This window comes from Dama dama, chromosome 9, assembly GCF_033118175.1.
Source record: "Dama dama isolate Ldn47 chromosome 9, ASM3311817v1, whole genome shotgun sequence".
In the NCBI taxonomy this organism is placed as follows: domain Eukaryota; kingdom Metazoa; phylum Chordata; class Mammalia; order Artiodactyla; family Cervidae; genus Dama; species Dama dama.
The window spans coordinates 53,791,774-53,935,952 of NC_083689.1; the positions used below are offsets into that span (position 1 = coordinate 53,791,774).

Below are 144,179 nucleotides of genomic sequence, written 5' to 3' on the forward strand. Positions count from 1 at the left end.
AAACTTGTAGAAGAAAGCATATTTACATGACCTTGGGATAGGCAGAGATTTCTCAGATCATGGAAAGAACTAATTATAAAAGGGGGAGTGAGTTGGAAGACAGCATTAAGAACATGAAAAGGTAAGTTGCCAACTAGAAGAAAGTTATGTGATCATATTTTTGACAAATAATTTATATCTAAAACATATAAAGAAATAAAACTCAATATTAAGAAGATGATCAAAATAAAATATGGGCAAAAGATTTTAACAAATACTTTAAAAAGAAGTGACACAAATTGCATAAACACATGAAAAGCTGTCGAATGTCATTAGCTGTTAGGGAAATACAAATGAGATAACACCATACATCTATTAGGATGGCTAAAATTTAAAAGACCAGTAATAAGTGTTGTCAAAGATGTAGAACATCTGAAACTCATAACATGGCAGGAGTATGAAATGGAAAATCACTTTGGAAAGAAATGTGGCAGTATCTTATAAAGTAAAATATACACTTACCATATGCCCAGCAATCTCTAATACAGGTATTTAGCTGAAAAAAATGAAATGTATGTCTACACAAAGACTTGTCACAAATTGTCCAAGCAGCTTTATTTATTTATTTAGATAATTAAAAATTGAGATATACTTGATTTATAATGTTATTTTAGTTTCTGGTATACAGCAAAGGGATTCAGATAGATGTAGATATATTCTTTTTCAGATTCTTTTCCATTATATTTTATTACAAGATATTGACTATAGTTCCCTGTGCTATACTGTAGGACCTTGTTGTTTATCTGTTTCATATGTAATAGTTTGTATTTGCTAATCCTAAACTCCTTATTTTTCCCTCCCCCACTCCTTTCCCCTTCAGTAACCATAAGTTTGTTTCCTGTGTCTATAAGGCAAAGCAGCATTATTTGTAATAGCCCAAAACTGGAAGTGGCCCAGGTGTCCATCAACAAGCAAACAGATATATTTATACAATAGCTTACTACTCAGTAATAAAAAGAAACATGCTGATAACTGCTACAACATGAATGGACCTCCAGAACATTATGCTAAGTGAAAGAAGCCAGGCAGGAGAGTACATGCTGGTGGATAACAACATTTACACTGTTCTTTCTAGGGGGTGCCACCTCTGCCCGGCTTATGGGATCTCAGTTCCCTAACCAGGGATTGAACCCGGGCCACAAGAGTGAAAGTGCTGAATTCTAACCACTAGACCACCAGAGAACCCCCTGGATGATTACATTTAAATGCAGTTCTAGAACAAGCAACATGAAGCTATGGGAACAGAAAGCAGAGCAGAGATTGACTGGGGCTGGCCCTGGGGAGGGGGCGTACTGACTGGAAGGGGGAATCAGGAAAATTATACAGATTATGGAAATATTCTACATCTTGAGTAGAGTGGTAAATATTTGGGTATTTGTCAAAACTCACATAACTGTATACCTTAAACATGTGCATTTTATCATATGCAAATTGTACTCCAATAGGGCTGATTTTTAAAATGAATTAACTATAGCTTATGGTAAGTGCTATGAAGGAAAGAAACTATAGTGTGTAAGAGACAATGGAGGGAGGGAAGGTTACCTTTGATTGGTTGGCCAAGTGATTTTTTTTTTTTTTCAAGTGATTCTTGAGGAGGTGACATTTGAAAGGAGATCTGGATGTCAAGGGGCTTCCCAGGTGGCACTAGTGGTAAAGAACCTGCCTGCCGATGCAGGAGACATAAGAGACGTGGGTTCGATCCCTCAGTTGGGAAGATCCCCTGGAGGAGGGCATGGCAATCCACTCTAGTATTCTTGCCTGGAGAATCCCCATGGACAGAGGAGCCTGCTGGGTTACAGTCCATGGGGTCGCAAAGAGCTGGACACGACTAAAGTGACTGAGCACTCAAGAGAGACAGCCGTGAAAGATCTAGGGGAGGCCATTCCAGAAAATGGTCACTTTAAGAACAATGACCCAGAACAGGAAGCAGTCTGGTAATCTTGGAAACAGTTCAAAGGCCAGAGTGACAGGGTGAAGTGGTTAGGGCAGAGTGATAGGAGTCAGGGTGAAGACGTGGGTGTGAGCCAGATCATACTGGACTTATCAACCCTGATAAAGGTTTGGAATTTGAAATTAATAAAATGGAGATCCCTCATGGGTCTAGAGGGGCAGAAACACACAAGCAAATAAAGGCAATACAGAATCATGGGTGATATTTTGAGGGCATGTACAGGGAAGAGGAGGGAGTAGTCAGTACTACCTGAGAACATCTGGGAAGGTGACAGATGTTCTATTTGCAACCTCTCACCAGAGGAGGTGACATTTCAGCTCAGACTTGAAGGAAGAGTAGCAAAGAAGAGTGTTCCAGTGAAGGGTACTGTGTCTGTAGTAGCCCAGAGGCAAGCAGCTCCATGGAAAATTCAAAGATCTGGGCATCAGATAAGTCCAGCTGGAGTTTTCCTCCTAGGGGAGTGGCCAGAGAGATGAGGCTGAGGAGAAAGGCTTTTAACTGCCTCATAGACTGGATCTTACAGGATGGAAAACCCCTGGAGAATTTTAAATATGGGAATATTAGAGCCAGGTGTCCATTCCAGATCAAGACCTCCAGATTAGACAGGTGGGGAGCAAGACCACTGGTTCTGGTGTGAAATCAAGGGGAAGGCCTGAACAGGTCTGGGGAGTGAGAATAGGGGGAGGGGAGAAGGGCCAAACTCTGCTATGAGGTGATGGGGACGATCCCAGACTCAGGGGACTTCAGGTTTGTAGCTTCAAGGCCTGGCTTCCCTGCAGGACGATGGCCCAGTTAAGGACACATGAGGAGAGACAGGTTGAGGAAAACATCTGCAGAGTTTGAGGGACCAGAGGGCCATAAATGCTAACTTTTATAGGCTCTGCTCCCTCAGAGGGTTTGTTACTTGAAGATTCCTAGGCCCTGACCCCAGTGATTCAGAAGCAGTGGGTCTTCCATGGACTGTAGCATGCCGGGCTGCTCTGTCCATGGGATTTCCCAGGCAAGAATAATGAAGTGAGTTGCTGTTTCCTTCTCCAGGGGATCTTCCTGACCCCGGGATCGAACCTGCATCTCCTGCTTGGCAGGCTGATTCTCTATTACTGAGCCACCAGGGAATCCCAGAACAGGCTCGTCCAGGACACTTTAGGATAGTGCTCTCCAATAGAAATATAATGAAAAGCACACATGCAATTTTAATTAAAAGTAAAAAGCTCAGGTGAAATGAATTTCAACAATATATTTTTCACCTATGTCCAAATATTATGTTCATATCGTCAATAAAAACTAAAATATTTTTTTAAAATTAAAATATGGGGAAAAAAAAAAAAGCAATGGGTCTAGCCTGGAGCCGAGGAAGCTGCATGTGGCCACAGTGCCCCTCCCTCTGATGCAGGTGGACTCCACACCCACGGAACTGCGAGTTTGGCCTCTCCAGGGAGGGGCCTGGAGCAGGAGGTAGACAGGCTTACTCTCCTCTGGCCTGTGGCCAAAGCAGCCCAGAAATTCAGGTAAAGGTGACACTAAACTAAGGCTCCAGGTGTAGTTGGTACCAAGGTCTCCCCTGCAGCAGCTAAAGAATTGCACTAGAGGTAAACCACAAGGTCCTACTCTACAGCACAGGGATTCAATATCCTGTGATAAACTATAGTGAAAAAGAATGTGAAAAAAGAATATATAATGGGTCAGTTTGCTATACAGAAGAAATTAAACACAACATTGTAAACTGTAACCATGTGCTATGCATGCTATGTATACTATGCTAAGGCGCATCAGTTGTGTCTGACTCTTTGCAACCCTATGGACTGTAACTCGCCAGGCTCCTTTGTCCATGGGATTCTGGAGTGGGTTGCCATGCCCTCCTCCAGGGGATCTTCCCAACCCAGGGATCGAACCCCTGTCTCACATCTCCTGCATTGGCAAGTGAGTTCTTTACCACTCGTGCCTCCTGGAAAACCCAAATTAACTATACTTCAATAAAATTTTTTTTAAAAAAGAACTGCACTAGAATGACACTGGTCATCATGTATAACTCCTAATCACCTGACCAAGGAGTCACAGAAAAATTAGTGGTGGGGACAAGGTGAAGCAGATGCCTTTTTTTTTTTTTTTATTAGTTGGCGGCAGATGCCTTTTAATTTGTACCCTCTCCTAGGGTGTGGATGCTGGGGGCCAATGGTGGGGATACATGGAGGCTCCCATGACCTGGAGAACGTGTTCTGTGCAGAGAGCAGCTTCTACTGCACACACCATTTAACCCTTGCGACAGCCCTGTGTGTCTGGGCCTATTATTATTTCCACTCCACAGATGAGGAAATTGAGGCCCAAAAAGATTTAATAAATGGTTCTGAAACAAGGATATAGGGGAACCAGGGCTAGAATGCAGGTCTTTGGACACTCATAGCACTGCCCTGCCTCCCTGAGTGGGAGAAGTCACTTCTCTTAAATGATCTTTCAAGTAAGGAAGGGGGGAGTTTTCCTTCTCCTACCCCTTTCAGAAAGTGTCTAACTCCTTACTATGTGTGTTTTCCAAAAACAAAATCAAGGCTTCCAGGGCCCAGGAGAGCTAGGATTTAGAGACTTGCGGTACAAAGTGAGTTGTAGGGCCCCAGCCAGGAACAATTGCCTGATCTTCTAAGAATCTCACAGCAGTGCCACATGCCTCGGCTTTATCCAGGCAACAGAAGGAGGCGGTGGAGGCGGCGGTGGCAGCAGCAGCCTCAGCAGCAGCAGCAAATCTGTCCCCAGTGCACGACAGCACTGTTGTGCTATGATGGAATACACGTGGCATATGTCTGCAGAGTTACTATCTTGAGAATGGTTGGAAAGGGGATTTTTCATGTGCCAGATCTTACTTTCCTTTTTGAAACAATCCTTGTAGTAAACAAAGGTTTTCTGATCTTGTGAAAATCCAGGAGATGAGAATTCCTTTACTCATTTTAAGCAAAACTATTGTCTTGGAGAGTCTCAGCCTATTGGTGGTGCAAATGTTTTTTTAAAATGTGGAAGCTCTCCTCTCCCTCCCTCCAAAGGCCAGGACAGGAAGAGGCGCTGCCACCAACAGGTGACCAGCCTTGTTCTGGTCTCAGACCACCCCAGTGGTGAGACCACCATCTGTCCTGTGACTGCCAGTCGCTGGCAAAAGGGGTGGGTAAAAGGAAAGGCTTGCTGAGCGCGGGAGTCCTGGGGCAGGGGGAGACAAGGAAGTACCAGGAAGCAAGCAGAATGTAATTTTTCAGAGGAGAATTATTTTGAACTGTGTCTTGTGCACTGACAGCATAATCATCATTATTAGGGCCTCAGATGTAACATGGAGCCCGCCCTGAAGTTAAATTTTCCTTTTCAGATAAGCATGGCCTGTCAACCCAGCCTAAGATGGCTCACTGCAACCTCCTCCATGCTAGTGGGTAGGAACGCTCTAGCTGCTCCTTCATTGTTAACTTTCATTAAGGACTTTGCTTTACTGGTAAACAGGGACACCTGTTTACCTTAGCCTTATCAAATCAACCTGACAACTACTTCGTGCAAGCCCTGAGAGCTGTGTTTTTCTACTCACTTTTCATTTTGGGGTGCTTTCTCATAAAGGGGCAGACCTGTGGCCTGAATAATGCTCAGATTTTGTTTCGCTTTCACCATTCTTTAAAAACTGGTTTTCATGTCAAAATTCTGTTTGCTAGCTTCTCTTGAAAAAAATCACAAGACTTGGCCACACTGGGCCAGCTCCCCTGTGCCAAGTGGCTAGATAGTGGCTCCCTTTGCACGGAGCTTGTTCTCCAGTTTGCCATAATCCCACCACTTCGCATCATCTGCTTTCCACACTCGAAGAAAGGGTACAAATTAAAAGGCAGATATGAAGGGACTTTCCTGTGGTCCAGTGGTTAAGACTCTGTGCTTCTAATGCAAAGGGCTCAGGTTCAATCCCTGGTAGGGAAACTAAGATCTCACATACCGTGTGGCATGGTCAAAAATAAATAAATAAATTATATAACTGTAAAAAATAAAATAATTTTAGAAATGGAGAAATGAGTTTCAATCTTGGCTCCACCCCTTACTTTCTAAGGCCTCTTAAACAGGTGTGTGCATCTCTCTGAATTCTGTTTTTAATCCCTAGGAAGAAGAGAATAATGAGAAAACATACGCAGAGCACTGGCCAAAAGCCTTGCCTTAGAGGAAGCACTCACAAAAAATTTGTCCTGCATGTTTACTGGTGATTATGACAATCCCTGTCAGTGACACAGAGGAGATCCAAAGCTGTATATGAATGGACACACCTACTAAAACGTAAGTTTGATATAAGCAAGGATTTTGAAAATTTTGTTTTGCATATTCCTACATCTCCAGAGCTTAGAACAGCCCCTGGCACGTGGTTGGTACTTAATACATGTGCTGAATGAATATGTGGATTTAATGTTTTCCCTGAGTTCATATTCTTCATATGTCAAGTGCTAAATCATCATTTGTTATTGTTTAGTTGCTAAGTCGTGTCCAACTCTTGGCGACCCCATGGACTGCAGCATGCCAGGCTTCCCTGTCCTTCACTGTCTCTCTTGGAGTTTGCTCAAACTCATGTCCATTGATTCAGTGATGCCATCAAACCATCTCATCCTCTGTGGCTCCCTTCTTCATGAATCATTGGTTCATTGTATAAATATAAATGCAAATAGACATATAGGCTGAGTATCTCAAATTTATAGGTGCTGATTTTTTTCCCCCTTATTTTCAAAATATCAGAAATCAAGGAGATTCTTAAGAGTTGATGAAAACTTCATACTCAGTTGAGTCACAGCCTATGAGAAAAATGTGTTTTCCTCCAGGGCTGGGTTTCTAAGATTATTATCTAAATGCCAGGCCACTTTAGGAATCAGTGCTTCGAAAAGTCATAATTAAAATTGCATGCCTTTATGTGGTGCTTCTTGAGAACTCAAGGTGCTGTACAAACAGATTTAAAGCATGAAGTACCCTCTGAAGCACTTTCCTCAGAAGTAATCCTTCCAGAGAAGAGAGTGCACTTAGGTAAAACCAGTGGTGGGTTCTATACCATGATCTCAACAAGGCTTAACCTCTCAGCGCTGGAGTTTGCCCCCCAGTGGATGCAATTTTCCTGGAAATACTGGAGAAGGTAAGTTGGCTCCCAAGTAGAGTCAAAGCTATCCTTCTGGAATAAGACTGGAATTTCATATTATTGAATACATGTGCCTACAGAACTTTTCAATAAGCTTGTGGTTTTGGTATCAGTGGCCTGTAGGGGTCAGCTGTGTTTTTTGTTTGCTAGGCATCTGTTCTTCCTAGTTCTGGTAACTAAACTTCCATTTTCCTGGGGAAGCTGTTCTTTCCACACTTTCAAATGTGGGATTTGAGAGATGGCTAGCCTTACTCCCAGTTCCAGATGACAGCACGAACTAGCCAAGATGCCACATCCCCTGGCCACAACCACACATTCAGAGAGAAGCAATTTACCCCAAGCCGATGTAAACAGTAAGACTCCAACCTGGAACTTTTCTTAGTAAAAAGTTCTCTGGGAAAGAGAAAGCCTTTTGTCTGTTTTGAGAATGTGCTTCTAACACTCTCAGAGGGGCTGCACTCTCAGATAATGCACAGAAAAGAGAGCCGAGGGATAGAGCAAGAGAGGAGGTTCTTGGTGATACTGCCTGAGTGCCTGCATCCGGCTATGCCTGAAGTTCAGATTTGCCTCTAGACTCCTGGTTTCAAGAGCCAATAAATTCTCTCTCTCTCTTAAACTGACTTGAAGAGCATTTTAGTTCCTTGCAATGGAGAAAATCCTGACTAGCAAATTCGAATCTGAAAATGTAAATCAGGAAAAAGATGCGTAAAACTGAAACTCATTGCTCAGGTGAAACCCCAAACCTTGAAGCATGACCGAAAGCAAACTGACACCCTCCTCCTTCACGTGGACCTCAAATTCCGTGACAATCAGGCAGACCAATGAGCTAGCAGACAGAAGTGAAGCTTTTTACCCTTTCTTTAATATCCTCAAACATGAAAACAATCTGATTTGTTTTTTTTTTCTGGTTTTTGTGTATGTGCTGGCCACATTCACTGGCTTTCCTTTCACATGTGTTCATTTGTCTGTTTCCATGGGAGAAAAGCCAGAGGCCAACTCTTAGTGGATTTCCCAGTGCTTTAAAACTCTGTTCTGAGGGGAGTTCCACAGTGTTTGCCACTGAGCCTGTGAGCTCCAAAAAGACATTATTTGACCTGTGCAGCGTATAGAGATGTTCATTTTAATAGGGTTTCTGTGCACCTCTACCTGCCAGACTCCAATTGCCACACACATGTGAGCAAAAGACAGCCCTTCTCCTCTCCAGAAGGGGTGGTTTCTAGTCCTTGGTCAGCCCTTCCTTAGCTCTTGGGGCTGCACTTTTGCCCCTACTCTCCCTTCTGACCATGTTGGATGCTGCTTCCAAACAATTCTTTACAAAACACTACATCCTCCAAAAGGAGGGGATATATGTACATATACCTGATCCACTTTGCTATACAGTAGAAACTGATACAACATTGTAAAGCAACTACACTCCAATAGAAATTTAAAAATCAATAAAAATCTATTCTAAAAAAAAAACATAATATTGCCTCCCATTCCCATTTTCCATTCTGAGGAGCTTCAGTAGATTCCTATAGTTTTTGTAGTGAATCCACACTCTTCTTCTCATGCCTTAATAAAACCAATACCAATAATAAAGAAAAGTGAACAGTTAGGAGCACTTCAGTTCATTTCACTCAGTCATGTCCGACTCTTTGCGACCCCATGGACTGCAGCACACCAGGCCTCCCTGTCCATCACCAACTCCTAGAATTTACTCAAATTCATGTCCATTGAATCAGTGATGCCATCCAACCATCTCATCCTCTGTTGTCCCCTTCTCCTCCTGCCTTCAATCTTTCCCAGCATCAGAGCCTTTACAAATGAGTTAGTTCTTTGCATCAGGTGGCCAAAGGATTGGAGTTTCCGCTTCAGCATCAGTCCTTCCAATGAATATTCAGGACTGATTTCCTTTAGGATGGACTCATTGGATCTCCTTGCAGTCCAAGGGACTCTCAAGAGTCTTCTCCAACACCACAGTTCAAAAGCATCAATTCTTCTGCGCTCAGCTTTCTTTATAGTCCAACTCTCACATCTATACATGACTACTGGAAAAACCATAGCTTTGGCCAGACAGACCTTTGTGGTCAAAGTAATGTCTCTGCTTTTTAATATGCTGTCTAGCTTGGTCATAACTTTTCTTCCAAGAGGCAAGCATCTTTTAATTTCATGGCTGCAGGCAACCATCTGCAGTGATTTTGGAGCCCCCCAAAATAGTCTGTCACTGTTTCCACTGTTTCCCCATCTATTTGCCATGTGATGACGGGACCAGATGCCATGATCTTAGTTTTCTGAATGTTGAGTTTTAAGCCAACTTTTTCACTCTCCTCTTTCACTTTCATCAAGAGGCTCTTTAGTTCTTCTTCACTTTCTGCCATAAGGGTCATCTGCATATCTGAGGTTATTGATATTTCTCCCAGAAATCTTGATTCCAGCTTGTGCTTCATCCAGTCCAGCATTTCTCATGATGTACTCTGCATATAAGTTAAATAAGCAGGGTGACAATATACAGCCTTGACATATTCCTTTCCCAATTTAGAACCAGTCTGTGTTCCATGTCCAGTTCTAACTGTTGCTTCTTGACCTGCATACAGATTTCTCAGGAGGCAGGTCAGGTGGTCTGGTATTCCCATCTCTTTAAGAATATTCCACAGTTTGTGGTGATCCACACAGTCAAAGGCTTTGGCATAGTCAATAAAGCAGGAGTAGATGTTTTTCTGGAACTCTCTTGCTTTTTCTATGATCCAGTGAATGTTGGCAATTTGATCTCTGGTTCCTGTGCCTTTTCTAAATCCAGCTTGAACATCTGGAAATTCTCAGTTCATGTACTGTTGAAGCCTAGCTTGGAAAATTTTGAGCATTACTTTGCTAGCATGTGAGATGACTGAAATTGTGCAGTAGTCTGAATGTTCTTTGGCTTTGCCTTTCTTTGGGATTGAAATAAAAACTGACCTTTTGCAGTTCTGTGGCCACTGCTGAGTTTTCCAAATTTGCTGACATATTGAGGTGTAGCACTTTCACAGCATCATCTTTTAGGATTTGAAATAGCTCAACTGGAATTCCATCACCTCCACTAGCTTTGTTCGTAGTGATGCTTCCTAAGGCCCACTTGCCTTCTCATTCCAGGATGTCTAGCTCTAGGTGAGTGATCACACCACTGTGATTATCTGGGTCGTAAAGATCTTTTTTAAATAGTTCTTCTGTGTATTCTTGCCACCTCTCCTTAATGTCATCTGCTTCTGTTAGGTCCATACAGTTTCTGTCCTTTATTGTGCCCATCTTTGCATGAAATGTTCCCTTGGTATCTCTAATATTCTTGAAGAGATCTCTAGTCTTTCCCATTCTGTTGTTTTCCTCTATTTCTTTGCACTGATCACTGAGGAAGGCTTTCTTATCTCTCCTTGCTATTCTTTGGAACTCTGCATTCAAATGGTTATATCTTTTCTTTTCTCCTTTGCCTTTATGCTTCTCTTCTATTCACAGCTATTTTAAGGCCACTCAGACAACCATTTTTCCTTTTTGCGTTTCTTTTTCTTGGGGATGGTCTTGATCATTGTCTCCTGTACAATGTCATGAACCTCTGTCCATAGTTCTTCAGGCACTCTGTCTATCAGATCTAGTCCCTTGAATCTATTTGTCACTTCCACTGTATAATCATAAGGGATTTGATTTAGGTCATACCTGAATGGTCTAGTGGTTTTCCCTACTTTCTTCAATTTAAGTCTGAATTTGGCAATAAGGAGTTTATGATCCAAGCCACAGTCAGCTCCTGGTCTTGTTTTTGCTGACTGTATGGAGATGGCAAGAGTGAATATCAGCATTTTAGGAATCTGCAAACTAAAATGGACTGAAATGGGTAAATTTAACTAAGATGACCATTATATCTACTACTGTCGGCAAGAATCCCTTAGAAGAAATGGAATAACCATCATAGTCAACAAAAGAGTCAAGTACAACAAATGCAGTACTTGGATGCAATCTCTGTTCGTTTTCAAGGCAAACCATTCAACATCACAGTAATCCAAGTCTATGCCTTGACCAGTAATACTGAAGAAGCTGAAGTTGAACGATTCTATGAAGACCTACAAGACCTTCTAGAACTAACACCCAAAAAAAGGTGTCCTTTTCATTACAGGGGACTGGAATGCAAAAGTCAGAAGTCAAGAAATACCTGGAGTAACAGGCAAATTTGGCCTTTGAGTATAGAATGAAGCAAGGCAAATGCTAACAGAGCTTTGCCAAGAGAACGCACTGGTTATAGCAAACACCCTCTTCCAACAACACAAGAGAAGACTTTATACATGGACATCACCAGATGGTCAATACCGGAATCAGATTGATTATATTATTTGTAGCCAAAGATGGAGAAGCTCTATAGAGTCAGCAAAAACAAGACCGGGAGCTGACTGTGGCTCAGATCATGAACTCCTTATTGCCATCACCCCCAAACAACTCAGTAAAATGGGAGTGGCCAAGGACCTTACTAAAAACACCATTCTTCTCCCACGGCATGGCCCTATATGTCCAGCTGCCCTGTCTTCCAAGGCAGTTAGTCCTGCCCCCACCCTCATCTCACCTTGTTCTGCCCACATTACAGCCTCACAGGCTCTGAGCTTTCCCGTAGGGCCTCCATCAGGTTCTTCTCACCGCTCCTCCTTCCTTGCAGTCCTCATTTTTGTAATCTCCCTTTCCTTAATGCTGTTAGCACACCCTTCCTTTCAGTAGTCCCTCCCGAAACCACTGCTCCTTCTCCTTTCTCTAGATTCCTTCTCCATTCTCTCCGCTCCCAGACTTCTCCCCTCTACTGCATCCCTCAAACCTCATTCCAACCCAGCTCTTCCCCCACACATCCCTAACCTGCACTTGGAGCTCCGCTCCTCAGACCAACCAGCCACCCCAGGTCTGGCTGCCCCTGCCCTGCTCCCACCATCTTCCTGCCTCCTAATTTCTGCCCTTTGGAACCTGGGCTCATGTTTTAAATCTCTCTCCTTTTAGTACAATTCTATCTGGAGCCATGATTCTTCTCTTTCACAGCTGTCTTCCCACCCCCTACCCCCATTTATATGCTAGTTTCTTTTTTAAATGTATAAAAATAAACAAGTGTCACTTGAAACAAAACTATTAAGTAAACAGTACAGGTGGTACTTGGATATGAGATGCACCACTCATAAACTTTTAATCTTCAAGGATTGTGCCTTAAGCACCCATTGCCAGGCAAAGATGCTCACTAAAAGTTATTTATAAAATAACTTTTTGGTTTAAAATCCCATACTCTAAGAGGGAAGGACAACATACATAAAACTTCCATAGTGGTGCAGGGAGTAGGAGAGTAAAACTTAAATGGAACTCAGAAAGAAGTAAAGGGATAGAATAAGCAGTAGATCTCAAACCAGGACCTCCACAGGATCTTACATTTTCATTTTGAAACTGATGGTCTATGTCTAGTGACTGGAAAGTCACAGAGATGTAGGCATACCATCATAGTGAGCTAGGGGAGGAAACTGAAGGGAAAATCAATTTCTAAACTGAAAACAAATCGGACTTCAACTAGGACTTTCAGGCTTCTGCTAAACTTTGCTCTCGGAGTGTTTCAATGCTTTCTCTTTCTGTTGGCAGAGGAGGGCTGCAGGACAGGAGGACTGGGCTGGGCTACAGCCTGTTCTTCATCCTGAGTGAATGAAGTCTTATTATATTCTCCAGCAAAGGCTGCACTACTTGTTGTGAGGCTTATGGGTAAAGTTGCCAGAGAGCAATCCAGTTATCAGCCTCAGCCCTAGTCCTCTCATGTACAGTTCTCGAAGCAAACCCTCGAACCTAGTTGGCTCTAGAAGGAGAAGACGCGGAGAGAAGCAGCCCACAAGCGAAGCCTGCAGCACGCCTTGCACTGAATCCCCTACGGGTTCGGTGAGGACACAGGCCCTGACGCCAGGCACTTGCCTTGACGGCGAGGGGGTAACATCTGGAGTCTCGGAGCACCGATCCAGCCTGAGGTGGCTGCCTTTTGGAGTCTCGGGGATCCATGGCCACTTATCCATGCCTACTTGAAGGCCAGAGGCGGACGGCCGGAGCCGGACCTCAAGTTTCAGCCAGCCGCTCGGGAGCGCTCCGGGTGGCGCCTCCAGGCCTCGCTGCTGGGGGCGGGGCTCGCGCTGTGACACCGCCCCCCGCCTCGCCCCGCCCCGCGCGCGTTGCCAGGGTGATCAGGTGACTCCGCACTCGCGGCTCTCGGGGAGGTCGTGACGTCAGGCGAGCCCAGTCTCCTCACTCGCTCCTTGGCAGGTGCGGCGCCACTTGTGCGGTCTCGTCAGGTTCCAGCGGGTCCCGGCCGAACCAGTGCTCAGCGGGTTCGTAAAGAGGAGAGGTGAGGCCCGCGGTGGACCCGGGCCCAGCCAAGCTGGGACCAGGGAGGGGGTTAGGCACGGGCAGAGCCCTTCTGGGCTTTTGCGCACCCCCGAGCTCCCCAGAGGGCGCTGGGAGAGCGACGGGCGGACTCGGGCCGGGAAGCGCGCAGAGCTGCGGGAGAGGCCGGGAGCCGGCGGAGCGGTTGCAGCCGGCCTGATACACACCCCGGCGCTTCGCGGCTGCTCCTCCGGGTCCGGTCGCAGCGCAGCTGGCTGAGGCTGGGAAGATCCCGCACTGCCCGCTGGGGCCTCTGGGCGGAGGACTAAGGGGCTCCGCGTAGAGAGGAGTCGGCTGACTGAGAGCTAGGCTCGCCACACCCGGTCTCGAGGGACGTCTGCGGGAGGCGTCCGCGTCTCCGCCTTGAGCTGCGATTTCTAGAGCGCTGCGGGCGACCCACTCCGTGATCAGAACCGAGCCTGCTGGGGGAGCGAGGCCGGGCGGGAGCTGGGACCAGAGGTGTTCAGAAAAGATGTTTCAATCCTGTTGAGTGCGGTTGATAGAAATGTGAATAGACCTGTTGGGGGGAGTGAAATCTGAGCGGAGCCCCAAGGGACGGGGCTAATCTCCGGCAGCTGTGGGGGTTGGAAGAGTAGGGGGAGGGAAAGGCGACCTCTGGGAAAGAGACCTTGAGCTGGAAGTAAAGGAAAGACTTTACTGGATTGAGTCCTAGGGCGGTTTGGGGGGCGGAGGAGAAGTTTGGAAAGTTAAGTTAGGGCCCATTTGGAAAAACTCTTTTGAGTACTCAGCTGAGGGTTTGTGGGTGGGAGCCGTTGAAGCGTCGGCTGGATTGCGGTAGCGGGAACACTGGTATGGGGAGACTGAGGAGGCTGTTGTGACAGCCTGAAAAAAGAGATGACAACGCCTGGAACTATAATCTGTTGGGATTCTGGAAACCTTGCTTCGGAAATGTTTGTAGGAGACAGGGATAGGGGCGTAGGCAGCCAGGTGCCAATTATCCTAGATTTTTTTTAAAAAATTCCTTCTTAGGGAAAAGAAGCACCCAGCTGCCTTCTCTTATCTCATTTGACCCGGTCAGTTGTGACTGTTTACGGGGTTTGCCTTCCTCCATATGCATTGAGGTTGTATTGACCACAGCGCTTACCCTTTAGAGGTTTCAGAGTGTTCTACAACATCTCTTATACCTAGGGTGAAACCCAAAGTCTCAGTGATTGATAGGAGATTTAATGGCACAGAAGTTCTTGAAGGATTATTAGTGCCCAAAACATGAATATGGGAGCATTGGGGAAGCTGAAAGGAGTTCCATGCTCTTTGTTAACTGTAGAACAGATTACCCCCTTCCTACCTACTACGTTGAGTTTGTGGGCTTTCCAGGTAATGCTGCATAAGTGTTAATTGGCCATTTTTGTCTTAAATTCTTGAGAAATGAGAAAAAGATATTTTGATTATTGAAGAGGAATGATTGAGTGATGTACAATTCTTTCCAACTCTGAAATTTATTGATCCTGTGGGGAAAAAAATTAAAAAAAAAAAAAACAAAAAACAGCTGTCCCTTTTATATTGAGTCTTCCACAAACTTCTTTTTTCTGGAGGAAGTGAAATAGCTGAAACTTCTCACCAACTTGTTTTGTATTTGTTTGACTCCAGAAAACAGAATTGAACCTCCAGGGATCCTGTACAGTAAAAGGCAGTTGAGGGAATTGCCAAGAACTTGGCAAGGTTTGTACATAAATGGAGAAACCAGCACAGCACCCAAGGGAGGACAAATCCAGAGTGGTGGCACCTGGGGAAAGCGAACTTCCAGTCAGATCAGCAACAAAATTCTCTGTAAATGACATCTTAAGACAGGCCATTTGAGCATTGAGCAATGTGTGTTTACAACATATTTCTACTAACCCGAAGAGTTTTTCCCCTTGTGTGCTTATTCATTGGTAGGATTTGTTAGTGTTTTTTATTGGGCTCTCCAGGAGCTCCATAATATTAAGAATCTAGATTTCTGGGCCACATTTTAAAAAAATTGTTATCAACTTTGTAAATCTCTTTGGAAATATTTGAAATGGCCAGATAATCATGCTTTCTTTGTAAACGGTCCCCCCACCCTCCAAACACGATAATTAATAGGGATAGAGTAGGATAATCCCCTGGAGTAGGAAATGGCAACTCACTTCGGTATTCCTGCCTGGAAAATTCCATGGACAGAAGAGCCTGGTGGCCTGCAATCCATGGGATCGAAAAGAGTCGGACTGAGCACACACACAAGCAAGCACGAGGATAAGAAAATAGTTAGCTTAGAAACCTGGTTAGGGAATTATAGATAGAGAGGGAACTTCAGGGGGCTTTGGGAGACTACAGTAAGACTAATGATCACTGAAGGAAATAATGGGAAGATTCTGAGACCATGTGCGCTTGCTTGACTCATAAAGCAAAACAAGTTGCTTAGCATCAAAGCCAGATTGGTTGGCTTAACAATAAAATCAAATCTAACCTGCTTAGCAACAAAACCATGCAACAGAAGTACAAGACATGCCCCCAGACAATAAAGCTGTGGTGGCTTGAGACCTACCTCCTACCCAGTGAGCTCAGTGAGTTAATGATCCCTAAAACATACTCTTTGGCCCCTAAGACATGTTCACTGCACAGTGCCCCCCAAGCAATAAAACAATAGTAGAGAATAAGGCCTACAACCTACCCAGTGGTGTCATCAAGTTAATGACCCTCAGGATGTGTTCTGTGTACACAAAAACAATCATTTATGGGAAGGTGGATTTTCAAAATGAAAGACCCACCCGCATTGTACTGAGACCTGAATAACTTTTCCAAAGTGCTCTCACAGTCCTGGCCTGATCAAATAGGGACAAGGAAACATGCCTGCTCTACCTGAGGGAAGAACTGATCGTGGAAGTGTGACACTACTCAAGAAAGACAAAGATCTTCTCCCCTACCCCTCTCTTTCTCTGATTATAAAAATGTAATCCACTGAGTACTCAGGGCAGTGCAACACTTGCCTGCCTGCTTGTAAACCTTACAAGCATCTTGTTCTAGTAAATCTCATTTGTCACTTTGCCTCTTGCTGAATTCTTTTCTGTGCTGAGGCATAAAAGACTGGGAGCTCTTTGGAGGCCCCTGGGACGACACCCAGCGGTTTCATAACTATGTGTTGTCAGGGCAATTAAGTAGGCCAAGAGTTTTGGGAAATTTTCCGCTTTCATTCACCCTTGCTACCTCCACAAGTTTCCCACTGGTAGAGAATTTAAGACTTCGATAGGAAGAAAAAATAGTGTTTCCCTAAACATAGGCTATGATAAACACCAGGGCTGGTTGTTCTGTTGAAGAACAGAAATAACCTCCTTTAAGGGAAACTGGGCCCACATGAGAGGCAGGGCTAGGGTATGAGCCAGAGACCCCCATGGAACCTTCTAGGCCTGTGCCTTTGTCACTCAATAGCAGGCCCTTCTTTCCTGGCTGGAAACATTCCTCGCCCTTGAAATGGGGTAATGGGCAATGCTCTCTTCACAGAGATTCTGAAGGAGTATTCATAGGACATTTACATGAAATTTGAGCTCCTCTAAAGCAAATATTTTAATTGTTGGATGAATGGTATTTTTTTCAGATACCATGAAATGAAAAAAAAGAGGTGGACATTCTGAATTTTTATAAAAGCTTCATTGAGCACCCTAAGGCTTTTTTATTTGTTTCCTGGTATATTTGGGTTTGGTCACCAGTAAACCAATAGTGTGATCTGGAGGCCTAAGGGTCATGTTTGCATTTCATATGTAAATAAGTTCAGACTGTTTTACATTTTATCCAGCTGGTTTAGTGCGCCTAGAGTAAACCTAGGAGCCTCTTGGGCTTTTGATCCAGTATCCTTTCAACCCAGAAGGAGTTAGTTATTAAGCTCTTCAGAGACTGAAGAGAGCAATAATACTCACTAAATTGAATGAGGAGTGAAATAGTCACCTTTTAAAATTCCCCTCTCCTACTATGTCTCTCTGCCAGTCCTTGGTCAGGTAGGGATTCAGATGCTTGCAGAAGCATCCAGGGACCCTACACAATTACAACATCCATCTCTTAGACTTGTGGCATAGTTATCACATGAGGGAAGTTGCTGACTGGAGAGGCTTCCGGTTTTTCTCATGCTGAATCAAAAGCTGTGTTCTAGGCCTCCAACCTCCTCACACTTGACCAAGGCTACTTATTGACTTGCCTGTAAAATGGGAGTCAGCAATTAAAACCCAGCAGTTTAGAAGCAAGGGGACTGGGCACGAGTTCACCCTCCAGACTCCGACCAAAAAGGTTCACACCATTTTGGGAACTTAGAATGACTTCTTTTGTAGTTTTTCAGAGGCACATGTGAAATATTATTGCAGAATCCGCCTGCAATGTGGGAGACCTGGGTTCGATCCCTGGGTTGGGAAGATCCCCTGGAGAGGAGAACGGCTACCCACTACAGTATTCTGGCCTGGAGAATTCCATGGACTGTGAGGTCCATGGGGTTGCAAGGAGTTGGACACGACTGAGCGACTTTCACTGTGGTGTGTGGAATATTAGTACTTATTTGGGCCTCAGAATCAGAGCTGGGAAACTGAATGGGCCCTCCCTTCTAAAGCAAGAGAGATAAATGCTTTGAATCCAGTCTCTGTGGGCAGCAAGTCTTTACGTCTTTGCCAGAATAAGGGATAGTGTCTGTTTTTCTGAACCTTTCGATTATAGTGTCGACTTAAAAAACATTCACAACTTAAAGTTGAGTGTTATTCGGTGGGAATTTTGAGGACTTTTAAGCCCAGAAGACAGTTTTGGAAGTAATCCTGAGAAAATTGCTACAAGGAGATAAGAAGGGGAGCCAGGTTATATAGAAATTTTGCAACAAAAGGCAGGTAGTCTGAACATCAAAAGGTTATTGTTATTTAAAGAAAACCAGATAACCCAAGTTAAGGAATTTATCTATTTTCTGTATGTGGAAGATGTGAGAAGCTGGGCTAACTGAAATCATTCCTTTGATATACACCTCAGCTATCAGGCCAGTGTCACGTGAATGAATATCCTCAGTTCTTCAGGGCTTACTCTCACAGTAGGAAGAGGCTGTAGTGTGAGGGAGGCTGGATGGCAGGCATTCTCCTTCCTGAGTTCCCTTGGGGCTGCCCGGCTCAGGCTCATGGTAGAGGGCTGCAGTCGAATTGTTAATGATGGTGATAGCCCTGTTTACTAATGGGGCAGGAAGCACTCCATTTCTCAATAGGTCTCGCTCACTTTATTGTACTTTGCTCTGTTGTGCTTTGCATATACTGCGATTATTACAGATCGAAGGTTTGTGGCAACCCTATATCTATCGATGTCGTTTTTCAACAGCAGTTGTTCACTTTGTCTGTGTCACATTTTAGTAATTCTCACAGTACTTCAAACCTTCACCAGCAAAGAGATTACAGTTTGCTGAATGCTTGGGTGTTTGTTAGCATTTTTCAGCAATAAAATATTTTTAAATTGGGTGCGTTCAGTTCAGTCACTCAGTTGTGTCCAACTCTTTGCGACCCCGTGGACTGCAGCACGCCATGCCTCCCTGTCCATCACCAACTCTCAGAACTTTCTCAAACTCATATTCAATGAGTCAATGATGCCATCCAACCGTCTCATCCTCCGTTGTCCCCTTCTCCTGCCTTCAGTCTTTCCCAACATCAGAGGTACATTAAGGTGTGTACATTGTTTTTTTAGACGTAATGCTTTTGCACCCTCAGACTATAGTGTAGTGAATACATAACTTTTATCTGCACTGGGAAGCCAAAAAACTTGTTTGAGTTGCTTTATTGTGATATTCAGTTTATTGTGATGATGCAAGTAAATGATATAAGGGAGTCTTAGTAATCATGGTGAGAAGAGGGTTTGATTTACCTGAATTTACTCATTAGAGAGTAATGCCTTATTCACAGATGCCTCTTATTACTTCTCTGATTTGTGCTAAAGAGTCATTAGTGTCAAGAGAATTGGCCCGGAAAATAGTGTAGATCACAACTGAAAACCATCTGACCCCGTGGCCAGTGTTCACGAAAAAGTAGGGCTGGGGGCTGTTGAGTTGCAACGTTCTTTGGGATGAAAAAGACCTGGGAAATGGTACCTGGCTTCTGACCTCAGTACTTCACCTGTGAGCTTTCAGCTTTGGGACCTTGGATAGGATCATGTGGGTACAAGATGTGGTACTGGACTTCTGTAGGAAAGTGCCTAGCTCATGAGTCCTTATCTTTAAGCCTGTTTTCACTGCTTTCCTGCTGCTTGCTAGCTTCCCATAGACCCCAGACCCCGTGTCCCTCCTTCCCCCACCCCCAGCCTTTCTTCTGCAACACTCTCACTAAGATTGTGATTCTTCAATCCCTGATGCAGTTTTTGCATCCTTCTGGTTCTGCTGACTTAGTGGAACTAAACCTTGGCAAATCTTGATATGTGATGGTGGCAGTAGAAACACCAGTGATGGCTGTTATTGCTGTTTAGTCACTCTGTCAAGTCCGACTCTTTTGCAACCCCATGGCCTATAGCCTGCCAGGCTCCTCTGTTCATGGGATTTTCCAGGCAAGAATACTGGAGTGGGACAGTTTATTTGTATTCCACCTGCGTGATTTTTGTCTTATCTCTTTGCCATCAGTACTGTTAACATTTTTTCTTTAAAGCGTGCCATTTAAAAAAAAACTCCAGAAGTTATTTAAAGGGGAAACTATGATTGACTTAAATTGGAAACAGCTATCATCTGACACAAATAGAAGGCAAATATTAAAAAGCATAATTGTTAAAATTGTCCACATTCCCCAAACCGTGCCACATATCCCACTTGGAAAAATACTGCCTTCATCCAAAGATATGACTCACTGTGAATTTTTTCAGGTGGCAGTAGACAGGTAATAGGGATGGTTTGAGGGTAGCCAAGTTTCAGAGAGGGCCCCTTGAATCCCACCTCCTGAAACTCCAAGTGGCTCTGTGATACCAGGAAGACAGCAGAATGAAGGGTCTAGGAACTAAAGAGAAATGCATGCAGTCAGTTGAAACCACTTGTTTTGATAGGAGGTTTGCCGAAAGGAGGCCTGGGTGGTGGTGAACCGGTATGCTATATCATCAATAAATTCTAGGCCCTCTGCCAAGGATGTAACTTTATTGATGCTGTGTTCTATTGCTCTTTCTGTGCAAGTGTGCACTTGGAAAACTCAAAATTTTGCTCAGGGTGGATGCAGTTTGGTTTTCTTGTTTTGGTTTTAATTAATCAATCACTGCCTCATACTCCTTTGGTCTCCTTGGCTTCTATATATTAACATACAGTTGCTCTTGGTGGATGTAACTAATGACAGAACTCTGAAGTTAGCATCTAGCCTCTGTTTTGTGTAACCTTTTTTGTCTGTAATGCCTATTTTAAAAATTCTATGAAAATGAAGAAAAGAAAGGAGGAAGAAGTGCACTGCCCTGGGTTGTCTGGTCCTTGGGGTGACCACGTGGCAGGTGTGACTGGTACTTGCTGGTGTGCAGTGAAATTCACTCTTGTCCTTTGAGGCTGCCCTACGGTGCTGACAGAGCTGCGGCTACTGCAGAGGGTCAGGAGAGCTTGCTTTAATGATGAAGCGAAGCCAGGGCCAGCCTGGTAGCCGGCAGGAACCAGGAGTGCTTAGTTAAATTACCAGCACATGAAGCTGTAGGGGCCTCTTTCTAAGCTATCAAGATTTCAACTTTCCCACAAAGCCTAGTCTAATGCTCTGGGAGGGGGGAAGGCAGAGCCATCTTTCAGGGGCTGTGCTGGTGGGGGACCTGGCCTGGGAAGTGGCCTTGTCAGCTTGTTGGGAGGGATGGACCTGTGCCTTTCTGGTGTGTCCTCTCAGGTTGGCGGGGGGCAGGGTTCCTCCCTTTTTTCTCTCTGCCTGCTCTAACCTGTCTTTTCATCTCCTCAACTCACTTTCTCTGTTAACGGCTTTCTTCCCTTTTACTTTTCCTTCTGTTCACTGCTGCTTTCGCTTCTACCCTCCCTCTTGCTGAACTCATTTTCTGTCCATTGTCACTTTGAGGACTAGCTGTTTGAAGTTGCAGAGTGACAATGCCGTCCTATACATCCCAGTGACTAGATGTAATTCAGAGATCCCAGACTGTCTGAGGAGGAGCCAGTCTTCACTTCCCCATGGCTTTCAGATATCTGCATTAGTTGGGTACTGACCAGAGTCCCTGAACTTGTGGTCAGATGAAGCTGGACATTGGAGTTCCCAAGGGGATAGTGAGAGGTGGGGGGAATTGCTGGCGTTTTGGGGGCTGTCAGACAAGGGGCTGAGTGAGATCCACCTTTGAGGAGTCCTTCCAGAAGCTGAAGGCAGTAGTCTGTCCTGCATTCAGGTGTCCTGTGGTTTCTGCAGAGAGCCATCCATTATTAATAAAGGCTGGAGAAGGAGCCCTTGGTGAGGTTCCCCTGGAATCTATGGGGCTGTTCACAGCTGTGGATCCTGCCCTGAAGCTGGAACAAAACATATTCTCAGTAGTAGTTGGATAGTTGTTGGAAGCACCAAGAAGCATGGCTTTCCTGCTCAATAAGTTAAGAAATAGGTTGTGTGCCTGCTCAGTCGTGTCTGACTCTTCGCTACCTTATGAGCTATAGCCCGCCAGGTTCCTCTGTCCATGGAACTGTCCAGACAAGAATACTGGAGTGGGTAGCGATTCCCTCTTCCAGGGGATTTTTCTGGCCCAGGGATTGAACCTGAGTCTCTTATGTCTCCTACATTGGCAGGTGGATTCTTTACTACTGCACCACCTGGGTTCTCCTAAAAGCTATGAAATAGACTTTACCTAAAGATAATTTCCATTTTTTAGCATGTATAGTCACCTCTCTAGTTCCAAGACCTTCTCACCAAAATTATATGGATGTTCAAATCTCTTAGATAAAATGACATAGTATTTGCATATAATCTATGCATATCCTCCGGAGAAGGCAATGGCACCCTACTCCAGCACTCTGCCTGGAAAATCCCATGGACGGAGGAGCCTGGTAGGCTGCAGTCCATGGGGTCGAGAAAGAGTTGGACACGACTGAGTGACTTCACTTTCACTTTTCACTTTCATGCATTGGAGGAGGAAATGGCAACCCACTCCAGTATTCTTGCCTGGAGAATTCCAGGGACGGGGGAGCCTGGTGGACTGCCGTCTATGGGGTCACACAGAATCAGACATGACTGAAGCGACTTAGCAGCAGCAGCAGCAGCAGCATGCATATCCTCTGAATACTTTAAATCATCTCTGGATTATTTGTAATACCTAACACATTGTAAATGCTTTATAAATGGTTGCCATTCAAGTTTTCCTTTCTGGAACTCTCTGAGATTTTTTTTTTTCTGAATATTTTTAATTTGCTGTTGGTTGAATCCAAGGTTGTGAAACCTGCAGATACAGAGGGCCAACTGTGTAGAAAAGTGTGTATGACAAAAAAGGTACAGTTTAATGAATAATTATATTCACTAATATAACTGTAACCTATTCAGGTCTAGAAATAGAGCTTTAGTTTTAAGCCCAAATGGGATAGTAAGAATGCTTTGTATTGTAATTTGCTTTTTTCACTGTGTTGGCACTTTTCCATTATCAGTGCATGTAATTCTACCTCATTCTTCTTAAGGGTCAAATAGCAGTTCTGTGGTTTGGAAATTCCATGGCTTAACTGTCCCCATATTGGTGGACCTTTAGGATGTTACATATCATTTATGTCTGTGTATGTATTTTATATATAATATATGTTATATAGTTATTATAAGTAAATGTTATAATAAATATTTGTGTTTGTGGTGGCAAAGAATCTGCCTGCCAATGCAGGAGATGCAGGTTCAGTCCCTGGGTGGAGAAGATCCCCTGGAGAAGGAAATGGCAACCCACTCCAGTATTCTTGCCTGGGAAATATCATGGACAGAAGAAGAGTTGGACACGACTTAGTGACTAAACAACAACAAACAAATATCGTATATGTATTTGTATGTCTTTTATCTATAATATGTTATATAGTTGTAAACAAATGTTATAGTAAATATTTGTGTTTGTGGTATAAAACTGTGTGGGTTTTTTTTTTTTTGGCATACTGGCACTAGTCTATACCTGTAGGATAAATCCTAAAGGTGGAACTTCTGGTTCATAAAATAGACTTTATTATTTGAAGCTGCACTTAAAAATGAGTCTTTATTGAAGAATTTATAAGGAAAAAGAATGAATTCTCTGTAAAAGAAAGGGTGTTTCCTCCAAACATTAGAGAGGAATGGGATTCTGATGCCTGGATGGTTCAGGATACACTATTTTAGCTGTTGGTAGATATTTTCAGATAGCAATTTTTGTTGTTTTTGCATTTGCATTTCTCTTTTTAAATTTTATTGAGGTATAGTTGATTTACAATGCTGTGTCAATTTCTGCTGTTCAGCAGACTGACTCGGTCATACATATGTATTCTATTCATATTCTTTTCCCTCATAATTTGTCACAGGATATTGAATATAGTTCCCTGTGCTGTTTAGTAGGACCTTGTTGTTCATCCATCACATACATAAAAGTTTGCCTCTGCTAATCCCAGACTTCCAGTCCTTTCCTCCCCTACTCCCCCTCCTCATTGGCAACCACAAGTCAGTTCTCTGTATCTGTGAGTCTGTTTATGTTTCGTAGATATGTTGACTTGTGTTGTCTTTTATATTCCACATGTAAGTGATAGCATATGGTATTTGTCTTTCTCTTTCTGATTTGCTTCACTTAGTATGGTAATCTCTGGGTCCATCCATGTTGCTGCAAATAGCATTATTTCATTCTTTTTGATGGTTGAATAATTCAGGAAGCTTTTTTTTTTTTTGAGGGCTGTTTAATAAAGGTTATATATCTTATTCCTCAGAGAGTGACAGGCCTAGGATCCAGCCAGAGATTCTGTATAGAAAGCTTTATGCAATGAGATTTTAGCAGATGATGTGTTTTCCTGTGTTTAGGGGAACTTCTCTGGATTCTCACAGTCTCCAAGGCTGCAAGTTTATTGTTGGAGGGAGATGAGATTGGCTATGGCCATGTTTTCAAATAATATTGAACTACTGTGAATTATTAACATGTGTATGACTTTTCAGACTTCATTGTTCTTCATCTAATATATCAGGACAAATGGAGAATGCTTACATCTTTGTGTTAGGTTAATGTTGGGGATAGTGGTTTAAAGCAATTACCTGAGTGGCTTTAGCAAGCCATGTTACTAAATAGTTTGTAGATTTTTTTGGTTTCATGTGTAACTCAGTTATATAAGCAATAAATAGTTTTTATAGCCTTTGTAAGAAGGGAAAACAAGATAGTCGGTGAAATTCTTCATTACTCCAGAACAGGGCCTCCAGGGGTGGATGATCCACTATTATTTTTTTGCCTCCCTTGTGCATTTTGAGGCCCTTGTTCAGTGAAGAGCCCATTTCTGAGCTCTGTGTCATTGTGCATTCCACTGAGAGGCTACTACTCTAAAGCCACAAGCCAAAATGCTGATACAGAAGGCATGCTCTGGTTTATTCATTCATTGATTATGTGAGGACAGCTCCAGGCCTGGTTAACTCTCTGGCAAACAAAAGATTATGAATGAAGTAGGGGTGGTTAATAATATTTGGGAGATTGATACCAGAATCAGTATTTAGACAGTAATGAATAAAACAGCAGGTTGTCTCCTTCCCCCCTGTTCCCCAAAGAAAGCAACTTAGGAAATGGTAACACAGCCAAATGTGTTACCCATAGTGAGGAAGTCATAAAAACAAAGATCTTGTCTATGTCATAGTATCAACTGTCAGAGTCTCCTGGGGTTGCTCTGTTATTGTGAATGTCACTGCCACCTTTTAGAAGTGAACCCTGGGAATTCCCTGGTGGTCCAGTGGTTAATTAATACTCGGTGCTTTCACTGAGGAGGCCACAGGTTCAATCCCTGGTCCAGGAACTAAGATCCCACAAACCATGCAGCAGGCCAAAAAAAAAAAAAAAAAATTTAGTAGACCTGAACCCTTGCTGTTGCTGTTCCCCAGGGCCCCAGTGTGAAGCTTGCATGTCAGGAGTAGGTTCTTCCTAGATGAAGGCATGTGGCTATGGAATGCCTGTTCTTGTGGCTTTGGGGTTCAGATTTGATGCTGTTGCTTCTTTTCTTGGCCCACAGCAGGTTCACACTATGTGGCCCACTTCCTCTGTTGGCAGGGTCATTCTCTACTTGTACCTGAGTTTCAGTAAACTGGAGTAACTCTTTGAGATAACTGCCCTCTGAACCAGGCAAAGTGTCTGGTCTGTTTAGCCAAACCACCCACACCATACCCTTGAAATTTAGTGAACTTCCAGATTTTTCTGTCTGATGCAGTAACCAACAAAAGGAAAAGAATTTTATTATCAGAGGTACTGAAGAGGAAGAGCAAGCCAGCTAGAATTCGTCCTCTGATATCCTCATTACTGGGCCTCTCAGGTAGTAAGTACTTAATGTTGAATAAACAAATGATCGGTTTTGCCAATAGTTATCTGCCAAGCAAACAAAATTACATGAATCCTATTAAAAGATATAAAGAATAACTAGAAAAAGTTATAAAAATAATAGAAAAAGAAGCTGCAATGATCCTGAAAGTTTACTCTTAGCAAGGTTGTTTTTGAGTGTTACCTGTGACAAGAATGTGAGGTTTGAGTAATCTGAATTCCTCTTTCTGCCTAATTCTCAGTGTGATCGTCGCTTCTTCTTAGAAACCTTATCTGACTCCCCTGACCTGTTGTCTCTACTTTTTTTAGAATGGCCAGATGACTGTGAATGGGATAAACAAACATGTCAACACTGAAATTTAACGAAAACTATAAACCTGAGATGGTAGAGCAGCACAGAACTAGTAATTCTAAAGCTTTTTTTTTTTTTAGCACAGTCATACCCAAAATTATGGGTATGAGAATCAAAAAAAAACCTGAGGAACCTAGAATATAAAATAATCTATTCACAAAGATCCTATTAAAAGGCCAGCTAATTAGGGAGTTCAAAAAAGACACAGAGGAGGTCTTTAGAATAAGATCAGCTTTCATGTTTTCAAACTTTGCAATTTTGTAAATTCCCAAAAAGGATATATAAAGAGAGAGGGATAAGCATAACTTCTGGCTTTGAATATAAGAATAGTTCCAAGGTGGGGAAAGTCTCTATGTAACCTAGAGAAATTTTTTTTTAACCCCAAGTTTGTTACTTAGCCAAGTGACTTCTCAGTTTGAAGCAGAAGAAAACATTTAAACAGCTTAAGGAACTGTGGTGTCTTGTGAAGAAAAGAATCCTGGGACTTCCCTGGCTGTTCAATGGTTACGACTCTGAGCTTATACTGCAGGCGGCACAGATTTGATCCCTGGTTGGGAACTAAGATCCTGTATACCTCGTGGTATAAAGTGAAAGTGAAAGTGAAGTTGCTCAGTCGTGTCTGACTCTTTGCGACCCCATGGACTGTAGCCTACCAGACTCCTCAGTCCATGGTATTTTCCAGGCAAGAACACTGGAGTGGCGTGCCATTTCCTTCTCCAGAGGATCTTCCCGACCCAAGGATTGAACCCGGGTTTCCTGCATTGTAGGCAGATGCTTTACCGTCTGAGCTACCAGGGAAGCGCGCCCCTGCCCCCCCCCCCCCCCCCACCGCCCCGCCAAAAAAAAAAAATCACAATTACAAAAATCACTGTAAAAAGCAGTGATGAGCAGATATAAAGTAGTTTATCCATAAAGGAGAATTTTTAGTAATAGGAAGGAAAATTAGAGTACTAGAAGGAGACAGAAGGTCTACAGAGGCATTCTAGCTATTAAAAAAAAAAGAAATAGGTGGGTAGCATGAAAACACCAAAAAGCACTAAGAAAACAATTTTTTTTCTGACTGTGGGATTTTTTAAAATACAGAATAAATAACAATTGCCTGTAATTCTAGCACGCAGGGAAAACCACTATAAATGTGTTTTTTTTTTTTTCATCTAGCCAAATTTTATGTCTACTGTTGCTGTACACTTAAAGCATGAAAATCTTATGTACAACTTCAGGAGTATTCCATGTAATCATGACTCAGCTTAAGATGGGGAACATCTCCATTATCCCAGAAGTCACCTCCTGTGCCTCTTCCAGTCAATATCTGTAGATACGTTTTGGCTGTTCTTGAACTTCATATAAATGGAATCTTAGCAATATGAAGTCTGGGTTCTCTCATTGATCATTGTCTGTTTGACTCATCCATGTTGCTGCAGATAGTTATCATTCTTCCCTTATTGCTGGGCAGTTTCTATTTGATAGACTATATTGTAATCTTTCTGTTCTGCTGTTGATGAACATTTGGATAGTTTCCAGTTTGGGGCTATAATAAATCAAGCTGCTTTGACCTTTTTTATTTTTTTGTCTGTATCACACAGCATATGGGATCTTTAGTTCCCTAACCAGAGATAGCACCCACACCCAGGTATTGGAGGTGCAGAATCTTAACCACTGGACTACCAGGGAAGTCACTGACGATTCTTGCTTATATCTTTGGTGTGCTTATGCACTCATTTTACTTCAGTATATTTCTAAGAGAAGAGTTGCTAGGTCATAAGGTAAATACTGCCTGAGTCATGAATATATTATAAACTTTGTTCTAAAGGTGTGATTGCTTTAGCTTTTATATAAAAGTCCATGGTGTAGTGTGAATTATTCATGGTTTATAAGGATGGAGATCATTTTTTTTCTCCCATAAGAATAGTTGGCACTATTTATTGAAAAGACTAATTTTTACTTTCTGAGTTGCAGTGGTACCTTTCTATTAAATTAGGCGACTACTGTGTGGGTCTCTTGTAGAATGCGTCATTCTGTAACATTGATCCATTTATTAATATTTATTTTAAAGAAAATCAGGATCATGCTATTGCATTTTTCTTACACTTAATATTATATCATGCTTAGAAAGCAAATTGAAAATAAGTGCAAAGAAACTATGATATAGATACACCATAATTTATTGTTTTGATTTTTTTGGACATTTGGGTTTGCTTTCTTTTTTCTTTTTTCTGTTTTGTTATGCTCTTTTATGTTGCAGGCTTTCCGCAAATGTCTTGATAATCCTTGTTCATTCATTTATTTATGAGGCAATAAAAAGTCGATTAGAAGTTCTCTGTGCATGGACTTTATTGTGGAATGACTGGGTGAGTCATTTCTTTGGACTCTTGAGTATCATTATCAATATATTTTTCCCCTTGGGGCTGCTCGGTTTTTCCAGAGGAACATTCTCCGCCCTACTGCCTGCAAGGTCAGTGCCAGGTATCTTGTCATTTAAAAAATAACAACCTTGAAAAACTGTTCTTTCCTTCATCTCTACTTTGCTGAGATCTTTGTTATCTCCATGGGCCACTTTCTGAAAGAATAGTTTCTACTCTTCTCATTTTATGGTTGAATGTCTGAAAATCCTGTGACTTTGAGCATGTCTTGAGTGGGATCATCAGATACTATTCAACGCAGTCTTTTTAAAAAGTTTTTATTTTAAATTGGATTATAGTTGATTTATACTGTTGTGTTAGTTTCAGTTGTATAGCAAAGTGATTCAGTTACTCATATACAGGTATCTGTTCTTTTTCAGATTTTTTTCCCATTTAGGTTGAGTGGCGTTCCCTGTGCTATACAGTAGGCCCTTGTTGGTTATCTATTTTAAATATAGTGTGTATATGTCAATCCCAAACTCATGTTTCCCCTTCAGTTACCATAAATTTGTTCTCTAAGTCTGTAAGTCTGTTTCTGTTTTATAAATAAGTTCATTTGTATCATCTTCTTTTAAGATTCTGCATATAAGCATTATCATATGATATTTGTCTTTGTCTGTCTGACTTACTTCACTTAGTTATGATAATCTCCAGGTCCATCTTTGTTGCTGCAAATGACATTATTGTTTTTATGGTTGAGTAATATTCCATTGTACGTATGTACCACATCTTCTTTATCTATTCATTTGTTGATGGACATTGAAGTTGCTTCCATGTCTTGGCTGTTGTAAACAGTGCTGCAGTGAACATATGGGTGCATGTATTAAGACATGGGATTGCAAGAGTCAGACATGACTTAGTAACTAAACAACAACAAATCCTTTCAAACCATGGTTTTCTCCAGATATGTGCCCAGGAGTGGAATTGCTGAATCATATAGTAGCTCTGTTTTTAGTTTTTTAAGGAACCTTTGTACTGTTCTCCATAGTGGCCGCACCAGTGTACGTTTCCACCAACAGTGTAGGGGAGCGTCCCTTTTCTCCACACCCTCTCCAGGATCTGTTGTTCATAGACTTTTAGATGATGACCATGCTGACTGATGTGAGGTGATATATAGTTTTGATTTGTATTCTTTGATAAGTAGCAATGTTGAGCATCTTTTCATGTGCCTGTTGGCCATCTGTATGTCTTCTTTGGAAAAATGTCTATTTAGGTCTTCTGCCTGTTTTTTGATTAGGTTGTTTGTTTCTTTGATGTTGAGGTACATGAGTTGTTTGTATATATTTTGAAGATTAATCCCTATTGGTCACATCATTGGCAAATATTTTCTCCCATTCTGTGGGCTGTCTTTTCACTTTGTTTATGGTTTGCTTTTCTGTGCAAAAGCTTTTGAGTTTAATTAGGCCCTATTTGTTTATTTTTGTTTTTATTTCCATTACTTTCAGAGTCAGATGCAAAAGACATTGCTATGTTTTATGTCATAGAGCATTCTGACTGTTTTCCTCTAAGGTTTATAGTATCTGGTCTTATGTTTAGGTCTTTAATCTATTTTGAGTTTATTTCTGTGTATGGTGTTTAAAAAAATTTATTTCATTGTTTTACAAGTAGCTGTCCAGTTTTCCCAGGACCACTTATTGAAGAGGCTCTGTTTCCTCCATTGTATATTTTTGTTTCCTTTGTCATAGATTAATTGACCATAGTAGCTTAGATTTATTTCTGGGCTCTCTATCCTGTTCCATTGGTCTATATTTCTGTTTTTGTGCAAGTACCATATTGTTTTTATGACTCTAGCTTTGTAGTATAGTCTGAAGTCAGGAAACCTAACTCCTTCAACTTCATTTTTCTTCCTCAAGATTTCTTTGACTATTCAGAGTCTTTTGTGTCTCCATAAAAATTTTTAAATGTTTTGTTCTAGTTCTGTGAAAAATGCCACTGGTAATTTAATAGGGATTGCATTGAATCTGTAGATTGCTTTGAATATTATAGTCATTTTGACAATATTGATTCTTCTAATCTAAGAATGTGGTATTTCTTTCCATCTGTTTGTGTTATCTTCGATTTCTTTCATCAGTGTCTTACGGTTTTCAGGGTATAGGTCTTTTGTCTCCTTAGGCAGGTTTATTACTAGGTATTTCATTCTTTTGATGAAATGGAAAATGGGGTTGTTTCTTTAATTTCTCTTTCATTGTTAGTGTAGAGAAATGCAACAGATTGCTGTGTGTTAATTTTGTATCCTACAATGTTACCAAGTTCATTGATGAACTCTAGTAGTTATCCAGTAGCATCTTTAGGATTTTTTATGTATAGTATCATGCCATCTGTAAACAGTGAAAGGTTTACTTCTTCTGCAGTTTAAATTCCTTTTATTTCTTTTTCTCCTCTGATTGCCATGGCTAGGACTTCCAACACTGTGTTGAGTAACAGTGACAAGAGTGGACATCCTTCTGTTGTTCCTGATCTTAGAGAAAATGCTTTCAGCTTTTCACCATTGAGTGTGATGTTAGCTGTGGGTTTGTCATATATGGCCTTTATTATGTTGAGGTAAGTTCCCTCTATGCCCACTTTCTGGAGAGTTTTATCATAAATGGATGTTGAATTTTGTCATAAAGTTGTTCTGCATCTATTGATATGATCATATGATATTTATTCTTCAGTTTGTTGATGGTGTATCACATTGATTGGTTTGTGTATATTAAAGAATCTTTGCATCCATAGGATAAATTCCACTTGATTATGATGTATGAGCCTTTTAATATATTGCTGAATTTGATTTGCTAGTATTTTTGCATTTATGTTCATCAGTGATACTGGCCTCTAATTTTCTATTTTTGTAGTATCTTTGTCAGGTTTTAGTAGCAGGGTGATGGTGGCCTCATAGGATGAATTAAGGAGTGTTCCTTTCTCTGAAATTTTTTTGGAATGGTTTCATAAGGATAGATGTACAGTTTTCTCTAAATGTTTGATAGAATTTGCCTGTGAAGCCATCTGGTCCTAGACTTTGTTTGTTGCAAGTTTTAAATCATAGTTTCAGTACTTGTGGTTGATCTTTTCATACTTTCTGTTTCTTCTTGGTTCAGTTCTGCAAGGTTGTACCTTTCTAAGAATTTGTCCATTTCTTCTAGGTTGTCCATTTTATTGGCATATAGTTTTATTGGCATGTAGTAGTCTCTTATGAGCGTTTGTATTTTTGTGGTGTCAGTTGTAACATCTTTTTCATTTCTAATTTTATTGTTTTGAGCACGCTCCCTTTTTTCCTGATGAATCTTAATAAAGGTTTATCAATTTTATCTTTTCAGAGAACCAGATTTTAGTTTCATTGATTGTTTCACATTGTTTTTTTTTCCCCGTCTATTTCATTTATTTCTGCTCTAATCTTTATGATTTCTTTCCTTTTATTAACTTTGGGTTTTGTTTGTTGTTCTTTCTCTAGTTGCTTTAGATGTCAGGTTAGGTTGTTTGATATTTTTCTTGTTTCCTGAGGTAAGATTGTATTGCTATAAACTTCTCTCTACTTCTAGAACTACTTTGTTGCATCCCATAGGTTTTAGGTTGTTGTGTTTTCACTGTTGTTTGTCTACAGGTTTTTTTTAAAATTTCCTCCTTGATTTCTTTGGTGATCCATGGGTTTAGTAACAGTGTTTAGCTTCCACGTGTCTGTGTTTTTTACAGTTTTTTCCCTGTAATTGATTTCTAATCTCGTAGCATTTCTAATCTCATGGATAAGATGTTTGATATGATTTTAAATTTTCTTAAATTTACTGAGACTTGCTTTGTGGCCCCACATGTGATCATTCCTGGAGTATGTACCATGTGCACTTGAAAAGAATGTGTATTCACCTGTTTTGGGGATGGAATGTTCTATAAATATCAGTTAAGTCCTTGTAGTCTAATGTGTCATTTAAGACCTGTGTTTCCTTTTTAATTTTCTGTCTGTATGATCTGTCCTTTGATGAAAATGGGGTCTTTAAGTCCCTCACTATTATTGGGTTACTGTTATTTCCTCCTTTTATGGTTGTTAGTATTTATCTTAAATGTTGAGATGCTCCTATGTTGGGTGCATATATATTTACAGTTGTTATATCTTGTTCTTGAATTGAACCCTTGATCATTATGTAGTGTCCTTCTTTGTCTCTTTAACAGTCTTCATTTTAAAGTCTATTTTGTCTGCTCTGAGTATTGACACTCCACGTTTCTTTTGATTTCCATTTGCATGGAGATTTCCGTTCCCTCACTTTCAGTCTGTATGCATCCCTAGATCTGAATTGGGTCTCTCTGTAGGGAGAGAAAAATAGGTCTTGTCTTTTTTAAGACAGGCAGTCTCTGTCGTCTGTTGGAACATTTAATCCATTTATATTTAAGGTAATTATTGGTATGTATGTTCTTATTGCCATTTTGTTAATTGTTTTAGATTTGTTTTTGTAAGTCTTTTTTCCTCTTTTGTTCTTGTCTCTTGTGATTTGATAACTAACTTTAGTGTTGTTTTGGATTGCTTTTCTTTGTGGGTTTTTTTTTTTTTTTCCATCTATTGTGGATTTTGGGTTTGTGGTTTCCATGAAGTTTTGATACAGTGGTCTGTATATAAACAAAACTGTTTTAAGTTGCTGGTCTTTTAATTTCAAATGCATTTTCAATATCCTGCATTGTGCTTTCCTCTTCTTATGATTGCAGGTTTTGATATCATATTTGTATGTGTATGATTTTCCTACCTTTACTCTATGTTTGCTTTGCTGGTGAGCTTTTCCATTCATAATTTTCCTGTTTCTAGTTTGGCCTTTTCTTTTCCACCTAGAGAAGTTCCTTTAGCGTTTGTTGGAAAGTTGGTCTGCTCATGCTGAGTTCTCTTAGCTCTTGCTTGACTCTAAAACTTTTGATTTCTGCATCAAATTTGAATGAGAGTCCAGCTGGGTGGAGTATTCTTGGTTGTAGGTTTTTCCCTTTCATCACTTTAAATATAGTGTGCCACTCCCTTCTGGCCTGCAGAGTTTGTGTGAAAAATCAGCTGATGACCTTAGGGGAATTCTTCCATATGGTTTCTTTTTTTGGTTTTGTTTCTCTACTGTGCAGCTTATGGGATGTTAGTTCTACCAGGGATTGAACTTTGGGATGTGGCAGTGAAAGTGCCATATCCTAACCACTGGACCAACAGAGAACTTCCCCCTTGTATTCCCCCCTTGCTTTCCCCTTGTTGCTTTTAACAACTTAATGACTGAAGACATATTAATATATCTTTTGTTATCCGAACATTATTGACTGGAAACATTTCAGTATTCACTTACATAAGAAATTGCCAGCCACAGGCATTAGTTTCTGCAGAAGTCTCCCAGTCAATAATGTATTAATATTTTCTGTCAGTTTGATTACTGTGTCTCTCAGCATGTTCTTCCTTGGGTTTATTCTGCCTGGGACTCTCTATGCTTCATGGACTTGGGTGTGACTGTTTCGTTTCCCATAATAGGGTAGTTTTCAGCTATTATCTCTTCAAATGCTTTTTTCAGGTCCTTTCTTTTTCCTTCTGGGACCCCTGTAATGCAAATTGTGTTTAGGGTTGTCCCAGAGGTCTCTGAGACCATCCTCTGTTTTTTTCCATTATTTTTTCTTTATTCAACTCCATGGCAATAACATACACTGTTCTATCTTCCAGTTCACTTACCAATCTTTCTGCCTCATTTATTCTGCTATTGATTTTTTCTAGTGTGTTTTTCATTTCAGTTATTGTTCATCTCTGTTTATTCTTTAGATTTTCTACCTCTTTGTTAAACAGTTCTTTTATCTTCTTGATCTGTGCCTCCATTCTTTTTCCAAGACCTTGGATCATATTTACTGTCATTACTCTGAATTCTTTTTCAGATGGATTCAATGCAGTTTTTTGTTTTTTTTTTTTTTAATTTGGCCCTGCAGGCATGTGGGATCTTAGTTCCCTGACCAGGAATTGAACCCATGTCCTCTGTGTTGGAGGCACAGAGTCTTAACCACTGGGCCACCAGGGAGGTCCCCAATGCAGTCTTAATTGATCCTGGCTGCTGCTTGATATGAGCTGTCTTCTTTTGGAGCTGTGAATTGTCCTTAATGCTACAGTTTCCACTGTTTACATTTGATCTTCAGTATAACACAGTCTCCTATAGCAGTGCTTACATTTCATCCGACCAAATTTATAAGGGAAAAATTCTTGTTTTAAAGTTTTATATCATACCTTAAATTTAAAGCTCATTTATATTTTGGTTATGTTAAATGGTTTGTACTAGACTGTGTTAATGTGAGGGAATCTTTCTTTACTTGGGTTTGCTTCTGTGCAAGCTTGGGAACAATTGATTCCCACTGGGTGAACTCTCGCTTTTCAGATGCCAGCTCTGGAATCTTTGCTCTCAGTATAGATGGAGTTTCTGTGATTTTTGCTATTCTCTTACTGGAATTTTTTTCCTGCCTGGAGGACACTGAAAATCCAGATTGTATTGCCCTAAGATGATTGTGTTCTGGGAACACTGGGACGGAGTGTGCGGTAGGGCTGGGTCATGACAGTAGAGCATTGTTTGGTTTATCCTGTTTATAAGTGCCTCTGAGTAGCACATGAGGTTCCCCCCAACCCCAGACATCAAGCAATTTCTCAGGCAGAAGGAGAAAGATGTGTACTAAAAACGAGGGGGAAACATGATTGAGGGAGAAAGGGGAAGACAACATTTGTTTGAGAGAGTTTTGAGGGGCCCAGGAATGGTGAGGAATACATACACAGAAATCAATCAAGAAAAGTCATGAAACATTGAGGTGTGAGGGGTTGTGATATTTCTAAATACTTTGTTCTCTTTTCCTTTTCACTGCTCATTGTTTTTAGAAGGGCAATGTCTTCAGAGAAAGAACAATCATTATTACAGGGTCTTATTGGATTAAAGAAGTTATTAAACTACAGTTTTGATGGAATTAGGTCAATTCAGAGGATACCCACTGACCCCACCCCCCATACACACACACACACACACTGAATTTTAGGAAAGAATAGTTATGATGACTGTGTTCTACTTCTGTGACTTAAAAAATAACTAATGGAATAACCATAGGGGATTAATAAGACTGATTTCTGTATTAACCAGGGCTCACTAGGTTTACCACAGCCTTCCAGGCAGGAGAGAGGAAATGCATAAGTAGTCAGCAGTAAAGTATGCTCAGATTCACATGATGTTTGCAGTGTTAGTCACCACCAGCCTTTGCCTTAGGTTAAAGGGAAAGTCATTCCCAGGTCAGAGTATGATGCCATGTTGGTGTAGGCCAGAGAGCAAAGAGGGGAAAGAACTCCCGTTCTTTTCTGAATCCCTGTGAGGCCCCTGGAAAAAGAAGAATGGGAGACAGAAGGCAGATGTGGTCAAAAGAGAGAGCTTCCAGCCATTCTGACTCCTTATTATAAAGTTTAAGTTTATTATCAGCTCCTTCAAATGACAGTCTCCTCACTTGCACCTCGTCCCACTGGGTTTAAGCCCCTACTCCAGCCCAATAGTCTATTTACCACCTTTTCTAAAAAACACCATCCTTATGTTTCTCTTTTTAACCCATTGTCCAGGGAAGGATTTGAACCATGTTCATTTATATACCCCACTACTTAGACCAGTGCCAGGCATAGTCAGCACTACATAAATGTCTGCTTGCTTGAACGTCACTCAGGGGTTCCTTAGCTTACCTTACTATTGGCTCCTAGCACTAGAAATTCTACAGAGATAGTTTAGGTTAGGTTGGGTTTCAGTCTGATTTATGAGCTATTATAAAGTCATCTGGAATTCCATTTCTTTCCTTCTTTCTGCTATACCTTTCTGAAGTACCTACTTCATCTTAAGGCTGGTGACCCCCTCAGGGCTGAAGATTGGCTGTCAGCAATTTGTAGCCCATGTCCTTGCTGGACTATGTGTTTGCTTATGTTAAGGCAAAAGGAAGTTTGGGAGCGTGTTTGGAGAGCCCTAAGATTTTGACTGATCAAACCACTTTAGAAATAATCTGAGTGGCCAAGGGTTGCCATTTGTGATTGGTTTAGTCCTAAATTCCTTGAATCAGTCTTGATGGAAAAGAGGAAAGGGTGACCTGAATTGGCTTAGGTTAGACTGGGTTTACCCTGGAGCTGGTAAGGAATGAGCTTCCTATGAAGCACATGAACTGCAGGAGGAAAGAATGGATCAGTAACTGGAAATCTGACTTATTATGAAGGGGGGTATGGTTGTTGTGTGGGCAGACAACAAAGTCCACTCTTTTAATCCATATTTTTTAGGGAGCCTTACTTTATGTATAAGTAAGAAAAGTAATTTATTACTTAAAGTAATAAGTATTTATTACTTTATAAGAAGCTGTTCTCTTCTTTTTATAGAGTCATTTATGAATTTATTGATTGCATATTATGAAGAATTAATGGTGAAATTATTAAATTTTGAGCATGAGACTCTTTCCTTTATTAACTTAGATAGGTAAAACGTTGCATATCAGCACAGGAGAGGGGTGACAGTACAAGGCAGCAAGATGACAGTATCAGATTCATGCAGAGTATATGGACTTTGCATTCCTCAGTAATGCGATGCTGACCCCCTCCAGACTTCAGGCCTAACCAAGAAAATGGATAAAAGGCTCTGGGGGCTGGGAGGAAATGGCCTCCTCACAGAAGCAAAACACCCAGAATAGGAACTATAAAACAGTGGGGGTTCCTGGTGAGCCCTCCAGAGTCCTGGGAGCCTGGATGGTTAGAGAAGATGCTTGGCATCCTCTGTAAATAGCTCTACCCTTGGCACGGTGACAGCCGAGCACACTGCTCAGCTGCGCAGAGCTTGGGGCCTGGGGAGAGCAACCAGGCCACCCGTGCCCAGGCAGGAGCAACCCTTACCCTATCCCTGGTCACTCACTGCTGGCATGGCTGCTTGGCTTGATTGCTGCTGTCACAGCCTGTCGTCTAGTAAGGCAGGCAGACAAAAAGCAATCAGATACATAAGACGTTTGCCAGTGGTGAGAAGAAAACAAAGTGGGCAGAGCTGAAAATGTGCAAGAGGTTTAGGATATCTCTAAGGCAATTTGTAAATTGTCTCATGATTACAGTTTTTTTCTAATGATTTCCTCAGGTTAAAAACAAATAACTTTCACTGTTTGTCTCCTAGGTGTACTCTGCAGGTCTCTGATGAACCAAGGGAACCCTCCGCCGTATCCGGGCCCTGGTCCGACGGCCCCATATCCCCCTTATCCATCACAACCGATGGGGCCTGGAGTCTACCCTCCAGGACCTCCAGGGGGACCCTACCCACCTCCTCAGGGCGGGTACCCCTACCAAGGATACCCACAGTACGGCTGGCAGGGCGGACCTCAGGAGCCTCCTAAAACCACAGGTACTGTGATGTGAGTGGGGTGGGTGTACAGTCGGCCCTCCGTATCTGTGGGTTCCGCACCCATGAATTCAGCCAACCACCAGATTGAAAATATTTGGGGAAAGAAATTCTGGAAATTTCCAAAAAGCAGAACTTGAGTTTGCTGCACTCTAGAAACTACTTCCATAACATTCATGTTGTATTTACAACTATTTAAACAACATTTACATTATGTTGGGTGTTATAAATAATCTATAAATGATTTAAAGTATATAGAAGGACATGTGTAGGTTATATGCAAATACCTTTCATATAAAGTATTTATATATAATGCACTCAAGGCACCACAGGTTTTGGTATTATGTGGGTCCTGGAACAAGTAAGTCCTCACAGGCACTGAGGGACGACTGTATGTGTGTCCCTGGGTGCACATGTGTGCAGTCCCACGTCACCAAAGGAAATGTTTGCATGTTTTCTTTGGCAGAGGAGAAACTCTGGCCTTTGCGTGCTGTGGTTAACATTCCCAAAGCTTGGTGACATAGGTTGGCTTCTAACTCAGGAGAGTTGAATCATTTCTGCTTCCTTCCTTCACATCTGTTGACCCCTTGTGGGGCAGATGACTTCCTGGCCGACATGTTTTCTGAGGGCACCTCCTCAAGCAGTGAGTTGGGGGCAAAGTAGCAGTTGGATTCTTGCTCTGGCAGCCAATTTTGTTTTCCAAGTTTAGCCTGTTGGGATTATTTTATCTCTCAACTTGTTGACCCTCAAGTCATCCTCTTGCCCCTGCTATTGGGGTTGGTTTTCTTCACTAATATGGTTTCATAATTCTGTGTAACCTGCTAGCTGAGTTGTCAGCAGGCTTGTAGTCCTTCTTGTGTGCTAGAACAGTGCTTCTCAAAGTTTACTCTGGAGACAAGGGCCAGTCTGTGAGCGACTATCAGGCTGCCATGAGGTAAATACAGAAAGTGAGAGTAAACATCTAAAAACCTTGAAAACAGTTTGACATTGCTGTGACATTCAAGCCTGTAATCTTGCATTTTACAAAAAGTAGCAGTCTGTGAAGGGTTAGGAAGGAAACATCTTGAGAAGCACTGTGCTACATGTCTGGGTGACTACTGTGACTGTTCTGTAACCTTTTGGTTTGCAGAACAGTTGCTCTCTTAGAGCTTTCAGCTTTTGAATATAGCTCATTTTTACTGAGTGCTTATTATGTGCCAAGTGCTTTCCTAAGAGCTTTATATACATTCACATTTAATCCTTACAACAGTCTTACGAGGTTATCCCCATTTTACAGTGAAGTGATTGAGGCACAGAGTGGAGTAATGACTTGCCCAAGGCCACCCAGCTAGAAATGGCAGAGCCCAGATCTGAATCCTGACAGGTTAACTGTGGACTCTGTACCTGTCTGTATCTTATTGCTGTTGTCCCTCTCCTGTTTTCTGAACTGCCACATTCGTCTGAATTTTAGAACCTCAAGCTGCCTCAGAGATTTTCTGAGGTTAATTTATAGTTTAACCCCTAAGGTTTAATAGTTTAACCCCTAAGATTAAATTTTATAGTTTAACCCCTTACTAATCGAAAGTGGTAACAGAATTGAAAGTTCTTTTTATTTCAGAATTTGAGGGTTCTTTAGAATGGATAGATACCAAGGAAGAAAAATAGGTTTAAGAGGAGTTGTGGGCTCAGTATGAGAAAGATTACACTTTTATGGTATTAAGTCAGAGGCTATAGTAAGGTTGAATAGATTTGAATACCTTTAAAAGATTTAGTTTATTTTGAAGGAAAATTTTTACAATACAAGGTACTGTTTCTGTTTTGAAGTGTTACAGCATGTGCTTGGAGGAGGTCAGGAAGTACAACCAGTATAATCAGAATAGTTGGCCTCCAGATGTCTGTGACATCAGAGGGGGATTTCCTAAAATAAAGCTCAGTTTCTTGGTTTCTGTTTCAAAATAAGGTAACCCTGTGATGAATGAAAGAAGGCAGTCTGAAAAGACCTGTTAATGTGCAATTCAAGACTAAGCCAAACTAACCTGTGGTTCTGGAGATCAAAATAGTGGAGTAGGGGGCTAGGGTGGGGGTTGTTATTGACTGGGAAGGGCACAGGGAACCTTCTGGGTATTAGGAGTATTTTTTTATCTTAATCTGGGTATAAACATTTTTCAAGCCTCACAATATCTGTGCACTTTAGTATATATGTCAATAAAAAAAAAAGTCAGCCCAACATTTGTATTAAACAGTAGACTCAGTCCAGTGCCTCCCCAGGTTGTATCTGTCACCAGAGCCCTTCTGGCCTATGGCTGAAAGATTTGTGAAGCAATACAGGCCCTTCCAAGTATTTCCGGGCCTGTATTGTTTGTACTGATTTTAAGTAGCATTCAGCGGATTGGAACGTTCCAGAGCTTGTCTAGAATAAGTGCTTCCTGGGCTCGGTGGACCTTGTTCCCTCATGCAGAAAATATTCATAGGTTTGGCCCTCTTTCTTACCTTTGGTGTCATTTAAGTGTTAATATTATGTCAGCATTTTTGAGGGAAAAATAGGATCTTAATTGTTCTTAGGATTAAAAGGTTCTTTTAGTTCAGTGTTATCAATTTGTTATGATTTCATAAATGCAGTTGAAAGCTGTTGAACATCCTTCTCTACAGGGTTTCTCACTGACATCAGCCTGGGTATTGTTAATTGTCTATACCCATTCTGCACCAGACTTGGCAGGCGATGCCAGATGGTGAAGTCCTTCTCTCAGCCTGGGTTCTGGGGGTTCCAGATTCTGTGAATGGGACCCTCTGACCCCCCTTACTAAGGGATGCACCTTTAGGGAACCCGTTTCATTTATTTCTCTGTTACTCCTGGGATCCTCAGTCAGAATCATTCTTTGGGCCTATATTCTAAGCACCAGAATTTGAGCACTCTGCAGAAATTTAAAGGGTTTTTTTTTTTTCTCTAGCAGGATGATTTTAGACCTATCTACTGCTGCATATGCCATCTTTCAGCTGAAGTTCTAGTGTGTAGTCTATTCTGTTAACAGCCACCTAGGTGGAAATTATTCTAGGGTCGCTCAGTCGTGAGTGACTAACTCTTTGCGATCCCATGGATAGTCCATGGGAGTCTCCAGGCCAGAATATTGGGGTGGGCAGCCTTTCCCTTCTCCAGGGTATCTTCCCAACCCAGGGATCGAACCCAGGTCTCCTGCATTGCAGGCAGATTCTTTACCAGCTGAGCTGGAGGGGGTCTTAGCTATTATTAATTGATGTTTGGTAATTAATAAGGATTGAATAAAGATGTGTTGAATGTACAAGAAGGTGGGTAGATGACTGATCTAAGCAGACCCTTCTTTGGTACTCTGTTTATAGCTGAAATTTCATTTTCTCAGATATTGTTTTTTTTTAAGCCTTTGTTTTCCTCAGCAAACCAGCTTTTTGGAAACCACATGATTAGAAGGAGCAGGTGTTTGTGAGAATGAGGCTTTCCTGGGGAGCACACCTGCAGTATGTCAAGGGTATCCAGGAATGATTTGTAATAATAATAATAATAGTTAATATTTCTTGCATTGGCGTTAGCTTCACGTGATTGTCACAATGACCCTCTGGCATTAGTCCATGTTACAGTGGAAAATGAGGCTCAGAGAAGTTGTGTTTCAGTTACTATTGTATAACATATCACTCTGAAACTCAGTGGCTTAAAACAACAGTGATTTTTTTATTTCTCATGGTTCAGTGAGTTGGCTTTAGGGGATATCTCCTGGGGTCACTTGCATGACTTAATTCAGCTGTCAGCCTGGCTGGAGCTGAAATGTCCAAGACGACCTCACTCACATGACTAAGACCTTGCTTACCTCCATGAGGCCTCTCTCTGCACATCTCCCTGTCCTTCAAGAGTGTGAAAGTAGCAGCTGCCAGGCTTTTAATAGTGAGGCCCAGAACTGGCGCTGCCTCCCCCTGTATCCTGTTGCTCAAAGGCTGGCCAGGTTCAGTAGGAGGGGAAATAGATGCCATCTCCCCCCACTTCTGCTTTTTTGGTAACAGTTTTGTTTAGATACAATTCGCATATCATCCAGTTATCCTACTTCAAGTGTACAGTCCCTGGGTTTTGGTGTAGTCACAGAGTTGTGTGACCATCACCAGTAATTCCAGAACATTTTCATCACCCTGAAGAGAGATCCTTTAGCAATTACTTCCCATATCCTTAAATCTCCTCCTCCATTAATTTATTTTCTGTCTCTGTAGATTTGCCTGTGCTGAACTTTGAATCATGTAATATGTAGTCTTTTATGACTGGCTTCTTTTACTGAGTGTAATGTTTTCAAGGTTCATCCATGTTGTAGCAAGTATCAGTGCTCCTTTGCCAAATAATATTGTATGGGTATTCCATATTTTATTCATCCTTTCGTAAGTTGATAGATGTTTGCTTTTGAACTATTATGAATAATAAATAAATGGCTGTTACAAACATTGGTGTAAAACAGACTTCATCTCACTAGAAGGAACAGGGGCTTCCTAGGTGGCTCAGTGTGGTAAGGAATCTGTCTGCAGTGCAGGAGACGCAGGAGACAGGGGTTCCATCCCTGGGTCAGGAAGATCCCCTGGAGGAGGGGAACGGCAACCCACTCCATTATTCTTGCCTGGAGAATCCGACAGAGGAACCTGGCGGGCCACAGTCCATAGGATTGCAGAGTTGAATGTGACTGAGCGACTAAGCTGGCACACACTAGGAGAAACAGCATGTGAATACAGGGTGAGGGGAACTGTTGGTAGCCTTCTTGGCAGTTGGTCCACCACACTCCAATCTTTGTTTTTCACATCCCTCCCATGTGAAAAATACACCCACCCCCTTATTAGACTATCAGATGTCTCATCCAGTAACTACCTTGGCTTGGTTAAGGATGTCACCACTGAGGATGACCTCTAACCAGCCATGTTGCTCCCTTCACTCCCTGCTCCTCATTCTCATTCTGCCCAACCCTACAGAGAGATCAAACAGAATATCAGCATCTCCATGAAACTTTCCCTTCTGAATCCCACACCTTCCGTAGAACTTACCACTCCTAGGTGCTTCAGCTGCACTCCAATCAGACTTCTTTCAAAGCACTTCCTCTCAGCAAATTCAGTTAGGTTTCATGTTCTCTAAAGAACCTCTTAAATGACTGACTGCAGTCAACCTTGCTCTTACTGTTTTAGTTTAGATTTCCACCATTTGTGTTAGTCAAGACTCATAAGACTGCAAGTAATAGAATCTCAGCCTTAAATATTAACGAACAACAGAGGATCTTCAGAGACCTGAGTAAAGGCCCCAAATGATAGATGGTGACCAGACAGACAGGAAAAAGGGTCACTGAGGGAACAGAGGCAACACAGGGAGCAAAAACCTTGCTACAAAAAGAAAGGGAGGAGAAGAATCTTATAATATTCTTAGATATGCAAGGAGATTTCTTATTGAAATAAGAGTAGGGATGCTGTATAAAAAGCACCTCAGTAAACAAAAGCACTTAGGCAAGGAGCTGTACCAGCCCAAGGATTGGGTTCAAAGACCCATTTGGAAAGCCAGGTCTTACCAAACCAGAATTTAAGGCTTTTTCCCTCAGGTGGAAGTTTGACATATGTTTTGAATGTCTATTACTACGTAGTCAGTCAGTTCAGTTGCTCAGTCTCATCTGACTCTTTGCAACCCCACGGACTGCAGCACGCCAGGCTTCCCTGTCTATTACCAACTCCCAGAGCCTACTCAAACTCATGTCCATTCGCATTGGTGATGCCATCCAACCATCTCATCATCTGTCATCCCCTTCTCCTCCTGCCTTCAATCTTTCCCAGCCTCAGGGTCTTTTCCAGTGAGTCAGCTCTCTGCATCAGGTGGCCAAAGTATTGGAGTTTCAGCTTCAGCATCAGTCCTTCCAATAAATATTCAGGACTGATTTCCTTTAGGATGGACTGGTTGGATCTCCCTGCAGTAATACACATTACTATGTAGTAAATTACCCTAAATCTTGCCATTAAAAATTATATAATTTGGGCAGAACTTGGCCAGGAAGATTTGTTTCTACTCACTGGGGCTAGAACATAGAGGATAACCTAGAGGGTGCTGGGTTAAGTCTGTGTACTTTCTACCCTTGAATGGGATTTACAAACTTTCCTTCTTGGCTTTCATATTTATAGCTGTCCAAAGGGATATTCATGCGAAAAGTTGACTCATTGGAAAAGACGCTGATGCTGGGAGGGATTAGGGGCAGGAGAAGGGGACGACAGAGGATGAGATGGCTGGATGGCATCACTGACTCAATGGACATGAGTTTGAGTAAACTCTGGGAGTTGGTGATGGACAGGGAGGCCTGGCATGCTGCAATTCATGGGGTTGCAAAGAGTCGGAAATGACTGAGCAACTGAGCTGAACTGAAAGGGATACTGTTGGTTTGGCTTACACCTGCATCACAGAGGAAGAAGCTATTTGGTTTGGCAGATTGTTTGGAAGGGAGAGGCGGGTGGGAGCATGACTGTGGCTGTCTCACTGCTGGGAGGGGTCAGGTGATGCACGTGCTGAGAAGTTACTCTTTTCATCTGTATGCAGTTCAGGTTTGGGCTTTTCCACTCCTCCTGGCTCGATCTGACCCTTTTATTTCCCATGAAAGTTTTTTTTTTTTTTTTCCCCATGAAAGTTTTAAGTTTTGTAGTATTCTGTCAATTGTTTCAGTTTCAGTGAAATCTTATACTTCTGCTTCATTATAACAAGAAACTGTTCTTTCAAATGCAAAAAGGAAACAAACAAAAAAACCCAAATGCATCTGGTGTCCTTTCCCCCTCCAGCTCCCTCCACATGGCCTCTCAGTGAGGCTGACTGGGGCCCCACAGTGTGACAGCCTCAGGAGGTCTGGGCTCCTTCGGCATCAGAGTGCAAAAAGGCCTTCCTTTAAAAAAAAGAAAAAAAGAAACAAAAAACTTTTCATTTAACTTCTAATTTTGAAAAAATTCTGGACTTTATAAAAGCTTTGCAGAAATAGTACAAGCAATTTTGTGTACCTTTCACTAAGATTTCCCCAAACTTTATATAACTTCAGAGTAACGATCAGCCTGGCTTTTTCACTTCCCCGGGCTCACAAGTCTCAGCACGTCACTTCCATCACACTCTCTCAGTCAGAGAAGCCACAGGCCTATGCAGAAAAACTTCGATGTGTGTGTGTGTGTGTGTGTGTGGCGGGGAGAGTGGGTAGACTTTACTCTTGATGGATGGGTGACAAAGCCACATGCAAAATGAGTGGGAAGATCTTAGGAAACTCCACCCCCAAGTCCTGGTGCTGGGTGAGCTCTTGTTCAGTGAAGCATTCTAAATAACAAAAGTCTTTCTAGGTTCTTGGTACTATGCCATTAGTAACAAAACTATTTAAGGTGGTAGTTAAACACAGCAGCATCTCCAGTCTTATGTCAGAAAATAGGCCATATGGATTTTTAAGGAAAATTCTGTGAATTGGTTAGAAAGTCATGAAGTCAGAGGTTTTTAAATTCTGTCACCAAAATTGAAATGGCTCCCACTTGGATACCTCAAATCATCGGAAGTGTTGGGTTGCCCAGCTGATCACCCTCCCAAGCTCATGGGAGACGTCACTCACCAATTCCAGCTCTATCTGCTCAGCCCAAATGTGGCTTCAGGAGCTTCCTTACCAAAGGGTCCTAGGCAGCAGCTATGAACAAGGCTTAAATTGTTTGTTAGGTAGGATGTGGCCATTTGCCATTCCTTGTTCGGTCAATGCCCTCTTTTTTCAGTTCAGTTCAGTTACTCAGTCATGTCAAACTCTTTGTGACCCCTTTAACTGCAGCACATCAGGCCTCCCTGTCCATCACCAACTCCCAGAGTTTACCCAAACTCATGTCCATTGAGTCGGTGATACCATCCAACCATCTCATCCTCTCTCATCCCCTTCTCCTCCTGCCCTCAATCTTTCCCAGCATCAGGGTCTTTTCAAATGAGTCAGCTCTTCGCATCAGGTGGCCAAAGTATTGGAGTTTCAGCTTCAACATCAGTCCCACCAATGAACACCCAGGACTGATCTCCTTTAGGATGGACTGGTTGGATCTCCTTGCAGTACAAGGGACCTTCAAGAGTCTTCTCCAACATTTCAAAAGCATCAATTCTTCGGCGCTCAGCTTTCTTTATAGTCCAACTCTCACATCCATACATGACTACTGGAAAAACCATAGCCTTGACTAGACGGACCTTTGTTGGCAAAGTAATGTCTCTGCTTTTTAATGTGCTGTCTAGGTTGGTCATAACTTTCCTTCCAAGGAGTAAGCATCTTTTAATTTCATGGCTGCAGTTACTATCTGCAATGATTTTGGAGCCACCCAAAATAAAGTCAGGCACTGTTTCCACTGTTTCCCCGTCTGTTTGCCATGAAGTGAGGGACTGGATGCCATGATCTTAGTTTTCTGAATGTTGAGCTTTAAGACAACTTTTTCACTCTCCTCTTTCACTTTTATCAAGAGGCTCTTTAGTTCTTCTTCACTTTCTGCCATAAAGGTGGTGTCATCTGCATATCTGAGGTTATTGATATTTCTCCCGGAAATCTTGATTCCAGCTTGTGCTTCATCCAGTCCAGCATTTCTCATGATGTACTCTGCATATAAGTTAAATAAGCAGGGTAACAATATACAGCCTTGATGTATTCCTTTCCCAATTTGGAACCAGTCTGTTGTTCCATGTCCAGTTCTAACTTGCTTCTTGACCTGCATACAGATTTCTCAAGAGGCAGGTCAGGTAGTCTGGTATTCTCATCTTTTTCAGAATTTTCCACAGTTTGTGGTGATCCACACAGTCAAAGGCTTTAGTCAATAAAGCAGAAGTAGATGTTTTTCTGGAACTCTCTTGCTTTTTCAATGATCCAGTGAATGTTGGCAATTTGATCTCTGGTTCCTCTGCCTTTTCCAAAACCAGCTTGAACATCTGGAAGTTCACGGTTCACGTATTGCTGAAGCCTCACTTGGAGAATTTTGAACATTACTTTACTAGCGTGTGAGATGAGTGCAATTGCACAGTAGCTTGAACATTCTTTGGCATTGCCTTTCTTTGGGATTGGAATGAAAATGGACCTTTTCCAGGCCTGTGGCCACTGCTGAGTTTTCCAAATTTGCTGACTTATTGAGTGCAGCACTTTGACAGCATCATCTTTTCGGATTTGAAATAGCTCAACTGGAATTCCATCACCTCCACTAGCTTTGTTTGTAGTGAAGCTTCTAAGGCCTACTTGACTTCACATTTCAGGATGTCTGGCTCTAGGCTCTCTTCCTTAGAGATACTGAAATACAGAGAGGTTTAGTGACTTGCTGGGATGCTTGTGTTTTGATGAGGACATAAGTCCTGAATCCAAGCTAAATGCATTTCCTCTTTACTGCATGCTGCTGCAATGCAGCACCAATTCCACAGCAGTCCTCAGACACCCGAGGAAAGTACCTTCTTCTCAGCCCATTTCTCCCCCTGTCTCCCCCTGCCTCCTCCCTCCCCCTCGCCCCCCAGCCACAGAGACACACACAGGTAGTTATAACAGGCACCACTTTCCTAGTAGAGAGGTGGCACGTGTGATAAAAGCTGGATTCCAGTCCCCTTATTAATGCCAGGACCTGGATAGATTGCTTACCCTCTCTGGTCTTTTAGTGTGCCTGCTTCCCCTTGTAAGCTTCATGAAGGTGATCTTTTTCTCTCAGCCTCCGTTTCCACAGAACCTAGAACAGTGCTGACACGTGGTATATGCTCAGTAAATGCCTGCTGAATGGATGGAAATAACATCAGTCTGAAAGATGTTTGTGAATTCATGTTCTGTTTCTGGTCCCCTTTCCCTTTGAGATTCTTTCCTTGCTGTTTAACTCTTGTAGGTCCAGATACTGGGGTTTTATTCATATTCTTCTGGGTTAGGACTGACATTTGGCAATGTATGGATGTAAAATGAAATTCATTCTGCTTCAACAGAGTCCCTAGGATGTCCCCATGGAGTTCAGAAGGCTGATTGGCCTTTACATGGGATGTCTGAGCCTGTAAAGTGTGCCAGTTTTTGCTTTTTGTAATTTGAAGATGCGAAAGGTGAGTGCCTATGGCAGGAGAGCCCTACCTGGGTCACTGGCCAACCAGCTGGCCTTTCCCCAGTCCTCAGCGGCCTTTCCCCAGTCCTCAGCCGGCGCAGCCTGGTGGCGCGGCCTGGGTTGCCTGCACACTCCCTTCGTGTCAGACACTGCTCTCTCACTCAGCACAGGGGTAAACAGGGAAAGAGTTGAACGATCCAGAATCTCTGCTAAGAAGTTACAGCTGGCTTGTTTGCGCCATTTATGCTTTTTTTTTTTTTAATCAGAAACTCTGATGAGGCATTTTTCACTGCCCCAGGAAGCCTTTCCAGTGTAGATAAAGTCCAGCTCAGTACCTTCTTTCTTCACCAGGTGTCAGATGACAGAATGTCCCAGCAAGGACTCTGCGTGGAGCCACCAAAAGCCACAGTGGCTCAGGAATCTAGGTGGAGTCTCTCCAGTTCCCTGAGTTTCTGCTTCCTTATCTGTAATACTAGGATTGCAGGACTGAGGCGAAGCATAAACAAAGTCATATACCGTCCAGTGTACAGGCAGGGAGGACTCAGCACCCTCCCTTGGCCCACACCACTTTTCTGAATTTTTGCTTGTGGATGGATGGGGCTGCTGAAGACAGGAAGCCCTCAGGGGAAAGGTGGGGATCCCAGTTGCTGAGAGTCATTCCTGATCTCCCCCTCAGAATCCTTACCGGCCTGAGGCAGCCATGGGACCCACAACTCCAGAGTCACGTCATCTGCCTCGTAACTGGTCTCCCTCCTCCTGCTCTTGCCCCTGCTGTCTGCTTTCTGCCCCAGACGCTCTAGAAGCTTCCTTTGTCACTCAGAGTAAAAACCAGTCCTTAGGTGACGAGCCAGGCCCTCTGTGGGCAGGTTGCCACTGTGCACCACTCCAGCGCTCCTTGGTATTTGTGGTATTTGCCATTGCCATCCCCTCTGCCTTTCTCTTTCTACCGAAATCGACCCGGCCTGTGTTCTCTTGATTCTTGCTCAGCTGTCACCTAGTCAGAGAGGCCTTCCAACGACCTTCCCGCTCCCCACCCCATCAAATGTAACACCCTAGCCTGCACTCTCTCCCAACTCTGCCCACCTCTTTTCCCTTCCCAGCACATTGCTCACAGGTTCCTTGGCTGCCTTGTCTTCCTGCTGGAACTTAAGTTGCTTGAAGGCAGGGACTTCTGTACATCATGTTCACTACTTATTCCAAGGATGTGTTGACTGGCAGGCTGTCCCCTCCGCATGTCCTCTGTCGGTACAGGTGTCTCTGCAGCACCCTCCTTGTGACCTTACCTTGGGTTCCTCTCCCTTCTCATCTTCTCTGTATAGAATCCTGGGAGTGGCTCTGAGTTTTTGCTGTGGGTCAGACCTGGTGCTGAACACTATATATCCTTCAGCTTTTAATTAGGGGGACAGTTCCATGAGGTGGGTCTTATTAAAGAAGAGTTTGCCCAAGGTCAGAGCTAGTAAGTGGCAAGCAATCATTCTAACACTGTGTGTGACCTGAGACAGACCCAGTGACCACAAGGAGGAAGGTCTCTAGAAAGGGAGGAGGAGGAGGAAGAGGAGCAAGGAAGGGGTATGAGATGGAGACAGTAAGGTTCCCAGAGCTAGCACAGTAGCTGGTAGTTAGTAGGGCTTCCAGAAAGAGCTACAGAAAGCATCAATCCCTAGGGCCTATCCAGACAGAGGCACAGAAATGGGGCAAAAGGGACAGTTGCCTGTGGTCTGATCTAGCCTGAACATGTTTACCTCCTCAACCAGGAGGAGGTAGGCTGCTTATGGAGTCCTCTGGGGATTTGTGGCTCTTGACAAGGGCTGTGGCACCAGCTATTTCTCTCAGCACCGCAAACCTCCCCTCTCCCTGATCCAGGGAGGGCCAGGACCGTGGCCCATTGGGCTTTCAGCTTGCTCATCCTTACTTTGGAGAGAAAACTGCTCCTTACTTTTGGCCATGGTCTCTTGGCTTCCGTTTAGTTTGAGGCTTTGCTGCTGGCCTGGGTTTCTGTGTGATAGTCCAGAGGTTTTGATTTACCTGAGGATAAAGAGGTTTTGGGGAGAACTATTCCTCACCTAACTCTTGAGCATGCCAGAGTAGAACCTATATAAGTTAAGGGTTTAAACATTTCTTTTCCCTTCCTATTATTAGAATAAAGACCAACATTTCCAAGGCCTTTGAGAGGTCCTTCGTGTTCTAGCCTTGCTAGCAGATTCTTTTTCACTTTTTCAACCTCCCTAGGCCTCTCCTCCCGTATGGCTTTTGCAAATAGTGTTTCCTCTGTATGGCTTGCAAAATCATACCTCTCTTGACACAACACAAGTAACTCTTACTAACCCTTCCCATCTCACTCTTGTGTCACATCAGTGACACTGAGTGGAACCTCACCCTCACTCCCCAGCGCAGCCTGGGTCAGCTTTCTGCCCTTCATAGTGCGCTCTAGGCTTGTAATTTTACAGCCTTGGCTCTAGTTAGAGAATTAAGGTCTCCACCACTGTCCAAAAGTGTCCTGATTTCAGAGACCTTGAATAATTTGATTGACCCCTTGATTCCCCAGTGAGTACTTGTTGAGTGATTAAACATGAAGAGGAGTTTGAAGATATGCAGGAGAGAGGACAGGGTGAGTTTCTGGAGTAAGCTTTGTCAAGTTCTTAAACTTTGAACTTGAATTTGCAGAAAAGATCATTTACACCACTTTTCTCTCCCTCATGTAATTCATTTGTTGGTCTGGGCTCTGAGCAGGATATTCACTGTGGAGCATTGCTGGAGTAGTGAGTCACGGGTGTGTGAATTATCAAAACTGAGAGATGCAGCTTTGGGTCATTTTTGCCCCCACTGAGTGGTCTGGTCCCTGAACATAGTAACAACTCTCACAGAAAAAAATTTTTTTCCACTCATAGTCCAGATACCCCATTATCTCAAATCATTTTTGTGTTCTTATTTCCCCAGCAGTTCTTGCTTAGATGCACGTGTTGTTTGCAGCTGGCAGCCACTGTAGTATAGATTCCATTGTGTGTCCTGTCCCCCTCCTCCACCCCACTTTCATAAGCAGATTCCCTGTAGGGCAGGTTTCTCACCCTTGGCACCTTGGTATTTGGGTTGGATGATTTTGGTGGGGGGAATACAGAGCTGTCCTCTGCATTGTATGTTTAGCAGCATCCCTGGCCTCTACTCACGGTATGCCAGTAGTATCTGCTCAGTTATGGCAATCAGCAGTGTTGTCCAGACATTACCAGATGTTCCTTAGGGGCTCAGATCACTTGCCTTTGAGAACCACTTCTATAGAGTCTTCATATGAAAACTGTAAGTTGGGCTTTTGAGTCCAGTGGAGGAAAAGGCCTTCCTAATAAGCTTTATCAGCAGCTAAAAAATTCATGACTTTTTTTTTTTGGTGGCCAGGTCAGGAGAAAGCCTCCAGGAACCTGGAGCTTTAAAGAATTCACTCATCATCTGATGCATACAGATGACTCATTGGAAAAGTCCCTGATGCTGGGAAAGATCGAGGGCAGAAGAAGAGGGCATCAGAGGATGAGATGGCTGGACGGCATCCCTGATGCAATGAATGAGAACTTGGGCAAACTCTGGGTGATGGTAAGGGACAGGGAGGCCTAGTGTGCTGCAATTCATGGGGTTGCGAAGAGTCAGACATGACTGGGTGACTGAATAACAGCAACAACAATTCTGACCAAAAAAATAAAGAATTCACTCATGACAAGCTTTGTTTCTGAGCCTCTCTGCAGGTGGGCCTGGAGAATCTGGGTGTGTGAAAGCAATTCCTAGATTGAAACTAGCAGGACAAGAAGAGTTTGAGGCCAGTGGTCTAAGTTTTTGAACATTTAATATTCATTATTGTTGAATAATTAATAAAAGTTAAATAAAAGAATGAATAGTTATCAAGTGGTTATGGTATATCAGGCATTTTTAATGAGTCAGCTCTTTTAGTCCTTGTAACAACCCTGTGAAATAGGTTTTTTACCGTCCCCATCATACAGATCAGAGGTCCCCAACCCCCAGGCCACAGACTGGTGCCAGTCTGTGGTCTGTTAGGAACTGGGCCACACGGTAGGTGGTGAGCAATGGGTGAGTGAGTGAAGCTTCATCTGTATTTAAAGCCACTCCCCATTGTTCACGTTACTGCCTGAGCTCCACCTCCTGTCAGATCAGCAGCATTAGATTCTCGAGTTCAGGCCCTACTGTGAACTGAACCTGGAGGGGATCAGGGTTTTGGGCTGCTTATGAGAATATGAGAATCATCCCCAAACCATCCTCCTCACCCCATCCATGAAAAATAATTGTCTTCCACAGAACTGGTCCCCAGTGCCTAAAAGCTGGGGACCACTGGTATAGATGAAGGAACTGAAGCAGAGAAAGCATGAAACTTGTTCGTGGTCCTGCAACTAGGAGGTTGTAGAGCTGAGATTCAGACCCACCAGTCTAACCCCAAGGCCTGTGCTCCTCGGTGACTACTGAGCACCTAGTGAGGCACCCCATGCTGGGCTGGAAGCTTTATGGACATGGCTTTGATTCTTTCTATAGTCCTTCTGGGTAAGTTATCCGAGACCTTACACTCGGGGAACCTGAGTCTTAGAGAGGCTAGGACGTCTTGACCATGGTTCCCCGGGAATCTGACCCAAAGCCTGACATGCTTCCATGTATCATTCGGCCTCCCATGAATGAGTAAAAGTTTTGGGATTTTTTTTTAATAACTTTGTCTTTCACTTTTCCTTGGAATCTCACCTCTCACTCCAACAGTTGTTAAATGCCTTGTGTAATTTAGTGCCAAGCACTAAGTAAATGTTTCTAATTAGGTCTTGTTTAGGTGTTTTGTGTACATTGTCTTATTTAATCCATACAGCAGTCCTGTGCTGGTAGTTTCCTGTTTCAGAGATGAGGACACAGGTTCAGAGAGGTGAATATAACTGGCCTAAAGTCAGAGAGTAACTGCCTGAGCCTTGAGCTGAACCCAGGTCTGCTGCTGCTGCTAAGTCACTTCAGTCGTGTCCGACCCTATGTGACCCCATAGACGGCAGCCCACCAGGCTCCCCCGTCGCTGGGATTCTCAAGGCAAGAACACTGGAGTGGGTCGCCATTTCCTTCTCCAGTGTGTGAAAGTGAAAAGTGAAAGTGAAGTCGCTCAGTCATGTCCGACTTGTGCGACCCCATGGACTGCAACCTACCAGGCTCCTCCGTCCATGGGGTTTTCCAGGCAAGAGTACTGGAGTGGGGTGCCATTGCCTTCTCCAGAACCCAGGTCTGTCTGGTTTCAAATTGTATTCTTAACTTGCATGCTTATTTACATTATATTAGAAAATGCCCTTGAAATACTTGAAAATATTAATATATATAATAGTTTAAATATAAAATGTATATTGTTCATAACAATAACATACATTGTTAACAGCAATGAAGAGGCAGGCTCACCTCTTCTGTCTGGGACATTCAGTTGCAACTCTTCACAAAAGCAGATGAGACTAGTCTTTAGTGAGTGGGCTCTTGGCACCAGTTTTGATTCTCAGTCCCCCTGTTTGTGACCTCAGGCTTTAACTTGACAGATCTGCTTAGGTAGGCCTACGCTTAAATGAAGTCCCATGACCTGTTCCCCCACTCCCTAGTGACTGCCCAAGGTCTGGGACCTGGCGTCACATGAAGACAGCCTGGTCACAAGGACACTGGGGGACCACAGACTCCTAAAGATGGCCTTGGGTTTTTAATTCTTTTTGGATATAGAGACACAGTCTGTTTTGGTCAAGTGCTTAATGCAAAACACTTTGGCTTTTTCAAAAGCCTTGGCCCGCCCAGCACTCAGGGGTAATGGAGTATAAAAGGGCGGCTGCTCTTTGCAGATCCAGTTTGCTCAGCTGGTCAGGTGCATGTGGCTGGGCTGGCCAGACCCGGCTGGCCCAGGAGACGGATGTTTGAAGTCCTGCCCACCCCCAGACAACTCTGCTGCACTGTTTCCTCAGCCTCCCCCACCCTCCAGGTGCAGCCGGGGTTTTTGGCTCTAATACTGCTTTCATCCAGTCTTGAAACTTGACAGACGCCTTTCCTTCACATCTCACATAAGCCTTTTAAGTTAGGTTGGTATAAGCAATGAGGAAATTGGTTTGGTGGGCAAGGAAAAGAAGGCTGCTTTGGGTAAAAGGTGTCCAGGGAAACTGGGAGGTGCAGGTGGGTTTGGAGCCAGCACCAGGGTGTTGGGACCACCCTGTGAGTGTGAGGCCACTAGAGTGGCGGGGGTCTTTCCTTAGGATGAACCCTTCCAAACAGAAGTAAGACTAGCCTTGCTGAGAGGCGGCCCAGGCCCAAGCACAGGCCCTGAGGCTCTGGCTGTACCCATGCTGCTGTGGCCCTGTGCCCACCGGCACCTGCTTCCCTGCGGTCAGTGTGGTTAGCCACAGGGGAAAAATCTATATTTTGTTTATATTGTGGCTCCCCAGAGTTTAAACTCTCTAAAAGGTGAGATGCAACATGGGATGGTTATAACTAAAATGCTGGCATTGAAGATGGTAGGGACTGGCATCCTCATTAGTGGGTGAGGGCTTAGCCCAGCAGACACTGACACGAGTATGGGAACCAAGCCCAGTGTGGTCAGAGGCCAGAAGAGTGACTTTCTCCAAACCCTGGTGCCGCTTATCCAGACCCCAGGCCACTGCTCCTGGGGTACAACTAGGTTCTCACACAGAAAAACACAGCTTTGTTTTTTAAAGAAATTTTTAATTTACAGAAATAGCTTTTCATTATAAAAAGTAATATATCCATACTTTTGCTATCCAGAGACAATAGTTAACATTTTCATATAAATTTTTTGGTCTGTGTTTAGTTCTTCACGATGCAGCCCTTTTGAAATTTGACTATGTTCATCTCTGTCCAGGAGATCTGTTTGTAGCTGATGTAAACGCTGCATAAAAGTGTGGTTGGGTGTTCTGGGTTTTTTTCCTTCTTCTTAAATTCATCAAGTCTGTGTCTCCTCAGCTGCATCTTGGCCCCATACAATGTGGGAGTCTTGTGAGCAGTGGTTCTCAGTGAGGTCTCCATGCAGATGTCAGTCTCACCATGCTGACTTCATGCCTGGCCCCCACCCAGTCTCTCAAAGTGCTTTTCCTTCTAGCCATTTATTTTTTTACAGCAACAGTAATACTTACGATATATTATCCACTGATTTCGTGCCTGGCACTGTGCCGCTTTTCAAGTTAGTCATCTAATCTTTATAACAAGAGGTGGGTGGTGTTATTGCCTCCACTTTTCAGGTGAGAAAACCGAGCCACAGAGAAGTGAAGGGAAATAAGTGCATTTTATTGAAATGGGCTATTTCCGGTGTGCTAGGCTTAGCCCCAGAGCCAGTAAACCCGGATCTGCAGTGGCTGGATTGGGCTGGGGGTGGGGCACTACAGGGATGAGGCAGGCCCAGCTCCTGCCCTGAGAGCTGGTCTCAAACCCACCCAGAACCTTCGGTTAGTGGATCGTGGCAGTATTAGTAGCCTGCCCTGGCCTTCTGCTGTTCCACACTTGGCCTTGGCTCCCTGAGGGAGTGGCTTCCTCCTCCAGGAAATGCACACTTCCCTATCCACTCTTCTGGGAAGCCTTATCAGTTTGCAACCAGGAAGCTTGCTGCTGTGTGCTGTCAAGGGTGCCCACCCTTGTAGAGAAGATCAGGAGCGTTCAGGGTGGTATGGCTGTAGACGCCAACCCTTTTAGTTTCGAGACGCCAATACCGCTTGTCTCCTTATCCCAGTGCTGGGCTCAGTGGCTTTTTCCTCACCAGATCTGTGGTGCGATGGAAAAGGTGGCTCACCCTCTCCACTGCCCTTACACCTTCTCAGTCTTTAGACTCTAGAGGTTTTCTGAAGCTGGAGAAGGGCAACCCCACCCCAACCTCGCCCCCAACACACGTACAAGTGCATGCACATGCACACACTTTTCCTCTACAGGTTATACCTGTGTGTGTGTGGTGACATGGAGAACTTTGTTCTTGGGATCCCAAGCATCAGACTCTTTTTCCCAGGGACATACCTGCTTCACGACTGCAAATCAAAAATGGTCCAGGAAAGATTTTAGTGCCTTTCAATTGCATTTTCCTTAGGGGGAAAAAAAAAATTTCCATTAGACTTTGTTTTTGGTAGTGTCTTGATTCCCTCTGAGCTTTTCCATTTACCCCTGAAATAAGTCCATTTGGTAGCCTGGAACACCTTGACAGCCTGGAGGATTTTAGAGCAGGTGAGATTGTTTTTGAGTAAAAATGGATTTTTGCTTAAAGTAGGTGTATCATGGGTAGTTTATAAAGGATCGGTATTCCCCCCTCCACCCCAATCCCTATCCAGGACCCCGGGCAGCCGTGGGTAAACATGAATTCCTCACAGCTATGGGCGCAGTGCCCTAGGCCTACGGATCTGAAGGAAAGGCTCTCAGGAGGGTCCCCCCTCTGGAGAAGGTGAATCCTGGGGCTGTGGAGCCCACTCTTCCCAGCCCAGCCAGGCCTGGGATCCTGAGCTGCCTGTGCTTGCTTTACTCATTCCCAAGATATCCTCCTAGTCACATGGATTCCTTCTGGGATAGAGTGATGGCCCTATACCCTCAACCATTTCAGGGAAGTTCAGGATGAGCCAGGATCTCTTGAAGGACTTAAATTGACCAAAGTGAAAGTGACACCTTCCCTCAGAACTTCAAACTGCCAGGATCTTCATATCTTTTCTTAGTCGCACTCTGCCATTGCCTCAGAGAGGAGCCAGCTGAGCCCGTATCTGAGCTTACTTGCAAGGCCGGCTGCAAACAGCTTTTCCAACTGAGGTAAACGATGCAAGACACCTTTTGTTCACTCACTCCTCCATTCATTCACTCATTCATTCCATGTCTCCTGTACCTCAGGTCTGTGGAGTAGACTAGGGGCATGGTTAGTAACATTGGCGTGTGCAGCATTTTTATCCAAGTAGAATCGGGAGCTAAGGGTCACCAGACTTCATCTTGGAGACCTAAAGGAATTCCTAGACTGGACCTTTCCACTTTGTGGGCCTAGTAGAAGAGGCAGGAGGGTGAGGGGCTGGTAGGAGGATCCTTGGGGGTGGCCAGCTCCAGCTGCTGCTGTGGCGGGTGGGAGGGTCGTAGGGACACCTAGCGGTTGTGCCTCATTAGGCGGCCGTGCAGCCTGCCTTCCTGGGTCATTGCCCAGCAGCCTGGCATCCACAAGGAGGGGGTCTAGGGAATACTTAACGGAAATAGACACCTCTTTTACCTGATTTCCACATCACTTGGTTGTTCTTCAAAAACTTCAGTTCATCAAGTAGAAGGAGAAGCTGTCTATAGGCTCTCCTAGCAGCTTTACATAATGCCAGTGTCGCTTCCAACTGTCTCAGCACCTTCTGTCCTTCAGGTCTCTGTCTCAGGATAGCAGCTGACAAAATCTTCGAGCCTGCTGTATACTAGGCAGTTAGTGTGGCTTAACTAAGCCCCCAAAGAACCCAGTGAGGGACAAGGTGCTGTTATTATTTCCATCTCACAAGTGAGAAAACCAAAGCTGGGAGAGGCGGTCACCCTTCAAAGTGGCACTTAGAGTGGATCCTGGGGTACCCAACTCTACAACTGCCTTTCCTCATCTCCACAGGGTTCCTTGGTGAGCTGTTAGGAGGCCAGGGTCTGTTTGTGTGGTGACCTCAGGGGTGCTCCTGACTCAGGACGACAGCTGGGCAGCAGGAGGGGTCCCTCAGCCGAGGGGGCTGGGCTTTCTGAGTTTGCTGAGAGGCCTTGCGTTCTCCAGACCAGCAGGGCTGTGAATAAACCCACCACTTTGGGCAACTGAACCCCGCTCAGCAGATGGGGAGCAGTCAGCTGCCTCCGTCACTCTTGACACATTGGGGCTCCCTTTGTATCCGCTCCTTCACCAGGGCTAACCTCACCTAGCTTCCCACCTCAGCCTTTCATGGCAAGGATTAGCCTGTCTATTTCTTTTTCACTGGAAAGGTGGTTGGTCACGATGTTGGAGACTTTTTGGATCTAGCTTCAATGACAAGCTGGCTAGAACTATTAATATTGATAGTAGAGTTGACCATGGAAAGCAGCTTGTCTACAGGCCAGGTTCCCCCCGTCCCCCTTTCTCCACCAGGGACGCCTCTGGCCTCACACTGGCTGAATGGCGCATCTCAGCAGGTCGGGTGGCGGTTTTCGGGACCCTTCCTGGTTGACTTTTGGGTGGGTGCTGGGTAGTGGCAGTTCCAGAGCTGTTGGGGAGGAAATGTTGGGGATTACTCAGTGGGGCCCAGGCACCCCCACAGTTCTTTCCAAATCTACAAGGATGACCTTTGTTGCTGGGAAATGGGTGGCGGTGTGCTTCAGGGAGTAGAGGGCTATTGAGGAGACAGTCGTTACAAGTGAGGTTTGCATTGCTGAAATCACCTTCTCACTGTGCTCACTGAGAGGGGTCATCCTGTCCCGCCCCGCCCTAGAGGTCACTGTGTACCAGGGCTCTGCACTGGGGTGCCATCAGGTGAAAACACAGCTATTTTTACTGTCGCCAAATTAAGCTTGACCAAGGAGGAAGAAATCAACCTGGGGCATTTTGCATAAATATATCTGCTAGGACTGTTAATCAATAACGTAGGAACCTGGTACCTGCAGAAGCCAGTTGTGGTCTGTATACATAAGATAAAGACACACTTGGTGTTCGATAAAAAACAATAGGGTGCTGTTGGCCTTGTTAGAAAATGCAGCAAGACCTATTTGAATGAGACTCCCGAGGCCGGTACTCAATGTGAGTCAGACTCACATTGCCGATAGCAGAGGGGCCTGTGCCCGTCTGTGCCTGGACACTAATGGGAAGGGCCCAGCAGGACCTCTGTGCTGATCTCGGTCTATCTGGGCCTGTTCCAAAGAGCCAGTTCAGTTCAGTCACTCAGTTGTGTCCGACTTTTTGCGACCCCATGGACTGCAGCACACCAGGCTTCCCTGTCCATCAGCAACTCCTGGAGCTTGCTCAAACTCATGTTCATCAAGTCAGTGATGCCATCCAACCATCTCATCCTCTGTTGTCCCCTTCTTCTTCTGCCTTCAATCTTTCACAGCATCAGGGTCTTTTCCAGTGAGTCAGTTCTTCGCATCAGGTGGCCAAAGTATTGGAGTTTCAGCTTCAGCATCAGTCCTTCCAATGAACACTAAGGACTGATTTCCTTTAGGATGGACTGGTTTGATCTTCTTGCAGTCCAGGGGACTTTCAAGAGTCTTCTCCAACATGACAGTTCGAAAACATAGACTCTTTGGCGCTCAGCTTTCTTTATATTCCAACTCTCACATCCATACATGACCACTGGAAAAACCATAGCTTTGACTAGACGACCTTTGTTGCCAGAGTAATGACTCTGCTTTTTAATATGCTGTCTAGGTTGATCATAGCTTTTCTTCCAAGGAGCAAGCGTCTTTTAATTTCATGACCAAAGTCACCATTTGCAGTGATTTTGGAGCCCCCAAAAATAAAGTCAACCACTGTTTCCACTGTTTCCCCATCTATTTGCCATGAAGTGATGGGACCAGATGCCATGATCTTAGTTTCCTGAATGTTGAGTTTTAAGCCAACTTTTCCACTCTCCTCTTTCACTTTCATCAAGAGCCCCTTAAGTTCTTCACTTTCTGCCATAAGGGTGGTGTCATCTGCATATCTGAGGTTATTGATATTTCTCCCACCAGTCTTGATTTCAGCTTGTGCTTCATCCAGCCTGGCATTTCGCATGATGTACTCTGCATATAAGTTACATAAGCAGGGTGACAGTATACAGCCTTGACATACTCCTTTCCCGACTTGGAACCGTCTGTTGTTCCATGTCCAGTTCTAACAGTTGCTTCTTGACCTGCATACAGATTTCTCAGGAGGCAGGTAAGGTGGTCTGGTATTCCCATCTCTTTAAGAATTTTCCACAGTTTGTTGTGATCCACACAGTCAAAAGCTTTGGCGTAGTCAATAAAGCAGGAGTAGATGTTTTTCTGGAACTCTCTTGCTTTTTCAGTGATCCAGCAGATGTTGGCAATTTGATCTCTGGTTCCTGTGCCTTTTCTAAATCCAGCTTAAACATCGGAAGTTCTCGGTTCACGTACGTTGAAGCTTGGCTTGGAGAATTTTGAGCATTACTTTGCTAGTGTGTGAGATGAGTGCAATTGTGTGGCAGTCTGAGCATTCTTTGGCATTGCCTTTCTTTGGGATTGGAATGAAAACTGACCTTTTGCAGTTCTGTGGCCACTGCTGAGTTTTCCAAATTTGCTGACTTATTGAGTGCAGCACCTTCACAGCATCATCTTTTAGGATTTGAAATAGCTCAACTGGAATTCCATCACCTCCACTAGCTTTGTTCATGGTGATGCTTCCTAAGGCCCACTTGACTTCGCATTCCAGGATGTCTGGCTCTAGTCCAGTCATCACAGTATCATGGTTATATGGGTCATGAAGATCTTTTTTGTATATCTCTTCTTGTCACCTTTTCTTAATATCTTTTGCTCTTGTTAGGCCCATACCATTTCTGTCCTTTATTGTGCCCATCTTTGCATAAAATGTTCCCTTGGTATCTCTAATTTTCTTGAAGAGATCTCTAGTCTTTCCCATTCTGTTGTTTTCCTCTATTTTTTTGCATTGATCACTGAGGAAAGCTTTCTTATCTCTCCTTACTATTCTTTGGAACTCTGCATTCAGATGCTTATATCTTTCCTTTTCTCCTTTGCCTTTTGCTTCACTTTTCTTGGCTATTTGTAAGGCCTCCTCAGACAACCATTTTTCCTTTTTGCATTTCTTTTTCTTGGGGATGGTCTTGATCATTGCCTCCTGTACAGTGTCACAAACCTCTGTCCATAATTCTTCAGGCACTATGTCTATCAGATCTAATCCCATGAATCTATATATCACTTCCACTGTAAAGGATTATTAGGTCATGCTTAAATGGTCTAGTGGTTTTCCCTACCTTCTTCAATTTAAGTCTGAATTTGGCAATAAGGAGTTCATAATCTGAGCCATAGTCAGCTCCCAGTCTTATTTTTGCTGACTGTTTAGAGTTTCTCCATCTTTGGCTGCAAAGAGTATAATCAATCTGATTTCAGTGTTGACCATCTGGTGATGTCCATGTGTAGAGTCTTCTTTTGTCCTGTTGGAAGAGGGTGTTTGCTATGACCAGGGCATTCTCTTGGCAAAATTCTAGTAGCCTTTGCCCTGCTTCATTTTGTACTACAAGGTCAAATTTTCCTGTTACTCCAGGTATCTCTTGACTTCCTACTTTTGCATTCCCGTCCCCTATGATGAAAGGGACATCTTTTATGGGTGTTAGTTCTGGAAGGTCTTGTGGGTCTTCATAGAACCATTCAACTTCAGCTTCTTCAGCATTACTGTTCGGGGCATAGACTTGGATTACTGTGATATTGAATGGTTTGCCTTAGAAACAAACAGAGATCATTCTGTCATTTTTGAGATTGTACCCAAGTACCGACCCAGGAGAAAGGAGCAATGACCCCACAAGAGACTGACCTAGACTTGCCTGTAAGTGTCCAGGAGTCTCCGGCAGATGCATGGGTTGGCGGTGGCCTGCTGCAAGGTCCAGGACACTGAATGCAGCAGTCCCTGCATGGGGCCTTTTGAAGGAGGTCGCCATTATCTTCATTACTTCCACCATAGTTTGGTCTCAGGTCAAAACTAGGGAGGGAACACAGCCCCGCCCTTCTACAGAAAATTGCATTAAAGACTTACTGAACATGGTCCCACCCATCAGAACAAGACCCAGTTTCCCCCACAGTCAGTCTCTCCCATCAGGAAGCTTCCATAAGCCTCTTATCCTTATCCATCAGAGGGCAGACAGAATGAAAACCACAGTCACAGAAAACTAACCAAACTGGTCACATGGACCACAGCCTTGTCTAACTCAATGAAACTATGAGCCATGCTGTGTAGGGCCACCCAAGACAGACGGGTCATGGTGGAGAGTTCTGACAAAACGTGGTCCACTAGAGAAGGGAATGGCAAACCACTTCATTATTCTTGCCTTGAGAACCCCATGAACAGTATGAAAAGGCAAAAAGATACGACACTGAAAGATGAACTCCCCAGGCCCAATATGCTTCTGGAGGAGTGGAGAAATAACTCCAGAAAGAATGAAGAGACGGAACCAAAGGAAAAACAACGCCAAGTTGTGGATGTGACTGGTGATAGAAGTAAAGTCTGATGCTGTAAAGAGCAATATTGCATAGGAACCTGGAATGTTAGGTCCATGAATCAAAGTTAATTGGAAGTGGGCAAACAGGAGATGGCAAGACTGAACATTGACATGTTAGGAATCAGTGAACTAAAATGGACTGGAATGGGTGAATTTAAGTCAGATGACCATTAATATCTACTACTGTGGGCAAGAATTCCTTAGAAGAAATGGAGTAGCCCTCATAGTCAACAAAAGAGTCCAAAGTGCCAGTTCGCCTCTGATAGACCTTGCCATTTTTTCCTGTGACCTAGCGCCTGAAACCAAAAAAAAATAATTTTCCTAGTTTCTGTTTAGCATCCAAAATTATGGCAATTGTTTTCTTATATTCAGGGGCCAGTGACGTTGGGAGTTTGTGGGTTCTGAGTCTATTTCTGTTCTCCTCTTACCTTTTCTCTCATTGCTTGTTCCCCTGATTGCCTGGTTCTAAGCTTCTTTCCTGCTGCTCAGCAGGGTATGAAGTAACAGATCCTGCGGTCAGTCCCCATCACCACCACTCCCTCCTTAGAAGTTCAGGCTATGATGACTCTTATCAGTCAAGAGAGGTCAGGGCTGAAACACACCTGGGCCAGTCTACAACGCCGCCTGTTTGTAAGTGAGCCGCTCAAAGCCAGCGTTTCTTTAAATTTTCTTGTGAAGGAAGGAGAACGAGGACAGGGCAGGAGTGGGGTTGGCGTTCCTCTCTCCTCGGCTCACTGAAAGGCCTTGTCCTGGTTCTGTGTTGATTAGTGGTGTCCCCCCGCCCCCAGAGTGCCGTGCCAGCCTGCACTTCCTCAGCTAGTTCATGGGCTGTCTGTGAGCCGCCTGAGTCAGGGCCGGTGTCCTTTATTCCCGGACTCCCCTGCAAAGTTGGCCATGTCAGGGAAATGAGAAGTGAGCGTGTGGGCTGGGAGGGACCCTGAGCAGACTGTCTCTGTCTCCTCTGGCACAGCCTCTGTCTGTGAGGTCCGGCTGGAGCGTTCTGGAGGGGTCTTCGGGCCGGAGGGCAGGCAGGCACCTGGCTGGCAGAGCAGACCTCCTTTGCGGGGTGGCAGGATCCACCACCAGCCCAGGAGAGTGAACACAGCTGCTGGGACAGAACAGCCCTGAGGCACCAGCCCACAGAGCTTTGCCTGCTGGGAAGGGAAGCTCTGATCCATATCCCTTTCCCCAGGTGTTGATATGCTTGGAACCCTCCCAAATAAGCAGAGGAATGAAAGATTATAGGGTTTCTCATTTGAACCACTCTTAAGTGTACAGTTTGGGTGGCAGTAAGCCTGTTGACATTGTTGTGCAACCGTTACCACCATCTGTTTCCGAAACTTGGTTCATCATCCCGAACTAGAACTCCTTACTTACTAAACAGTAAATCCCCTCTCTAGCCTCTGGCAACCACCATCCTACTTCCTGTCTTCTACGAATTTGACTCCTCTAGGTACCTCATGTAACAGGAGTCATACAATATTTGTCCTTCTGTGACTGGCTTATTTCACTTAGCAAAATGTCTTTAATACATGTTGTGTCATATGTCAAAATTCCTTTCTTGGACTGAAGAATATTCCATTGTATGTGTAAACTGTGTTTTGTTTATCCTTTCGTCCACCAGTGTATACTTGGGTGGCTTCCACCTTTTGGTAATGCAAACATGCTGCTGTGGACATGGGTGTGCAAATACCTGTCCAAGCGCCTGCTTTCAGTTCTTCTGAGTAAGGGTTGTAAAGCACAGGAGCAGGATGTCTTTGAAGGTCAGTTTCTGATGACTCACCCTTCTCCACTGAAGGCTGGGCTCACAGGCCAAAAGGAAGCTTTACTCATGGCCTAATTTTAGACTCTAATGCAACCACCACTGGTCAGTCGTAACATCAGGCTTCCTTTTGATATTTGATAGGGTTTCACAACGTGTTAAAATTCCAGTTTTGTGTATTACCTTTTATTGACGACACTTGGCTGGCACCTCCCTTGTGATTGTGGAGGCCCCTTGTCACTCAGTTGCGGTGACTGGCCCTTGGCAGTGCACTTCCTCACAGCTGGCTTGTTCCAAGGGTGCAGGCTCTTGTTGACTTCGCCCCTCCTCACCCGAGTTGGGCTGGTCTTCTGGCCTTGTCCCTACCCCTGGCTCCGTCTTGGGACCCAAAACCCTGAGCCCCCACCAGCTGAGAGTATTGAAGTCACTTGTCTTCAACTCCCAGCAGCATGGTGTTATCCCCCAGGTCTGCTGGTTCTCATCATCTTCTTTTTATTTCATCCAGTTTTCTTACACAACATTTAGCATTATTTGAATTATATGTCATTTTTTTCCCTAGGAAAATAAAATACTTTTCTGAAACAGCTTGGCATTTGGAGTTGCCACAGGAAGTGGTCTTCCCCATACCATCTTAGACCAGCCTGAGGGCCCACGGTGTTGGTGAGGTGGACACATCTCAGGATAACAGGCTTTCAGTGGACTCACCTGTCCTGTTGTGGGTCTCTCTACCTCTAGAGACTTATTTGGCCAGTGCCTGTCTGTATTTGCCAGACCAGTTAGGAAGTGGACATGGGAGCACTGGGAGAAGACCTGCTCCCTGCACTTGAGGACCTTTATGGTCTATTAATAGTTAGGCACTTAGAAACCCTGAGGATAAACCAGCCATTTCTGAGGGTCCTGTTTTCTTATCTTTTCCAGTGCTTCAAGTAAATAGAACGCACTGCTGGCCCACAAAGGGAAAGGCCCTCGCTCTTAGCCCTGGGCTTTGTTCTGGACACTGGCTGACTGCTGTACACACAGCCTCCCCTTTTCACCTGAGGACTGCCCTCAGGCCTGTCTCTGTCTCTGCTTGGTATTTCTCAGACCAAGGTTTCTGAATGTACTGATAGGTGATAGCAGCAGATCAGAGTCAGAAAGATCTGGGTTGGGCTGGATCAGGTCGGGAAGGCTTCTCAGAGAGGCACGGAGCCCCAGGTCAGGGTGCTGTCCTGTCAGCCTTAGGGAGGAGGAGGAGGAGGGCTGACGTCGGTTCTCCTGCTCCAGCAGGTGGCCTTGGTATGCACTGAGTACCAGGCGGCCATTCTAGTCCCCTGAGGGTTGCCTTATTTGGCTCTGGTTTTAGGTGCTGGACTTCCCTGGTGGCTCAGACGGTAAAGTGTCTGCCTACAGTGTGGGAGACCTGGATTCAGTCCTTGGGTTGGGAAGATCTCCTGGAGAAGGAAATGGTAACCCACTCGAGTATCCTTGCCTGGAAAATCCCATGGACGGAGAAGCCTGGTAGGCTACAGTCCACGGGGTTGCAGAGTCGGACATGACTGAGTGACTTCACTTAGATGCTGGAGGAAGAAGGGAGGAGTTTGCCTTCAAACAAACAGCAGATAAGATGCTTCTCAGAGGGTCTGAAAGATCTGTGTGTTGAGTGGAAGGGGAGAGCCTTTCACATAGTAACCCAACCTTGAGCGTGATCTCTGGCCTGACCCTGGGAGGAGCCTGCAAATGGATCAGGCAGCTATTCCTGGTGCTGATGTGGAGGACAGGGGCACTTCTCTGCCCTGGGGCAGGCGAGCAGTTCTCTGGCAGAGAGAGGAGGAGAGGAAGCTGTTCACGGGGTGCACAGCCGGACCTGGGAGGGGTGCTGGCATCTCTGCGCAGGCGTCACAGGCTGGATGGGAAGGTGGACGACTGCAGGTGGTCTGGGAGGTCCTGTGACACCCACTGTGGGCTCTCCTGCTGGGTCGGTGCCACAGAGCCCAGGGTGCCCTGGTCTGGCAGTCAGGATGCAGGTCTGTCTCTGGTCGTTGGGTTACAGCCCTTGTGCTGCTGTCCTATTTATTCCCCTGCTAACCAGGTCCCTCTTCTCTCCCAGGCTCCCTGTCCTGCACTCTCTCTAAACTTCCCAGAGTCACACCTCCCCAACCCTGAACTTGGGCTCTGATGCCATGTGGTTGGTTGAGGCCGAAGGAAAAGTGACAGGGAATGAGTAAGAGAGAGTGTGTTTGTGTGTGTGCACACTTGGACCTAAGTTGGGGTGAGAGTAGGACCTGGAATTGCTGGCAGCTCTCCCTCCAGCAGCCTTGCGTCCTGCTGTGGGGCTACCGGAGGTGGGGGCCTGGCTCTGTCCAGCCACTCCCCTCCTTGGGGCTTTGGGCACACCCTCCCTCGGCCTGGACCTATTACACTCTGCACCGTGAAGGACTGGCTGACCTTGTAGGCCCTTGGCTCCCAGAACAGCCTGTAATTGCCTCCTGGCCGCTGGCTTACTTCTGAGGCTTCTTCTCCCCTGAGTCAGGGTGAGCCCCCAACCCCTTCTCTGTACCTGTGTGTAGGCCACCCCTTCAGTCAGTCCTGGGAGGGGTCTCCCTGAGAGTCATTTTAATACGGTAATAACACCAATGAGCATTTATTGAACAGTGACAATGTGCTGGGCACTGTGCTGTATTGCATGTCTAATCTCTTCATTTTCCCTGCAACCCTGTGGGGTATAGATTACTGATGTCACTCTTATTTTACAGCACAGGAAGCTGAGGCTAAGAGAGGTTGTCACCTGCTCAAGGTTACATGGCCAAGTAGATAAGCCTATATTTAAATCCAATTTGATACATCTTATTAAAAATCTCTGTTCTGAAATTCTAATTGTGGTCTCACTAAATTGGAGCAGAGTGTCTGGGAATTGAGACTGGACTGGGGCAGCCCGTATCTGATAGGGAAGTTTCTTCCCGGCTTCTCTGAACTTCCCCATCTCCAGAATCTGATGAGAAACCACTGCCTACTTATCCCACCCCCTACTCCTGTTGAACCTCGGGCTCCTAGGAAGAGACACTGGAACCTCTGGGGCCGCTTTGGAGGGACAGGGGTCTGTGCCGGGGGGGCTGGGTCTGTGCTGGGGGGCTGGGTCTGTGCTGGGGGGGCAGGTCTGTGCTGATGGGGGGACTGGGTCTGTACGGGGACTCTGCTGAAGTGCTGGGAGCAGAAGATCTTGATGTTGGCACTCAAAGCAGTGAATGAGAGGGGAGCCAGGAGAGGTGGTGAGGCACCTGAAGGTGGCCCCTGGCAGATCAGGGGCTCCCCAGGGGCTTGCAAGGCTAGACTGACTGTACCTGCTCCTCAGTGCCCTTTGTGCCAGACTGGGCTCAGGTGGGCTCCTGACTACCTCCTGCCCAAACCTGAAGGAGCGGAAGAGAAGAGGCTGGGGTTGGTTTGGGAAATGCCACCAGCTCCTGTCACTGGAGAGAGGAGTGCAAAAGGAACCTGGAAGTGGGGCTGTTGGGGACCTGGCGTGGGGGTGGGTGTTTCTGGCTCATGGGGCTCAGCCTTAGGAATTGCACCAGCATGAGGACCCTCTGGTCTCCAGGCTCCTTGCGGGGAGGGGTGGTGATCTGATCCAGCTGCTGCTTGCCAGGTTGGCCCAGCAGAAACCCAAGCGTGTGCCTGGGGCTGAGTCAGCAAGGCCTGAGGGAAGTCAGAATTGCACTGAAGGCAAATCTGATGGGTCAAACTCCAGGTCGTAGGGGCCATCAGGCCGGGCTGTGAAGGGAGCAACATCACTGGGACCACGTTAGGGGAGCTGGTCTGTAGGTGGTCTGTAGGTAATCGTGACACTGGGGAAGACATCCGGGACTGAGGCCAGCGCCACCAGGGAACCCCGATCAGTTGATGCCAGCTGCCCCCAGAGAAAGCCCCAGAGCTAGCACAGTGGCAGCAGCGAGAGGAGGTCTAAGCTGTGTTGAACCTGGACAGCCCTCCCTCCTGCCCACAGGACCCCTGCAGTGACATGGAGGAGCAGCAGCTTTGAGTGTGACTTTAGAACTGGACAAGCCTGGATTTGAGAAAAACATAAAATGCAAAAGCAGAGTAAAAGCCCCTACCCCTCCACATTCTGACCTTTGTTTCTTATATTCTTTCAGATATCTGTATGTCTGTGTATGTGTATCCTTTTCATTGTACAAACATAACAAGCGCACTGCTGTATACCTTGCTTTTGTCCTTTGCTTTATTTATTGGCTGGATGGAAGAACCATCTCCTCTTAATGGCTGTTTAGTACTCTAGTCTATGGAATGTATTAGCTTACCTAGTCAGTCTCCAGGTGACAGACATCAAGGTTGTTGCTAGCTTGGGGTTATTTTGATACAGCAGCAATCACAATGTACACACATTTTTGAAAAATGAGACAATTGTTTCTATAGAAAAACCCTAGATACAGATTTTCTGGTTCAAAATTCTATGTAGCACCCATTCTCCCCCCACCCCCATTCTCTTTCCAAGGACTTCTATTCACACTCCTGCAGACAGTGTTTGAGAGTTACAATGACAGTAACAGAACTGTTGTGAGGATTAAATGAGACAATGTGTAAAGCTTTCAGCCAGTGCCTGCCACATCTGGCTGCAGGGCGGGCCTCACCACAAACTGTATCACCTTGTCAAGGCAGGTGCTGCGTGGTGTTTGGTGGTCAGCTTGGGGAAGGGGCGGTGGCAGGAAACAGCGATCTGACAGCTGCTAAGCAGCTGTCACCTCCACTCACACATCCAGGAAACTACCTGATGTGCAGGTGGTGACACCGGGGTGGGGCGTGGCTCCCCCTTCCCAGAGCTGCCGGTCTGGAGAGGGAGGGAGAGTCGAATCCGGCTCCTCGGGTGTGCTAAGTGCTTGAGCTGCACAGGCCTCTGCGGCTCACAGTCGCCTCTGACTGGGTCTCTCTCTCCCCGCCCCTCCCCTGCCCCCAGTGTACGTGGTGGAGCGGGAAAGGAAGACGGAAGACAGCGGGTGTCAGGCGGCTCTGGCCGCCTGCTGGGCTGCTCTCTGCTGCTGCTGCCTCCTGGAAAGCCTGGACTGAGCAGCGGAGCCCTGAGTGCCCCCTGCAGGCCCTCTACCTTCTGTTAATGGAATAAAAAACTAGTGCTGCACAGTTGACAGTTTTTCTTTCATTAAAAATTACCTCATCTACAGACTTCAACATTTTAGCATCTATGATAGGTGTGGAATGGTATCTTGCTATTTTACCTTCCCTGCTTACTAGTGACCTTGAACATAAATATATTTTTGACTTGTCTTTACAAATCTTGTGAATTGCTTGTTAGAGTCTTAGCCCATTTTTTCTACTGGTTTGTCTTCTCTTACTGATTAGTAGGGAAACTTTAAAAATTCCACACACTAATATTTGTCACTTTTATAGGCTTGGAAATATTTTCTGCCCATCTCTTAACCTTTTTATAGTATTTTTATAGTATTTTCTAGTATGACAGTTCCTAAATGTTGTTTATCGATCTTTCCCTCATGCTTTGTGTGTTTTAAGCTTCAATGCAAAGATAAGCCTATATTTTCTTCTAAAACTTTTTTTAACATAGTCTTTAGTCTACCTAAATTGGTTTTTGATCACGGTGTAGGATAGGGTTCTGGTTTTCTATTTTGATAGTTCCAACACCATTCATTGATTAGGTCACCCTTTCCCCATTGATTTAAAATGAGATTTGTTATATACCAAGTTCCCCCCATACAGATGGGCTAGAATGGGGAGTCTGGTGTGATAAGCATCTTCCCTGCCTCCTGAGACATGTATACACACATACCCTTTTTCTTCTTTAGAACTTTCTTGGATATTCTTGGCCTTTTACTCGTTTAATCAGGATTTTAGGATGAGTGTGTCATCCTAAAATCACACACTATCATGGAAAACTACTGTGTTTGACTTTGACTTAGCGTAATTGGGGGGAGAGTTGACATATTTAGAGTGCTGTCTTCCTTTCAGGAACATGATTTCTCTTAATTTTTAAAAAATTATTTATTTATGGCTGAGCTGGGTCTTCGTTGCTGTGCTCGGGCTCTCTCACTGAGGCGGGCGGGGGCCGCTCTGGTTGCTGCGCAGGCTTCTCGTCGCAGCAGCCTCTCCTGTTGCGGAGCACAGGCTTAGGGCACTCGGGCCTCAGCAGTTGCGGTGTGCAGCCTAGCTGCCCTGCAGCATGCAGAATCCTCCCGGACCAGGGATTGCAGACTCTTATCCCCCATACCACCAGGGAAGCCCCTCTTAATCTTTTTTTTTTTTTTTGGTCATCTTTTATGTCCTTAGATAAAATTGTGTAATTTTTTTCACACAGCTTTCCTATATCTTTTGCTGGTTTTAAAATTGGATGTCTTCTCAGGTGCATTGCAGTTTTAATTGCTATTATATATGGACTCTTTTTTTTTTTAATATTACTTTTTTTGGTGAAAATAATTTCTTCACTCTAGTGGGGTCAGATTGGATTTTCAATCCAGTTTTGTCACATCACCTTGGGGGCACTTTAAACTGGGAGGCGCAGTTCTTCAGTCTGCCCCAAGTACACTCCCAGGGAACCACCCTCTGTCCACAAGGACTGACGTTCAGTAGATGTCGAATGTCTGCAGTGTGTCAGGTGATGAGCCACATAGATTGGATCCCATCCCTGCCCCCATGGGGCTTACACTCTAGGGAGGGAGGCAGACATTAAATAATCCCACAGGCATTATTGGCATTCTACTTTACTATGAAGATATGTGTTGCCATGAAAACATATAAACATGGGACAGTCTGGGAAGGTGCTGAAAGAGGAAAAGCTGCTAATAAGCAAAACAGTAGGAAAAGCAGGTGCAAAGGCCCGGTGGCAGGAGAGAACATGCATCATTTGAGAAACTAGAAAAGGAAATTGGTGTGACAGAGAAGAGTGGAATGATGGGAACAGATTTAAAAAAAAAAACAGGCAGAAGCATAACAAGGAGCCCACAGTCCACTTAGGGATTTGGGGGTTTTGTCCTGTGAGCAGTGGGAAGCCATCAAAGGATTGTAAGCAAAGGAATGACATGATCAACTCTGCATTTTTATGAGTTCCGTTTGGTTTCCATGTAGAGAATGGCTTGAGGCACAAACTCACATGGTGATGATGGAGTGACATCAATGTACTTGTGATATTTGGAAGTAAAATTAACAAGACTTGGTGAGGGACTGGCTATGGGGACTGAAGAAACAGGAAATGGGGATGACTCCTGAGATTCTGACTGGAACTAACTGCCTGGTGATGGTATTTGTGGAGGTTGGAAACAAAGGAAAGGAACTGTATTTGGTCAGGAGGGGAAAATCATGCTGGGCTCTGAATGTGTTGGGTTAGACTGAGATGTTAAGGTGCTTATCAGACATTCAAGTAGAGATGGCAGGTAAGCAGCTGTAAATACACCTGGAGCTTGGAGGAGAGGGTGGGCTGGAGATGAAATGTGAGAGGTACTGGCATATTGGTAGTAATTAGAACTGTGGGAGTGAATGAGATCACATCAGGTAGAAATATGGAGGGAAAAGAGAAGGTGGCAATGTAGGGCTGAGCTTTAAGGAAACCTGACTTGTACCGGTAGATGATGAGCCTGCAAAGGAATCAAAGATGGAAAACCAAGAGAATGGGATGCCCTGAAAGCAGAGAAAATTTCTATTAGAGGGGAATGATCAGTAGCATCAAATATTGCTGGGAAGTCAGGTACGAACTCAAAATGTGCACTGGATTTGGCCACACTATTGTCACCGAGGGTGGGCGGACTTCCCTTCAGCTTCTGTTCTGTGAAGGACATCAACAGAGGAGACAAGATTGCTAGGACCGAAAGTACAGGTCCAAAGGAAGGCAAGTGTGCATGGGTATGTGTGTGTGTGTAAGAGATGAGCTCATAGTGCAAAGAACCAGCTGGGCCATGAAAGCTCAAAGACTCTGCTAAACTGGAGAGAACCATACAAAACAAGAAGTTCCAGAAGGGTCAGACACCAAGTAAGGGAGTCAGTTAATGTCACTCAGGTTTTGAGCCTCTGGACAGAGAAGACCCTGCTCTCCAAATGGACTCTGTTGGAGGGTCCAGCACGTAGACTGTCAAGCATGTGACTGTCCGTGCTGGGGAGGTCCTTCTGAACAGCAGCAAGTATAGATCCTTCATAACCACCATTTCAGCCTGATAGTGTTCAGATTTTTCTAGTATAAACTGTTTTATAAGAAACTCTCCAAAAAAAAAAGAAACTCTCCCTGTAACTGCACTGTGGAATAGATACTATGGAACTGCAGTTGAGGCAAGGAGGGGCCGTCCCCTGCCTCTGTCTAGAATCCCAGGGACCTGAGGAATACATCTGAGAACCTTAGTTGTTCTGGATTTTCCAGCACATTTGGCCAAGGGAGATTTGGGCTGAATGGGTTCTCTGCCCTAGAATGTCCTTCCAAGATACTGCCTTGTAAGCAGAATTAATCAGTGTGTAACTGCTGGTTTTCTGAAGATCTGGGTGTAGTATTCCATTGTCTGGAGGTAACAGTTTATATTCATTTACCTATTGAAGGACATTTGGGTTGCTGCCACTTTTAGGTGATTATAAGTTTATGTGCAGGTTTTTGTGTGAACATAAGTTCTCATTTCTCTAAGAAGTATGATCTCTGGCTTAAATGATTAAGTGTGTATTAACTTTAAGAAGCTGCTACTGTTTTTTCAGAGTGGCTATACCATCATGCATCCCCGTCAGCAATGACTGAGGGTTCCAGTTGCCCTCTGTCCTTGTCAGCACTTATTGTCAATGATTTTAATTTTAGCCACTCTGATAGGTGTGTAGTTTTAAATTGAATTTTTTAAATGGCTAATGATGTATGTATTCGCTCGTCTCAAATCCTATTTGGTGACATGTCTGTGGACTTCTCACTTTGGAGTTTTGAGAGTGTTTCTACATTCTAGATACAAGGTTTGTATTGGATGTTATTTCCATATATTTTCTCCCAGTCTGTAGCTTGTCTTTTCGTCTCAACAGTGTCTTCCATAGAGCAAAAGTTTAAATTTTGCTTAAATCCAAACTATCATGCTGTTGTTGTTAGATTTGAGAACTCTTTGCCTAACTCCGGGTCATAAGGAATCTATGTCTTCTTCTAAAAATTTTATAGTTTTACATTTAGATCTATGAGCCATTTGGTGTTAATTTTTACATAAAATGTGAGACTTAAAATGGTTGAAGTTCTTGGGGTTTTGTGTGCCAGTTGTTTAAACATTTGTTTGAAAAGACTGTCCTTTCTGCATAGAATTGCTTTTGCATATCTGTCAAACGCCAGTTGGCCATGTTTATGTGGAGCTATTACTGTCCTCTCTGTGCCATTCATGTGTCAGTTCCTTCTCCTAAACCATAACTGTCTTGACTACTGTAGCTTTATATTAACCTTAAAATAAAGTAGCATTAAGTCCTCCAACTTTATTCTTTTTCCATTTTTTTTGTTATTCTAGTTCTCTTGACTTTCCATACATTTTAGAATCAGTTTATCTATAAAAAATAGTTGGAATTATGATTAGAATTGCATTAAATCTGTAGATTATGAGGCTTGGCGGGTATTTAATGGCACGACTTGTTCCCTCTTGGGCTTCCCTTGTGGCTGAGCTGGTAAAGAATCCGCCTGCAGTGTGGGAGACCTGGGTTCAATCCCTGAGTTGGGAAGATCCCCTGGAGAAGGGAATGGCTACCCACTCCAGTATTCTGGCCTGGAGAATTCCATGGACTCAACAGTCCCTGGGGTTGCAAAGAGGCGGACACAACTGAGCGACTTTCTCTTCACTTGTTCCCTCTTACGTGCCACAACCTCTAATGAAACCAGGCAGCCTGCTCCATTTGCCATGTTGTGATAATTCTAGCTTATGATTGATTGTATTGGTGTCTTTTGAAGCTTTGCAGTAGAGGTGTGTCTACGTCGAATTGGGTAGGAACAGCCATGAAAAGATGACCAGTGTGTTGAGGGGCTTGTGGGCCAGGTCATGCTCTGGGGCAGGTCAGCCACCATCATTCACAACCTTGATCTCTGTCTCCTTCCTGAGCAGGTTGTGAGCAAGACCTGCCAGTCATTAGAGGAATCTCCCTGCCTTGGGGTCTTGAAACCCCTGCCACAGAGTCATAGAACTGTCCTATATTGGGCATGATCTGAATTTATTCTAGATTCTCCTTAATTTCTTCTGCCTGGCACAGCAGCCTTGCTCGTATTTATTTCTTAAAAACCCCCATTAGAAATATATTCATGATGCATCACAATATAATGAATTGCTTCCTCCTGTCTGCTGTAGTAACATCAGCCATGACGTCAGGACTTCTCACACTCTTCCCTTTGACCTTCCCTACATCACACCATGGTTCCTCTAATCCGAGGCAATGGCACACACAGACTTGAAGCAGAATAGCCAGTGCTGAGGGGTCGCTGTGTACGTTCTCAACCTGCGTATTCCTGCCATCACTGTTCTTCAGTCCCCTCCCTAGTCTCTTGGCTGAATTCAGGATTCTAGAACACTGGCTGTTCTGTCTCTTGGTCTCAGGGTATATAAGGTTACTCACTGAAGTCTTCTGCCATCACCCTAGCCAATCATTTGAGTTTCCCTTTGGTCACCTATCTTCTTTTCTCATCAGCGGAAGCAGTAGCTCTTGATTATCTTTCTCAGATTTTTAGGAAAAATAACAAAAAAAAACTAAAAAGATTCATCTAGGTTTTTCATTTTATAAGCTTGGATAGAGCACCCCTCCCCCAAGCTGTTCGGCCCTTGCGTCAGCCTGGGGCATTTCTGTACACGTGCCACCCCTGCCCAATCCTGGGCCTGGGTGCTCACTGTGGCCAAGTTGTCAAGATGAAGCTTGGTGCAGGCTGCCGGGCCAGCACATGTGGTTGTAGAGGCTGCACTGGAACACCTGGCACCTCAGGTTACCTTTTCAAATCATGAAAGATAATGTCTGAAAGCTCAGTGGTAAGGAATCCACCTGCCAATGCAGGAGACGCGGGTTAGACTCCTGGGTCATGAAGATCTCCTGGAGGAGGAAATGGTAACCCACTCCAGTGGGGAATCCTATGGACAGAGGAGCCTAGGGGGCTATAGTCCCCGGAGTCACAGAGTCGGACACAACTGAACATGAATGATACAATCTCACCCCATGGTGAAACCTGGCTGTAAATTGAGATTTCTTTTTTTGACCCATCTTAATGATATTCCCCTTTGTCCACATTACATTTTCACATGGCCTCTTAAGGCAGCAGCTTCCCCTGCTATCTTTCCTTCCCATTGAGGAGCATGCAGGGGCTCCAAGATGTCAAGTGACTTAACCCGAAGTCACCCAGCTACGGCAGAACAGAGCCAGGGCCTCTCAGCTCAGTTCTGTGGGCCCTGGTCCTAACCTCTTCTGTTGGTACAGGGAAGAAAGGAAGCCCTTATTTTTTGTGTGTTGTGTAAGTGGAGTGAGATCCTGTCTCCTCACTTGTAGAACTAACAGCCTGGCCCTACTGACGGGTAGTGAGCACTGCTGGGTCTCCACCGTGTGCACCCAAACTGGCAGCTTCCAGCCCTGCGTCCCATCGGAGGAAGAGGGACAGCACTCGTGTGTTCTCACTCACATGCCCTGTTCAGGCTCCTTAGCAACCTCCTTGCCTTATGCAGCATCTCCATCTGGGAGGTGGGAGGAGGATGGTCCATTCACTTGAGTATTTTATGACTGTGGAGTGTGTATCAGCTCCTTTACCCGATTTCTGTACATTTCCTAGACCGAAAAACAGATTGGAGAAAGCTGTTTCTCTAAATACACTCTTATCCCCAGAAAATTCAGGTCTCTTTGAATAAACAAGACCACTACCTGCTCTGCTGGAATTTGAGGTTTTGAGTTTTGAATTGATCACATTGGATTAGCTTTAATTTTAAGGAGTAAGGAGAAACACCTTCTCTTCAGTATGTTCTTTTTTAATGTGTACATCCTTTGTTGACTGTTCTCTTTCGTGTTATGTTCTCCTGCAGCCCTTAGTGTGTGCATTGTCTTAGCGATAGCCACAGACTCATCACATTCAGGCAGATGCTCACCTGTGTATGTATGAGGGTCTCCTTACTCCCTTTATCTCGAGAAATGGGATGTTTCTAAATATTTCACCCTCTATTCTCTTGAGGGGCCTCAACAACTAAAGTTGTTTGTATTCAGCCTTCCTAGCCCCTGCAACACACACACAGCCCCTAGCTTCTTCCTGGGTTGTCTTTTCCTTCCCTTTTCTCTCTGAGCAGCTGTTCTTCACGTGGACAGCCCATTCCTCTGCTTTGTCATCCTGTGATTTAGTGCTACCTGTACGAATCCCAACCTGAATATGGACTGGTGGGAGGAGCCCCTCCCTGCACACAGACTAAGAATAAGAAAAAAGACTTCGGTGATCTTCTTTCTGTAGGATGTCATCACACTGTGGTTCCCATTTATTATAAGTCCTCCCTCCTTCACTCTGTGTCAGGCCCCAGGCCAAACATTTTACTTTTATGTTTCTGTCACAAAACGTAGGCTCTTAGGCACCATGCCCCTCCCCACTTCGCCGGCCAGAAGGCTGGGGCCTGGGGACGCTGTGACTGTCACTGGTGCAGTGCCCTGCAGAGAGCCTGTGTGTGTGACTGTTGCCCTCAGAGAATAAAGTAACTCAAGTGGTGGGGGCCCAAGGAAAGTCTGAAGTAGATTTCTTCAGGGGGACAGTCCAAGTACCCCTCCCCCCGCATGCCCCCAAGAAGTGCCTTGTTCTGGGCCGAATGGCTGCCAGGAGGGACCCTGGAACTCACTCGTCTCCAGGCTGACTGTTGCTGGGCCAGGGCCATTCTGCTCTGATTCTTTGGGACACGCTGTGGAGGAGGGTGAGGCCTAGATCTTGCTCGCACACAGGCCTTGGATTTCAAGGGAGAATGGGGCAGTGGAGGAGAGGCCTTTCACTTCTCCACAGTCTGTGTTTCGGGTCACCTGCTGGCAGCCTGCTGTCTGATCTGAAGTGAACCTAACCTTGATGTGCAGACAGCACTGGGCCAGGAGCGCTGGGGACAGGCCAGGACCTACCGTCAACTCACCGTGCAACCTCAGCTGCCACCTCCCTTCTGAGCTCAGGATCCTTTTCTTACCAAAAATGACTGCGACGTGATCTCCAAGGCAGTTTCATTTGCAATTCTGGCATCTGGGATGTTCTCAACTGTCCCCGTATCCACAACCACCTCTGTCCCAGTGGCCCCGGCAGGTCTAGCCCAAGTATAGGGTCACAGGAGGTGCTAGCAGTCCAGTCTTACTTACCAGACTGGTGTGAGATGTCCACATGTACTTACCTTTTTGTAGTTTATGAAAAAATTTTACCATCAGGTCTGCTATTCATAGGACTGACTGTGTTGGACAGGGCGAAAGTACAAGCTGGCCTGTGACTGAGCCCAGGGAAGGGGCGGCTGGGGCCCACCCTCCTCTGGGTGCTCTGGCTGAGGCAGGCTGGGGTCCCCTAGACCCCCAGAAGGCTTGGCCATGATGGCTGCTGGGTTTTGTCCAGCAGCTCCTCCTCGGAGGATGGTGGTAGCTGCACCTCTGGAGATCTCGTGACAGGGACCCACACAGTCAGCAGACTCTCACCCTTTCCAGACCAACCCACACCACCACCTGGCACTCAGCGTCTGACAGTGACGCTGGGCTGGCTGACTGCTCAGTGGGGTGGCAGGCAGTAGGTACGTGGGTGGACGGATGAACTGGAGGGCCAGCTCCCAGACTGCGGTGCCTAGTAGGTGTCTTGGGACACTGAGGCGAGGAGACGGACAGAGGCGCAGGAGACACGGTGAAGTGGCGGAAGGAGCAGGGCAGGCAGTGAGGCCCGGGAGGGCAGGTGCTGTCACAGAGCGCGGGAGGACCGAGGCTGTGCCGGTGCTCCAGCCCCACACCCCTCCTGCCTGTGGAGGAAGAGGAAGGAGGAAGCTACGCCTCACCTCTCCTGCTCTTAACCTCCAGACTCCAATGAAAACTACACTCCCGTGACTGCCTCTACTACTCCTGGCCACCCTTCATCCCCTGCGGCACCCGTCCCCCCCAGCGCCTTTACCTGGTGCTCACAGCCTTCAGAGCGGGCGGCAGGGTGGCACTGCCTTTAGGACAGCTCCTCTCCCGGGTGCAGCCCTTGTGCTGAGTAAAAAATGGTCCCACCACACGTGCGCACCCAAGGACAGCTCAAGTGCATCCTCAGCCAGCAGTGTGTCCTCTGGCTTCTCGGAAGGCGCAGGAGCTGTCCTGGGGCCGTCTTGAGATTGTACTTATTCCTCAGATGCATTAAGATTTTTCCCTCTTGGTCTGAGCAGTAGGAGGGCTGTTCGGCATCCTCTGATACCTCGTGGCCTTCTTATGTTGTTCTGGATGCTGGTTTAGAAGATGGGGTGAAGACAGCTCAACACTGACCACAGGCCGCCTACCTCCGGCAGAGCTGTCATCTCCGCCGGGGGCACTCCTGGGTAGGTGCTGGGCTGTGGTGGTCTCAGCAGTCAAGGAGCAGCATGGGGTGCCCACCACTGGTCTGAGCCTGCACAAGCGGCGAAGGTGCAGCTTCCTTAGTTTCTAGACCAAGGAGGCCCCAGACGTCAAAACTCTCTGGGAGGCCCCGGTCTGTTGTATTTGCTTCTCCTTACTACCTTCCTGGGCTGGGACTGCAGGCATAAGAACGAAGGGCCTACTAAGGCTCAATTACCACTTCAAAGTCCTTGATTAATCATTTAAAATGTCTGAGTTGAGCAAATCAAGGTTTCAGATTCCAGGATGGGGCTGACTGAGAACTGGAGCCTTTGGCTAAGACAGTCTCCACTTACATTCCTACCCGGGTCCCTGTGTGGCCTGGAGCCCTGCTTGCCCACTGCCTGCCCAGAACCATGGTTCTGAGTAGCCCATGTGAACACCCACCCCCTGGGTGTACACTGTAGCCCTAGAATTTGGGACTGCTGGTTGGTGTGGCTGGTGGTCCTGGAGAAGACCCCAGGGCTTGGTGAGCAGGCAGCTGGGCCCAGGGGGCTGCATGCCTCCAAGCATCTTGCATCCATCTTCTCTGCTTCCAGCTGAGGCAAGACAGTGGATAAGGATCCTCTGCCAGAGTCTGCTCAGCTCCCCTGGGCCTTTCTGACCTAGGCTGGGCCTCCAAGTCACACACATGCTCACACAACCTTCCCTCTACATCCCCCCAACCCCGACACCACCACTACTCACGCTGTCTTTTGCACCTGCTTTCACGTGGCAACTTTGCCCCTCTGCAGGCCCCACCCCTGGAATGGGGCCGAGGACACTGAAGGTCGGTACCAAAGGGCTGTGTCGGGGCAAGGCAGACAAGCTGGTGAAAGAACCCCTGGATCTGCTCTCCAACTCAGCCATAGTCTTCTGGAAATTGAGAGTCTGTCCAATCCCTTCCCTGGGACCAGGGCACAGGCTGAATAAGGTGGCCTTGACTCCTGGGACACTACACAGCAAATGGGACGGTGAGCCTTTTGGCTGGTGTGTGTGTGTGCCCATCTGTAAAGGCCTGCCTGCATCAGCAGGAGCTGGCGCCCAGGCTGGCCACCAGGGGGCACTGGACTCCTAGGTAGGAGCTCTGTGTGAGCAGCCCCTGCAGACACCAGACCCTCTGCCCCTCACTGGGCACTGACTGCTCCCACTGCACTTTTGATCCCTCTCCATTGTTCCTTCCTTTAAAAGAAAAAAAAAAAATTTTTAAATTTTTGAATAATTGTAGATTTACAGATGAGTCAGAAATAGTACAGTTGCTGTATACTTTTGATCCAGCCTCCCTTAATGTTTAACATCTTACATAACCATGGTCCTGCCACCCCCACCCCCATGCTCAGCTTGCCAGTACAGGCCCGTTGCCAGTAAGGCTCATGTGGCCTGGCTGTGGAAACACCTGCGTTAGAATCCTCTGCGCCCCAGCTCCTGCTGGGTAACCAGTACGGCCCGCGAAGCTGTGGTGTATGTACAGTGCCCTGACTTAAGGTACCCAGGGAGGCTGTCCTGGCTGCCGCACGGCTGCATCCTGACTGCTGAGCTAGGGCAGTATGGGAGCTCCCGGGGGAAAGGGGGGCTCACCACTGCAGGGCAGGGATGGGGACAGCTGGCAGAGGGGCAGAAGCCCCGCGGTGGGGCGGGGCCCTGGGCCCACAGCCCCGCAGCACAGTGCGGCAGCCCCCCAGAAGATTCGGGTATAAAACACGCAGTTTCTGGGCCCACAGTGGGTGCTGTGAGGTCTTCCTCAGAGCTTTCTTCTGCCTGTCATCCCTGCTTTGGTGATGGGGAGAAAAGCAAGGCAAACACTTCACACCTACCTCCAGACCGACTTGACCACACAGACTCGTCCACCCTCCCCATCTTCTCTACAGGCTGGGGGGATAGGTTCTGTCCTCAGCTAATGCAAAGGAAAAAGTCATAATAAGGGCTTTGGAAGACTTGGTGCTCCAGGAAATAACTGACCGGGTTTCTAAGGTAGGTACAGTACTAACTACCCCCATCAAGGCTGATGCAGCCCTTGGGCTTGAAGTTCTGTTTTTTTTTTTTAGCCAGACTGACTATTTCTAACCTCTGTAACCACTGTCTGGGGGTGATCAGCTCAGAGTCTCCACTGCACCAGGCTGTGGAGGACGTCATGTGAAATAAGCCCTGGCTAGGACAAATGTGGACTAGAGGAGGAAGGTGACAGAGGAAGCAAGACGGAGACATCTTTGTTTTCCTGATGAAGCTACCTGTGGGGCAGTGGTTCTGACAGGAGGAAGGGCTGGGAGTGGCCGTGGGGCTGTGAAGGCCCTCAGCACGGAACTGGGGCACGGAGTGAGCACCTCCATAAAGGCAGCTTGAGAGAGACTGCAGGGCCCAGCACCCAGAAGCCCAGCCCTGGGTCCAACAGGCTGCTTATGCAGGGGAGGGAGCCTTTCTGTCCTAGGGGCAGCAGAGCCAGTCCACCGACAAGGAGAATGCAACAAGGGATTAGGTAAGGGAATCCACAGCCAACTGTGCCCTGGGTTTCCTGGTCCAGCGCTACCCATGCAGGATCAGGGGAGGCTGGGAACCTGGGTCGGTCATCTGGGCAGAAATGGCAGGTGGCACCCTGCCTGTGCTTTCCTGCTCTGGTGACCCCAGAGTTGGGTGGGCGCTGGCTGGTGAGAGAGGACGGTCCTGGAGCCCATTCACTACTGTGCTCCTCCTGGTCCCTTTGCTGTCTTAGTTGGGGCCTGGACTCACATTCCTGCTCTGGCTGTTGCTGTGCTTGACCAAGACACCTGACCTCTCTGAGCCTTGAGTTCCTTACCTGTGAAATGGGAACATCCACCACATAGTTACTGTTAGGACTAAATCAGGTCATGTGCCTTATCAGGCTGTCTTCTTCTTGACTAGGCTCCCCTGGTGGTGAGTCTTGTCTCCCAGACCCTGAACAGCTTTTCCTGTGTCGCTGAGTGGGGCCAGATGAGATAAGACCTGTGCCGTGAGAGGAGGGAAAGGGCGATCTCTGGGGAGGGCAGCTGATACAACAGAACTTGGACAAGTTCACACTACCCAGCGTGTTCTAGCTACTACACCAGGCTCCAGAGAGAGGAGCTGCCAAGCGAGGAGGTATAAAAACAGATGCACAAAAATAGAACTGAAAGACGATTGCCCAAGGATTGGTTTAACTTAAAGATTCATGTATTCATGAACTTGCAAAAAAATTTAAGATCCTTACTGCTTTTATAACTCAGTTTGATGATGGTGGCTGTTTTGAGATTTTCTTAAAAGTGTCTGCAGATCCTCTGAGGCCACGGTCAACCATCAGATATTCTAACAAGAAGTGAGGTTGATGTCAGCCACAAGTCAGTTGATGAGTAAAGGGCAGCTGGGGGTCTTTCTTGATCTGGGGATTGTTTAGCACTGATATCTCTTAATAGAGCACTTAGCCCTCACAGGGCTTAAAGTTCCTACCCCATTCAGAGGAAACACAAGAGTACCAAGCTCCGGCCATACCCTCCCACTTGCCCAGGTTTTCATCCTGCCTTCCATTGCTTTGTGCAAAAGTTTAGAGGCTGGAGCACATTCTGCATTGGTCAGGTATGAAAAAAACAAGATTCCTGATTAATCTTTTAAAGCCTAAAGCCCCTTTATAGTTACCCTCTTGCTCTTGGGAGATGGCTTAGGTATATCTGAGGAAGCTCCCCCCGCCCCCAGTTCCCCTGTAAGATTCGGAACAGAGTGCTCCCTGGTTTATAAACCCAGTAGGGTTAGCCAATTCGGGCCAGAGCACAACGGACATTCCTTTCTTAACTCAGGCTGGCATGGTGTGAGGCCACTGTGGAGGTTCCCCTGTGCAGCCCTCCTGCGGGGATGACTGTCCTTAGCAGGACAGGGACAGTCCTAAGCTGCCTTCCCGCGCTCATCACAAGGTCTGCTCAGTGGCTCTGGCTGCTGTCCGGGTGGGAGGTGCTGGCCCTGTAGGGCCTGGGGTTTCCTGTTAAGTTACTGTTAGAGTTCATCCTCACCCTCTGTCCCCTTCCCCCTCCAGTGTACGTGGTGGAAGACCAAAGAAGGGATGACCTGGGCACATCCACCTGCCTCACAGCCTGCTGGACGGCCCTCTGTTGCTGCTGTCTCTGGGACATGCTCACCTGACCAGCCCGGCTCTCCTGTCCTGCCAGCTCTGCCGCCACTGCGCACGAGTGTGCCTGCCCCGCCTCTTCTGATTGCTGAAATCAATGACTAGCTCTGCACAGACATTTCTACCTTCAACACAGTGGGATTCTAGATTAGCAGGGGTTGCTGCTGTTTAATTCAGTGACTTGATCTTTTTAATGTTCAAATCCATTCTTATTGGCCTTTCACAAATGTGCTAAATGACTTTCCTCTTTATTTTTTTGGCCAAAGGCTTAGTTATAAAATATATATTTATAATTTTAAAATTATATTCAAGTTTGATGTAATATACCACTGAATGATTTCTCTGCTCACATCCTGTATGTTTCAATAAATTTGTCTAAGCCTCAACTGTCTCAGTTATTCCAGACAGAATCTAAGCCCTGGATTTCTCAGCCACTGACCAGTATACGAGGAAGCTGATTTACCTGTTCATTCTGGCAGCTCCTAGGAAGGCAGGGCCCAAGGCCAGGTGTCTTCCAGTCGGGTCACGGGGCCCTTGCCAAGAGAGCATTCTCTCCCCAGGCCCACGGAGACAGCCTCGCCAAGGAGCCACACTGGCTTCTTCCCTGAGCCTGGAGCAGGGTGCCCTGGTAACCAAGGCTGCCCCAGGGCCAGACAGACCTGAGTTTTTCTTTTCCTGCTACCCCCTCCGCTGCCACATGAGGAGGAGAGAAGAGAGCTGTCACGATGTGAAATACAAACAAGCCGGTCAGGCCATCCGTCTCAGCTTTGGCCGCAGGGTGGCGCTGGGCCGCCACAGCAGCAAGTCTCATTTTCCTCCAGCGGCCCGTCCTGAGGCACAGCTGACAGCTCTCCCTGCCTAACTGCGCCTGCCCACTTTCCCTCTTCAGTTGCTGACAAATATTTAACTAGTAGTTCTCTTGCTTTAAAAACAAACAAAATATTTAACTACCATCTCTCTCTTTAAAAACAAAAAGCCATGATTTTGTATCGTCACCTGATTTCTGTGGAGTAAACGGTAGGTACCCCCATGGCTGATTTCAAGCTACCAACGTGGTATCTTGAACATGGGAGTCGGGAAGAGAAGGTCAGGCTCACATTGCTAGGTTGTATTTCCACTATCCAGACACAACAAACTGTCAGTCTCAAAAATAGATAATGGTCAAATTTAGTAATTCAGAAAGGACAAGTTCTTAATAATTATTAACCTTACTTTTAATATAATGTAAATTTACAAATTTAGTTTTTAATAATGGCGATTGTTTAACCAACTCAATGGAGCAAACTCCAGGCGACTGGAGAACAGAGGTGCCTGGCATGCTGCAGTCCATAGGGGCTGCAAAGAGTCAGACACGAGGAGACTCTAGGCAGACTGCCACTGAGGTACGACTGTTGTGATCATATATTCAGCTATGCCTGTTCTCCTTTCTTCCTCATCTGCATACTACTGATACATGGAGGCTCAGAAGTTGAGGGGTTTACCTAAAGGAACAGAAACAGAAAAAAGAGGGCAAGGCTTCAGTGCAGAAGGAGCAGGGCCACAGCCCTGGAGAGGCAACAGGGAGGAGTGAGGTGTGGAGACACTCTTTGCCTCTCTGGTCCTCTGTTCTCATCCATCAGCTCAAGAAAAGCAGACTTAGCAGAGTGGGACAGATGTCTTTTATTGGTCTGACCAGCGTGACCAGCAGTAGGCCCCGGAAGAACTCCCCTATCTGTCCTGGCTCCCATCTTCCCTTCCCTGGAGTTCATGATTCAACCACAGGGGAGAAGGGTAGCAGGCAAAGCCAGGATAAAACATAGAAGGATGAGATTTGAAAAGGGCTCCAGGCCATGCATAAAACATAAGGTTACTAGACCATCCAGATAAAATGTCCCTCAGGCAGAGCAGTTTCCCTACACAGGCTCCTCGCCAAGAATGGCAGGGATCAGAAAGAAGAGGTTCCTGAGAGGCTGCCTACTGTGCCCTTCGCGCCATCAGCATCTCCCGGATATTGTCCTCAGCTTCCTTCACACTCCGCTCCAGATAGGATTTTTTCTGCTGCAATATGAGAAGGAAACAAGGGTTAGGATCAGGGTGAATGTGCCAAGCTGACAGATGCTGCTTTTATGGCCAAGGGTTATGGCTTCTCTGTGACTAGTGACTTCCAGGAGCCTGCTGTCTGTTGAGAGCCAGGTGTACACAGCTGCCCCAGAGCATCCCCCCACCCCGACGCCTGGGCACCAGGGAGGGTGTCGCTCAGTTCCGGAAGCAGAAGTGCTCTGTGGGAAGCAACAGCACTCTTCCCCAGAAGGAAGCAGACTCTAAAAACAGGCGTTGTGGTACATGAAGTTACACCAGACAGACAAAGGCCAGGAAATTCCAGGACAAAGCTCTGGCCCCATAACAGACTGTCTCTCAAGGTTTTCCACAGCCCAGGCCAGGCGCCTGTAGCTGTCGCTGCAGCAGAGCGGACAGTGTGCCCTCCACTCTGTCCAGAGCGACGGGAGACAGGCTGCCTCGCGGACTGAGAAGCTGTATCACACGGCTTACCGAGGCAGATGAGTCAGGATGAAATCTGCTTTTCTAATGAAACCACTGCCTGCCAGGAATCCAGGACAATGACACACGGAGTAAAACAGACCTTCTGGAAGTTTACCTCCTACCCCATCTGGGTCCTAAATTAAAAATCTCAACTTAGACAAAGAACTTCACTTTCAGGAGCCACATCTGGACCAGGATTACGAAAGATTAGTCAAAGGAAATGATGTCTGTAGGTTATTTGCCCTGTGGTCACCCCAGAAGTATGGTGGCTTCACCACTGGTCCCTGCCCTGTGGACACACTTGTGGCTCCGTTCCCACTTAACAGACATGACATGAAGTCTCCCTTTCTGGGGAATGCTCAAAATAATCCCCTGCCAGGGCGCATGGGATGGAGCCACACTAGAGTCAGAAGTGCAGAGCCCTAGCCCAGTGCCCCTCCCTCACCCCAGCAGCTGGGGGTTTTGACTGCTGAAGTGCCCAGATGACCCGGGGAAGCCAGGCAAGGGCGGCGGCGGAGGGCAGGTAAGCAGCCTGGTCTCAGGCCTTGCTTGGGGACTGATCCCCAACCTCTGAAGCAGAAAAATGAAATGAGGGCTTCTACTGCCCAAGGCCTTCACCATGAAACCTCTCTGGTGCCCCTTCTGCATACCCCTGCCTCTAACTTCTCCCACTCTCTGTCCAAACATTTACTAAATGATACACTGGAAAGTACAGTTTCCTTTAGGTGCTGTGTGCTGAGGCATCCACAATTTTAAATATAGCTGATTCAAAGTGCTGTGCCAATTTCCACTGCATGGCAAAAGGACTCAGTACACACATATATGTTCTCTTTCATATTCCCTCCACCATGTCCCTCACAGGGCATGGAACACAGTTCCCTGCTCTACACAGCAGGACCCCACCATTTATCCATCCTATGTGTAACAGTCTGCATCTGCTAATCCCACAAATCTTTATCTTCACAGTTCTTATGTGAACTTCTGGTTCCTGTTTGTCTCCGAACTTCAAATTTCTTGAAGGCCAGGAAGAGCCCTGTCTCTTTGCCCATCTCCCATCCCTTCAACTTGCACTCAATTCCTTACAAAAGAACAAGAGCTCCACAAAAACTCCTAGTGACCACGGTGATTCTATGGCCACAAGTGTGTGTTACTGCCAAGAAAATTTGGTACACCACTAAACCTGGTACAGTCCTATCACTGTGATATCAGAGTGGGAACTTAAACTTCCTCTGATAAACAATCATTAGATTTACTTGTGGTGAGTAAAAAAGGCAAACACTAGTAACTTCTGACACACCACTGAAGAATGCACATGTACCAGGTGTTGCACAGCAGCTAGAGAGTGAGTGCAATGTGCCACCTGGGCACCTTTTGGGTCCCAGCCCGGTAAGGAATCCAAGGAAGAGGAGAGGGGAGCAAGTGCGGTTCTAGCCCTGCAGTTCAGCCAGAGCTCAGGATCCAGGTGTGCTGCATTTCATGTCCACCCACTTGCTGCCCCAGCAAGCAAAACCATCAAACTGGAATATCAGCAAGAGCCTTTCTTCCTACAGCCCCAGCCTCTGGACAATCAAATCCACGTTGTAACTCTCAGCTTTAAAATTCTTTATTCTGCCACATCTCTTCCTTCCATTTTCCACTTCCAGTTTCATTACTTTTTCGTGATTTTTACTACTGCATATCCTAAAGTCTTCAAGTTTCAAAATAATGTAAAATGAACTTGTCTATCTTCAGTTTAAACAGACTTACTGGACATTAAATAATTTTTTTTTCATCCCAACAGATGGGGCATCTCTAGCATAGTCCTGCTTTCCAACTGTATTTCAGTTGCCTCATTCTCAAACATACCTAAGCCCAGAAGACCCTCACAGTCAAACCTGTACCAAAGCACAGGATATGGGTTGAATTGTCTCAGGAAAAGACATGATGAAGTCCTGACGCCTGGTATGTGTCAATGTGACCTTATTCGGAAACAGGGTCTTTGCAGATGTAACCAAGTTAAGATGAGGGCACACTAAGACTAAGGGACACACCCAGGGGAAATGTCATGCAGAGAGCGGGAGGATGCATCTCCAAGAAAAGGAAGGCCGAGGATGGCCCACAACCACCGTCAGCTAGACAGCAGGAAGGAGTCTTCCCTAAACCCTTCACATGGAGCGTGGCCCTGCAACACCTTGATTTTGGACTTTTACCTTCCAGAACTGCAAAAAAAAAAATAATAAATTTCTGTTGTTTAAGACCACCCAGTTTCTGGTAACTTGTTATGCGGCCCTATCCCAGAGACAGAGTTTATCCCAAGGTTCTTTTGGACCCATACCTTTCACCCACACCGAATCATAGAGGCTTAGGTAAGGATCCCTAAAAGTGAGAATGCTGGAGTTGTACTTACCTCAGAAATAATTGTTGTAGAATTGACCTAAATACAAATGAGACCATCAGAGAGAATGGAGAAAATTAAGGAACCAATGATTAAGTTAAACCTTCTCTTCCTTAAATCTCCACAGTTTAAAACCATTAGTCAAACCAGAAACCGTGTGGACCTGGCTCTTCCCCATTCCTGTAAGTAACTCCATTCTTGCAACTCAAGGCAAAAACTTCAGTGTCATCCTTGAATTTTCTTTCTTTCACACCTGACAGCCAATCAAACAACAAATCCTGCTAGTGCTATCTCAAAATATCTCCAGACTCTGACCTTAATCAAGAGCTTCCTAAGTGGTCTCCTTTCTTCTATCCTTGACCACCCCCTTCAGTTTCTTCACAGTGGCCAGAGTCATCTTTCAAAGGCCTCCCATCTCTCTCAAGAGGCAAAAGCCTTTCAAAAAGCCATGTACAGTCCTGCTCTAAGCTGACTCTCTGACCTCCCTTCCCGTGTCTCCCTCTCTCACTTCGGCTCCAGCCCACTGGCCTCCAAGCTGTCCCACCAATCCACCAGCCATGCTCCTGCCTGTCCTTTGCCTGTGGTTCTGTGTAGGGACTCTCTTCCCCAGATATCCACAGTACTTGTTCCTTCAGGTCTTTCTCAAATGTCACCTATGGGAAAGGCCTTCATGATCACATGTAGCTCCATACTCTAGTCTCCTCACTCCTTAGCACCTATCCACCTGAAGGGGTGTATGTGTATGTCTGTCTTCCCTATGAGAAGACATGGTTCCTGACGGCAAGACACTGCTCATGACAGAGTCCCAGTGTCTAGAAGAATGGCTGGTTTATAACAGGAACTCAGTAGTTGAATAAGTGCATTTATCACGGGAAATGAGGCCTTTCTGATTTCCTTGTATGCACACTCCATTTTAGTTTCCCTCCCAATCTGCATGAAAGAGGACTACCCACCAGAGGAAGCAACGGCAGAAAATGACCATTCTCCTTCAAGGTGGTTTTCAGTTTCTGGCATTGCCCTCTAACCTCTGCCTCTAGAAATGCACAGGTTTAAAACTCAGACCTCACTGATGCTGACGCGGACATCAAAACCTTGCTCCCATGAACAGGCCCTACGTATGGGTCAAAGCCCTTATGCTTTAACTGGTCAACTTGTGAAACCATAATACAAACCATCCCCAGTTCCCGCATCCTGGAGTCAGAAATCGTTGAGAAAGGCTCCATGTGATATCAGTGTCAAGGCTGCTGTGCACGACAAGGGGATAATGACTGCTGTGGAAACTCTAGGAGGCATTTTCAACCCCCACCTTCCATCCCGAGTCCTGGGAAGGTATCCGCTGGCCTCACTGCAGCACCTTTCTGCCTTACTGAGCACTCCCTCAGAACACTTTCCATAGGAAATTCTCTAGTGGCATCAAACCACAGGGCTCTGGGCACAACAACATTCTTGTGGGCCTTGTCCTGACGCAAAATTCTGAGATTTCCTGTGGGGCTCACCACGGCCAGGGAAATGACATTGTTGGCCTTCTTGCTCATCAGCGTGAAGTTCTTCTTTCAGAATAAGGACTTGGAGTTTCATTCTCATCCTCTCACCAAGGAAAGAGGCTCAAGTCCCCTAGAACTTTTCTGACATGACACAATCTCTCAAATAGACTCCTGAGGTAATGCATCTTGTGACATTATCTCTACAGACTTTTCTTAGGAACACTGTTTTCCTCTCTTTCTCAAAATTAATGCTTTTCCTGTCTTACCTTGGGGTATAGAAAAGTTTTTTCCTCTCTCCCGTTTTATTTTCCAACTTATCAAATGAGGATTTAGACAATACCAAATTAAAAACTCAAGAGCTTCAATGATTCTCCTGTTCTCTCAGTTCGTGGAAGAATAAAATGGTCAGAGGGGGCCGGATGCCCATAATGGGGAAATTTAACAAGAGGCCAGCATCTGAGGCTGAGGAGGCATGTTTTGGCAGATGGGGTAAAATGTGAGGAGGGCAGGGAAACAAGAGGAAGAAGAGAAAAACAAGGCAACGCAAGGGCACAATGAGAGAAGTCAGAAAGGGAAATGAGACCGGGATGGCCAGAGCTCTGAAAGTGCAAGTGCAAGAGTCTGCGTGGGTGAGGAGCACCAGAGGCAGAAAGGGCAGGCCAAACCTGACCAGGAACTTGAAGATAAGAGACAAGTGATCCAAGGACACACGTCCACTTATGAACTCATCTGGGTTTATCTACTTCACCATAAGGAAACAACTGGGCTGCAAGGTAACTGCTGAACTTCGTATGGCTGGGAGATGAGCTTAAAGAAAGCAATTTTAGGTGTGGAACAAGAGAATAAAGAGAAACCTAAGAAAGGGTTACTGTCTCCTTATCTTTTAGAAACTGCTTTCAAGACACCTTTCAGAAGTTCCTCTGCTGAAAGACAGGAACAAAAGACTTGGATCAGTTGAGCAATGACCTTTTTTTTCTCCCAGATGTTCTTCTACTTCCTAAAGAGATTCTAACACAGCTACCATATGAAGCCAGACTCCCATATCCCACCTATGATCATATGGCTCAATCTACCCAAGGCAAAACAAAACTCTGCTCTACTAAAGTTCCTTAGAGCAGAGTTATACCAGGGTGGAGGCAGGAGGAGGAAAGGGGTCATATTTCCTCCAAATAATGACGTTCATTAGCATTTTAGTCCACCTAAAGTTTGTGATCTCTACCTACTATTACTCTCCCTACCACATCAGTTTCATTTAAGTCTCAGAGAAAGACCAGTACATGAGACAATACGAGCAACAAAGAAAACAAGCTCACAAGTTAAGCGAAGAGCAAGGTCGGGTACCTGTTCCAATGCACGTGGCAGATATCAGGCTTTAACCAAAGAATTATTACGTTCACAGGCACCAACCTTAAAGGGGTAAGATAAGACAATAATCATGTTAAGAGGTATATAGCTAATGGAGGTAGGGAACTTGGCTCAAAGAGTATTAAAGGGAGAAGGAATCCAATCACTAACTTAAATACCTAAAACAACAGCTCTTGAAGTACGGTCCCCTGACCAGCAGCACCATTAACACCTGGGAACTTATTAGAAATCCACTTTCTTAGGTCCCAACCCAGACCTACTGAATCAGCACCTCTAGAGATGGAGCCTGGCAATCTGTTTTCACAAGCCCTCCAGGTGCTTCTGTTGCACACTGAAGTTTGAGAACCCTCCTTCAAAAATGGACTTCAGCAAACTCCTTCAATAAAGGGCCAGAGAGTAAATATTTTAGGCTTTGTGGAACTACTGCCATCACAGCTACTCAACTCTGCCACTGTAGTGCAAAATGCAACATAAAAAATGTGTAAACAGGACTTCCCAGGGGCCCAGTGGTTAAGAATCCCTGGGCCGGGAAGATCCCACAGGCTGATGGGCAATCAAGCCAGTGCGCCACAACTACGGAAGCCCACAAACTCCAGAGCTGGTGCTCCCAGCAAGAGAAGCCACCACAATGAGAAGCCCATGCACCGCAACTAGAGTAGTTGCCACTCATCACAACTAGAGAAAGTCTGAGCACAGCAACAAAGACCCAGCACAGCCAAAAAGAAAAAAATTTTAATGTGTAAACAGATGGGCTAGCTGTGTTCTAAAAACACAAAAACAAGAAGCCAGCCAGATCTAGCCAGCAAGGTTTGCCAACTTCTCTTCTTTCAAAAAAGAGGGAGCCTTACAAGGTAGAACTGAATCCAGCAAGCAGAGATTTTAACTTTCAATGAAAGCTGCCTAATAAAAGCATAAATTTCCATCCATCCACCCTTCCATTCATTCATCAAGTTTACTGCCAAACCATCTTCTCTTTTTTCCTCCAAAACCCCTGGTCCTTGAAGTCTGTGGCATCATAGTGCGCCATCCTCTTCTCCCCTCCTTGCTGCTGCAATCTACCAGTAGTCTGGGTGCGGCCCCCCATTCATCGATGGTTCACCGTCTCCCTCTCCACCACAGCTGCACCGCTCAGGGTGACTTCAACAAGAGTGGAGATGATCCATTCAACACTATGCCCTTCTCTCCCCTCACAGTTTTTACTTTCCCCCTCCTGAGTCACCCAGCCCATAGTCATACCCCAGAGATACTGACACCAGTAACTGTACCTCCTCCAGAATTTCAATTTCACCACCACCACTTCATATTTTTCCAGGTCATTTTGATCTGATAACTCTCCCTCCAGCACTTCTTCAACCTCATCACTCAACAAGTTTTTCATTATGCACTCTGCTTCCAGGACTTTCTCCCCTCCCACCCAGCTCAGCGTCCACAGTCCACCATTTATATTTATTCCCCTTCTAAACTTCCTTTTGCTCCCTCTCTCCCTCTGTTGCACTTTCCTAGCAACATACTAACAACCCAAGCTAATCCAACCATCCATCCACTCCACATTTGTACCTGACTAGCTGAACGTAGCTGGAGAAAAACAGGAAACTGTGCTACACAGTTTCACTTAAATTCAAGACCATGAATTTCAGACACTCACCAGTGTCCAGAAGCTCTATTAAAGTTCCTTAACGTATTAACTTCTTTGCTCTCCCAAATAACTATTTCATGCCCTCCTGTCTCCTCAGATTTCCTATACTCTCTCTTCCTCTCTCATTCCCAGCTCAGAGGAAACAGAAGCAATCTGAGGAGAATTATCTCTTTGTCACTACCAAATCCACCACCTGACCTACACCTATACATATACTCTCTTTTTTCTCCATGTTAAAATGGACAGAGTGTCTCTGTTTTTATAAAAACACAATTCCACTTGGCCGTTGAATCCATCCCCTTTTCAAAATTTTCACTCCCAGTTATCCTTTTTCTCTCTTCTTAATCTTCAACTTCTCTTTCTCTGCAAGGTAACTATTGGTAAGGCAGATCACACACACAACACACATCCACACTTTTCTTGACCTCACATTCCCCTGTAAGTACTGTCTCCTTTCTCTCCTCTCCATCTTGCAAAACCTCCTGGACTAACTGTTCAGCAGCTGCCATCATTTCCTCACCTCCCATTATCTCTTCAAACCTCTCCAATCACACTTCCCATATACTCTATCGAACTGACTGAAGTCCAGGTCACCGATGATCTCTATGTTACCCAAAGCAGTGGTTACTTTCTGTTCTCTTCTTACTCAACCTGTTCATTCTTACTCAACAGCATTCAACACAATTCTTGAAATAACTTCCTTTCTTAGCTTTCACGATACCACACTCCTATCTTTCTCCTACATTACTGGCTACTCCTTCTAAGTTCTCTTTTGCTGACTACTTCTCTGCTCAACTTCAAAATGTTGGTATTTTCTGGGAAGCTGTCCTTAACTTCTCTTCTCTTCATCACTCTCTCTTAGAAACCCTCATCTACTCTCAGCTTTAAAGATCATTATGACTCCCAAATCTGTATCCCCAACCCAGACTCCCCTTAATTCCAGATTTACATGTCAAATTGCTTATAAAACATATCTTCCTGGTTGTCAAACCCAAAATTAACATGTCTAAAATAAGCACAATTGATTTATACATTCAATTGCTCAATTTAAAAACCAGAGAAACAAAAAAATACAGAAGCCACTCCTAATTCTTCTCTTTTCCTTGAACCCCAAAATCCCCCCTTTCATCCACCCATCAGTCTTAACTTACTTCCAAAGATATCCCCAAACCATCCTCTTCTTTCTATCCAGCACCATTGCTACCATCCTAGCCGCCTCTATCATCCTCGCCTGGATGTTTGTCATGGATATTTTAACAAGTAAATCAGGGTTACTTTCTGCTCAAAACCCTTGAATGTCTTCAAATAAGATCTGAACTCTTCAACCCAGGAAATAATGCCCTGCATCAACTGGTCCAAGCTAACCACTCCAACCTTGGTACAACTCTTTCCTTTTCTCACTTGCTTAAACAATTCTAAATGTTTTCTAACAAGACATTTGTATCATCTGTGCCCTCCACCTAGAATGTTCTTCTTTTGGATACTTTTAAGTGGCTGGCTGTTTCCTCTCATGCAGACCTCACCTGAAATTTCCTCTTTTCTGAGAGGCCTGACCAACAGCTCTCTAAAATATCACTATACTACGTATTTTCTTGCTTATATTGTCTTCTTGCTTATACTGTCATTGTCTATATCTGAATATGATTTTCATAAAAGCAGGGATCTTCTCTGATGTGATTAAACCTTCATCCTCAGTACTAAGAAGTGACACATAATTTAACCAACATTTACTGGGCACTCAATACATGCTACGCCTGAAGAGCACTGGGATTAGAGCAGTGAACAAGTCACACACTTATTCACAGATTACACTGTTGCAGGACATACAGACATGTAATTACCATTGCAACAAGGGCTCTGAGGGAAAAGCACAGTGTCTAAGAGAGGAAGGGGCTTCCCTGATGGCTCAGCAGTGAAGAATCTGCCTGCAAAGCAGGAGATGTTGAGTTCGATTCCTGGCTTGGGAAGATCCCCTGAAGGAGGAAATTAGTAACCCACTCCAGTATTTTCTGGGAAATCCCATGGACAAAGGAGCTTGGCGGACTATGGTCCAAAGGGTCGCAAAGATTTGGACATGACTGAGTGTCTGAGCGTGTTAATACAGGAAACACCTGGTATAATCAAGGAAATCACAGAAGCACTTTTGAATAAGCTATGAAGGATGAATAGAAATTAAGTGGAGAGGTTAGCAGGGGGAGAGAGCAATTCCAGGCAAATGGAGCAGCATGTGCAAAGGTCGAATGAAGCAAGACATATCTGAACTAAATGAGAGCAAGTGAGGTTGAAGTACTGAAGGGGGAGGGAGGGACAGATAATACAGAAGGATGAGGCTGGTGAGGTTGAGTCAGATCACAGAGGGTCAGAAGTCATATTAAAGATCTTAAAGATGATGAAAAGCCACTGGGTCTTTTTTTTTTTTTTCTTTTCAATTATTTTTATTAGTTGGAGGCTAATTACTTTGCAACATTGCAGTGGGTTTTGTCATACATTGACATGAATCAGCCATGGAGTTACGTGTATTCCCCATCCCGATTCCCCCCCCCCGCTTCCCCTGAGTCCTCCCAGTGCACCTGGCCCGAGCACCTGTCTCATGCATCCCACCTGGGCTGGTGATCTGTTTCACCATAGATAATATACATGCTGTTCTCTCGAAACATCCCACCCTCGCCTTCTCCCACAGAGTCCAAAAGTCTGTTCTGTACATCTGTGTCTCTTTTTCTGTTTTGCATATAGGGTTATCATTACCATCTTTCTAAATTCCACATATATGTGTTAGTATGCTGTAATGATCTTTATCTTTCTGGCTTACGGCTTACTTCACTCTGTATAATGGGCTCCAGTTTCATCCATCTCATTAGAACTGATTCAAATGAATTCTTTTTAACGGCTGAGTAATATTCCATGGTGTATATAAGCCACTGGGTCTTAAGCCAGAGTGACAAAAATCAAATTTCCACTGGAAACAAAAACTACTCTGGCTGCAACACAGAGAATGAGCTAGAGCTAGAGCTAGGCTTCCTGCAGAAAGCCTGGTGAGTAATGAAAGGGTAATAGATGTATCCATGATATTGATCCCTTTAGTCCCTGGAGTAGCCAAAGGGCCCCCCACCTCCCCTGGGCAGTTGCCTCCACCTTGAGCACCCTCTGTCCACGTATCCCAGTGAACTATGCAAATACTGTTCTCTAGGTGCTGTGATGTGAAAAGGGTTGGGAAGCACTCGGTTAGAGAATACAAGTGTGAATGCTGAGAAACCTATTAGGAAGCCATTGTAATAATCTTAGAAAGAGATGACAGTATCTTAGTGGTGGCAATGGAACTAGAGAAGCACAGATTTAAGAAACATTTAAGAGAAAAAGCTATCAGAGGACTTCACCATAACCTTCATTATTAATCAGAAGTGGGGGGGGGGGGTGTCAAGAATACTTCCCAAGGGGATCAGGTTTGGAAGGAAAGATAGTAAGTTTGGTTTTAGACATGTTGAGTTTAAGGTTACTTGTGAAACATCTAAGTGAGATGTGAAAAGAAAACTAGATTGCATCCCGGAAGTTCACAGAAGTCTGGGCTAGAGATACAAGTTTACATATAGTACTTGAAGCCATGAGAATGATTGGAATTCTTAGAGAAAGAATTCAGAATAAAAGGACTTAGCCTTATAGGAAGTCAACATTTAGGAAGAATGAAAGGAAGAAGCGGAACCAGCAAGTAACTAAAAAGGAGGGGCACTGTTTCACAAAAACCGAGAGAAGAGTGGTTCAGGAAAAAAGGATAAGATGATTAGAAATCACTGGATGTGTTCCAGTAGGAACCACGACAACACATCAGAAATGTTGAGGGCAGTGGGGGGGAGCGCGCCATCAAGTGGCCTTGGAATATCTTCTAACTTTAAAACGTCTAGGAAATTTCCTGGCAGTCCAGTGGTTAGGACTCCTCGCTCTCACTGCTGAGGGCCCGGATACAATCCCTGGCCGAGGAACTAAGACCCCACAAGCCAAGCAGCACAGCCAAAAAAACTGAAAATAAAAATTAAAAGTCTATAGCTCTTTGAGACCTGACCCTAAAACTTCATGAAGGGAAACCACCGGATATTTTAATTGTCACAGATGAGCCCCAAGAGTACACTAAGTGTCAGGACAAATTAATTTTACCTCTTAACCTCAAAGGAGACACTGGGCTTCACACAGGTCTAACACAAGAGTGGTAGAGTATCAGTATACTCTACACCCAAGGAAATTATTAGAAGGGCTGAATTGCTATATTCAGGAAATAAATACACAAAGAAAATATCCCTCAGAGATCACGCAATGCCACAACTGAGAACTGTGTGTTGTACAAATCTCCTAACAGTATATTAAACATGGTAAATATTTGATTCAGGGCCTGCAGGAAAGAGATCAGAAAAAGGATGGGCAAAGACAACTACCAATATCACAACCCTGGGGTCTCTGATTCCTTTCTAAAATAAATAAACCAAAAAGCCCTAAAAATTAGAGCCCAACTAGAACATTATTCTAAGTTTCATCATATTTGAGAAATAAATGTACACAGTACATAAGTCTCATGAAAACAAGTTTTACAAAAGGAAATTTTCTAATATGCATTAGTTTCTTCTGCTTTTTCAGGGTCAGAAAGCCTGACCTATCAACAGGACAATCGATACTCTACAAGTCTTCCAAATGAGCAAATAAAACAAGTTTTACTATTTCAGTTTGTCTTTAGTTTGCCCTCTTACAAGAAGAGCAAAAGGATCAAATCAGCAGTGTTTACAATGGAGTTTGGCCTGTAGGCATGGTAAAGGGGTAGGTGAACAAAGGTGTGCCCTCTGAGAGCGGAAGTGAGGGCAACACCTTGCATTCTTAGAAGTGGAGGTGTAACTGACTCACCCGTGGTGGCAAGACTAACATGCAAATATGTGTGGCAAAAGCCAGAAGTCGGTCTGATTCTACTCTTTGCTTCAAGCAAGTTAAGAATTTATATTTTCTTACAACTCAACAACAAAAGGTACACAACCCAGTTAAAAAACAAGCAAGGGACCCTCGAGTAGACATTTCTCCAAGGAAGATATATTAGTGGCCAATTAGCACAGGAAAAGATGTTCAACATCATTACTCACTGGGGAAACGCAAACAAAATCACAATGTGATACTATTTTACACCCACTAATATGGTTACAATCAAAAATGGAAAATAAGCGTTAATGAAGACACACAGAAATCAGAACCCTCATATATGATGGTGGGAAATGTAAAATGATGCAGCTGCTATGGAAAACAGTTTAGTAGCTACTCAAGAAACTGAAAAGACAAAATTATGGTAAGACCCAGCAATTCTACTCCCAGGTGTATATCCAAGAAAGAAAAAGGAAGACAGGTGTAGTACCAGAAACTTGTGACTGTTAGCAGCATTACTCCTAATAGCCCAAAAGTAGGAACCACCCAAATGTCCATCAGTTGATAAGAAGATAAACTAAATGTGGTATATCCATATAATTGAATATTATTCAGCATAAAAGGAAAGAAGTACTGATACATGTTATAACACAGATGAACTCTGAAAACACTAAGCTAAGGAAAGCAGCCAGAGTCAGAAAGCCACATACTGTGTGATCCATTTATATGAACATCCAGAACAGGCAAATCTACAGAGACAGAAAATAAATGAATGATTACCAGGTGCTGGGGGAAGGGGAAATGGGAAGCAAATGCTTAATGATTAACGGGTTTCTTCTGGGAGGTGATGAACATGTTCTAGAATTAGACAGTAGTAAGGCTGTGTTTAAAAACAGGCATGGCAATGCAAGTTCCGAATGAATTATTTTCAGAGCAAATTAGTCTTTGCTCCACCCAGAGGCTGACAGTAACACATACACAAACCAGGCAGGATAAAATAAACTGATGTATTAATTTCTGAAAATTAATGTTATCAGCAGAAGCATTAACATTTCATGAGTTTATAAGGTACTCTGGGAGAGACTATGGACAAACAAAGGCAAGGAAACTTCTATGTGATCACAATATTACTTTCCAATCGAGTAACATATTTATACAACTAAAAAAATAGAGATACGGCAACCGGAAACCCATAAAAGGACCAGGAGACAGTGAAAACAAGTAAGAGCTCAAAGCCACTAAAGCACAGATGCATGACTCATGGGCACCTCCTCTGCTGATTTGCACAGGTCATCAGAGGGCAGAACCAGAGAACTACAAACTCACTCTAACACCAAAGGGTTATTTTATGAAGCTTTTAAAAAACCTCAGCTTTGTTTTTACTCAGAAAGAGAAAAGGGAAACTGATAGTTACACCTGTTCATATCACTGCTCTCTAACTCTGAGCTAACCCTCTAGGTCAGACAAGCAGCCCAAGGCCTTGGCTCATTGCTCTGAGGGCACTGAGAGGTCAGGTCACATTGCCCAGTGACACTTCTCCATCAGGCTGATAAAGGGGCTCGTATCATGATGAAATCACTCCACAGACCAGACGTCGCAGCTGCCACTTGTCCCAACTCCACACCCACCCAAGTTACCATGGAACTGGTACAAACAGACAGGAGTTGAACATGCTATTAGCTCTGATCTAAGTAGCTGACATAAGACCAATTAAATTTATAACGACACTGGAGTAATAAAGAGCACTTGGCACACTTCTCTTTGCAAACATGATTCAAGGGGTGGTTTTTCTTTTGCCCTTCCTTCAATTTCCAGACACAAGGCCACTTAGAAGCCACTTTATCTCTTTACTCAAAGAGTTGGTGTTTAGGGGTTTATAATTTTATAATAAAAGGACCACTAATATTAGAGGACCCAGCTACTGGAAGTATCCAACCATGGCATAGGAATCCTCATTTCTTTCAGAGTAAAAGTGGTTAGAAATTAGAATCGGGAATCCTGGGTTCCCATTATGATCTGCGCTTCCTTTTCCATCAATTCTGATTCTGGCTCTGTGAAGGACATGTGATCTCCATTTCTGAAACACTGGCAGAAGCCAGCTAGTTTCAGCCAAGTCACTCAGTCGTGTCTGACTTTTGCAACCCCAAAGACTGCAGCACGCCAGGCTTCCCTGTCCATCACCAACTCCCAGAACCTACTCAAACTCATGTCCATTGCATCGGTGATGCCATCCAACCATCTCATCCTTTGTCATCCCCTTCTCCTCCCACCTTCAATCCCGCCCAGCTATTTTAGGAGATGGCTTCACCACAGAATCCATGGCCATTAGGAAGTGACAGCAGGAGATCTCACCAATCTGTTGGCACTCGCATCCTTGAGCCCACTGACTAACCTTAACAATGTCTGTATTTATGCTACATGTGAAAGGAGTCATTGGGTCCCTTGACCACATTTACATGTATATACTAAAGCTATCAACAATGGATCCTCTGAATAAAATACAGAAAGTTACATGTCCTTATAGAATACCCTACAGTAAACTGAATAAATTACATATATTTACTAGTGTGAAGAGAACTCAAAAAAAGGTAAGTTACTTAAAGACATGAACAATATAATGTCATTTGTTGATTACAGGATGTTATGAAACATGGCTTGGAAAGTTATACCTAACAGCTCATAGCAGTTTCTCCTAGTTAGTGGGAATGAAACTAATGTAGAGCCAGGAGGCAAGTTACAAAGCAGACTTCAATTTCATTAGTATGGTTTTATTTTTGTAAAAAAACAAACAAAAATAAACAAATATCACAGTATACTAACATTTGTTAGCTCTGAGTGATGAGTGCACAGGTGTTTGTCGTGTTAGTTTCGTACATTTGTGTACCTTTATTTTCTTCCCAATTAAAAGGGAACTTTTATCTTAGAAGCATGTTGTGGCAAAATGCTCCATCAGTAAATAGTTACTAAGCATCCACCATATGAAGTAACAAAACCTTGCATTTACCAAGTAGCTAATGTGTGCCAGCCACCAAGTGACTTGTATATATCATGTTATGAGGTAGGTACTTCCTGTAAGAAGGAAGAAGTGCTGATTCTCTTCACCTCCAGTTTTCACCAGCTAGCCATCCTGGCCGCCTCAATCTACTCTCAGGAAGACTTCTGACTGGTGTGTTTAGAAAAAGGAACTATGGCTTGGCCCCTGCCACTCTGCCAGGATCTGCCTGCTTGCAGAAGGTACACATCTTCCTCATAAACTTGACAGATATGCTCTCCCTGCCTCTGCAGAGAGAGACCTGTGCTTGTCCCAAACTTCCAGAGATTTGCTGGGTAACTTAACTCTGGATCAGTATTAGAAATCATTATTACTGCTGCACACCTAAGACACATCCTTCAACCTAATCTTCACCAGTAATAACGGTAAAATATATTTTAAATTTTCATATCAATATGCCCAACTTTCAGTTGATTCCATACAGGAAATAAGAGGGTTATTTACTGTCCTTATCCCATCAACCCTGCTGTTGTTGCTATTTTATAGAAAAGTATATTCAGGCTTAGAGACACTAAGTAATTTACCCAAGGTGATAGTATGTGGCAGAGTTAGAGTTCAAATTCATATTCACTGATTCCAGAGTTCATCTTATTATGTCAAGGCATTATGCTGTGCTTATCAGAGCCAAGAAAAGCAGTGCCAATTACTTGCTAAGAATTTCTAAGAGGAACTCAAAAAATATTCTAAAGGTTGAAGTATTTTTTAATATACATGGAAAGAGGGTAGGAAACTGCACATTTGTATATGCATATGTGTTGAGTGTATATAAGCAACAGTGAAAGTACTATATTATAAAATCCTTTTAGGGAACTTTTAACCTTCAAAACTAGTAGGCATGTTTGCTTCCACCCATGTAAGCACACTCCTCCCTCAAATCTTACCCAAGAAACCACAGATACATATAGGCAGTGGTTCTAATCTCCTGTGCTTTAAATGAACTATGTTGCAACACTCCCTGCTGTAGTCCCCCAGAGAATACGGTCAGCTCTGAGATTAACTAGATGTCGGTCTCTACATTCTGCAATCTCTCCCCAGAGAAAGCAAACTGTCCCTCAACAGACCAGGCCTGCCCAGCTCCAGGTCAGTGCTAATGGGAGAAGGCCACAACGCCCCAGAAACTCAGGTCCAACCGGGCTGACAGCGTCTGCTGCAGCACAAGACCAGGGGCCCGCAGAGCCCCCTGACCATGGAGGAAGCCGGTCTCACCACTGCAGTCTGGCCCCTTCACAGCAGAGACTTGCCCACGTGGGTGTTCACTCAGTTCTCTGAATTCACACTGCACACTGTCCACACCTCTGCACAGAGCTTTTACATCCTGCTGCAGCGCCCTTGGCTCAGTACATGAACCTTGTCTATACCTCCTGTAAGTAAGCTACCTTTTCTCCTTGGTTGATTTAATCCAGTTCCATGACTTTAAACACCACCTATAAACTGACAATTTATAGACAATTCCCAATTTTATTTCACTAGCCTGGAGTTCCAGATTCCTATTTCCAACTGTCTACTCAACATTTCTACTTGGGTGTCTAACAGTATCTCAAAGGTTAACAAGGCCCAAAACAAACTTTCAATTTGCTTTTAAAATTACTTTTGAAACTTGAAAATTGACTAAGAAATACTGATCTGTGAATTATCAACAGCATATATGTTCCCATAAACATGTGGAATCTCTGTGGAGCCCATCACACATGGAGTACTGTGTGGAAACCACAGTGAATGAACAGCATTGCACTTGGAATAACTACTCGCCCAGAACAAGGAGAACTTAACGTGAGTATAAACCATACTGATTTCATTCATTTTAGCCTTCACTTCTTTCCCTTAGGCCTTTCCAGCTTCATTTCTCACTTTAACTCTCCATTCTACCACTCTACTTTCAGACTTCTGGTCATAGCATTTTTTTGCTTTGAAATGCTGACTCCCCTGACCCAATCCTAGGTATTAATAACAAAGTTCTAACTGATCTTCAAGGCCCAGCTAAAATGCCTCCTTCTCTCATGAACCCAATCCAGATCTCTACAACAGGTGATGAGTGATATATGTGGAAGGAAGGAGGTATGATTCTTTTATAACAGGTTCAGAACTTTCAGTCTCTCTTTCATCCCTACACTCAGTTGTTTTGGCTCTACCTTAGAATATATCCAGATTCTGATCATCTCCACTGCCACCACCATGGTCTAAGCCACCATCAATCTCTCACCCAGACATAATGCAACAGCCTCCTGACAAGTCTCCTTGCTCCCACACTTACTCTCCATAATCCATTCTCACCAAAGCATCCAAAATGGTGAGATTTAAAATGTAAATGTAAATCAGATAATATCATTCCTCTGGTTCAAAATCCTCCCCAAACTCCCAACTTCAGACCGTAATACAAAATCCTTAATATGGCCTACAAAGCCCTATATAATCTATTCCCTGATACCTCTCTGATTTCATCTCCTGCTATTCTTGCTCACTCAGCTCAGCTGACATGTCCTCCTTGCTGTTTCCACCACTCATCAAATATGCTCTTTACCTCCAGGGTTTTCATACTCACTGTTCCCTCTTCTTGGAACCCTCTTCTCCGAGATGTACACATACATTACTCCCGAGATGTACACATACTTTTACTCCCTTCAGGTCTCTTTGCTCAAAAATCACCTTATCAGAGAAACCCTCCCTGTCAGCACTACGTAAGACAGCTTATATATATCTCACCATTCTCTATCTCTTTATTCTGTGTTGTTTTTCTTTCTAACATTTATCAATTATTTATTATCTGTCCCCTCACTCCCATTTTCCAGAAAATAAGTTCCATGCCATCAGGGCCTTTGCTAATTATGTCTTCTTTGCCTATAATAGTGCCTGGCACACAGTATTACAATAGACTGTAGGTTCCTTGATGTATAAAAATAAGAACAAAAAACCTCCACAGTGAGTCAAAACACCAAAGTACACTGTATAATCAAGACACCCAGCAAATATTTAATGACACATTTTTTTTTACATGCATACACTTCTTCTGGCCTACTTATTACTGGCCAGAGCCTTATCTCATGAATCTTAGAATTGTCTACCCAGGTGGCACTAGGGGTAAAGAATCTGTCTGCCAATGCAGGAGACAAAAGAGATGCAAGTTTGCTCCCTGGGTCTGGAAGATCGCCTGGAGGAGGAAATGACAACCCACTTTAGCATTTTTGCCTAGAAAATCTCACAGACAGAGGAACCTGGCAGGCTACAATCCATGGGGTCACAAAGAGGTGGATGTGACTGAGTGTACACACAGTCCAAAGGAAGGAAAAATCCATTGTAGGTGGGAAATTCAAACCCTGATATTGAAAGCATCAACACTTAAAAATTAAGGCAGCTGACATTTTACAATTAATTTCAAAACTTGATCCATTTTAAGGATCAACTCTAGTACCAGAAGCTCCTCTTCCTCTTATGTTTTCCATCACCATCTACCTTTTATTTCCCTCTCATGCCTTCTCTAAAGAGAAAGACACTAAAGAGAAAGCCTGCCTTAATGAAGGATCTGAATTTGAACCTCAAATATCCAGAAGTGCAAAGTGATTTTTTTTCACAAGTTTCTGGAGCTGATTAAACGTGACCATAAATGATATCAATCTTGAGCTACTTGTAAAGGTTTTAAGTACTGCCATACATGTCATTCCACATGAATCACAAGACTTCATCATCAACTATATAGCACAGATAGTGCTGAAGACAATGCTCTAAACTATATCTCTAAGACCTTTTAGTTCAGTTAAAATGATTGTGTGTTTCATTAAATTAGGCAGTAAGGCAGGTTGGTGACTTAAGAAATGCCTAAAAGGAAGAAGCACTCCAAAAGCTTGCAGTGTCCAACCACTCAGATTTCAAAGCTTTAGGTAAATATCAGGATCTTCATTAAAAACAGGCTTTCCCAAGATACTCCTTAGCGAGAATCTCTAATAAAAGCAATCCATTCTTTCTTTGGCAGTAAAGTGGCCAGATTCAGACCAAAACAAAACACACATACAAAAAAAAAAAAACAGAAGAATCACACAAAGGGATTTTTGGATAGGACTTCAGACATAAAAATCAATAAGCAACTTCAGAATATAAAAATCAATAAATGCCCAGGTGAGTCAACAAAGAATGTGGAACACCAGAAATATAACTGCAAATCTGCTTCCAGTTTTCACACACTCTACTGCTGGTAAATGCATAACAGGGGACAGGAAAGACATTTAACTCACTCCTTCAGTCATCATCAATTCCTGGGTGGGGGAAGACCCCTTACAGAAGGGACAGGCTACCCAACTCCAGTATTCTTGGGCTTCCCTTTTGGCTCAGCTGGTAAAGAATCCACCTGCAATGCGGGAGACCTGGGTTTGATCCCTGGGTTGGGAAGATCCCCTGGAGAAGGGAATGGCTGCCCACTCCAGTATTCTGGCCTGGAGAATTCCATGGACTGTATAGTCCATGGAGTCGCAAAGAGTCAGACACAACTGAGCGACGTTCACTTCAGTGATCTTCAATAGCTTTACTAACAAGTACTAGATTGCTTTCATTCCAATCCCAAAGAAAGGCAATGCCAAAGAATGCTCAAACTATCACACAATTGCACTCATCTCACACGCTAGTAAAGTAATGTTCAAAATTCTTCAAGCCAGACTTCAGCAATACATGAACTGTGAACTTCCAGATGTTCAAGCTGGTTTTAGAAAAGGCAGAGGAACCAGAGATCAAATTGCCAACATCCACTGGATCATCAAAAAAGCAAGACAGTTCCAGAAAAACATCTATTTCTGCTTTATTGACTATACCAAAGCCTTTGACTGTGTGGATCACAATAAACTGTGGAAAACTCTGAAAGAGATGGGAATACCAGACCACCTGACCTGCCTCTTGATAAACCTGTAAGCAGGTCAGGAAGCAACAGTTAGAACTGGACATGGAACAACAGACTGGTTCCAAATAGGAAAAGGAGTACATCAAGGCTCTATATGGTCACCCTACAACTTATATGCAGAGTACATCATGAGAAAGGCTGGGCTTAAAGGAAACACAAGCTGGAATCAAGACTGCTGGGAGAAGTATCAATAAACTCAGATATGCAGATGACACCACCCTTATGGCAGAAAGTGAAGAAGAACTAAAGAGCCTCTTGATGAAAGTGTAAGAGGAGAGTGAAAAAGTTGGCTTAAAGCTCAACATTCAGAAAACTAAGATCATGGCATCCAGTCCCATCACTTCATGGCAAATAGATGGGGAAACAGTGGAAACAGTGGCTGACTTTATTTTTCGGGGCTCCAAAATCACTGCAGATGGTGATTGCAGCAATGAAATGAAAAGACGCTTACTCCTTGGAAGGAAAGTTATGACCAACCTAGACAGCATATTGAAAAGCAGAGACATTACTTTGTCAACAAAGGTCCGTCTAGTCAAGGCTATGGTTTTTCCAGTAGTCATGTATGGATGTGAGAGTTGGACTATAAAGAAAACTGAGCACTGAAGAATTGATGCTTTTGAACTGTGGTGCTGGAGAAGACTCTTGAAGGTCCCTTGGACTGCAAGGAGACCCAACCAGTCCATCCTAAAGGAGATCAGTCCTGGGTGTTCATTGGTGGGACTGATGTTGAAGCTGAAACTCCAATACTTTGGCCACCTGATGTGAAGAGCTGACTCATTTGAAAAGACCCTGATGCTGGGACAGATTGAAGGCAGGAGGAGAAGGGGACAACAGAGGATGAGATGGTTGGATGGCATCACCGACTCAATGGACATGAGTTTGGGTGAACTCCGGGTGTTGGTGATGGACAGGGAGGCCTGGTGTACTCCGATTCATGGGGTTGCAAAGAGTCGGACACAACTGAGTGACTGAACTGAACTGACTGACTATATTGCTATCTCCACTTTACAGAAAGTTATTTCTATTACTAGAAAGAAGTTAAGGTGAAGAAAGATCAAGAGCCAAATCCACAGAAAGGTTTATGTTGGCAATGTGAGTTAAAATTATCAACACATGCAATGTACTGAAGTCACATATGTGGTTAATTTTAAACAACCTGACTCTCTGGGAACACTGAGTTAGTGTAGTAGAGAGTACTATATAGATGTCTATCCTTACAATATCCATTTCTAATCACCATCTTCTCCACCTCACCCTCTCTAACAGGCTAACTGCACATTTCCACTGTCAAAAACCACATTAAAGTTATGCAAAAAACCACAATCACTTGGTTAATCTCAAGCATAACCACTGATGAGAACATGCTCTTTGAGTCCCCCAGCTCCGGCTCTCCACTATAAGTGGATGTGCATATGTGAGCCCTATGGGGTTTGGGCAAAGAGAGAGCTCAAACAATGTACTTGTCAGCACTTCAAACAAAAAACCCATTCAACGAGAAGGGCACCATGTTACTTTTGCCCTTTCTCCTTAGGAACTAAATTAAACAGATTACAGACAGTGGCAAGAGCTGGTCTTATAACAGCCTCCCCCTTATTTGTTATTTTTAGCAATTTAGTCCGACAACGCCCGACAACTAAACATGCCTAGAATAGCTAAAGGGAGGGGGGATTATCAGATACTACCAGCAAAACACTAGTCATCACTTCCTCCAACCCTAAGAAAGAATCATTTTCCATGTCTTTATAGCATCACACAACATTTGAGCTTTTAGTCTCATACAAAAACAGAGCACGTATAAAACATCAGTGGAAACTGATAATGCTTCCTGACATGAAGTATTGTTCCACCCTCATGTGTTTTCTTAAAAACAAAAGCAAAATAAACTGTTTTATACAAAAGTTAGGAGTTTAATGCATGTGTGTCCATTTTGGAAAAATACCCTCACAAGATAATTACCTATCGAAAAGAACAGCCTCATGAATAATGATGGAATTCAAATATTTTTATTATCCTGGTGGCAAATGAGAGATTTGTTTGAAACAAGACAAAGTGAGATGGGAGAAAATCCTCTAATTAATCATAATTAGCAAGACAGCATCAACCATAGACACTACTTTTAAAAGAAATAATGGAGTAAAAATGCTTTGAAAAATGAATAAAATGGTAAAAATAAAAATAGTAAAGTCCTAAGCAGTATAACTATCTGTATCAGCAGATTAACTAAAATTCATTAAAACACACTTTATAAAATTTGCCACTTATAAAAAAAAAGTCCACATACACTCAAGGAATTTAATAATTTTTCAACATTTTCTGAATATTTTTGCCACTATTCTAAGTATCATGTATTTTACATGATCACTAAAAGATAAAACACTACAAATGATAACATTCCTTGAGAATGCTACTTTATGAATGTGGTGTTAATAAGCTATTACACAGCTCTATCCAAAAGTATCTCTAGAACAGGTGATACCTAATGTAAACTACCTTTAAGCCATCACACACACAATCTCTGTGATTTCAATAACTTAAGCAACTACTGCAAAGATCAAAGGAGATGCTGTCACGTCGTACTACATTTTAGCTGGCCAAGCTGTAGACAGACAACTAATTATATTTACCTGCAAATATATGATTACAATTAACTTTTTAAAATTAAGATAATGATCTGAATAGAAAGGAAACTGGGTTTTTTGTTCTGGTCTGTCTCCCTCCATCTTTTCATTTTAAGGGGGCACTTTTGCTTCTAAACTGGCAATTTAGAAAAAGAACAAGGTTCTAACAATAAATGTAATAGAAGTGACCCTAGATATCTTCTAGTCCAACCTTCTTTTACAGATGAGGACACCAAGGGTTAGAATACAGCAAGGGCTAGAATCCAGAACTCATAACTCAACAGAAGGTATTTAACTGAGAATTGAGTATTTAAATTAGGAATTTAGAGTAATGAATGCTCTACTACAAGTCTATTTGACTTTGAGATCTCTATTTATGGTTCAAAGATCAGTTTGGATCTTGTTTTTTTTGAGTTAACATACACAGTGTGCTCATTAATACAGGTGTGGCCTGTCCACATTAAGTAATGAACAACTCATTTCTTCTGGCCAGCATCCATTACTTTAGATTAAAGGAGACCCATCATATAAAGACTGATGAGAGTAAGAATCTAGTATGTGCTGTGTGTGAAAAGTCACTTTAGCCACATCTGACTCTTTGCAACCCTATGGACTATAGCCTCCCACACTCCTTTGTCCATGGGATTTTCCAGGCAAGAATAATGGAGTGGGTTGCCATGGCCTCCTCTAGGGGATCTTCTCAACCCAGGGATCAAACCTGCATCTCATGTCTCCTGTATTGGCAGGCGGGTTCTTTACCACTACTGCCACCTGGAAAGCCCCAAAAATCTAGTACAAAGAAAAGTATACTGACCAACTTCACCTTACCATCAAGTTACAAGAGCAAGGAGACATGCAAATAACAGAAAACAAAATTCAAATTCTAACTCATCAAAAGAAATAATTCATTAGGCAGCCTGAAAATGAATGGAGGAACTCAGGCACGGGAGGGAGGAGGCTAAGGACAAATATCTATGGTTAGACAAAGAAAAGTACAGACCATATAAAGCATACAGCAGCAAAGGCTGAGGTCAACAACCCTCTAAAGCATTCAAAGGAAGAGTCTGGTGTGGTGTGGACAAGTGTTCCACCCTGGGAATGTATCCTAGAAGAAAACAATAACTGAATCAAGATGCAAAAAGCTGAATTCTGGACTAACTGGAATGTAAAACTTTTTAAAAATCTTAATCACAAAATGAAGACACAGCAATGAATAGATCAAACCAAAGGAGTATGTGTATAAAATATCGGTAATACGCACTTCACAGACAAACAAGAAATGGTCAATAAAGGGCAAATCTATCTGGACTGGTTACATCTGAAGTTCTTACCAGAACTGAAATACTTGTACTGAGGAAATGAAATATACCACGGACAGTTTACATTTGGGCAAATATTAGCACTTGAATCATATCACATATATATTGACCAAGATACTGATAATATTGATAATAACCAAAAAATACTCAACCAGAAAAAGGAAAAGATTCACTCTTCTCTGAAAGCCACAGAGGAGGATCACATAGCTACATTAAGCTACATGTCCTAAAACACATATATTTCACTATAACTCTAGCCTTCCAACCATCAGGCCCTTTTAGACTTAAGTCTTAAGTAACTAAAAACTATTTTAAAACAAACATTCATTTTTATGTATGCTGAGAATGCAAATGAACTCTACAAAGACATAAGTATTCATCAGATACACAGATGATACTACCCTTATGGCAGAAAGCGAAGAACTAGAGAACCTCTTGATGAAAGTGTAAGAGGAAAGTGAAAAGGCTGGCTTAAAAACTCAACATTCAAAAAATGAAGATCGTGGCATCCAGTCCCATCATTTCATGGCAAATAGATGGGGAAACAGTGGAAACAGTGACAGACTTTTTTTGGGCTCCAAAATCACTGCAGATGGTGACTGCAGCCATGAAATTAAAAGATGCTTGCTCCTTGGAAGAAAAGCTATGACCAACCTAGACAGCATATGAAAAAGCAGAGACATTACTTTGCCAACAAAGGTCCATCTAGTCAAAGCTATGGTTTTTCCAGTAGTCATGTATGGATGTGAGAGTTGGACTATAAAGAAAGCTGAGTGCCAAAGAACTGATGCTTTTGAACTGTGGTATTGGCGAAGACTCATGAGAGTCCCTTGGACTGCAAAGAGATCCAACCAGTCCATCCTAAAGGAAATCAGTCCTGAATATTCATTGGAAGGACTGATGCTGAAGCTGAAACTCCAATCCTTTGGTCACCTGATGCAAAGAACTGAATTGTTTGAAAAAACCCCGATGCCAGGCAAGACTGAAGGCAGGAAGATAAGGGGACGACAGAGGATGAGATGGCTGGATGGCATCACTGAATTGATGAACATGAATTTGAGCAGGTTCCGGGAGTTGGTGATGGACAGGGAAGCCTTGCATGCTGCAGTCCATGGGGTCGCAAAGAATCAGACACGACTGAGTGACTGAACTGAACTGATTCATATCTGAAATCCCAACATACGGAACAATAAGAGAAGCTTCCCCAAGACTCCCAAATTCAAATAAACATAGAAAAGAGATTATTTACTAAACTTGTAATTACTTCTTTTTTTAATTTTAAAGACACCAGACATGCCTAGCTATCTAGTTACTACTGAAGGTGGGTAATCACCAAGCTAACTTTTAGAGCAGAGACATTTTATATTTCACTTCTCTCCAGATACTCAAACTCTCCTGGGACAGAGTAGGAGATGTCTCTGGAAAACACATCTCCTCAGCAAGAGGCTAAAGAGATAAACTACGCAAATATTTTATGAAAACATCTTGTCTTCTTAAGGGTAAAAATGAGCTGTCTGCATGTACCCCAATGTTCACTGCAGCACTACTTAAAACAGTCAGGACATGGAAGCAACTTAAGATGTCCATCGACAAATGAATGATGGTGGTACATATATTCAAAGGAATATTAGCCATAAAAAAGAACAAATCTGAGGATGAACCTAGAGCCTGTAATGCACAGTGAACTAAGTCAAAAAGAAAAAGACAAATATCATATATTAATGTATATATATATGGAATCTAGAAAAATGGTACTGATCAATTTATTTGGGGGGTTGCAATAGAGATGCAGACATACAGAACAGACTTGTGGACATAGTGGGGGAAGGAGAGGGTGGGATGAATTGACAGAGTTAGCACTGAATCAAATATATTACCATATGTAAAACCACCAGTGGGAACTTGCTGTATGATGCAGGGAGCTCAACCAAGTCTTCTGTAACAACCAAGACCAGTGGGATAGGATGTCGGTGGGAAGGAGGTTCAAGAGGCAGGGGACATATGTATACCAATGGCTGATTCATGTTGACATATGGCAGAAACCAACACAACACTGTAAGGCTATCACCCTCCAATTAAAAATTTTAAAAATGAGTTGTCTGGAAAGATAAATTGTGGCACAACTATATAATGGACTACATATAGCAATGAAAATGAACAAATCACAATCTCAACATGAACGTATCGAATAGTTCACAGACACAATGTTGAGGGAAAGAAGAAAAGCAAAAAATATGGAGATTGATTTTGTTCATATAAAGTTCAAAAACTTTTGAGGGGTACCTATAGAGGTAGTAAAACTTTTTATAAAAGAAAATAAGTATCCAAAAGTTAGAGTTACCTGGGGGAGGGGGAGAACAGGCAAGAATGGAAGCAGGTGGCACTCTGGTGTCCTGTCAATGTTTGATTTCTTGACTTGGATGATTGTTACAGGTGACTTCTTTATCATTACTGATTACACTACATGAATTTTAACACATATTTCTGTAAATGCTGTATTTCACTACAAAATAAATAAATGACGAATTTTTTAATGGATTCTAAACTTTGAGGTATGCAAGCAGATGAACCACTGGGTATAATTCTTGTTTAATATATGTAAAACATTCTGCCACTGGCTTTGCTCTCACCTGCCCTTCTCTCCTCATTGAAAACACAGATAAGAATCAGTGCTTAACATACAGTAGTGTCCACCTGACATCACCTCCAAAGAGGGTGTCCCATCATACACACAAAGGTACCAGTCCAAAAGTGAAGGGCAAAAGCTAGGCATCCATCCAAGTGCCTACCAGTCACCACCCATGCTGTGGAAAAAATGATCCTTCTTAGGCAGAGTGAAATATCCTTCATCATGGGAACTACTCCAAAACATTTTCTCATCAGAGTCTCAGAACTCAGCCAACTGCAGAGTGTCACAGGCACCTCCTATCCACTTCTCTTGCCACTAGTCTTCCTATTTGTTTCAGGAACTATAATCTGACCATAATAGCCATTTTTATGGAAGAGTCAGGAGTTTCACAGTTTCTCAGACTTTACTTATAGCATGGGCTAGAGAGCTATTTCACAACTCTGGGATCGAAACATTCTGCGTCAGAAGTGGTATTATGCAGGGCAGAATGTCTTAATTTCCTTATTCTTATTTTTATTGTGTCATTGCTGAGCTAACCCGGGTGGTGGAAGGGTGGGAACCACGTCAGAGAAAGAGAGGAAGGAAAGTGGTCAACCAATATTTGCATATGCCTAAAATACAAGGCGAATTTTAGACTTTAGGCAGATGAGCCTGAAGCAGTAATTCAATGAGAGAGAGCACAGGAGAATGACAGTCAAAATGTATTCAAACACATCAATGAAAGCTAACAGTTACCTCAAGTATTCCAAATACTTGAGAGTCAAAAGGCAAAAGGAGTCAAAAATTCAGCTCTAGCTCATCTAAATGCTGAATCTAAGTTTTTGCAACTGTAAAAGTTCACAAGTAATTGTTTGTTTTTTTTTACTCCCCAAAAGTGAGCAAAAATATAGGATATATTTTTTACTCTTTAGAAGATACGTATCTCTTCAATCCATCAATAGGGTTTTAGGTCAACTTTAACTAAAACTGAAATTAAAAAAAAAAAACAACAACTCGGGTCTTCCCTGGTGGTCCAGTGGTTAGGAGTCCACCTGCCAGTGCAGGGGACACAGGTTCAATCCCTGGTTCAGGAAGATCCCATATGCTGCAAGGCAACTAAGCTGTGGACCACAACTACTGAGCCCACGCCCCCAATAAGCCACCATAATGAGAAGGCCCCGCACTGCAACTGTCCAGTAGCCCCTACTCACTGCAACTAGAAAAAGCCCTCAAGCAGCAACAAATACCCAGAGCAGCCATAAAAAAAAAAAGAAAATTTTTAAAAACTTGTACTTTCCCGGAGAAGGGAATGGCAATCCACTCCAGGATTGACCCAAACCAAAAACCTTACTTCATAAGGGATGAAAGGTGCTAATCGAAGCAGCCTGGCCTTAGTCTGCAGAGTTATTGTATAAATTATGCCTCCTCAACTTAATAGTAAGGTATCTGAGGGTACAAATTAACAACAATAATGATAATTATGTTGGACTGGCAAGAAATACTAACGCTCAAAAGAACAGACTATATTTGAAAGGCAGAGTAATAACTGGAAGACCTTCGGAAAAACTATTTAGAGCTCTGAATCTGTATCAAGCTTCCCAAGTAATAGGAAGTAATATTTGTAATGACTTCAACTCATAATAGTTTATATGCTCAAATCCTCACATTGTGCTATGAAACTAGAAAAATTAGAACAAGGGGAAAGCACTTAATACTGAGGAATCAGAAAATGCTTCTCAGAAGTAGCCCTAAACTAAGATCTTAAGGGTTAACACAGTTGGTAGGAGGAAGAGGAAGTTCCCAGGCAGAGAGAAATACTCTTTTTATAGTTGTTAAGCATTTCAAATACCAACAAGCGAGCTAATCTATTCTATCATCTGACAGATATCAGAATACTCTTAACAGTATTTGAGAGACTCCATGAAAGGAAACTTTTGGAAAATGAATTTCCTGATATTCACCAGAGCTAAATAGTATGCTAAAATCATCATCTGTGGCAATTTTACCTTGGCATAGTTACCTTTTAACTATGAAAGTTAACATATCCTTGTTACAATTTATCCAACACAGAGGTTATAAGAAAAAAACAATTACAGCCACACCCCATCTAATTTTCTTAGGGTAACTAGTGTTAATTTAACACACATACTTACAACAAATCATATTCAATGTTCATATACAGATCTTGGCTTTTGTTTTCATAAAAAGAGACTATTTACACAATACTTTGCCACTTATTCATCAGGACAATGTTTAGATATATCTACCAACAATTGCAAAAACACATTTTCTTTTTTTTTTTCGTACTCTACATGAAATAATTTTGTTCAGTTTTTTTTTAAGGTATTTTTGTTTGGAAAACTCAACCTAGAAGAGTTGGGCTGACAAAAACGATAAAGTAGGAAATAATAAAAACCTAATTACTACAAGGTAAGTTTTCTTTTTTCTGTTGTTTGCTTATTTGTTTTGTTTCACAATACATTTTCTAAGCGACAAAGTCATTATCAAGTCTGCTTAAATTTTCATCAGTAGTCAAACAAAAATAAGCCTAAGTAACCTAAAACACCACATGCTTGCCCAGCCATGCCAAGTTGGTGTCCCTGAGAAATCCCCAAAAGGCTATAAGGGGTGTCTCATCAATTCAGTAAAAGGCTGAGTCAGATTCTGAACCACTGCCTCAAATAGTATTCAAAGAAATTAGATAAAGTGACCTATGAAGTCACTGTATCCACCCCCGTCTCAGGAAATCTTGGTCCCCAAAAATAATGACCAGTTTTTTGTCCTATCCAACTTTTATTACATAGAGGATAGACCATTCACCAAAGTCCGAGAAAATTATTTCATTAAAGGTTTTAAGGACTTCCCAGGTGCCTTGCCTGGTAGCTCAGCTGGTAAAGAATCCACCTGCAATGCAGGAGACCCCAGTTCAATCCCTATGCTGGGAAGATCTCCTGGAGAAGGAAACGGCAACCCACTCCAGTGTTCCTGGACAGAGGAGCCGGTCAGGCTACAGTCCATGGGGTCACAAAGAGTCAGACACAAGTCAGACAACTAAACAGCAACAGCAAAGGTTTTAATGTGTAAGAAAATGATAATAATAAACTCCCAATTTTCCAAACACTTATAAAGTTATTATTCTTACCTATCATCTTTTTCCCTAAGAAAAAAAGATTGTTTTCTTGACCGGAGCACTATCCTTCAGATAGATAATTAGTTTTAGCTTGGTTGCCATGCCCTCCTTCAGGGGATCTCCCCAATCCAGGGACCAAACCCAGGTCTCCTGCACTGCAGGCGGATTCTTCACTGTCTGAGCCACCAGGGAAGCCCAATTATAGCTTACTATTCACTCTGTCCTTATCTAGAATCACAACATGTAAGAGTCATATATCTAGATTCTTTAACTACTATTATCATTACCTACTCTCACACCCATCTGCCACAATATGTGGTATTCACATACACACTGTGCTTTTATTTTTTAAGAATAAACATGTTCACTCAAAGGCAATGGAAGAAACACATTCAGGTTAACAACATCCTATCCTAAAGTATCCAAAACTCCCTAAAGTTTTAAGAGACAAGTCTTTTTTTTTTTTTTTTGCACATACACTGCCATAAAAAGACTGCATCATTAGCTCTAGCACAGTCAGAAAAGATAAAAACAATGTGACATGACCTTGGTAGGCATACATTTTCATTTAATGTGACAAAATGAGATCATTACTTTTCTCCTAAAAGCTGACTACAGCTATCATTATTCACTCAAAACCTACTTACTTCCAATTCTTTAATTTTTTCTTCTGCTATCTTCTGTTTCTCTAACAGCTGATTATGAATTGCCTCCTTGGACTGAAGAATAAACCTAAAAACACAAAAAGGTTGAAGATTAAGCCACTTGACCACTATGTTCATCAATAACCATATGCCACAAACACTAAACGAAGAAAACCAGAATGATCATCTCCCAACTCAGAACAAATAAAATGCATTATTATGTTAATATGACCAACTTGCTCAGGAAACGTCCTCAGGCTGAAGCCTTCTTGGCTGAGAAGGAATAAAAGTTTAAAAGTAAATTTTGCCTTCACGGCTTAAGAAGGGAATCAGGCTTCAAGGATATTCATAGACAAAAGAAAAAAGGGAGATAAAAATCTATTGCAGGCTAAAGGAAAACTGAACAAACAATAAAAATCCCCCCAACTTTAATTTTTCAGTTTTCTGTATCAAATTTTATCTAGATATCTTTCAAACAATATTTGTAAATCACAGCTCTTCCTCCAATCTTTAAAAAATTTTCTTTGTAACAGCAGTAACTCATGACCTTTTAAAGTCACAATCAAGTACTGTGTTAGGATCAATGCATTAGTGTTTATATGAGTTCCTCACACAAAAAGCACTGTATAAGGCCCAGTTATCTTTTACTATATCCAGAGTGTATAATACCTCTGAAAAGCTCAAAAAGCACAAGTGGAAATTTTCAACTTTTTCCATTTTACATTCAGGCACATTAGTTACAGTAGATGAGGACAGAAATATGGGGAAGCTTTAAAAATTAATACTAAATCTGTTTTGGGACTTTATGTTCATAAGTCTTGCTGCAGGCAAAGGAAGAAAAAACTATTTTTATAGCCTAAAGTAAGTAAACTGAAATATTTCCCTTCCACTGGAAGCAAGGGAAAATCTCAATTATTCAAATTTCTTTCAAGATTGTCCAACTCAGTTATAACAAATTTTAAAAAATTAATTATGCAGACTGTTTCTTCTCTTTGCATATAACTTAGGAGTTTAGCAAAAAACTAAACATCATCTCTTAAGAAGCCACATAAGAAAGCACATCAAATTAGCAAAAGACTGTTTCCTCTACCTACGTCACAAAAACAACACTGTATCTAGGTAGGTTCTTACCAAGAGGGTCTGTTGTCACAAACAAAAACAACAAAAAAGGACAACTCTAGCTTTGCCCAGACACCTGGAAGGAAACTTTTCTCCTCTCTTCATGAATACACCCTGACACACATATAACACAGTCTGGCGTGATTCTCTCTTTCACTCCACAAATTATTAAGCATGTGTCCTAACAAGGACAGTCCAGGAAATTTAATTGATAACCCTAGTTTTCAGTACTAACTTGACCCTTTGCAAAAATCTTATTCATAAATTTACTGCAAAGATAGCCCACATTCATGCAAAACAAGGATTACCATGTAATGCTTTGTGTTCAAAATACTCATATTATTAGTCCAGGAGACAGGTGCTATTTCTTATAAGACTATTGTTTACAGAATATTTTTCTCAGAACTAATTATTTAATGTAGTATTCAAAGAAAAGAGTTGTTTTGAACTGTAGTAAGTCTTGGTGACAACATATAAAAAGTATTACAAATCAAGGCCCCAGAGTTACCAAATTATGTCATTATACACACAATTTTACTAACAAAGGCTTTTGACCAAGGAAATAATTTTCAGAGTAAAATATACATTTTTAAATAGCACTGATTGCTGGCCAGTGAGTAGTATTCTCAAATAATAGGTCATTAGACATTATCTTTATTAGTGTCTGAGAAATTTTCAAAGCTAAGATTAGAGGTCAAGTCATTACTTATGTGGTCTTTAAAAATAAAGTATCTGAACAGATACTAAATCCCTTGAGCAGAAAATAAAATTACTAGAAAGCAAGAACACTCAACAAAAACATGTTTTTCCATGACCACACACCCCTGAGGTATCTATACTGAACTGCACCAACTTCAAAGGCCAGAGAGATGTTATCGAAGTTGGCCAATCTTCTTACAAGCCTGAGGACTTCTCAGCCTTGAAAATTTTAAACAGGGATGAGTATGGAGTAAATCCAAATGTCTACTTCAAAGAATAATTACATAGATAAAATTCAAACCAAAAAAAACTTACAGGAAATTTGGTTTAGTCCTCAATTTTTAAAATGCCAAAGATACATTGTATTGAGGATTGGAAGGAATCCCCAGAAACATTTGGATTTCTGGAAAAGTCTTTAGAAAACACCTTTATCTAGTGTCAAAAAAAAAAAAACAAAAACAAACATGAGATGTTATTTTGAAGATAGCTATGAGTGGTATACAATAAGTATTATGTACACTGCTTCTCAAAGTAGAGACTCTCATAGGCATCTTGCCTGATAGTTTATGGAAAGCCAAATGGTAGATAAACTGTTCTACAGCTCAGAACGTGCCCCAAAGGAAAAACAGCATGAAATGAAAAGTTATTTTCATATAAAAAATGATATATCCAAAACATACTTATTAATACTCAGTATTACATAACCTACAATTGTCACTGCTTTGTAAAAAAGCTTCTACATTGGAAATCAATGCCATGTGGTTATGCACGTAATCTATCAACGATGCATAGCCTGCTGTTTCATTTCCTCATTTATTTGTAACTATGCCATCTGAAAAACATAATTTTACAATGACTTCTGGTTTTATCTGAGAAACATCAGAAGCTGTGTTCTGAACTGTCCTGCAGTTTGGTACATAACTTCTGCTTTCTAATGATTCAGCATGTATCAAAAGTGTTGTTCACTGCCAAAACACAACCTAGAATAAGTGGCAATGCTGTCTTTTGGATACACTTGCAAAGTATGGTAACCTGGACACACACTATTCAGAAATAACAATATGCTTATGATAATGCATTTTGTCTGGGTGAGAAATTTTTAGAATATAAAAACGTATTTTAGTGGTATTTAAGGAATCCACAAATTATATAGCATAGAAAAAGCTAAATAAGAATGATCATATCTTATTACTTTGTCTCATTCCATGATGATGAAAAAACTCTTTGCCTGTGTGCACAAAGACCTACATGCCAATTTTTTTCATAGTTTTTTAGCAAAACAAAAACAAACAACAACCTAAATCCCTTAGTAAAAAAGCAATTAAAAAATTAATCAGCCTTTCACAATTCTCCACATTGTAAAAGGCTGAGTAAGACTTCTATTATTGGCATCTTGTAGAGCAGACATCCAGGACAAAGGAAAAAAAATTTTTTTTTAACATTTTGCTGAACAACCACAATATTCCACAGTATGGAGAAAAGGGAACCCTCGTGCACTGTTGGTGGGGATGTTAAATTGGTGCAGTCACTACAGAAAACAGTATGCTGCTGCTAAGTCACTTCAGTCGTGTCCGACTCTGTGCGACCCCATAGACAGCAGCCCACCAGGCTCCCCCGTCCCTGGGATTCTCCAGGCAAGAACACTGGAGTGGCTTGCCATTTCCTTCTCCAATGCATGAAAGTGAAAAGTGAAAGTGAAGTCGCTCAGTCGTGTCCGACTCTTAGCGACCCCATGGACTGCAGCCTACCAGGCTGCTCCATCCATGGGACTTTCCAGGCAAGAGTACTGGAGTGGGTTGCCACTCCCTTCTCCGACAGAAAACAGTATAGAGATACCTCAAAAAATTAAATATAGAACTATCCTATGATCCAGCATTCCACTCCTGAGTATTTATCGGATGAAAATGAAAACACAATTTAGAAAAGAAATATTCACCCATATGTTCATTGCATCATTATTTGTAATAGTTAGGATATGGAAGGAACCTAAGTGTCTATAAATAGATGAACGGATAAAAGACATAAGATATATACATATATGTGAAAGTCGCTCAGTCGTGTCTGACTCTGTGACCCCATGCAGCCTGCCCGGCTCCTCTGTCCATGGGATTCTCCAGGCAAGAATACTGGAGTGGATTGCCACTCCCTTCTCCAGGGGATCTTCCCAACCTGGGGATCGAATCTGCATCTCCTGCATTGCAGGCAGATTCTTTACTGTCTGAGCCACCAGAGAAGCCCATATACACATAAACATATACACACACACAGAAATATATGATGAAATATTACTCAGCCATAAAAAGAACGAAATCTTCCCATATGTGACAATATGAATAGAACCAAATGGTGTCACGCTAAGTGAATTTAGTCAAATGAAGACAAATACTGTATGATTTCACTTATATGCGGAATCTAAAAAACAAATTAACAAACTTAGCAAAAAAGAAACACTGTTTTAGATACAGAGAGCTAACAGGCAACTGCCAGAGAGGAGGGGGTAAAGAGAAGAAACAGGTGAGGGAGATAATGAGGAACAAAATACCCAGCTGCAAAATAAATGAGTCAAAGGTATAAGATGTACAGCATGGGGGTCACACTCAACATCTTTCTATGGTGACATATCATAACTAGATTTGCCATGGTGATCATTTTGAAATGTACAGAAATATCAAATCACTATGATGCATAACAGGAACTAACATAACATTTTAGGTCAATTATACTTTAAAAACACACTAACTCATAGAAAAAGAAATCAGATTTGTAGTTACAAGAAGCAGGGAGTGAGGTAAGGGGAACTGGATAAAGGCAGTCAAAAGGTTCAATCTTCCTCTAAGACAAGTAAGTACTACAGATGTAGTGTTTAACATAGTAAATATAATTAACATTGCTGTATGTTATATATGAAGTTGTAGAGTAAGTCCTAAGAGTTCTCATCACAAAGAAAAAAATTTTTCCTCTATTCTTTAATTGTGTATCTATATGAGATAAATGTGCACTAAACTTAGGTGACAAACATTTCATAATGTATGTAAGCCAAATCATTAAGCTGTACACCTTAAACATACACAATGCTTTTTTGTCAATTACATCTCATTAAAACTAACAGAATAAAAAAAGAAATACTCTACAGAGGGTCAAAATGAAGTGAAATGTGGACATGAATTTGAGCAAACTCCAGGAGATAGTGAAGGACAGGGAAGCCTGGTGTTCTGTAGTCCATAGGGTCACAAAGAGTTGGACACAGCTTCGAAACTGAACAATTACAAGAAGAAAGCAATAAACTGGTTTTCACCTTGAGTGATTCTGCTGAATCCTAGAGACCATGAGCATCCAAACTGTCAAGGAAACAGGATTTAAAACAGGAGATAAAACCTAGGCACCATCCAAAGTAAGGATGTTATTAAGATAATCCTGCATTAAAGGATTCTACCTCCAGCTGGGGTTGGGGATGGGGGTGGGACTTGTCTCTAAAATAAAAGAAGAAACTCGTCTACCTATACCATGGTATTGAGTAAAATGAAAAAAAAAAAAAGTCCCCTAAGAATCTGTAACCCTAAGCTGACTTCTTCATGGGTTGTGGTCCAAATTCAAGCTGATTTCCTCATGGGCTGTGGTCCAAATCCAACCTATCAGGGAACTACCTGGAAGTCGGTGGTGAGGACTCCATGCTTTCACTACCAAGCATGCGGGTTCAATCCCTGGTCAGGGAACTAAGATCCCACACGCTGTGCAGCGTGGCCGAAAATAAAACACGAAAATAATTGAGAAAAAAAAAAATCAACCTATTATATATGGTCCAGAAAATTTCACTCACAGAATTTAATTTACAGTGTTCCTACTGACATAAATGGCAAAGGTCTAGTAAACATGAAGATGGGTTAAGAAAAATTAATCAAACTGAAACACAAAGAGGAAAAAATGGCATGAAAACCAATAAAACAAAGCAAAAACAGGATATAGCAGGGCAAGAGATAATAATTAAGCTGTCTAACATATGTGTTAGAGAAGGAAATCGCAACCCACTCCAATATTCTTGCCAGGATTCCATGGACAGAGGAGCCGAGCAGGCTACAGTCCATGGAGTCGCAGAGTTGGACACAACTGAGCAACTAACACACAACATATATGTAATTAGAGACCCAAAAATAGAAGAAGAAAATTAGAGAATATTTGAAGAAATATTTGAAGAAATAACGGACAAGAATTTTCTAAAACAAATGAAAAAAAAGAAGCCAAATCACAGTTCCAAGACACCCAGAGAAACCCAAACAAAAATAAACACAACAGAACAAAATAACATGTAACATAATCAAACTATTGAGAACTAGAAAGAAAACTTTGAAGGTAGAAAATGACCCAAGGCATTAAAAGAAACAATGGTAAGAGTTACATCAAACTTCTTGCCACAAATTATGCAAGGAAGAAGACAATGGAATGACATTTTCAATGTACTAAAAGACAAAAGCTATTAACCAGCATTACACACACATTGAACATATCTTTCAAAAAAGAAGGGGAAATTCAAACTAACACACACTGAGAGAACTTATTCTAGCAAACATAAATAAGAACTTTCACAAGTAGTTGTTCCAGCAGGAGTATGATAACATGTCAACTTACAAAGAAATGAAAAGCACTAAAAATATTACAAATTAAGGTAAGTATACTGCTCAATGTTATGTGCCAGCCTGAATGGGAACAAGGTTTAGGAGAGAATGGATATGTGTATATGTATAACTGAGTCCCTTTGCTGTTCACCTGAAACTACCACAACACTGTTAAAATCAGCTATACCCCAATACAAAATAAAAAGTTTAAAGTTTAGAATAGCAACAACAAAAAAAAAAGATGTAAATATAAAACACATGTTTTTCTCACTGTTAATGATTTTAAAAATAGTTCACTGTCTAAAACATGGGTTGACAAACTATTGCTTGCAGGCTGAATTGGTCACACTCATTTGTTTACAGAATGTCTATGGTTGCTTTCTCCCAACAATGGCAGGTAAGAGAGCTGAGACAGGAATTATACAGTCAGCAAAACCCAAACTATTTATATCCCATTAAAAAGCAAGCCTGTCAAATTCTGTAAAGCAATTATTCTTCAATTAAAAAATAAGCTTGTTAACCCATGATCTAAAGCAAAATAGTAACAATGTACTGTGATTCCAATACATATCTAAAATGTATAACAATAAAAAAAGAATGCAGAAATTTGAAATATAACAAGATGAAGTGATATTATTAACAACAGGTTACAATAAACTAAAGACATATTAAAAAAATAAGGTAATAGCTAAATAAAAAAAATTTTTACTAAAGACTAATAAGTCAAAATGAAGATAACACAGGATCATAAAACATACTCAATTAATCTAAAAGAAGGCAGAAAAAGAAAAAAAGGAATACAGAACAGATGAGAAAAAGACAAAGCAAGCAGCAAGGTGGTAGATTTAAATCCAATTACATTCCAGAAAAATAAATGACCCAATCAAAAAATGGGCCAAAGAACTAAACAGACATTTCTCCAAAGAAGACATACAGATGGCTAACAAACACATGAAAAGATGCTCAACATCACTTATTATCAGAGAAATGCAAATCAAAACCACAATGAGGTACCATTACACGCCAGTCAGGATGACTGCTATCCAAAAGTCTACAAGCAATAAATGCTGGAGAGGGTGTGGAGAAAAGGGAACCCTCTTACACTGTTGGTGGGAATGCAAACTAGTACAGCCGCTATGGAAAACAGTGTGGAGATTTCTTAAAAAACTGGAAATAGAACTGCCATATGACCCAGCAATATCACTTCTGGGCATACACACTGAGGAAACCAGATCTGAAAGAGACACGTGCACCCCAATGTTCATCGAAGCACTGTTTATAATAGCCAGGACATGGAAGCAACCTAGATGCCCATCAGCAGACAAATGGATAAGGAAGCTGTGGTACATATACACCATGGAATGTTCCTCAGCCGTTAAAAAGAATTCATTTGAATCAGTTCTAATGAGATGGATGAAACTGGAGCCCATTAGACAGAGTGAAGTAAGCCAGAAAGATAAAGAACATTACAGCATACTAACACATATATGTGGAATTTAGAAAGATGGTAATGATAACCCTATATGCAAAACAGAAAAAGAGACACAGATGAACAGAACAGACTTTTGGACTCTGTGGGAGAAGGCGAGGGTGGGAGGTTTCAAAAGAACAGCATGTATATTATCTATAGTGAAACAGATCACCAGCCCAGGTGGGATGCATGAAACAAGTGCTCGGGCCTGGAGCCCTGGGAAGACCTAGAGGAATCGGGTGGAGAGGGAGGTGGGAGGGGGATCGGGATGGGGAATACATGTAACTCCATGGCTGATTCATGTCAATGTATGACAAAACCCACTGAAATGTGAAGTAGTTAGCCTCCAACTAATAAAAATTTTTAAAAAAAATCCAATTACAGCATTAATTACTGGAAATGTAAATGATCTAAAGACCCCAATTAAAAGGCAAAGATTGCCAGATTTAATCTAAAAGCATGACCCAACTACATGCAGTCACAAGAAATCCCCTTTCAATAAAAAGACACAGATATGTTCCAAGTAAAAGCACAACCACACCCCCAAGGATGGAAATAATCAAAAGAGACAGATAATAACAATTTTTTAAGAGCATATGGAAAAGCTGGAATCCTCATACTTTGCTAATGGATACATGAAATGATATAGCTGCTGTGGAACATTCTGACAGTTCCTTAAAAGGTTAGAGTTACCCTTCAGCAATTCTACTTCCGGAAATATACTAAGAGAAAAGAACAAATACACACAAACACACATGCACAACAACTCGACTATAGGTGTTCAAAGTAGATCATTCACAATAACCAAAAAACTATAATTAAAATGTGCATCAAATGATAAATGGATAAATAAAATGTGGCATAGTCATACAAAGGAATATTATTTGGCAATAAAAAGGAACAAAGTACTGACACATGCTACAACGTGGATTGACCTTTAACACAGAATGCTGACAAGATAGACACAATTACACACTATGTGACTGTAAGGTTATGTTTATGTGAAATATCCAAAATGGGCAAGTTTATACAGACAGAACGACTAGTGACTGCAAACGGCAAGGGGAAGGGCTTCCCAGGTGGTGCAGCGGTAAAGAATCCACCTGCCAATGCAGGAGACACAAGGGACATGGGTTTGGGAAAAAAAAAAAGAGAGAGACATGGGTTTGATTTCTGGGTTGGAGAGATCCCTTAAAGAAGGAAATGGCAAGCCATTCCAGTATTCTGGCCTGGAAAAATTCCACGGACAAAGGAGTCTGGCAAGCTACAGTCTATGGGGATGCAAAGAGTCAGATACAACTCAGCGTGCGCGCGCACACACACAGGGCCAGAGGAAAGGGGTATTATGGAATAACTGATAATAGGTTTAAGAATACTCTTTGTGGTTATATTTTTCTGGGGACTTCCCTACTGGTCCAGTGGTTAAGAATCCACCTGTCAATGCAGGGGACACAGGTTCAAACCCTGCTCCAGAATGATCCCATGTGTCATGGGGCAACAAACACCTTGAGCCACAACTACTGAAGCCTGCACACCCTAGAGCCTGTGCTCTGCAATAAGAGAAGTCACTGCAATGAGAAGCCCACTCATGTAGCCCCCACTCACCACAACTAGAGAAAGTCTGTGCACAGCAACAAAGACCCAGTGTAGCCAAAAATAAATAAAATCTTTAAAAATTTCATATTCAAAAAAGACTAAACTGTACTATTAAGAGTGAGTTTTGTTATAATTAATTTTATCTTTAAAAAAATAACCAAGGGACTTCCCTGCTGGTCCAGTGGCTAAGATTCCATATTCCCAATGCAGAGGGCCCAGGTTTGATCCTGGTCAGGGAACTCAATCCCACATGCCACAACTAAAGATGCTGTGTACCACAATAAAGATCGAAGATCCCGTGTGCCACAACTAAGACCCAGTGCAGCCAAATAATTTTTTTTTAATATTTAAAAAATAAAATATAGCCAAGAGTGGACTTTCCTGGTGGCCAGGAAGCTAAGACTTCGTGCTCCCAATGCAGGGAGCCTGGGTTCAATTCCTGTTTGTGGAACCAGATCCCACCATGCTGCAACTAAGAGTTTCCATGCCACAACTAAGAGTTTGCATGCCATGATTAAATTTCCCTCATGACAGAACTAAAAGATTCTATACCCTGCAAATAAGACCTAGCACAGTCAAATAAATAAGCAAAAACTTAAAAAAAAAAAAAAAGCCAAAATACTTAAACTGACATTTCATCAAAGAAGAGATAAGAATGACAAATAAATGTTCAACATCATTAGTTACTGTAGACATAAAAATTAAGCCCACAAAGATATACTGTTACAGTTATTACAGTAGCTAGAATTAACAACAAAAAAAGGCAATATCAAGTGTTGGTTAAGATGGAAGCAACTACAACTCTCACATATAGATGGTGGGCGTGCAAAATGGTATAGCCACTTTGGAAAAGAGTTTGGTGGTTTCTCATAAATGTAAGCAATCATTTACCATTCAACACAGTAATCCTACTCCTAGATATTTACCTAAGAGAAACAAAACATATGTCCATGCAAAGACGGTACACAAATATCTACGGCTGGGTTATCCAGAATTGCCAAAAACTGGAAACTCAATGTCCACCAAGAATTGCATGGACGAACTATGGTACAATTATACAACAGTATGCTACTGAGCAATAAAAACGAACAAACTACTAATATACTAAGCAACATGGAGACGTCACAAAACCATTATGTTAAGTCAAGCAAGACAAACGCAGAAGGTTGCACACATTATGATTCTATTTACAAAACATTCTTAAAAAAGCAAAACTATAAGAACAAAAAGCAAATCAACAGTTGTTAGGGGGTGAGGGTAAAGAGACAACTAACTACAAATGAATATAAAGGAATGTTTTGAGGGGATGTAAACATTCTATAACTTAACTGTGGTGATAATTACACAGCAGCATGTTTCTCAAAACATACAGAACTATACAACTAAAATGGGTACATTTTACTCTATATAAATTATACATGAGAAACAAACATCACTTTCAACACAATGGAAATAACAGACTAATTCTAAAATGTTGTTAACACAGAAGAAATCCACCCTCACACACTGATCCCCAGCTAGCTACCTGCTTTGGACAGCATCATGTGGACCATGCAGACCCCACCTGTCTCCAAAGTTTGGGGCGTGTGGGACCTGGGGCACATGGTGTGTAGTTATGGTTCAGCTGGGGGATCTGGAGCAGTCCTGTGAAGATGTTGCAGGAGCCTCACTGTGCGTGAAACAGCATAGAAGTCCCCTTCCTTATTACCAGTCTCTTCAAACTGTATGCCAGATATTCTCAATATTATAGTGATAAATACATTAAATTATTTTTTGGAACATTTTGAGATTGCTGAATTAAATATCAACTAAATGTAAATAATAAACCTAAGATGGCATAGTGGAAGGACGTGAGCTCACCTCTTTATGGAAACCCCAAAATCACAACTGCCAAACCATTAACAGAAGAACACTGGAACTTACCAAAAAAGATACCAAAGATAACAGAAGGAGTACAATCATGATAAAATCAAATCCTATATCCACTGGGTGGGCAACCGACAAATTAGAAAATAACTATATCACAGACGTTCTTGCACAACAGTTCTAAGCCACGTGTCAGGACCTCGAGCCTGCGTGTCAGGACCTCGAGCCTGCGGATCTGGCAACAAGAGTAGATCCCAGAATCTAGCTATGAAGGCCAGCAGGGTTTGATCACAGGAAGTCCACAGGACTCGGGGAAACATAAACTCCATTCCTGGAGGGGGCACACAAGGTCTCAAGTGCACTAGGACCCACGGAAAAAAGTAATGACCTCAGAATAGCCTGGGCTAGATCTACCTGCTGGAACTGGAGAGTCTCCTGTGGAAGAAAAGAGCAGCTGGGGCTCACTGCAGAGAAAAAGTCACTGGTAGCAGTAGTTCTGGGGAGTGCTCACTGGCATGAGCCCTCCTAAAGGCTGCCATTTTCTCATAAGAACTGGCCCCACCCAACAACCTGTAGGCTCCAGTGCGGGTACACTTTGGACCAAAAACCAACACAGTGGAAACACAGCCCCATGCATTAGTAGAAAAAGTGCTTAAATTCTTCCTAAGCATACAGCTGCCCAATAAACACAACCCTTGACACAGCCCTGCCCACCAGACGGACAAGACCCAGCTCCACCATCCAGTGGGCAGGAACCAGTACTTCCGAGCAGGAAACCTGTACAAGTCTCTTAGACTCATCCACTGGGAAGAAGACAGCAGAATCAAGAACTACAATCCTGCAGCCTATGAAACAGAAACTGCAATCACAGAAAGTGAGGCAAAAGGAGATAGCAAAGGAATATGTCCCAGATCAAGGAACAGGATAAAACCTCAGAAGAAGTGAACTGGAGATAGGCAATTTAGACAAAAAAGAATTTAGAATAACAGCAGAGATATTTAAGAATCTCATGAGAAAAAATGGAGGTACATCAGGAAGACAGAAGAAATGTTTAACAAAGACCTAGAAGAACTAAGAATGAACAGAGATGAACAATACCTGAAATGAAAAATACACTAGAAGAAATCAATTGCAGAATAACTGAGGCTGAAAAATGGATATGTGAGCTGGAAGACAGAATTGTGGAAATCACTGCCATGGAACAGAAAAAAGGAAAAAGGAATTAGGACAGTCTCAGAGACCTCTCGGAGAAGGCAACAGCAACCCACTCCAGTACTCGTGCCTGGAAAATCCCATGGACGGAGGAGCCTGGTGGGCTGCAGTCCATGGGGTCGCTAAGAGTCGGACACGACTGAGCGACTTCACTTTCACCTTTCACTTTTATGCATTGGAGAAGGAAATGGCAACCCGCTCCAGTGTTCTTGCCTGGAGAATCCCAGGGACGGGGGAGCCTGGTGGGCTGCCGTCTGTGGGGTCGCACAGAGTCAGACATGACTGAAGCGACTCAGCAGCAGCAGCAGCAGAGACCTCTGGGACAGCATTAAACACACCAACATGAGTATTACAGGGGTCCCAGAAGGAGAAGAGAGAGCAGGAAAGAACCTGAGAAAATATTTTATAATAAAATTTTTATTATACAATAAAAAATTACCTGAAGAGATAATGGCTGAAAACTTCTCTAACATGGGAAAGGGAAGTGTCACCCAAGTCCACGAAGCACAGAGAGCCCCAGGCAGGACAAACCCAAGGAAGAACACACAAGAGACAACAGCAACCAAACCGACAAAAATTAAAGACAAAGAAAAAAAGACTAAAAGCAACAAGGGAAGAACAATAAATAATACACAAGGAAACTTTCCCAAGATTATCAGTTGATTTCTCAGCAGACAGTCTGCAGACTGTAAGGCAGTGGCACAATATATTTAAAGTGATGAAAAGGAAGAACTTACAACCAAGAACACTGTACCTAGCAAGGCTCTCATTCAGTTTTGATGGAGAAAAAGTTTTACAGGCAATCAAAAGCTAAGACAATTCAATGCCACAAGATAACCTGCAACAATTGCCAAAGGAACTTCTCTAAATAGAAAAGGCCTCTATTAAACATAAGAAAACTGCAATCACAAAAACCACCAGTAAAGGCAAGCATAAAGCAAAAGTAGGAAACATCTACACACAAATATGACATCAAAACCAGCAATGCTGAGAAGAGAACACAAATGCAGAATACTGAAAATGCATTTGAAATTATAAGACCAGTAACAAAAACAATCATGCTTATATAGAGACTGCCATCGCAAAACCTCATGGGAACCACAAACCAAAAATCTACAATAGATATACACATAAAAAAGAAAAAGCAATCCAAACACAACACTAAAGATAGACATCAAATCACAAAAAGACAAAAGAGGAAGGGAAGAAGACCCACAAAAACAAATTTAAAACAACAACAGAAATATACATATTGATAATTACCTTTAATATAAATGGATTAAATGCTCCAACGAAAAGACACAGATTGAATGACTACAAAAACAAGGCTTGCATATATGCTGTCTATAACAGACCCTCTTCAGATCTAGGGACACATACAGATCTAAAAGTGAGGGGACAGAAGGTATTCCATGCAAATGCAGATCAAAAGAAAGCCAGAACAACAATACTCACAGCAGACAAAACAGACACTAAAATAAAGAATGTCACAAGAGACAAAGAGGGACACTAAATAATGAACGAGGAATCAATCCAAGGAGAAGAGTAACAATTATAAAATACGTATGTACCCAAATAGGAAGGACAGATGCTGAAACTGAAGCACCAATTCTCAGACCACCTGATGTGAAGAGCTGATTCACTGGAAAAGACCCTGACGCTGGGAAAGATTGAAGGCAAAAGGAGAAGAGGGCGGCAGAGGATGAACTAGTCATACAGCATCACTGACTCAACGCACTTGAGTTTAAGCAAACTCCAGGACAGTGAAGGACAGGGAAGCCTGGCATGCTGCAGTCCATGTGGTTGCAGTGAAGATACAACGCAGTGACTCATCAACAACCCAACAAAGGAACATCCCAATATATAAGGCAAATTCTAACATCAAAGAAGGAGAAATGGACATTAACACAATTAATGGTGGGGGATTTTAACACTCCACTCTCACCAATGCGCACATCATCCAGACACAATATCAATTTTAAAAAACACAGGCTTTAAATGACACATTAGATCAGACGGACTTAACTGATATTTATAGGACATCCAAAAGCAGCAGAATACAGCAGTTTCTTCTCAACTACACATAAACATTTTCTAGAACAGACCACATCTTGGGCCACAAATCAAGACTTGGTAAATTTCAGAATACTGAAATTATATAAAGCACCTTTTCCAACCACAATTTTATGAGATTAGAAATCAATTACAAAGGAAAAAAAAACTGTAAAAACACAAGCATGTGGAAGCTAAACAACATGCTACTAAACAACCAACAGATTACTGATGAAATCAAAGAGGAAATTTTTAAAAATACCTAGAAACAAATGACAATGAAAATACAATCCTAAACCTGAGATATGGCAAAAGCAGTGCTAAGAAGGAAGTCCACAGCAATGCAATCTTACCTCAGGAAACAAGAAAAATCTGAAACAATCTAACCTTATACCTAAAGTAACAGGGGAAGAGGAATAAACAAAACCCAAAGGTAGTAGAAGTAAGAAATCATAAAGATCAGAGTAGAAATAAACAGAGATGAAGTAAACAATAAAAGGATCAAACGAAAAGTTGGTCCTTTGAAAGATAAACAAATTTGTTAAACCTTTAGCCAAAAAAAAAAAAAGGAGAGAGAGGGTGGAAATCAATATAATTAGAAATGGAAAATAAGTTACAATGGACACCACAGAAATATAAAAGATCATGAGAGACTACTACAATTATACGCAAAAAACCCTGACAACTTAGAAGAAATTTTCTAAATTTTTAAAAAGTGCAACGTTCCAAGCCTGAACCAAAAAGAAATAGAAAATATAAATAGATCAATCACAAGTATTGAAATTGAAACTGTGATTTAAAAACTCCCAGTAAATAAACATCATAGTCAACAAGAGAGTCCGAAATGCAGTACCTGGATGCAATCTCAAAAATGACAGAATGATCTCTGTTCGTTTCCAAGGCAAACCATTCAATGTCATGTTAATACAAGTCTATGCCCTGACCAGTAATGCTGAAGAAGCTGAAGTTGAACGGTTCTATGAAGACCTACAAGACCTTCTAGAACTAACACCCAAAAAAGATGTCCTTTTCATTATAGGGGACTGGAATGCAAAAGTAGGAAGTCAAGAGATACCTGGATTAACAGGCAAATTTGGCCTTGGAGTACAGAAGGAAGCAGGGCAAAGGCTAACAGAGTTTTGCCAAGAGAACACACTGGTCACAGCAAACACCCTCTCCCAACAACACAAGAGAAGACTATACACATGGACATCATCAGATGGTCAACACCGAAACCAGACTGATTATATTCCTTGCAGCCAAAGATGGAGAAGCTCTATACAGTCAGCAAAAACAAGACCGGGAGCTGACTGTGGCTCAGATCATGAACTCCTTATTGCCCAATTCAGACTTAAATTGAAGAAAGTAGGGAAAACCACTAGACCATTCAGGTATGACCTAAATCAAATCCCTTACGATTATATAGTGGAAGTGAGAAATAGATTTATGGGACTAGATCTAATAGACTGCCTGAAGAAGTATGAATGGAGGTTCAACCGTGACATTGTAGAGGAGACAGGGATCAAGACCATCCCCAAGAAAAAGAAATGCAAAAAACCAAAATGGCTGTCTGAGGAGGCCTTACAAATAGCCGTGAAAAGAAAAGAAGCAAAAAGCAAAGAAGAAAAGAAAAGATAACACGTTTGAATGCAGTTCCAAAGAATCGCAAGGAGAGATAGGAAAGCCTTCCTCAGTGATCAGTGCAAAGAAATAGAGAAAAACAATAGAATGGGAAAGACGAGATCTCTTCAAGAAAATTAGAGATACCAAAGAAACATTTCAGGCAAAGATGGGCTCAATAAAGGACAGAAATGGTATGAACCTAACAGAAGCAGAAGACATTAAGAAGAGGTGGCAAGAATACACAGAACTACACAAAAATGATAATCATGATGGTGTGATTACTCACCTAGAGCCAGACATCCTGGGATGTGAAGTCAAGTGGGCCTTAGGAAGCATCACTATGAACAAAGCTAGTGGAGGTGATGGAATTCCAGTTGAGCTATTTCAAATCCTAAAAGATGATGCTGTGAAAGTACTGCACTCAATATGCCAGCAAATTTGAAAAACTCAGCAGTGGCCACAGGACTGGAAAAGGTCAGTTTTCATTCCAATCCCAAAGAAAGGCAATGCCAAAGAATGCTCAAACTACCACACAATTGCACTCATCTCACACACTAGTAAAGTAATGCTCAAAATTCTCCAAGCCAGGCTTCAGCAATGCATGAACCATGAACTTCCAGATGTTCAAGCTGGTTTTAGAAAAAGCAGAGGAACCAGAGATCAAATTGCCAACATCCACTGGATCATCAAAAAAGCAAGAGAGTTCCAGAAAAACATCTATTTCTGCTTCACTGACTACGCCAAAGCCTTTGACTGTGTGGATCACAATAAACTGTGGAAAACTCTGAAAGAGATGGGAATACCAGACCACCTGACCTGCCTCTTGAGAAATCTGTATGCAGGTCAGGAAACAACAGTTAGAACTGGACATGGAACAACAGACTGGTTCCAAATAGGAAAAAGGGTACGTCAAGACTGTATATTGTCACCCTGCTGATTTAACTTATATGCAGAGTACATCATGCAAAATGCCACGTTGGATGAAGCACAAGCTGGAAACAAGATTGCCAGGAGAAATATCAATAACCTCAGATACGCAGATGACACCATCCTTATGGCAAAAAGTGAAGAAGAACTAAAGAGCCTCTTGATGAAAGTGAAAGAGGAGAGTGAAAAAGTTGGCTTAAAGTTCAACATTCAGAAAACGAAGATCATGGCATCTGGTCCCATCACTTCCTAGCAAATAGATGGAGAAACAGTGGAAACAGTAGCTGACTTTATTTTTGGGGTTCCAAAATCACTGCAGATGTGAAATTAAAAGATGCTTACTTCTTGGAAGGAAAGTTATGACCAACCTAGACAGCATATTAAAAAGCAGAGAAAAAAAAAAAGCAGAGACATTACTTTGCCAACAAAGGTTCGTCTCGTCAAGGCTATGATTTTTCCAGTAGTCATGTATGGATGTGAGACTTGGACTATAAAGAAAGCTGAGCGCCGAAGAATTGATATTTTTGAACTGTGATGTTGGAGAAGACTCTTGAGAATCCCTTGGACTGCAAGGAGATCCAACCAGTCCATTCAAGAGGAGATCAGTCCTGAGTGTTCATTGGAAGGACTGATGCTGAAGCTGAAACTCCAATACTTTGGCCACCTGATGCAAAGAGCTGACCCATTTGAAAAGACCCTTATGCTGGGAAAGACTGAAGGCAAGAGGAGAAGGGGACGATAGAGGATGAGATGGTTGGATGGCATCACTGACTCAATGGAGATGAGTCTGAGTAAACTCCAGGAATTAGTGATGGACAGGGAGGCCTGGCGTGCTGCGTGCAGTCCATGGGGTCGTGAAGAGTTGGACATGACTAAGCGACTGAACTGAATAAATAAAAGTCCAGGACCAGACAGCTTCACAGGGGAATTCTATAAAACATTCAGAGAAGAATTAACATCTATCCTTCTGAAACTCTTTCAAAAAATTGCATAGGAAAGAACATTTCCAATCTCATTCTATGATACCACCATCACCCTGATACCAAAGCCAGGCAAAGATACCACAAAAAATGAAAAATTACAGGCCAATATTACTGATTAACATAGATGCAAAAAAAAAAAAAATCAACAAAAACTAGCAAACTGTATACAACAATACATTAAAAGGATCATATACCATGATCAAGTGGGATTTATCCCAGAGGTGCAAGGATTCTTCAACATATGCATATCATGGGATATATCACATCAACAAACTGAAGAATAAACATCATATGACCATCTCAATAGATGTAGAACAACCTTCCCACAAAATTCAACACCCATTTATGATAAAAAAAAAAAAAATCTCCAGAAAGTGGGTATTAAGGGAACATGGCTCAATATAATAAAGGCCATATCTGACAAACACACAGCTAACATCATACTCAATGGTGAAACACTGAAAGCATTTTTCTCTAAGATCAGGAACAACAAGGCAAGGATGTCCACTCCCACCACTGATGTTCAAAACAGTGTTGGAAGTCCTAGCCATGGCAATCAAAAATAAAAAGAATCCAAATTGGAAAAGAAGTAAAACTGTCACTGTTTGCAGATGACGTGATACTATATTTGAAAAGCCTAAGGATGCTACCAAAAGCTACTAGAGCTCATCATGAATTAGGTAAAGTTACATGATACAAAATATACAGAAAGCTGCTGCATTTTTAAACACTAACAATGAAAGAAAGAGATCTTAAGGAGCCAATCCCAGTTACTACTGCTGGGAAAACTGGATAGCTATGTGTAAAAGAATGAAATTAGAACAATTCCTAACACCACTGACAAAGATAAACTCAAAATGGATTAAAACATAAATGTAAGACCAAAAACTATAAAACTCTTAGAGGTAAACATAGGCAGAACATTTGACATAAAGCAAGATCCTCTATGATCACCTTCTAGAGTAATGGAAATAAAAACAAACAAGTGGGACCAAATTAAACTTAAAAGCTTTTGCACAGCAAAGGAAATTATTAACAAGGTGAAAAGACAACCCTCAGAATTGGAGAAAATAATAGCAAATGAAACAAGTGACAAAGGGTTAAGTTCCAAAATATACAAGCAGCTCATACAACTCAATACCAGAAAAATAAACAACCCAATCAAAAGGTGAGAAAAAGATCTAAACAGACATTTCCCCAAAGAAGACATACAGACAGCTAACAAACATGAAAAGATGCTCAACATCATTCATTATTAGAGAAATACAAATCAAAACTACAATGAGGTATCACCTCACACCAGTCAGAATGGTCATCATCACAAAGTCTACACACAATAAATGCTGGAGAGGGTATGGAAAAGGGAACCCTCTTGCACTACTGGTGGGAATGTAAACAGCCACTATGGAGATTCCTTAAAAAACTAGGAATAAAACTACTACACAACCCAGCAATCCCACTACTATGCATATACCCTGAGAAGACCAAAACTGAAAAAGACACAGTACCCTAATGTTCACGGCAGCACTATTTACAGTAGCCAGAACATGGAAGCAACCTAGATGTCCATTGACAGGTGAATGGATAAAGAAGCTGTGGTACATATACACAAGGGAATAGTAATCAGTCATAAAAAAGAATGCATTTGAGTCAATTCTAATGAGGTAGATGAACCTAGAGCCTATTATACTGAGTGAAGTCAGAAAGAGAAAGAGAAATATCATATACTAACATGTATGTATGGAATCTAGACAGATGGTACTGATGAAATTATTTGCAGGGCAGGAATGGTGAAACAAGCTTCCCTGGTAGCATAGCTGGTAAAGAATCCACCTGCAAAAGCAGGAGACCCTGGTTCGATTCCTGGGTTGGGAAGTTCCCCTGGAGAAGGGATAGGCTACCCACTCCAGCATTCTTGCACTTCCCTCATGGCTCAGACAGTAAAGAATTCATCTGCGATGCAGGATACCTGAGTTTGATCCCTTTGTTGGGAAGATCCCCTGGAGGAGGGCATGGCAACTCACTCCAGTATTCTGGAGAATCCCCACAGACGGAAGAGCCTGGTGGGCTACAGTCCATGGTATCTCACAGAGTCGGACACGACTGAGAGACTAAGCACACACAAAATGGAGAAAGAGACACAGAGACCAGACTTACGGACACGGGGAAGAGAAAGAAGGTGAGATGTATGGAGAGAGTAACATGGAAACCTGTATTACCACACGCAAAACAGCCAGCCAATGGGAATTTGGGAACTCAAACAGGCGCTCTGTAACAACCTAGAGGGGTGGGATTGGGAGGGAAATGGGAGGTAAATTCAAGAGGGAGGGGCATATGTATACCTATGGCTGATTCATGCTGATATTTGGCAGAAAACAAAATTCTGTAAAGCAATTATCCTTCAATTAAAAAATAATTTTTTAAAGAAAAAAAAAGTAAAATACCTAGGAATAAACCTACCTAAGGCAAAAGGCCTGTACTGTAAAAACTATGACACTGATGAAAGAAACTGAAGGTGACAGAACAGATGGAAAGATATACCATGTTCTTGGATTGGAATAATGAATATTATTAAAATGAATATACTACCCAAAGCAATCTATAGATTCAATGCAATCCCTATCAAATTACCAATGGCATTTTTCACAGAACTAGATGAAAAAATTTAATTTCTATTGAAACACAAAAGACCCTGAATAGCCAAAGCAACCTTGAGAAAGAAAAACAGCCAGAGGCATCAGGCCCACTAGCTGCAGACTATACCACAAAGCTATAGTCATCGAAACAGTGGTACATATGCATTACCATAGGTAAAATGGCCAGTGGGAATATGCTGTATGACACAGGGAGCTCAACTGGGTACTCTGATAAGCTAGAGGGTGGGATGGGGTGGGAGATGGGAGGGAGGTGCAAGAGGGAGGGAACATATGTGTACCTATGGCTGATTCATGCTGATATATGGCAGAAACCAACGTAACATTGTAAAGCAATTATCTTCCAATTAAAAATAAATTAAAAAAAACAGTATGGTACAGGCACAAAAACAGAAATACAGATCAACTGAACAAGACAAAAAGCCCAGAAATAAATCCAAGCACCTATGGTCAATTAATCTATGACAAAGGAGATAAAAATATACAATGGAGGAAAGAGTGTCTCTTCAATAAGTGATGCTAGGAAAACTGGACAGCTACATGTAAAAGAATGAAATAGAACTATTTTTAACACCCCACACAAAAATAAACTCAAAACTGTAAGGCCAGATGCTATAAAACTCTTAAGAGTAAAACATAGGCAGAATACTCTATGACATAAATCACAGCTATATCTTCTTTGATTCACCTCCTAGAGTGATCAAAATAAAAATAAACAAATGGGACCTAATAAACTCAAAAGCTTTGCACAGCAAAGGAAACCATAAGCAAAATGAAAAGACAATCCACAGAATGGGAGAAAATATTTCCAATGATGCAACCATTGATGGATTAATCTCCAAAATATACAAAAAGCTCCAGGAGCTCAATATCAAGAATCAATCAAAAACTGGACACAAGATCTAAAACAGACAATTCTACAAAGGAAACACACAGCATAAACAAGAAGCACATGAAAATATGCTCAGAATATGTATGGAGGAACCCATGGTGTGAAAACATACATGCACTCCAAAGTTCCCTGCAGTACTATTTGCAATTATAAGATATGGAAGCAACCTAAATGTTCATCAACAGAAGAATGGATAAAGAAATGTGGTATATATATATATATATACACAATGGAATATTACTCAGACATAAAAAGGAATGAAATAATGCCATCTGCAGCAACATGAATAGAACTAGAGATTATCATACTAATGGAAGTAAGTCAAAGACAAATATCAAATGATATCATTCATATGTGGAATGTAATTTTTAAAAAATGATAGAAATGAACTTAATTACAAAACAGAAACAGACTTACAGATATCTGATTAAACAGATATCCAGATATACAAACATTTTACAAATTTGGTTACCAAAAGGGAAATGTGGTGGGGAGGGATAATTAGGAGCTTGAGATTAACATACACGCAGTATTATATATAACACAGATAATCAACAAGAACCTACTGTATACCTTATGAACTACTCAATATTCTGTGACAACCAATATGAGAAAAGAATCTGAAAAATAACGAATATAGGTATAACTGAATGACTTTACTGTACACCCAAAACTAACACCACCTTATAAATCAACTCTACTCCAATAAAATGTTTTAAATAAACAAATAAATAAGTACACTCAAAGATATAACAACAGAACTGACAGATGGAAACATTGTGAGAAAAAAAGGAAATAAAAAAAGAAATGAAGGCTTCCCTGCTGGCTCAGTGATAAAGAATCTGCCTGCCAATGCAGCAGACATGGGTTGGATCCCTGATCCCGGAAGATCCCATATACCACAGAACAACTAAGCCTGGGCACCACAACTATTGAGTCTGTGCTCTAGAGCCCGAGAGCCTCAACTACTGAAGCCCTTGGACTCTAAAGCCCATGCTCCACAACAAGAAAAGCCACCACAATGAGAAGCCAGCAACTGCAACTGAAGAGTAGTCTCTGCTAACTGCAACTAGAGAAAAAGTCTACACAGCAACAAAGACTCAGCACAGCCAAAAATAAATAAATAATTTTGTTTTCTTTTTTTTTTTTTTAAAGAAGTCAGCTGGAATTTCCCTCGCAGTCCAGTGGTTACTCACCACTTTCAATGCAGAGGATATAGGTTCAATCCCTGGCTGGGGAACTAAAATACGACACACATCTCCGGACTAAGCCACCAGGGAAGTCCCTTGGATCTTATTAATCATAATGTATCAATATTCCTTCAACTGAAACAAATATACTACACAAATTTAAGATATAAAAGGAGGTGACTGGGGAGGAAGAATGTGAGAGCTCTTGGTACTTTCTGCTCAGTTTTCCTTTAAACTAAAAGTTATGCTCTAAAAAATAAAAGTCTATTAATTAAAGCGGGTTGAAGACACGTTAAAAGCATACAGGAGATCCCCTGATAAAAACCTATAGAATATTATCAAAAATTAATATAAAATGAGTGATACTGCTGCATCTTAGTACTATACTATTCATGCTCCTCTTGCCAACTACTATATTCATAAGTCCCTCTTTCCTTTTCTCTTCCAGTGCCCATATTAAAAATATTATGCAAGCTCTGGGCTAAGCTATTTGTACCCAAAGTCCCTCTGAGAACTCTTACTTTCAAGGCTTAACCCTGGCTGTCTCATCAGTAAAGAATCCACCTGCAATGCAATAATCCCTGGGTCAGGAAGATTCCCTGGAGAAGGAAATGGCAATCCACATCAATACTTTTGCCTGAGAAATGCCATGGACAGAAGAGCCTGGGAGGCTACAGTCCATGGGCTCACGAGAGTCGGTCATGGCTTTAACGACTAAACCACCACCACCACCACAAACTTGGCTAATGAATCTCAAAATAGTACAAATGCCTATCACCTGCACTATCATCTAATGGTCACTCCCACTTATATTTTCCACATTTCCTCAAATTCAACACGTCTCAAATTAAACTCATTTTATCTACCCAAGCCAACACTGCCTACAATCAGGTTTCCCCATTTCAAATGCAGTCTCTATCAATAATGTCAACACTTGCCCACTCACCTAAGTCCCAAACCTACAGCTATTCTCTGTGTCCCCATATTCCCAATTTATCTCCAATGCTCATCACTTTCTTTTACCCTCTTCCTCTCCATCCCACTTCTGCCACCTTAATTACACCCTTATTACTATACTCCTGAATAACTTCAAGAATTTCCTACCTATATTCCCTAATTAAACTCCCTAATTCTTCTAAAATATTTTCCATAATTCTCATGTAGCTAGCTCTGAACTGTTGGACACTGCAATGATTACTGTTGAAGGTTTTAGCAGATGCTACTGGTTGGCTATCCAATATCAGTTCTTCTTTGTTGACAGAGCCCCAGTTTTGTCTGGGTAGCCTGCACTGTTGAGTGACTCTGGGAGGCGAATCCTGCGGTAAATCTTGGTCTTACCTAATTATGGCAGTTCCAACCTCCAAGATTTAAGCCAAGCATGTAGCTCAGCTCTTGTGAAATGTGAGAGATGGTCCTTTTGACGACTTCAAGGAAAGATTACTTTGCTCACAAAAAGTGACACAAAAAACATGATAACTTTCTAACTCTGGATGTTGTGCCATCTGAATGAAATCCTTGGAATTCCTGCAACCAATCTCAAGATGAAACTGGCAAACACAGGGGAGAGGGCAGAGGCAAGAATACTTTTAAAAGTGGAACTAAAGCCCAAAATACAGTCCCTGAGGAAGACTAATAGGCACAATATGGACAGATCACAGAAGTATTAAGCTTAATCAAAGAAGCCACAGAAGGAGTATATACTATAATGATTCTACTTATATATTCTATATCAAGTTCTAAAATGGGCAAAATTAATCTACAGCGATAGAAATCAGACTATCAGTTGCCCAGGGCAGGATTTAGGGGAGTGACTTGGCTAAAGCAAGAAGAATATTTTAGAGAGATGAAAATGTTCTATATCATGATTGGAGTGTAACCACCACTTTGTCAAAATTCACCCAACTCTACTCTTAAAAGGAATGCATTTTACTATATGTAGGTTATAGCTCAATAAAGTTGATTTAAGAAAGAGAGACAGTTAGTACTATGGTATGCCAGATGGTTTACAGTGGCAGGAGAAAAATAAAGCCAAGGGGAAAAAAAAGAGTACACAAGGCAAGTAGGTGGGGGGCGAAGTATGCATATACCAATTTTAAACTGGGTGGTCATCAAAGAATGTATATACATATATCCATATATATATATACATCCATATGTATATACATATATAGATATATGTATAACTGGTTCACTTTGCTATACTGCATAAAATAACACAACATTGTAATTAACTATCAATTAAAAAAATGTTTAATATATTGATAAATAACCAAATAGGGTAGTCACAAAAGGTCTCAATGCCTACTTAGTACAGATTGAAGGAAGAGAAGTTATAAGTCATACAGACATCTGGAAGAAAGATCTATATTTGAAAAGAATCACTCTGGGACTTTCCTGATGGTGCAGTGCTTAAGAATCCACCTGCCAATGTAAGGGACGTGGGTTCGATCCCTGGTTGGTGAAGATTTCACATGCCAGAGGGCAATTTAGCCCAGTGCATCACAACTACTGAGCCTGTGTGCCACAATTACTGAAGCCCCATGCCCTGGAGCCCGTGCTCTGCAACAAGAGAAGCCACCACAATGAGAAGCTCGCAGACTGCAACTAGAGAGTAGTCCCTGCTTGCCTCAACTAGAGAAAGCCTGCAAGCAGCAATGAAGACCCAGGCACAGCCTAAAAATTAATTTAAAAAAAAAAAAAAGAATCACTCTGGCTACACAGTTGAGGACAGCTATAATGTGGTAAGGATGGAAGCAGGAAGCCCATTTAAGAGAAAACTGCAATCCAATGACAGTTTAGACCAACTTGGTAATAAATAATGTGCAGATTCTAGACAAAATTTAGACAGTCTTTGCTAATGGACTGAACTTAAGACTAAAAGAGAGGACTCAAGGGTGATCCAAGATTTAGAAGAACTAAAAGGATAGAAAGGGCATTTGCTGAAATGAGAAAGACTGAGGAAGGAACTGGTTAATTTGTAAATAATGAGAATTTTCTGTGGAGTCCCATCCAAAGGTCACAGTAGCAAGGCCTTGTACTAAGGCCACAGATGCAGAGCCCAGAGCCAAGGTCACCTCTGAAGTTGACTGAGCCCCTTTGTAACCACTGCCTGCCAAAAAGCCCCCCTGATCATTACCAGTCAGCTTCCTGACTCCAAATTAGGCAAAAATGCCCACTCCAGGACTCACCCTATAGCACCCTAACCAATTACCTAATGCCATTCTTCCAGTAGGATTCTTCTTTGTCCTGAGGCTATAAAAATTGGGTACTTAAACCATGAAAAGAGACAGCTCTCCCTTGAGCCAGCCTGTTGCTCTCACAGCCGGCTCTCCCTGGTCTGTCAGAAAGTCAGCATTTGCAATGCCCCTCACTATCTCTGCTCTTTGTTCTCAATAAATTCACTCCTTTCTCAAACACTCTGGGTCTGGGAATTCTTTTCCAACTCATCAACCCTATTCAGACTGCCGCAACATTTTGGACTTCCCTGGTGGCACACTGGAAAGGAATCCACCTGCGAGGGCGGGTGACAGGGTTCAATCCCTGGCGCAGGAAGACGCCACATGCCATGGAGCAGCTGAGCCTATGTGCCACAACCACTGAGCCTGTGCTCTAGTATCTGTGCCCTACAAGAGAAGCCACCGCAATCAGAAGCCTGCAACTGAAACAAAGGGTGGCCCCCGCTCACCCCAACTAGAGAAAGCCCGTGAAAAGCAGTGAAGACCCAGCACAGCCAAAAATACACAAAATTTTAAAAAATATTAATAATAATATTTTTATTTTGGCCAAGTTAGTTTTGAGATGCCTATTAGCCCATCAAACAGAGATGTAAAGGAAGCGGGTGGATATATTCAAGTCTGGAGTTCAGGGAAGGGAAGATAAAATTCTGGGAGTTGTCAGAACACAAAAAAGCATTTAAAGAGATAAGCCTGATGAGATCACTAAGAAACTGACTATATATAAGAAAAGAGAAAAAAATCCAAAGGCTGACATGAGCCCAAAGTCAATCTAATATCTGGAAATGAGAAAGAAAAGGAAACAGGGAAGGAGACTGAGAAGGAATGGCCAGTGAAATTGAAGGAAAACTAAGAGGCAGTATCCTAGAAACCATGGGAAAAAAGTACATAAAGGAAAAAAATATAAACTGGACTAAATGCTACTGATAAGTTAAATAAGATGAGGATTGGGAATTCATTGGAATTATTTTTAAAAAATCATGGTTCCTTCAGTAACCCAATTTCATGTAAACATTCCTTGTTCTAGATGAGTAACTCACATACTGATAGGTTCAACCTGTACTAGTTAAAAATCACTGTGTATTTTTAAATCAAAGTATTACTCCAGAATTAGAAACAGTAGTATGTTAATCTATTTTAAACATGACACTTATTTTTGGTCACTACTTGGTATTCTAAGCATTCTGGTAAATAATCACCTCTGATGTTTACTACTTTTACTCTGGCCTCATCAAAACCCAAACATTTCCACACATAAGCATCGAGCTATGCTATAAATTTTTACAAGATGTGATCTTTATTTCTCTCATAGGTTAAAATATAACACTGGATAAACTAGAATCACCAGATAATAAAAAATGAGTACTGAAGAACACAAACAGAAGACTATTGATACAAAAGCAGAAAAGTCACAGAGAAACATAAATACAATTTGGTAGAAGCACAAAAGAGTTACACACATATAGGATGCATACTGTGGTCCAAATCTTTTTACCCTGAGCCAAACAATGTAAAAGGCTTTGCTTAGGGCAGTTATGCTCTTACCTATTTTAAAGATACATTTTCAATACTGGGCTCCTGCTGCTGTGATATTTTGATGTAAGAATATTTCAAGTTCTCTTCAAAGCCAAAGGGTAGTATTTTCCAAGTAGCCTGGTTCATTTCAAGGTAACTGATCTTAGAACAAGAGTTGGTAATGAGAGTTTCTGGTCAGAACGAGATAACATTCTCCCAGAATGTCCATTCAAACCTAAATTCTAAAAATAAAGTGGGCATACATCCTTCACAAAACCACAGGCACTAATGGTGCATGCAACACAATGCAATCCTAATTATTCTATCTGGGCAGAAGACATTTGCAATTCACAGCAATTCCTGATAAAACTAATAAATTTAAAAAACACCAATAAATCATTACTTGTGTATTCATATATATGGACTGGCTCTTACCTTTTAAGCCAGTATTTTTTTTTCTAGTTCCTTTTTGGATGTTTTATTAAGCAGATTATATTCCTTGACATGACCATATCAGTCCTCTGTCAAACAAATTAGATAGCAAGTTGTTCCTAAATTTGCCACTATGAGATAAGTGACAGCTAAAATCAGAAAATCCTTGGTACAGCTTAAAATTGATTGTTCACTTCAGAGAAATTCAACCTGATTTAAGTCAGTTACAGCACCCAAATCCCCAAGGACAAAGTAACAAAGTTAAAAATTACTGCTAGCTTTATTTTTATTTACATAGGAACAACATGGCAATTTTTTTCACTCTCTCAGTTAACTACATTAATTTCTTGCTTATCACCAACTGGAATATACTGTACCACTATCCTCTTGTGTTGCTGATTAATTACCTTCATGCAACAAAAGCAGATGGGGGAAAAAAGAAAGGCAGGCCTTTTGATGTCAGGAGATGGCAGAAGCAAACTCCTCCAAGTAACTAACAAAATGAATCAATTACATTTACCTTTTCTCAACAAATTCCAGCATAAATGACCAACCCTACAACAAAGACACATTAAATAAAATTTTTATTCCAGTATGTTTGTACATCCCAAGGTAAGTATACAAACTCTCTTCTTTTACAATAAACTCCTAATTAACACAACATTTTGGAAATTAATTTCCAGTGTTTCAGTGAGATTGTTTGGATCTTGGAGGACATGGGAGGGAAAGAAGGGAAAGAATTATTAAAACTACTCTTTCTGCAGAAGAAACATAGCTATGTCATTCCTACGCAAATGTTTGTTAACTTCTCCTGGCATAAAAACAGTGATGTCATTCTACACAGCAGTCAAAAGAGTTATAATGAACACCAAGTTTTTAAATCACTGACAGCTTAAGGAAATTAAGACTATGACTCAGAAATCTCTTCTCCCTAGAGTATCACATCTGTGGAAGAGGATACTATGCCCAGCTGGGGTTATATACATACTCAACATCAACAAAACTGAAGTCATTTTCCCCTGCACAACAGGAAGAGTTGTTTTTTCCCCATTAGAACTCTGAGCAA

The 144,179-nt window shown here is 42.8% G+C and overlaps 2 protein-coding genes across 7 annotated transcripts in view; one reads left to right on the forward strand and one right to left on the reverse strand.

The window, feature by feature from the left end:
- Nucleotides 1-12,258: 12,258 nt before the first annotated feature.
- Nucleotides 12,259-82,566, forward strand: CYSTM1 (cysteine rich transmembrane module containing 1). 5 transcript variants are annotated; one of them, XR_009694173.1, is made up of 4 exons: nucleotides 28,327-28,690; nucleotides 31,035-31,178; nucleotides 37,751-37,975; nucleotides 68,868-69,049. XR_009694173.1 is itself a non-coding variant. In XM_061151462.1 (3 exons), the coding sequence occupies exons 2-3, from the start codon at nucleotides 37,771-37,773 to the stop codon at nucleotides 68,975-68,977; spliced, it is 315 nt and encodes a 104-aa protein (XP_061007445.1). In that variant the 5' UTR covers nucleotides 13,297-13,452; nucleotides 37,751-37,770; the 3' UTR covers nucleotides 68,978-69,049. The 5 variants fall into 5 exon arrangements, 3 of the variants coding, with proteins under 3 accessions (XP_061007445.1, XP_061007447.1, XP_061007446.1); XM_061151462.1 differs by lacking the exons at nucleotides 28,327-28,690; nucleotides 31,035-31,178 and adding an exon at nucleotides 13,297-13,452; XM_061151464.1 differs by lacking the exon at nucleotides 31,035-31,178 and having other exon boundaries at nucleotides 28,594-28,690.
- A 1,106-nt stretch (nucleotides 82,567-83,672) lies between these two features.
- Nucleotides 83,673-144,179, reverse strand: part of PFDN1 (prefoldin subunit 1) — a 69,220-nt gene continuing 8,713 nt past the window's right edge. Inside the window, exons 3-5 of one of the 2 annotated variants that reach the window (XM_061151461.1) lie at nucleotides 115,043-115,127; nucleotides 84,481-84,560; nucleotides 83,673-84,004 (exon numbers count right to left, since the gene is read on the reverse strand). In XM_061151461.1, coding sequence (XP_061007444.1) covers nucleotides 84,001-84,004; nucleotides 84,481-84,560; nucleotides 115,043-115,127 — 169 coding nt within the window. In that variant the 3' untranslated portion in view covers nucleotides 83,673-84,000. Of the gene's footprint in view, nucleotides 84,005-84,164; nucleotides 84,561-115,042; nucleotides 115,128-144,179 lie in introns of those variants that run through there. The other variant, XM_061151460.1, reaches the window with a different exon arrangement.

Bases quoted from the DNA above. Each gene is read 5' to 3' on its own strand.
- CYSTM1 (XM_061151462.1), top strand. From the start codon at position 37,771: ATGAACCAAGGGAACCCTCCGCCGTATCCGGGCCCTGGTCCGACGGCC. The intron at 37,976-68,867 runs GTACTGTGATGT...CCCTGCCCCCAG, and splicing joins GGAGCCTCCTAAAACCACAG to TGTACGTGGTGGAGCGGGAA.